This window comes from Vidua chalybeata, chromosome 18 (assembly GCF_026979565.1).
Source record: "Vidua chalybeata isolate OUT-0048 chromosome 18, bVidCha1 merged haplotype, whole genome shotgun sequence".
Taxonomy (NCBI): Eukaryota; Metazoa; Chordata; class Aves; order Passeriformes; family Viduidae; genus Vidua; species Vidua chalybeata.
Window position 1 is genome coordinate 13,058,074 of NC_071547.1, and position 139,556 is coordinate 13,197,629.

Consider the following 139,556-nt stretch of genomic DNA (forward strand, 5'->3'; position numbering starts at 1 on the left):
GTAGGGAACATGGAGTGGTGCTCCCTCAGGCCAAGCAGCCAGTGGGGACTGACTCACCCCTGTGTGTCCTCACGCTGTGTGTCCCGGCTGTCACTGAGCCCAGCAGCTGCAGATGCAGGCGGTGGGGGTGTCCTTCAGGGGGACACACGGATGCTCCATGTGGGGACAGAGCCTGGGCACTTACTCCAAACAGACTTCGAGGATGGTGCTGGTGCACTGGGTGAAGGGCAGGAGAAGCTCTTGGACCACTGTGTCACTGAGGCAGAGTTTGGAGGTGACTCCTGACAGGCCACCTGTCAAGGTCACCATGACAACAACGGACCACCAAGAGCAGAGACAGGGGTCATGGAGGAGCAGGGCCAGACACGGCCTCGTGTCACCATCTTCGCACCACCCCAGAGCCAGCAGATCAGCAGGCCCCGGTGCAGGGCTGGGGGACACTCACACTGGGCTGAGGCTGGGGGACCCTCACGCTGTCCTGAGGCTGGGGGACCCTCACACTGTCCTGGGGCTGGGGAACCCTCACACTGGGCTGGGGGCCCCTCAAACTCCAGGAGCAGGTCTGTGGGCCTCTGACATGAAATCCTTTCTCACCCAGAGCAGGCCTGCAGATTGGGACCTTGACTTGGACTACCCCCTGCCCACCTCCAGCAGCCACACCAGTGCCCATGAGCTGCAGCTCCTGGAGGAGCAGGTGAGGTCTCCTCTTCCCTGGGACAAAGCTCATGGCTCCTTGTGGCACAAGGAGGCCTTTAGGTCTTCAGCCATCTGGATCAGGAGGGGGTGCCAAGGCTCTCTCCAGTGGCTGAGAGAGGCTGGGATTTGGGCCAACTTTGACACAAGTTGTTGTGCCTCCATCCCAACCTCAGAACACAGCAGTCATATCCTATCTCCAAGTCACCTGTGGTTTGGAATAAGCTACAGGCATCATTGGCCATGGACTTAACCTGGACTCAGACCTTGTTCCAATGATACCCTGGAAGAGAATAAGTTTAGACTGGATTTTGGGAAGAGATTCTTCCCCGTGAGGGTGGGGATGCCCTAGCACAGAGTGTCCAGAGCTGTGGCTGCCCCTGGATCCCTGGAAGTGTTCCAGGCCAGGCTGGATGGGGCTTGGAGTAACTTGGTTTCCCTGTGGATTGAAGCAAGATGAGCTTTAAGGTCCCTTCTAGCCCAAATCATTCAGTGATTCTGTGATTCTGCATATTGGAGCTTTTTGCTTGGAGATCACCTTGGCCATAGTGAGGGATGTGGTGGGATCTGTCTCCTCCTGAAGACAAGCACCACTTTGGAGTTCTTTATTTCATGGTACTTACAAAGGAAAAAAACTTTGAGAAGGCCAAAAAGAAAACTCGTCATCTCTACAAACAATTACGGCAGAAGTTTTTGAATGAACAGGATAGAAAGATGGCGTGGAGGAAGAAGACAGCCGAACAGTTTAAAAAATCCCTGGAAGCGTTCGATCGCAGGAACGGGAAGGTGCCCGGTCCCCCCTCCCGTTTGCCTGCGGATGAAGCGAAGCCCTCGGAACAGGCAGGAGCTGCCGGCAAAGAAGCGACCAAGAGACACGTCCAGAGAGCTCCTCCTGCAGGCCGTGCCCCGGCTCCGGCCGCGGCTTCCAGCACTCAGGAACTTTAGGAAGTTAAAGCTCCTTTTACAGCAATAAACCAGCGCAACCCCTCTGGTGTTGCTGCCCTTTTGAATCGATGGGAGTGGGGTCGTTGGAGAGCCTGGGCTGGGAGGGAACAGTGAGGGAGCTGGGGTTGTTCAGCCTGGAGAAAAGGAGACTCAGGGGTGACCTTATCACTCTCTACGCTCCCTGAGAAGTGGCTGTGCTCAGCTGGGGTTGGGTTCTTTCTCCAGGCAGCACTGACAGAACCAGAGGACACAGCCTTAAGCTGCACCAAGGGAAATTCAGGTTGGATATTAGGAAAAAGTTTTTCACGGAAAGAGTGATAAAGAATGGCCTGCACGGGGAGGTGGTGGATCCCTGGGTGTGTTTAAAAAATGCCTGGATGTGGCACTGGGTGCCAGGGTTTAGTTGAAGTGTTGGGGCTGGGTTGGACTTGAAGGTCTCTTCCAATCCAGTCATTCCGTGAATTCTGTGAATCTGTGAGGCAGCTGCAGGAGTGAAACTCCTCTTCAAGGGACTGCTGTTCTGTGAGGGAGTAGGCCTGTGATGTGAAAGGGATGGAGCTTTTCCTTGGAGTGTGCCTTGGGGTTGGCCAGGCACTGCCCAGGCTCCCCAGGGAACAGGCACAGCCCCGAGGCTGCCAGAGCTCCAGGAGATTTTGGACAGCACTGCCAGGGATGCCCAGGGTGGGGTTGTTGGGGGGTCTGGGCAGGGACAGGGGTTGGACTGGATGATCCTGTGGGTCCCTTCCAGCTCAGGAGATTCCATGACTCTGTGTCCTGGTTTTCCAGTTGCCATTGCAGTGTTTGGATTTCATAACATAAACCTTTTCTGCTTGAGATGAAACTGCTTTTTTTTTATGCTTCCCAGTGACCTCGAGGGAATAAGTGGACCTTGGAAGATTGCTTCCATGTCCTCAATCACATCACATCCTCAATCAAGTGCTTCCTTCACTGGATTGAAAAATGCCCAGTACCTTCAAGCTGTGCCCCTCAGTGGGGATTTCTGAAGGGAATTCTCAAAACTGATGGGAGAAGTGTAGCTCAGACACCAGGACAGCGCAGGCAAGTCACACCTCAGTGCTCAAAAATCAGGAGCCATCAGGCCTTGGCAATAAATTCTCTATTTACTGTTAAAACTGTTATTTAAAGAAGCACAAAACTTTCCCCTAACTTCTCCATAGACATAATTCAGGTGCTGGAAGGCTCTAGAAACACTGCATGGAAAATCAGGGTTTGGCACCTGAATTGGCTTCAAACCACAGATCTATCAAGTCTTGCTTTTCCAGAGTATTTAAGGTATGTTCTTGTCCTCCTCCCACCTGTGATAAATCTGCCCTGCATCCTTTCCTCTCCATGGACAGACCCTTCCTTCTTGATCCCATTTTTTTGCCTGCTGGGTTTGTCCAGGAAAATGAGTATTTGCCTGTTCACCAGATGAACTGGATGATCTTTAAGGTCCCTTCCAACCCAAACCATTCCATGATTCACTGTGACAGCTGCTGGACAGGAGAGACAGGGAACATCTCTGGTCATGCAGGCACCAGTGCCAGGCTGGTGTCCACCTGCACCAGCTGGCTTGGTGACTGAAACCCAAGAAGAGATGGATTATGATGAAAAAAAATGAAATGCCAAAAGGAAAATAGTGTCAGAAGTTTTTAGAGAAGAGCCTAGAGGTTGTCACTTAGGGGTGACCCACGCTGGCCAGCCCTGGGCTTTTCTTTGTGGGAAGATGCTGTGGGAAAAGGAGTGGTTTAGAACCAAACAGCACCCACCCTGCACACTGGGGGGTGGTGGTCCCCAAGTGGTTCCTGGCATGCAGCAGCACCCAGGGGGAAGGGGGATATGTTCCCGTCCTTGCCGTGGAGGCAGAGGGGCTGCAGGGCTCTAACAGAGCTCCTCTGTGTAGAGGTTACAGAGATCAGCCCCTCTGAGCCCCTCCTCGTCCTCCCGAGGCTCCTGGGAGGAGCCTGTCACCAGCTTCTCGGGTCCCCCAGCTCGGTGCTGTCCCTGGTGCCAGTATTCCCATGCACAGCCAGCTCTGGCACGAAGAGCCCCAAGCCTGGGTGATGCCTGTCCCCCTTTGCCCTCTCCTTGCCGCCTCCCCAGCCCCATGACCTTGAAGCTTCTGGAGCTGCTGGAGCTGCCCGTTCCCCGGGTTGGCTGGGGGTGCGGGCACACCCCGGGCCTGGCTCTCCCTCTCGGCAGAGCAGGAAGCAGCTGGCTTGCGCCTGGGAGATGGAGGTTGTGACTTGCTGCAGACTCACGGAATCACAGAATCATTAAAGTTGGAAAAGCCCTCTGAGAGCAACCATTCTCCCAGCACTGCCAAGGACACCACTGACCCCTGTTCCCAAGTGCCACATCCACATGGCTGCTAAATCCCTCCAGGGATGGGGACTTCACTACTGCCCTGGGCAGCTGTGCCAGTGCCTGATCACCCTTTCTTTCCATGAAGAAATGTTCCCTAATATCAATCCTGAGCCTGCCCTGGCCCAGCCTAAGGCCGTTCCCTCTCCTCCTGTCCCTGTTCCCTGGGAGCAGAGCCCGACCCCCCCGGCTGTCCCCTCCTGTCAGGAGTTGTGCAGAGCCACAAGGTCCCTCCTGAGCCTCCTTTTCTCCAGGCTGAGCCCCTTTCCAGCTCCCTCATCCTCTCCTGGGGCTCCAGCCCCTTCCCAGCTCCGTTCCCTTCCCTGGACACGCTCCAGCCCCTCCAGGTCTCTCCTGTCATAAAGGGCCCAGAACTGGACACAGGATTTGAAGTTTGGCCTCAGCAGACAGATTGGAACCAAACTCACACACTCTGGTCTCAGTGCCCTGACAGCCCCAGGGACATTTCCTGTGCCACAGCTGCCCACAGCTGTGTTCCTCTGCACTCCTGCTCCTGTCACCCAGCTCCAGCCTGGTGCACTCAGAGCCAACCCAGCACCTCCAGCCCTCCCGCTTTCCCTGTTGGGTCCTTTAGCTCAGAGCTTACACCAACCCCACTACCCTCGTCCCTTCAGCCAGCTCTGTACCGCAGGGGCTCCCTGGTTTCTCTGTGCCCTGCCTGGCAGGCTCTGGGGGCCAGGGAAGTGCAAACTCCTTCCCAGCTGTTCAGGATACAGATGTCATCATCCCACTGACAGTGTGACATGGGAATGAGGGAACAGCAGCCAAGCTGCAGCAGGGATAAAGACAGAGATCAGTTGGCCCAGTGGAGTCCTCCAGGGCTTGGTGTGGTGCCAGAGCTCCATGTTGCCAGCAGGGCACAATGTAAGGCTACAGCCAAAGGATCGTGGCAGGAGGGGACTGTCCCTGCAGTGACAGGATGGGATGCTGTTGCCTGCAGCAAGGCTTCATTGTATGCTTCTGCTCTTTCACCATCATTTCACAATCAGTTCAAATCATCCCCCTCCTTGATGTCCCTTCCCTGGTCCCACACAAGGGTGGGTGGTAGCAGGAACAGGGAAATTATTTGGGCAAACCAGGCTGGGGTGGATCATGGTTTCCCAAGCAGATCGACCAACCAGCTCCCACGCTCTGAGCTGTGCTTCCCTTTGCTGCAGAGGAGAGGGATTCAGCACCTGGAGAAGGGTTTGGGTGGTGGGTGAGGCCAGCTGGGGCCAGGGAAGTCTCTGGCCTTCACAGAATCCTGCTGTTGGAACACAGCTGGACTCAATCAGTGTGCCCAGGCTGTCCCAGGGGCTCCTGGCTCTCCCTTCCCTGCTCGGACATGCCCCACATAATTTGGATTCTTGGGCACCTCTGGCTCAGGCAGTGATGCAGTCTGGTGGGTTTGAGTGCAGAGAATTGTTTGAGGATAGATCTGAGGTTTTTCTACATCCTGGATGAGGTGGGATTGACGCAGGTTTGGTGATGTTTCATCCAGCTCCCAAAATGACCCAGTTTGCTTCCTGGCTGAAGAGCTGCTGCTGGCCTGGAGCAGTGTGGAGCTGCAGGACGAGTCAGGGCTGCTCTGGACATGTGTCATCACCCCCATCTCCTGCAAGACAGGAATGTCTGTAATTACCCAGATCCAGGAGGGAGCAGCAGTGATCCACAGTCTTTCCTACTTCAGAGGAGGTTTGGATTCGACCCACGGCTCCACCCCTTTCCTTCCTCTTTCCCTGGATGTCACAAGGACTTGCTGTCCCTTCAAGCAGGCTGTGCACACCAGACACAGGGGACTCTGGTGACAGTCACCGGCCAGTTGATGCCATCTCCAGATCATAGCTGTCAGGAAGTCCAAGTCTGCACTTCTTGGAGAGCAGTAGCACATTTCAAACAAAGCAATCAGGACACTCCTCAACTTTGGAAACACATTCTTTCAATGATGGATTTAATTCCAAAATATCTGCAGCGCATGTGGCAGCCTTTCAGGGGGGTCAGGGATCCCTTCTGGAGTCCTTGTCAAGAAAAGCAGCAGTTCTCCATGTCTCACGGGCTGTTCTCTGTTATGTGATGTGCTCCATGAGGACACATCCAACTGACAGCACGCCCCTCTGTAGCCTCAAATCACAGCTCTGCTCTGCTCTCAATCACAGTGCAGCCAGGAAATCATGGATCTTCTGGATTTAGATCCAGTATGATCCCAGTTGCCGAATTAGAGCTTGAGAAGGTGCTCCTGGGCAGGTCAATCCTTTCCCTGGAGGCTACGGGCAGCCTGGCCCAGACTCGCAGTTCCAGCTGCCCCTTCTTCCCACAGCAGGCTGGGCATGTCCCAGCTTGGGGTGGACCCAAACCCAGAGTCACTGTCACACTCAATCCCATTCTTGATTCAAATCAGTGCTTTGGCTGAGCCACTCAAGGCAGGAGGGAACCCACATGGAGGTCACTGCTTCAGGTAATAAGCCTGGAGGAAAATGACTTGGGGGTGCTGGAGATGGTGCCAGATATGTCCAGGTGGGCAGGAAGGCAAGTTTCCCCTCATCCATCCTCACCAGTGCCACACCAGAAAGCCCAGCCCTGGTGGTCCCACTACATTTCCCACCACCAGCCCCTCATTTGCTTTGTGTAGGGAAGCAGTTGGGAATGGGTGAGCAGAATTATTCCTGGACTTGGACACTCCCTGCACAGAAATAAAGGAGTTGCTCAGGCCAGGTAAGGCTGGGACCCAGGAAAAGGCTGCCTGTGAGGGCATGGCCACCCCACCACTGTGCTGAGCCAGCTCCTGTGAGAGACAGAGCATGGCTGCGAGCATGGCCTGCAATTCAGCATTTTGCCATGTTTCCTGCTGGAAACCAAACCCTCCTCTGCTGAGGGCATCCATGTCACTGCCTGGGCTGAGGGCACGGCTGCAGCGCAGCGTTCAAGGGCCATCATGTTCTTTGCAGACGTCAGTAAGTCACGGGTAAGCAATTAACTCAGCCTGTACAACATCAGCATCTTCATCAGCTGAGGTTCATTATCACTTTTATGGCCCAGTAAAGCCAGCCACATTAACAGTGCAGCTTAGGGGAACTCTCTTGTGTTCTGATGTTTCAAAACAGCCCCTTAGGGGCTCCTGGACACACATTGGCTGACCCGCGCCTGGCAGACGTGACCTCGGCAGGACTTAGTTTATTTTTCGGGTTACTCGTCGTGCTCTCAGGGATACAGATCTGGGAAGCCCGGGGGGAACGAGCTGCTGCCGCCGCCGCCGCCTACCCCTCAGCCCGCACAGCCCCCGCCGGCGCCATGACAGACCCCGACCCCTGGCAGTCCCCGCCGCAGGACTCCTCATTGGGCAGCGGCACTGCCAATCAAGCGACAGGAGGCGGGGCCCGCTTAGCGCGCCGTAAACCGCCGGGAAAGGCCCCGCCCCCTCGGGTCGCCTGGCAACGGGAGGCGCTGACGGCGGGATCGGGATCGGGATCGGGATCGGGATCGGGATCGGGATCGGGATCGGGATCGGGATCGGGATCCGGACCGGGATCGGGATCGGGATCGGGATTGGAACTGAGTGCGCTGCAGGGGGTGGAGGCCGCCTGGGGCCGGCATCCCCCAGTAACCGACTCTTGAGACACCCCATCCCACCGCCGGGATGCTCAGGGCCGCTGGTCCCGCAGATCCCCGGATCCTCCCGCACCGGCCCCCGAGCCGCCCGCCCCTCGCACGGGGGTCCTCCCCACCGGGAATCACCGCCCCGACCTCTGACTGTTCCCCAGTCTCCTGCTGTCCCACACCCACACCGAGGGGACCCTTCACTCCCTGTTGGCCCCCCTCGCTACAGCTGTCCCCATCTCCTCCCTCTCTCCTCCACTTGCTTCTGTCCCTGCCAGTCCTGCCAGATCCCCTCTCCCACCTCCTCCCTCTGGCAGGGAACAGGCCTAGAAGGGTAGAGGTTTCCCACAGAGATTTCCCACTGGGAACCCTACCCTTCCCTCCAGGGTGGCCCCAGGGCTCTCCAAACCCTTCTCCACACCCCTCTGGGGACAGCAGAGCTGCAGTTTGTGCTGCTCTTCCTCAGCTGCTACTCAGAAGCTGTTGGGACCTTTCCCCCCTCCACCCTTCAAAGCCAGGAATCCATCGCCCCTTTCCTATGGGTGTTGGACAGCTGCTCTGGGACAGAGACCAGCTCTAATCCACAACCCCATGTCCTGACGCCCTGGCCAGACTCAGAGAGAACATCAGGTTAATCTTGGACTCTCATATTTTCCCAAATGACATAATTTCTCTAATGCTGTCACCATGTTTTCCTTTTAGAGAGAAAATCCAAGAAGGGTGATTATGTGACAGCAGCAGCACAGGAACCTCCGTTTTCTTCCAGAGTCTCACCTTGTGTAGGAGCTGCTGTGTCCTTTCTAGACCTCAAGCCATCCAGGCCACTGGTGTTTAACTGAATCCATGGCATCAGGGGATCCACCTGCATTCCAAGTATCCTCATGAAGCAAAGAACCGTGGTGAAGGCATGGCAACTCCAAGGAAGGCAGGAATCCCATTAGGTGTCATGAAGGTGTTGGATCCACGCCAGCTAAAACCTGATAGCATGGAGACAGAAAGAATCCTAACTGTCTTGGATGAGACCATTGTCAAGCTGGAGATCACCAGGTTGATCCCGCAGATTACTGGCTCTCTGGAGAGGTATGCTAGGATGCTGGGACCTGAGATCACAAGCAGCCTTTTGGAGCATCAGAAGCTTTCAATGGAAATACAGCACCTGCTCACCAGCCCTGGAGATGAGAAGAGCATGAGAGCTTTGGAGCAACGCCTGAAATGTTCCCTGAGAAACATCCTGAGGCTCTTCCTGGCCAACCCCTTGCTTTACCATGGGCTGAAATACGAAGTTCGGGTGAGACAGTCACCAGCTGATGTGTTTGTCAAAGCCTTTATGGAGTTCCGGGATTTCACGCTCGAGAGGCTCCTGACCACTCCTGATGAAGAGAAGGAAAAGATTCAATTAATGAAAGACATTTCCCTCCAGGTTGAGAAAAACACAGAAACGATCTCAGCTCTACGGGGAGAGCTGGCAGGAGTCATCCAGACTCGAGATAAGGAGGTATGACCTTGTGGGAATGTGTTTTCCAACCAAGTGGAAACTTGCTTTTTACTGGATCAAAACCTTGCTAACTATAAACCGATCCCTTTATTGCAGTTCCTAAAGAGCAAGTTCCAGAAATCCTTTCTAAAGCAGGTCTAAAATTTTAAAATAATATTTTTCTTGTAAAATATAATGAAAAATGCTTATTGCATGCTTGATTTTTTTTTATTTTAACTCGAATTTGGCATGTTTTGAACCTGTTGTCACCAGCCAACTTAAACAATGTAAGTCCCTGAGTTCCAGAGGAGTGGCAGGACAGGCACAAACTGCTGTGGTGGTATCCTGGCAGGGTGACAATGCCAGCTGCTTCATTCCCTGCTGTTGAAAGAATGAAAAATCATTACAGGGAGAGATTGCTCTGATTAAAATCCATTTTTAATATTTGCTCTGTCTTCACTCTTGCTTAAAACCAACATTGCTGTGACTCCAGACTCCAATCTGCCTTGGATTAATTTGTGATTAATCAGTGATTATACAAATTACATTAATCTTTAATTTTATCTGCAGCTGAGGTACAGATAATTGACTGGGCACTTCTCAGGCACTTTCCCAGCTTGTGTGCCAAGCCCAGAGCTTCTGACAACAATCCTTTGTTTTCTACCTGGGTTTCTTTTTCTCCTCCCTGCAAGAGGGGTTGGCTGAGAAGGTTTTGCCCTGTGCTCACTGCTGGCAGAGCCAAGGGCCTGCTTCCCCTTTCCCTCTGCTCCTTGGAGTTCTAGGGATCAAGATTTTTATGTGCAATTTGGCAGCTTGTTCGAGCCATGGTGAATAAATCTGTTTCACTGATCCCAGCTTGGGATTTCCCTCCTTGAGCTGTATCCCCCAGACAGTCACTCGGAGCCTGATCCAGCCCTTGAGGGAGCCACAGGGCTACTCCAGGGAATCTGTTTTGGCTGCTCCTCAGGTTGCAGTGCCAGTGGGGCTTGGGATGGTTTGTTCACTCTGTGCCTTTACTAACAGGTTCCCAGAGGAGCCAGGGGAAGGTTTCCAAAGCTCCTGTGTAAATCTAACTCTTCCCTCAGCCAGCAGTGGCAAGGCCTTGGTGCTACCTGAGCCGGCCCCTGAGGGTCCCTTCTTGGATCTCTTCCAGCTTTGCAATGTTTTTTCTTCTCCTGCCCGCCTTATGCCTCAGGGGCATTTCCAAAAGGTAATCCTCTTGTTTTCTGGTCTAGGTTAGCAGGAAGGACAAAACAATCGAAAACCTCAAAACCAACATGGAAGATCTGGCCGAGAACTGCAAGGCTGACATCCGGCTGATCATGAAGGAAGGGGAAAAGCAGAAAAAAGAGGATGAGGAAGCCTCCCAGGACAGATGTGCCAGGCTGAAGCAGGACATTCAGCACCTGGGAACACAGTTCAATGCACTGGTGCTGGAGCATCGAGCCTCAGAGCTGGTTCTCAGGAAGGTAAAGGGGAGGAGAGCTCTGGGACAGAAGGTTTAAGCCTTTTTGCAGAGCTGTCAGCTCTGGCTGCTGCCTGCTACAAGGAGTTCCTTGGGCCCTGCTCGTTCCTGGCAGGATGCACATGGTGTTTGTCAGAGCACACCCGCCCTGTCCTCATGCTCTGCTGATTCCAGTGGAAAGCAGCCCTGCAGCGACAGCAGGGACAGAGCTGTCACAGGTCCTGCTCCTGCCGGCTGCCTCGGCTCTGGGAACACCTTCCCGCTGCGCTGTAACACCGGGCAGGGCTCAGGGCAGCGAGGCTGGAGCAGGACACGTGATAGTGACAAACCAGGGATCTGCTGTAGGGGGAGCAGACCAAACAATATTGGCTTGGTAGAAGGCATCTTTTAGAGTTGATTTATTATTCAAGGTGGAATGGAGCTGATGCTGAGGGCTCAGCAGGTCCTGCTCTGCTCAGCTTGGCAGAACAGACAAGCCAAGGGAGTCAGGCTGGGCTGAATGAGGGGGAAATGTAATTTCATAGAATCACCCCAGAATAGCTTGGGTGGGAAGGGACCTTCAAGCCCATCCAGTGCCACCCCCTGCCCTGGGCAGGGACACCTTCCATTATCCCAGGGTGCTCCAAGCCCCACCCAACCTGGCCTTGGGCACTGCCAGGGATCCAGGGGCAGCCACAGCTGCTCTGGGCACCCTGTGCCAGGGCCTGCCCACCCTGCCAGGGAACAATTTCTTCCCAATATCCCATCCATCCCTGCCCTCTGGCAGTGGGAAGCCATTCCCTGTATCCTGTCCCTCCATCCCTTGTCCCCAGTCCCTCTCCGGCTCTCCTGGAGCCCCTTTAGGCCCTGCAAGGGGCTCTGAGCTCTCCCTGGAGCCTTCTCCTCTCCAGGTGAGCACCCCCAGCTCTCCCAGCCTGGCTCCAGAGCAGAGGGGCACCAGCCCTTGGAGCAGCTCTGTGGCCTCCTCTGGACTGGCTCCAGCAGCTCCAGGTCCTTCTTGTGCTGGGCCCAGGGCTGGGGCAGCTCTGCAGGTGGGGCAGAGGAGCAGAAACCCCCCTCCCCTGCTGCCCACGCTGGGGGCTCAGCTCAGGGCTGAGGGGGTTTCAGGGTTGGGGCAGGTGCAGCCCTCACCCAGCAGCACCCCAAAGTCCTTGTCCCCAGGGCTGAGCAGATAGAGGATGAGGAAGGGGACCAGCAGGCAGGCCTAGGCCTCTGTAGCAACAGCTCTGCCCTGAGCAGAACACACTGGTGACACAGAGAATCGAGAACTGGAAAAAGGGCATTTTCCTTCTCATTTTGCTCATTCTGAGTATTCTCTCCAAAGCAGTGCAGCCTCACATGGGCAGGAAGCCCATGTGGTGATGGGGCATCTGTCACTCTTGCATTGGGTGGTACAGCATGAAGGGCTGGGCACTGACAAAACATCAAACTCAAGTCAGAGCTGCAGCACAACCCCCAAAATCTCTGGCAGAGGGGCTGTGTCAGGCAGTTCCTGCTGCAGTTCCTGCCACAGCAGGGCTGCTTGTGGAGAGTTCAGCTCATTCCAGCACCCTGGCAGATGCATTTACTGATCACAGAGGCCTCCTTTCCTCAGCAAGTATGAGTTGTACTTGTGATCTAAATAGCTCAGGTGGGACCTCGTGATGGCCTGGGAGCCCTTGGGCCATCCTGGGTGGTGCTACACAGGAAATGGAGCAGGAATGATTCCACAGAGCACACATCCAGAGCTGGAGGTAAACTGCCCCAGGTTGTACAGGAATACAGCCACTGTTAGACTGTTTTACGCCAGAAAGATCTCTTTATGGTAAAAGGCACCATCTTCTGAGTACTTTCTGTCCCACATTCATGTTTTTCAGTTCTCTCTTGCTTCAGTTTCAAGTTGGTTGCCTCAGTTTGTCGATGACTTGCCACATTCCATCAGACACGTTCATTTCCTCCTGCAGAAAGCAACTTCCAGGTGCTGTTCATCCCCCCCAGCTCCATGCTGTAAACCAAATAAAGCCCTTTGGGAATGTCCCAGGAGAATCCTCAAACCAGGGCAAACCACATTATGTGTCAGCTGAGGGAAGCTTGTCACAGGGAGGAGGTGAAATACTCAGATATAATGATGCTGTGGCTCAAATACTCAGATATAATGATGCTGTGGCTCAGTGTTTCCCTGTTTTCTCACTCAGGATACTTCTTACCGGGCCTCAGATGTCTGCAAGGATCTGATCTTGTTTTGTGTTTCAGGAAAAGTGCAAAGCAGAGAAGGAAATTCAGAAGTGGGTCCAGAAATACGACACAGACATGACAGAAAAACAGGTGTTGGCTTTAAGTGCTTTGCTCTGCCATAAGGTGATTTGCTAGGGTAGATTCCTGTCCAAAGGGACACATAGCTCTTACCCAGGAGATCATGGAAGTGAGGGGCAGTTCTGCATCCAGGTGAACTACAGGAGAGGGATCTTTGTCCTGCCTGTGTGCCCAGGAGTGCTCTGCTGCTTTGGCTTTAGGAAAAGTTACACCCACTACTAAATCCCACAGTATCTGAGGGCAAATGGGTCACCATGTTCTGTCTGGGAGGTCCACCTGATGCCAGGAAACAGGTTTTTCAGTTTTGCTCCAATCCTCAATCCTCATGGCTGTACCTAGTACCCAAATCCTGCTCCTGCTGAATCCTTGGGGGATGTGCTGAATGTTAAAGAAACTCAACAGCCTGCCCCCAGCTGAGCCATAAGAGGCTCAGGGTCACCCCCAAACCTTGCCTCTAGGAAGGCCCTGGGGGCTTTCCTGTTCTTGCAGTATTTATGGGATTGGATAAAAGCTGCTGGATTCCTTACAGAGCAAAATGCAGGGAGGGGCCTGAAAGCTGCTGCATTATAATTGTAAGGAATGATCCACCTGTCAGATGTTTAATAATGGGATTATTTTGGTTTCCTGTCCGTGGAGAGACAGGAGCCCCATGTTTGGGGCAGAATTTGTCAAGGCAGACCCAACCCCACATTGACAAAACATCAAAGCCAAGTTAGAGCTGCAGTACAACCCCCAAAAATCTTTGGCAGAGGGCCTGTGTCAGTCAGCTCCCGGTGCAGTTCCTGCCACAGCAGGGCTGCTTGTGCAGAGTTCAGCTCATTCCAGCACCCTGGCAGATGCATTGCTGGTTCTCCAAGTCTTCCATTATGGGAGCATTTTTCAGGGGAGCATCAAGAGACCCAGCATCTCATGAAATTCCCTGGGTACTGGGCACATGCCTTCCTTTTGAATCCCTTTGGAAAGGCTCCAACCAGTTAAGGTTCCATGGCTTTGGGATGGGTTTCAGGACCATCACCTGGGGATGTAGGGAGGAGCTGCTGACCAGCTGTCCCTGATCCCTGCTGTCCTGCCAGACCACATATGAGGAGGTCCAGACTGTCTACAACGAGGAGAAGGAACAGTTGTCCCTGCTGATGGAGAAACACGCAATGCTGCTCCAGGAGTACACCCAGATTGAGGAGGAGCGCAGGATGCTCAAGGAGAAGGAGGAGGAAGCTGCACGGGAAGAGGCCAGGAGGAACGATGCTGCCACCTGCATCCAGGCCTTCTGGAAAGGCTACTTGGTGCGGTCCATCTACAAGTCAAAACTGAAGAAGGGAAAGGGCAAGGGCAAGGGCAAGAAATAAAGACCCAAATCCCTTTTCTCTCCATGGCAAAGCTGCTGTGTCTGAGCTCTTCCAGATAAAAGCATTGAGAATTGTTAAGGTTGGAAAAGACTTTTAAGTCAAGCCAGTACCACCATGTTCACCACTAACCCTTGTCCTTAAGTGTCACATCCACATGTTTTATGGACACTTCCAAGGATGGTGACTCTACCACTTTCCTTGGCAGTCTGCCCCAGGGCTTTAGGACCCTTTCCATGAAAAAAAAAATTTTGTTAATATTTAATATAAACGTCCCCTGGCACAACTTGAGGCCATTTCCCCTTATCCTGTCATGTCCTGCTTGTGTGGAGTTGACAGCCCACTCCTGACTTTAGGGCCCTTCCTTGCAGCCTCCCTTTCCAGGAGAGAGCAGTGGCATTGGTGAGGCCTCAGACATGGCCAAGGAAGGTGTGTTCCCTTCTTGGGAGCCACGAGAAATACTGGGATCCACGAGACTTTGAGAAGTTGGCAGCCATGTGGATAGTTTGGGGTGTAATTACATCAAGAAGGACATTCCCTCTCCAGATAGACTTCAGTTCCCAGAAACCTACAGCCTCCAGGAAGACCTTAAAGCACCTTCCAGTGCCTAAAAGGGCTCCAGGAGAGTGGGAGAGGGACTTGGGACAAGGGGGATTGGCTTCCCACTGCCAGAGGGCACAGATATATGGGATATTGGGAAGGAATTGTTCCTTGTGAGGGTGGGGAAGCCCTGGCACAGGGTGCCCAGAGCTGTGGCTGCCCCTGGATCCCTGGGGCAAGGCCAGGCTGGATGGGGTGTGGAGCAGTCTGGGACAGTGGAAGGTGTCCCTGCTCATGGCAGGGAGTGGAACTGGGATGGGCTTGAAGGTCCCTTCCACCCTAACCCGTTCCATGGCTCTCTGAAAAGCAGCCTTTGGAGTCCAAAGCACTCTCAGGCTCTTGCAGACGTAGGAGTGGCCCCACAGGCTGCCTCAGCGTCTCTAGCGCTCCTGGCTGAAGGACTCTCCAGGGAGGAATCGTTCATCCAGCTCCAGAGGGGCCGGAGCTCAGCCCAGAGCAGCACATGGAGTGTCCTTCATGCTCGGAGCTGCCCAGCCCAGATCCTGAGGCTTGGAGCCCAGTGCCCTCTCTGGAGAATCCCCAAGGCTGGGGAACCACCTGAGCCCCTGGCACGGCTGCAACAGTGTGTGAAGGTGATGGGTGAGGATAATGGGATCAGGGGGATCAGAGAGGATCAGGGAGATGAGTGAGATGTGATCTATGATGGGGGGGGGTAGAATGAAGAGGAGAGGATAAAGGGGAAAAAGGAAGGGGAAAGGGAAAAGGGAAGAGGGAACAAGGAAGGTAAAAAAAGGCTGGGAAGAGAAAGGAGAATGGGGAAAGGGAAGAACCCTCAGCAGACTTTGGGACAGCTGGCCGCGTAGCCAGCTCCACAGGCCTCCACACTGCCCTGTGGACAGGCACCTCCTCAGGCACAAGATCCAGGCCCGTGTGCTGCTGGAGGGAGCAGGTGAGTAGGACAGAAGGATGGGGCTTCTCCTCCCAGCAGGGCAGGCGGCACCCAGGGGGATTTTTCACGGTAAGATTTACACGGAACAATTTTCACCCTCCCCGGCCACCTGGCATGAAATGGCGGCGGGGGGCCAAAATGGCGGGGGCGGGGTGAGGGCGGGGGCGGCGCGCGCCGTTCCCGCCCCGCCGCCGGGGGGCGCGCGCCTCCGCTCCCCTCCCCGTGGGGCGGTCACGTGGCGGCGGCGCCGCCCCCGCTCGGTGCGGACGGGCCGGGGCCGCCCCGGGAGCGGCGGAGCCTCGGCCGGGCCCCGCGGGGTCTATGGGGAAGGCGGCCGCGCTCTGCGGCGGCGGCGGCACTCGCGGGCTGGTCTCGCTCCTCAGCGCCGTCCCCTGCCTGGCCTGCCACGAGCTGCCGGCCATGAGCGCCGAGCCGGGCGGCCGCGGCGGCGGGGGCCCGGCGGGGGGACCGCCCGCCGCCCCCCCGGGCTCCGACACCTACAAGGGGTGGCTCTTCAAGTGGACCAACTACCTGAAGGGGTACCAGCGTCGCTGGTTCGTGCTCAGCAATGGGCTGCTCAGCTACTACAGGTACCGGGGCCGGGGGGCTGGGCAGGGGCCGCCGGGAGGGGGGGACGGACCGCGGGGGCTGCGCTGTTGCACAGCGAAAATCACCTCGTATTGCTTCGTTTGGGCTTTTTTTCCTCTTTTAAAGCCAAACTCGGGTTTTGATCCTGCAGAACGGCGGCGGGGTCCGGTGGGGGCAGCGGGGACCCGGGATGATGGAACGCACTGGATCTCTCCCATCCTTCTCTCTCTCCATCCCTCCGCTCCTGCTGCAGCAGCTCCGGCTGCTACAGCTGCCCAAATCACGACCTTCCAGTCAAACACCCCAAACCCTTCTCCCTTAGCTGTGTAACCTGCTCCTGCTGCTGCTGTACCCGGGCAGAGCCTGCGAGTCCTTCCCCCAGCGGTGCCAGCGGCTGCGGGCGCTGCGGTGGCGGTGGAAGGATGGCCTGGGATGTTGTGCTGGGAATGTTGGGGTGGGAATGTTGGGCTTGGGAAGTCAGCCCAGGCTGGGGACTGCGCTCCTGGGGGACGGAAGGAAGCTCCAGCAGCTGTTCCGAGCCTTGCCTGGCTCCCTGCGCTGTCTGGCGCTGGCTTTGTGCAGACGGGCTGTGGGCTCAGCGAGGAGCTTGTCAGACACCCCGAGGCTGCGAGGCTGAGTCCAACGCAGGCTCATCTTCGTAGCTTCTCTTGTGCTGCTTGTCTCGCTTGAGTGGTGAAAATACAAGTGTGGATGTTGGTGTTTTTATCTTCCAGGAAGGTGTCCCTTTCTATGACAGGGGGGTGGAACAAGAGGAGCTTTAAGGTCCCTTCCTGCCCAGACCATTCAGGGATTCTGTGATTTGGATCATGTTTATTCTTGTCACTTGGAACACGATTGCTCTGTCACCCTCAGTGTTGTGCAGCAGATGTTGGCTGTACTTCAGGACATGGAAATAATCCTGAATATTAGAGATGGTTAAGCTTTATAAAATAGTAAGTCTTTAAAGTGCCAAACCCCCTGAGACAGGAATTCTCTGTAAAGGTTATGCCAAAGCTGTTTTTCCTCCCGACATAAAGTTCATCATCTGATTTCCTCTCAGCTCCAGCTGCTGACACGTAGCCTGAAGCAGATTGTAGAGCTCCAGCTCCCTGTCAGATGTGAATGTAAGCTCTTGCAGCTCTAAGAGAGACCTGGAACCTGGGTCCTGGGGTCAGACTACAGCAGGTAACAGTACAGAAGATAAATGATGTGTTTATCTACTTGGAGTTGTTGAAAACTCTCAAAAGAACTTAAGCCAAACAACCTCCCCCCCAAAAATGTAATTACCTCTCAGTAATTCAGCTAATTTACTGTAATCCTTTCTGGAATGCCTTAACTCTGCTCAAAAGGCTGCTGGAGTTTAACACCCCATTTGTAACCATGTCAGAACATTATTTTTACGTGTTGATGCCAAGTCTGTCGGGAGTGAACAAGTGGTTTTCTTCAACAATTATTTTACATGGGAACAACCAGGTTTATTTTGAGACCATTTGATTTGTTTTAGGCTGAAACAACAAACAGAAACACCCAAGGAAATTATTCTGAGCAGCATGTGAAAGAGTTGAAACTTTGTGAAGCTTTCAGGCAGGGCAGACCTTCAGCAGCTGTTTGGGGAAAGGGATGCTGGAGGATTTTTGTGCTTCTTTTCATCTCTGGGCTTGATGACAGCTGAATTAATTTCGTTGTGAGTCAGGAGTACAAAAATACAGTGCAGAACACGTGGTGAAGTCTTTCTTAAGTGGAGAAAAGCCTCCATGATACTGTTCAAAACCAGCGCTCTGAAACAGTGGCTGTGTCAGCTTGAATTGCTCATCTGGGAGTGCTCCTGGGAGACAGTCTGGGGTAAAAACTGGCAGTTCTGTTTTGATATGAATTCTAGCTCCATGACAGGAGGCAGGCAGGTGTCAGGCTGCTGCCTGTTCTCTGATAAAGAGCATATATCTATATTTGTCTACCTGTATGTATTCTATAGAGGTCTCTGGCATTCTGAGAGTCACGGGTCTTGCTTTCTGCTGGCTCTTTGTGCTCATCCCAGCTCAGCGGGTTCACACCAGAAGTCTCCTTTCCTGCCCTTGCAGGTGAATTGCTGTGCTCTTCTTGTGTTGTTACCTTTGTAGCTGCACAGCCCACCTGATTTAACTGTGGCTGCTCAGGAGTAGCTTTGTAGAAACTTCATTTTGCTTGTCTGCTAAAATCATCTAAACTGGGAAAGCTGTCCCGTGGTGCGCAAGCCGCCTCCTTGTGTGGATTGATTTTGTTCCAGGTTGAAGCTTTTTGTTCCATTTGGATTTCCTGCCACTCGCTCTTTAGCTTTAAACCCCAGCCTGTCATGTTGTCTGGAGGATTTTGGCTTGCAGAGTTGAGCTGCTGAAATCCTGGGTGTCCCCTTCGTGTCCCTGGTGGTGCTGCTGTGTGGGTGGGTGCTGTGCCATCCTTTGGAGCTGTTCTGAGGGATTTGCTCCAGCAGCCAAGTGAGATGCCTGTTTGCTGCCCAGTTGGTTTCACAGGGACAGTTTGCTGAATTAAAGCTTGTAATTATAGCATTTTTCCCAAATGGAGCATTTAAAGCCTCCTGTAGCTTTGCTACATCGATGAAGACATCAAGTCTTGCTGCCAGGGAAACTTCATGTGCCTTTGCTTTGTATTCCCTGCTCTGAACCTGTGAAAAATAACAACTGCTGAGGAATTCTTGAGGAGTTCCTGTGCAGTACCCTCCTCTGGAGGGAGGTGTGTGGGTTTAGGAAGTTTCTGAATCCACAGCAATATGGTTAGACCATTTTACTTGCCCTTGATTGGTCCTCCTAGGTTGTTTTTGACAAAGTTTTCTGGCTGATTCAGTGATGCCAGCGTGGGAAGGCAGTTTGGGGATGCAGGACTAGTCTGCTTGACTTGCTAATGATCCAAACTCTCTCTCTGAACTCCTCTTGCAGGCTGCCACTCAGATTTATCATTATCTATAATTAGCGGCTCTGTATGGGAGAATCTAATCACCTTGAACAGATAAGTGTTTTCAAGGAGATTAGAGAGGATCTTCAAGTGAGTATTAATTCATCGAAGATCGGCGGTTGGCTCATGTGACCATGGATGCTCCAAGAGTGTTGTGTTCTCCCAGCAGCTCCCTGACCTTTCTAAGAGCTCTGGGATGTGTTGGCTCCTCTGTGGGATGGGCTGGAGCTGGGTTCTTGTGGGTTGGGTGTCTGGAGAGCCTTCAGCAGTGCTTTGTGTGGGCACAGGGTGTAATGATGAAAGCAATGACAATTGGAGAGGGGAAAACCATGTCATTGTTGGGAAGGGAAAGGCTTCTCCATCAAGCAGCATTAATTCCTCTCTTAGAGCAGTGATGGGTGCCTGGGGCACTTCAGCTGTCTTGTCTGGGTCATTCTGCAGCTCATGTCCCTGGAAAAGCTGTGTTTCCCAGAGTAGCATTCTTCACCAGCTCTGTTCATCCAGCTGTTAACTCTTGGCTGGCATCATAAGGGCTTGAGCACAACGCAGAGGTTTTTTTCCTGTTTCTTGTGCTGAGGCTCCACTGAAAACTGAGGAGAGGAGTTCAGGAAGGAGCTTGAAAACCACTGCTGGTGGTAGAGATGTGGGGGGTTGAGGGAGCCCAGGAGAGACCTCTGGGAGCCTCTGATCCAAGTGTTCCCCCAGCACTGCCAAGGCCACCACTGACCCATGTCCCCAAGTGCCACATCCACATGGCTGCTAAATCCCTCCAGGGATGGGGACTCCAGCACTGCCCTGGGCAGCTGTGCCACTCTGACCACCCTTTCCATGAAGAAATTTTCCCAAAATCCAACCTCAGCCTCCCCTGACATATCTTGAGGCCGTTCCCTCTCCTCCTGTCCCTGTTCCCTGGGAGCAGAGCTCGACCCTCCCGGCTGTCCCCTCCTGTCAGGAGGTGTGCGGAGCCACAAGGTCCCTGTTGAACCCCTCCAGCTCCCTCAGGCACTTCTCATCACACTTGTGCTCCAGCCTCTGAAATCTCCAAGGTGTGAGCTTGCAGAGCCTCTCCAGGTCCCTCTTCCAGTGTTGGACCACCCTTGGAGGGGAAAACTTTTCCTTACATTCAGCTTGTACATGATAGAGTGAGGCAACATGCTCTCCTGGAATGATTTTTGTGACACCCTGTCCCTGTGCAGACAAATCCTGGAGTGTTTGTCTCTCTTTGGGTGCTGGAGCGTGCAGGTTTCCAGGGCAGCTCTGCAGCTCCTGGTGACTTTGAGCTACTTGTTTTTAAACAGTGATGAATAATTGGTGTTCCCAGTCAGCTTGTTTTCCCATGGCACTCTCTGGATCCATATGGTGCTTTACTGTTGTTCCTTGTTATTTGCCCATTCTGGAGGCAGCTCCTTGCTGTGCTGTGTCCCTGGGGACACGGTGCTGCCGCAGCTCTGTGGGGACACTGCATGTCCACATGACACTCATGGGGTGGGGAGAACAATGCTCTTTGGGCTGCTGGTTCCAGGCTGGGTTGCTCTGCTCCCAGTCAGTGCTGTGGGGGAGGTCAGGCTCACTTGAGTCCAAACAGCAACTGCTGCTGACTCTGCAGGAGGGCGTGAGGCACGGATCTCATCCTTAGGGATGTTTCCATCATGGTTTGGTTATTAGTGCTGGCTGAGGGGATTTACGGCTGTTGCCTGGTTCTGTTTGCTGGTTGCAAACTGTGACAAGAGCCATGAACTATCTCCTTTATTTCTATACATATCATCTTCATTTGGCTAGATGGGATGGATGTCATTCCTCATTCCATCCCTGCAAGTGTTCCAGGCCAAGCTGGACAGGGCTTGGAGCAGCCTGGTCTTGTGGATGGTGTCCCTATCCATGGCAGGGGAGTGGAACCTTTAAGATCCCTTCCCACCCAAACCATTCCATGATTCTATACTAGCCAAATACTTAATTTGATGTAATTGTAGAAAAAATAACTGGTTTGTCTCGTGCAGAGCTCAACTTTGAGGGGGCAGAGCACTCTGGGTTTGTGTGGAAGTACAGCAGCCTGTGCTGCTGTCTCCATGTTGCTCACGTGGGGATCCCTCAGGTAGCTTGGCTCCCACGGCAGTTTTCACTCCTGGAGCTGTTGGCAGGTGTGGAGGGTGTTTGTGGGCTCAGCTGCCTGGCTCCTTACCTGAGGTGCCTGTTACCCCCTTCTGGTGTGCCCTGGTCCAGCTTCATTGCTGGAGCACACACTGGTGTCATTCTGCTTTGCTGTCCCTAGCAAGGGCAGGGGGTCACTGTCCAGCCCTGCATCTCTCCTGCACGGTGCTGGAGCTCCCTCAGCTCTGCTGGAGTGGGACAGCAGGGTCTGTGCTGACCTTTAGGAGCAGAGGTTGGTGTGGACTGGCTCCTGCTGCAGGACATCCATGGCTGTGCTCAACCCTGGAAAACCCTTGTTAGCCCTTGGTCCGACTGCTGTCATGTTGCTCCAAGAGCAGGACAGCTGTCCTTTGCCTGCAGAGGTGACTGGCATCACCTGCCTCTTCCTGCAGCTCCCTGCCTGTCTTTTTCCAGGGAAATACGTATTCAGCTCTGACTTGGCTTGCTCCAGTTGCAGGTTTAAGTTGGTACTTGTATGGCCTGTCATCCTCTGTACCCACAGTGAGTCACTGGGGAAGGAGCTGATCCTTCTTGTCGGGAGTATTGTGAGGAACCTGCTCTGCTTTTCCATGCAGTGTCCCTTGTATCCTGCCTCATTTTCCCCTGAAAAGGAGTTTCCAATCAGGGCAATGTGCTCTGAGCTCACCTCTGAATGATGATGGTGTTCATTATCTGTAGGTTGAGTTATGCTGCAGCAGGTCAGACTACTGAGCTTCTCTCTGTTTTGTGCTTGTGTATCAGTTGTTGTAGCTGGGTAACTCAGCCTGGTAATTTTAGGTGCCTGAAGTGTTATCAGTGATATCAGAGTCCTCTGCTCCCTGTAGGTCTGTTTGGCTGATGGCCAACAGCTCAGGTTGTCACCCTGAAATGTGAGTTGTCCCAGCCTGCTATCAGGAGGGCAGGCAGCATCCTGGAGATTTATCCCTAAATAAGATAGTGCTTCCAAACCTGAGCTAGCTGGAGGTGTTAAATATCCCTTCAGGTCCTCATTATACTGTTCAATTATTGTAGCAGTTCCTACAGCACCGTGGCAGGGATCTTTCTACACTTTGCATCAGCCTTTGTTTGGTTTCAATCAAAAAGCTTGTTTAATAATTAATGACACAACAGTCCCGTGTCTGCTGGCTGCGGGCTGGGCTGCAGGAGAGCAGAGCTGGATGTGAGTGTGGTGCTGGGGCAGTGGTGCTGACTCACAGCCGTGTGTGCAGGGCTGGTGCTGAGCCTCGGGCTGTGAACGGATCAACGCTGGAATTAAACATGCAGATGGAAGCGTGGGACTGCATGTCAGTGGAGCTCTGCGATGGAAGCAGAACAAATAGGAGCAAATCTCCTCTTTGGTCCCCTTCCAGGCACTTGGGATTCACTTCTTCCTCTGCAAGCCGGGGCTCCTGGCAGGGCTGTTTTGTACCTGGCCTGTGCTGTCCCCAGGTGATGCTGCTCCTCGCTGTGAGCATCGCTGCGGGTGTGGAGCTGCTCCCAGGTCACATTGTGACACGGCACTGATGGAGCTGGTGCTGTGTCAGCACTGTTGACTGTGGCCAAACCCGTTGTCATCTCTGTTTTCCCTGCCCTTCCTTTCACACCAAGCTGTGTTAGTATCCACTTTCTGTGCTTTTTTTTATTTTTATCTAACTCTTCAAGGCTATTTCTGCTTTGAATCACGACCGGATAGATGTATGTCCCTGCAGTGACTCAGGGGGAGGTGCTTCACTCCCTAAAAATAGTCTTAATCCTCCAAATCTTTCTGGATGAGAGCACTGGCTGGGCACGCCTGGCTGTTTAAAGCAGCTTCTGCAATGCATGTGGGGGTAAATATGGTGGAGTGGGAGTCAGTCCCTTTCTCTTTTCCTTCTTTACCACAAAGCAGTGATTCTTAATCCGTTATTAATAGCTAGAGCAGGTTTCTTCTAGGAACTTTATAAGAAACAGAGCAGGAGAATGTTGTCCTTGGGGCCTGCTGGTTGTGTATTGCTGTTGTGAGTAAGATCTTCTCACTTCAGGCTGGTTGGTTGGCACAGACACCTAAACACTGTGGCTGGGTGGGCTCTCAAAAACAGTGAACTCTCCTTCCCGTGGCACAGCCATGGGTGTGACAGCCGGGCTGGGTAGCCTGTATGGGAGCAAAGCTCCTTTGAGGAGTCACGTGGCCTCCTGGTGCTGGTGATGTTCAGGTCCATGGCTTGGTTTCCTCAGGGATGCTCCTAGAGATGTGGGGCTGTGTGTGCTGTGTTCCAGCCGCGCCGTGTTGCTGTTCCCAGCTGACTTGAGGCTTTGTGCCTGTCACTCACCCCAGCACAGAATTAGAGTATTTGTCACAGCAGCAAATATCCATGGCAACTAATTCCCTAGCTCTGGAAATCTTCATGATTTTTGAAGTTTATTTTTTCCTGTGAAATGCACAGGGGTGGTTCCACAAACTTTTTTTTTCAGGTCTTCTACAACTGTCAGGAGTGGTGGCTCTTCTTGGAAGCGCTTGAAAAATACACCGGTCCCAGTTCGGAAGATGGGGTGAGTTTGGGTGGATTTGGCTGAAGCATGGATGTGGATGACTGGGATGTGCTCATGGCAGTGGGACACAGACATGCCCCTCCTCTCCAGGACAATGCAGGAGTGGAGACCACAAGATTGAAGAAGCAGATTTTTGTCCTTGAGATATGGAGACGCCGTGCAGCAGGTGGGGGTGGTAGCTGTGCCCAAAGCTTGTGAGGAGTCAATGAAGTTGTGTCAGGGAGGTTTAGGTTGGATTTTAGGAAAAGATTTTTCCCCCAGAGGGTGCTGGGCACTGCCCAGGCTCCCCAGGGAATGGGCACGGCCTTGAGGCTGCCAGAGCTCCAGGAGCCTTTGGACAGCGCTGCCAGGGATGCCCAGGGTGGGGTTTGGGGTGTTTGGGCAGGGCCAGAAGTTGGACTGGATGATCCTTGTGGGTCCCTTCCAGCTCAGGAGATTCCATGATTCTTTGATTCTCTGTTAAGTTTCAGCCTTTGGTTTGAAGCCCTTTTTTGGAGGGCTCCGTCCAGGAGCGCTTGGGTGGTGCCTGGTGTCAGGGCTGTGTTCTCCAGCAGGAGTTCTCCATCCTTTGTTCTTGGAAGACTGAGACCTTCCATCTTTTCTGTTTCCAAGCCTGCATGTTCCTGTGACTGATGCTGGATGCTGTTTATCCGCTGTTTATTATTCCCAAGTTGCCACTGTGGTGTTTCCCAGCAGGGCTCGTGGAGCAGAAGGCACTGCAGGTTTATAGTGTGTGGTCAGGTGGAACTACTCCATGGCTTTATTTTATCCCAGCAGAGTTTTCCATTCCTTGTCAGCTGGATCTCTGTGGTCTGTGCTGGGAAGAGTCTGCTTGAGGCTCCCTGGCTTTGCATCTCTGCTGGGATGGAATTTTTATAAGCAATATGAAGAGAGTGCTCAAACTAAAGTCATTTTGTGATGGTACAAAGGTGACAATCATCTTAATACTGCACAAGTGGGACACACTAACCGTTCCCACTTGGAATTGTACACAACATGCAGGACTCCCTTTGGGAGCTGGGGTGGTGGTAGTGCTCTGGTTAGCTGTATCCTCCCAGCCATTGGTTAGGAGTACATATAATTTGATTGGTTTTTGGTAGCTCTGATCACAGTTCATTAGTTGCAGTATTTGCTGTGTAATGTGGTTATTAACGGGTGAGTGCCCTCGTAGCTGGCTGTGGGTGATGCCAAGTGGAGCAGAGAGGTCACAGGTCTGGATTTCAGAGGGACCATGACAGGCTGGAGCAGCAGGGTGATGGGAACCCCGTGATGCTCAGCAGAGGTGTTGCTGCTTGAAGCAGCTTTGCAGAAGAGCCCCTGGGGACAAAAAGGTGACCAGGAGTGACCAGAGGTCAGTGGTGGCTTTGGCTGTGTTAGCAGAAGTGTTGAGGGAAGGGACTGTCCCCTCTGCTCAGCAGAGGAGTGCCCTGTCTGGGCCATCAGTCTGGTTTGGGGCCTGCCAGGGTGAGGCTGGAGCAGAGGAGACGGGGAGACCCACAGCTCTGTGGCTGAGGGTGTGAGAGAGGAGAGAGCCTGGCTCTGCTTGTGGCAGGATGAGGCACAGGGCTGGGAGAGCACATTGGCCACATGGAAGCATGTTGACTTGGGAGTGAGGACTGAATGCTGGGACAGGGATCTGGAGAGGTGCAGGGAATTCACGGCTGTTCCAGCTGTGGATGGGCAGAGTCCTAAGCAACCTTGTCTGGAGGCAGATGCTCAGAGCAGGAGACTGGACCTGAGGCCTTCTGGGGTGCCTCCCAGACACATTTCATGAACCATTCTATGATTGTTTCTGACACTTTTTGTGAGTTTGCCTTCAGCACTCTGGATGCTGATGAGGAAAAGCCATGTCCTGTCTATGGCTTGTCCTGTCAGTGCCAGGGGAACCCTGGTGATTTCTGTGTCTGAGCCCTTCAGGCTGTTTCACAGACCATCCTTCTCTTCCATGGCAGTCTGAATTGGTGGAGGAGCTGCCTGACACTGGGACAGCCTGAGGACTGGCAAGCCAAATTCATGGGATTATCTGTGCTTTACTCCTCTATCAGGTTTTTATCTGTTAAAGCTTATTATAAGTACAGTGTTTTGCTGCAACACTTGGGGACGCAAAGACCCAGTGGTGTTTCTGATCCTTTTAGGAGTGGGATTGGCTTAGGAGCTGATGGACAGGAATTTTCCTATTTTTTTGCCTGTGCAGTCTCTGGGATGTCCCAGCTGGGTGCTGCCTGGGAACTATTTTCCCAGGAACCTGCATTTTTTTGTGGGTAAACATTGAGTATGCGCTGGGTGAGGCATCTGCCTCTCCCTCTCTATGCCCTTCATTTTCACCACAAGGAAAGAAGTAAAAATTTCTGCTTCAAAGTGGAAAAACCTATGCATGCAAGCTCCTTGGAGATGTAGTTTTAAATTTGAAAGTTGACTTGTAGAGGTCTGGAAATTTGTGCTTTGTTGCTCTGTAACAGGCCTCCTTACAGCTGCAGATATCCAGCCTGGAATTATCACTTGTAAGTACCTTGAGAGGCTGCAGCTCTGTATCTCAGCACAGATAAGGTCTGTAATTACTGGATTGGATTGAGTTCTACTGCACAACTGCAGCCCTAAGGTGCCTTTGCAGTGCAGGAATGAAACCTCTGGCTGCCCATAGCTGATATTCCCCATTTTTGGAATGTTGTAGCTTAATTTAAGCACAAAGCACACGCTGTGAGCACGGGACTGATCCCATCAGGATTTGTACAATTGATTTGCAAGCGCACAACACCTGAACAGGCTTAGTGGTTGTGAGAGTCACATCCTGCAGGCAGTGGAGGCTGAGAGCTCTACGGAGGAGTCCCTGTGGATGCTGCAGGGAGGCAGTGACGCATTTGGAGGAAGCAGTGGGATTGTGGTGAGGAGCTTCTCTCTGTCATGAGGCTGCAGTGCCAGGCCTGGGGTGTCACAGGGTCAGGCTGGGGGGGCGGGAACAAAATTTTTAATCACAGAATCATGGAATGGCGTGGGTGGGAAAGGACTTTAAAACCATCCAGTGCCACCCCCTGCCCTGGGCAGGGACACCTTACACTATCCCAAGGTGCTCCAAGCCCCACCCAGCCTGGCCTTGGACACTGCCAGGGATCCAGGGGCAGCCACAGCTCTGGGCACCCTGTGCCAGGGCCTGCCCCCACTCACAGGGAGGAATTCCTTCCCAATCTCCTGTCCATCCCTGCCTTCTGGCAGTGGGAAGCCATTCCCTGTGTCCTGTCCCTCCAGGCCTGTGGCCCAAATCCCTCTCCAGCTCTCCTGGAGCCCCTTTAGGCCCTGGGAGGGGCTCTGAGGTGTCCCTGGAGCCTTCTGTCCTTCAGGCTGAATTCTTTCAGCTATAACGTAGTGAGGGTAATGTTGGCAATTTGGTCCAAAGTGTTTCCCTGAAGATTTTCAATTTCTGTAGTTTTAGGAAGGACGAATTTGTGAAGTAGCTAAAACACCAATATTAAGTCAGGCATTACCCTGAAGTGAGGCATCCTCATGGGTACAGAGGGAATTAGAGTCTTCTGTTTGTAAAGGAAATAGTGAGCCCTTTGTCCCATGGGGCAGGTACACAAACTCCACTACTAGCATTAGGTATAGCTTTAATTTCCAAGTTCAAAATACATAATTGCCGTTCTGCCATATGATAGACCATTATACCATTAGGTGTAGTCTTAATTTACAAATTGTTTTATTTATGGAATTGCTTGTTTGATGTAAACCCAGCAGAGGCACTTGGGATGTGCCTGTGTGGGAGTAGTGCAGTCCTGTGATGGCAGTTTGTGGGGACACGTCCTGCTGCTGCACCTTTATTCCTTAACAGGACCTCATGAGAAGTGTTTGTGCTGTGCCAGGTCTCTATAAAAAGAATCTGCTCCCATGTGCAAGTGTTGGAGTCGGAACAGCTTAGCTTAAGTGAGCCTGGATGCGATGTGATCCTGCTCCCTCACTTGGGAAAAGGGCTCTGTGCTCCTTCATATCACAGAGTCATGGAATATCCTGACTTGGAAGGGACCCGCAATGATCGTCCAAGTCCAACTCCTGGAGTATATTCCTACGGGAGAATTCCCTTCAGTGGCCTGTCTTCTGTCCCCTCTTGCACTATTTTTAAAAAATCTCTGATAGCATAAAAATAGATACAAAATTGAAGGTTTAAACCTGTGTTGTTTTTTTTTTTCCTGCAGAAGATGAAAGAAATAAAATTGGATAGAGAGTTTTCAATCAGTTTGGTGGATCCTGGGCAGAAAGGAGGATGGTCACAGCTTTATTTGTCCCCTGCATGAAGGAAACCAGCTGAGCACTGGGTTCTGTTCCTCTGCAGCTCAGCTGGCCTTTCTTCTCTCTTGGGACACTTTCCATGTCCTCCCTTGTGTGCTTTGGGCTCCTGTGGTGGAATCCTTCCAGCTGCTGAACCTGCCAGGCTGAGATCCCCAGGGCTGAGGGTCCTGCTGGAGAGACAGGCCATGAGCCACTTCTTGGAGTCAATCAAGGAGCACATGGGTGCAGAGAGTGGCTTCTAGGCCAAGATTGACCTTTTATCTGTTTAAAAAAATGTATAAAAGAGGTGCTCTTCACCACGTGGGAGTTTAAAACTGGAGAGCAACATTCATCTCCCTGCTGTTGGCTGGAGAAGAAGAAAAGCTCTGAAAAAGCTCTGGATTTCTGGATTGCTTGTGGTGCTGGCTGCACTTCTGGTGTTTGTTTGTTGTCTCACACCTCACTGGGAGTGTGGATCACTGCACGGATCCTGCTGGGACATGTGGCAGATGTCTCTGTTTCTCCTGTTTTGTTTTCCTGCATTGGCAAAGCACCCAGCCTGTGTGTGGTACCTCTGCTTCCTTCCCCGGGTGGGGTTTGTCCTGAAGAGCAGCCAGAGCCCTGCATTCTGTCCCAGCAGTTTGGTTTTGCAGCTGTTGGAGAGGCAGGGGAGGAGGTGTTCTGTGGAAGGGAGCATTGCATGCGGCTCCTACGGAAATGAAAGATGCTGAGGGCTAAAAATAAACCATTCCCAGCCCTGTCCCTGTGACAGGAACTGCTGGACACAAGCTCTTGGGGACAGAGGCTTCTAATGTCCTCTGTGAAGCACCAGGGCCTGGGTTGCATTGGGATTTTGGGACCTGCTGGCACAATCCTGCTGCTTCCCAGGAGCTTGAGCAGCTCAGGGGATGTAGAGTTGTCTGGCCAAACAACGTGTAAAATTGGGGTTTTTCTCATGAAAAAACAATAGCTCAAGGGGCTCCAAAAGACAAAGACCTGGAGTAACAGGACAAGGGGGAATTGCTCAAAGCTGGAAGAGACTAGATTTAGATTGGATATTAAAATGAAATACTTCCCTGTGAGGTGGGCAGGCCCTGGCACAGGGTGCCCAGAGAAGCTGTGGCTGCCCCTGGATCCCTGGAAGTGTTCCAGGCCAGGTTGGAGCAGCCTGGGATAGTGAAAGATGACCCTGTCCATGGCAAGGGGTGGCACTGGATGGGCTTTAAGGTCCCTTCCCACCCTTGTTTGCCTTTGTGTGTACAGCAGGAGCCCCTTGGCTTCCCAGAGTGGCTGCTGGAATGGGAAGGAGTGAGTTTGGATGAAGTGCTGGTGCTGCTTTTGTGGATGTGAACCTTTCCTGCGTGGAGCAGAGGGGTGGGATGGCAGATGGGTGTTCTGGCAGGTGTGAAGGTGTCCTGTGCAGGGAGATGATGGCCGGGCTTGGCTGCAGCCAGGGGAGCACAGAGAGGTGAGAGTGAAGGGCAGGACTTGGATTGTGCTGAAACAACTGAAATGTTTCTGCATTAAAACCTCTGAGCATTTATTGCACCACACAAATTCGTCTTGCAACACAATGCACTGAAATAACACAGAGAGTCTGGTCTGAGCAGTTGGGAAATTGGCTGAAAGCTGCAACTCATCCTTGTCTACGTGTGAGAGCCGTCCCTTGTGAAGGTCAATGACTTTGCCTTCCCTCTTGGCTGTTCCTGGTAACCCACAGTCAATATCTGGAGGGTTTCTGCAGAAAATGTGCAGCCTTTAACACTGATCCCAGAGCATGTATTGGATTACAGATTTATGGAATGGTTTAGATTGGAAGGGAATTGAAATAGCATCTTGTCCACCCCTGCCATGGCAGGGACACCTTCCACTGTCCCAGGCTGCTCCAAGCCCCATCCAGCCTGGCCTTGGGCACTGCCAGGGATCCAGGGGCAGCCACAGCTGCTCTGGGCACCCTGTGCCAGGGCCTGCCCACCCTCCCAGGGAGGAGTTCCTTCCCAATATTCCCTCTCTCCCTGCCCTCTGGCAGTGGGAAGCCATTCCCCCTTGTGCTGGCACTGAGACTCAGTGCAGAAGACGTTGGGTCTCACAGTGAAGCAGCTGGGATGTGCCAGGCCTGCCCCCAAGCTGTTGGCCAAGGTCACTTGGGCACCTGCAGGATTTGATCCAAAAGCACCCTCAGCCCCAGTCATGGCCCAGTAAGTGGTTAACTCTTGATTTCTGTTTTAAACAAAGCTCTTGGCATCTCCAGCATCTGGAATGCCAGCTCTGCCAACATTTTTTATTTTATGGGTGGTGTCGTAAGGGATGGGAAAGGTCTTGCACTGTGCCATGCTGCCCCTTGCACTCCCACTGCTGACATGGTTTGCTGTGCTGCTTGCTTTTCCCTCTGTTTCCTCAGTTCTTACAGGAAATCTGCTCTTCCCAGGGTTGCTGATCTCCACACTCCTCAGGAGTGTGTCCTGCAAGGATCAGCTGATTGTTTCCTGGGTAGTGGAGGTCATGGAGGCACCTTGTATGCAATAGTCAAGTTCATTCTCCCTCCTTCTGCTCTCAAGTAGTGATTTCCTGCCCACTGGAATCTGTCCTGGAAGCAGGCAGCTGCCTCCACTGACCACTGCCCCAGGGATGACTGCTCCCAGAAGCAGGATATGCTGATTGTAGAGCTGAGCATGGATTTATCACAGAATAAATTTCTGGGAGGTCACAGGAGGCTGCAGAAGTTGCTGCTGTTGGGTGTTTGCCTTGAGCAGAGACAGCTGCGTGTCCTGTTCAGGGAGAAGATGGAGTTGAGGGAACTTCTCTCCATGTCTGCACTGGACACACACCTGGAACCTGCCTCCACATAAATGTGTAGGAAAGTGGTTGTTGAACTGAGGATTTCATAGTCAAGGGCTGAGAAGCAACAGTTCAGCTTTTAAATACAAAGTTTTATCTTTCTTCTCATGCCTTAAAATAGAGGAAATATATATTTATGTAACCATGTGGGCTTTGCATCCAGATATCTATCCTCAAGGAATATTTCATCCAGAAGGAGATTCTGCATCTAGATATCTATCCCTAAGAAATATCTCATCCACACAGAGATCCTGGGCTAGAATTGAGCATTGTTTGAAAGCTGGCAAGAAGTCAGGAGTGTGATGATTTTAGAGTGATGTTTGAGGTCACAGGCTGTATCTCATGTGCTGTCTCTGAGGGAAATTTATTGGATACTGAAAACATTAACATTGACAGTAACTTGCAGAAAAGAGAGATGCCTGCAGCATGGAAAAATTCTTGGAAGTGAGCATTCCTACCCACTCTCAATCTCGGAAAGGTGGGATAAGTCTTGTGCTTGAAACAAATACATCCCTGAAGTCTGTAGTCTGGAAAATCAGGATTTTTAAACCAGTCTGAATATTGTAAATGAGATAGGAATTGATGGGATGGGAATAAAAATTGGGTTTTAATCTTGACTGTGTGTGCCCTGTGTGCTATTATGTCCTTGGCTGTGGTGGTGAGAAAAGATAAACATGAGTTGACTGTGGCTGATCTTTATGCTGATCATTTAACACAATTCCCAAGGGCTGAAGCACCAGTACAAACTTGAAAGCAGAGGCTGTAATGAGAAAAATGACTGCTTGAGGCTCTCATCTGCTGCAGTGCATTTGTTTCTTGTGTAGTAAAGAGAATTTGTCAAATGAACCTTGTATATGGTCACACCTTTTTTGTTCTTGCTTAAAAATGAGCCACCAAGCTCGTGAGTCAGGCCTGGCCCAGGTCTTGGATTATCCTGCTAGATGTGGGGCTGATGAGATCTGGACCAGACCTTCCATGATGGGTGTGATACCACTGATGTGATAAACTCGGCAGCAGCTGAAAGACTTGATGGGATTTTGTGCCAAAGAGCCTGGCCCCAGCAGCCATTCCCAGCTCCATGGGCACAGCCTGGCTCCAGCAGCCATTCCCAGCTCTGTGTGCACAGCCTGGCTCCAGCAGCCATTCCCAGCTCTGTGTGCACAGCCTGGCTCCAGCAGCCATTCCCAGCTCCATGGGCACAGCCTGGCTCCAGCAGCCATTCCCAGCTCCATGGGCACAGCCTGGCTCCAGCAGCCATTCCCAGCTCTGTGTGCACAGCCTGGCTCCAGCAGCCATTCCCAGCTCCATGGGCACAGCCTGGCTCCAGCAGCCATTCCCAGCTCCATGTGCACAGAGCCTGGCTCCAGCAGCCATTCCCAGCTCCATGTGCACAGCCTGGCTCCAGCAGCCATTCCCAGCTCCATGGGCACAGCCTGGCTCCAGCAGCCATTCCCAGCTCCATGTGCACAGCCTGGCTCCAGCAGCCATTCCCAGCTCTATGGGCACAGCGTGGCTCCAGCAGCCATTCCCAGCTCTATGGGCACAGCCTGGCTCCAGCAGCCATTCCCAGCTCCATGGGCACAGCCTGGCTCCAGCAGCCATTCCCAGCTCTGTGTGCACAGCCTGGCTCAGCAGCCATTCCCAGCTCTGTGCACAGCCTGGCTCCAGCAGCCATTCCCAGCTCTGTGTGCACAGCCTGGCTCAGCAGCCATTCCCAGCTCTGTGCCCACAGCCTGGCTCCAGCAGCCATTCCCAGCTCTGTGTGCACAGCCTGGCTCCAGCAGCCATTCCCAGCTCCATGGGCACAGCCTGGCTCCAGCAGCCATTCCCAGCTCTGTGTGCACAGCCTGGCTCCAGCAGCCATTCCCAGCTCTGTGCCCACAGCCTGGCTCCAGCAGCCATTCCCAGCTCCCTGTGCCCAGAGCCTGGATCAGCAGCCATTCCCAGCTCCGTGGGCACAGCCTGGCTCAGCAGCCATTCCCAGCTCTGTGGGCACAGCCTGGCTTCCGTTCCCAGCTCCATGGGCACAGCCTGGCTCAGCAGCCATTCCCAGCTCCATGGGCACAGCCTGGCTCCAGCAGCCATTCCCAGCTCTGTGCCCACAGCCTGGCTTCAGCAGCCATTCCCAGCTCTGTGCACAGCCTGGCTCCAGCAGCCATTCCCAGCTCCGTGGGCACAGCCTGGCTCCAGCAGCCATTCCCAGCTCCGTGGGCACAGCCTGGCTCCAGCAGCCATTCCCAGCTCCCTGTGCCCACAGCCTGGCTCAGCAGCCATTCCCAGCTCTGTGGGCACAGCCTGGCTCCCATTCCCAGCTCCATGGGCACAGCCTGGCTCCAGCAGCCATTCCCAGCTCTGTGTGCACAGCCTGGCTCCAGCAGCCATTCCCAGCTCCATGGGCACAGCCTGGATCAGCAGCCATTCCCAGCTCTGTGCCCACAGCCTGGCTCCAGCAGCCATTCCCAGCTCCCTGTGCCCAGAGCCTGGCTCAGCAGCCATTCCCAGCTCCATGGGTACAGCCTGGCTCCAGCAGCCATTCCCAGCTCCATGGGCACAGCCTGGCTCAGCAGCCATTCCCAGCTCCATGTGCACAGCCTGGCTCCAGCAGCCATTCCCAGCTCTGTGGGCACAGCCTGGCTCAGCAGCCATTCCCAGCTCTGTGGGCACAGCCTGGCTCCAGCAGCCATTCCCAGCTCTGTGGGCACAGCCTGGCTCCCATTCCCAGCTCCATGTGCACAGCCTGGCTCCAGCAGCCATTCCCAGCTCCATGTGCACAGCCTGGCTCCAGCAGCCATTCCCAGCTCCATGGGCACAGCCTGGCTCCAGCAGCCATTCCCAGCTCCATGGGCACAGCCTGGCTCCAGCAGCCATTCCCAGCTCTGTGGGCACAGCCTGGCTCCAGCAGCCATTCCCAGCTCTGTGGGCACAGCCTGGCTCCCATTCCCAGCTCCATGTGCACAGCCTGGCTCCAGCAGCCATTCCCAGCTCCATGGGCACAGCCTGGCTCCAGCAGCCATTCCCAGCTCTATGGGCACAGCCTGGCTCCAGCAGCCATTCCCAGCTCTGTGCACAGCCTGGCTCAGCAGCCATTCCCAGCTCTATGGGCACAGCCTGGCTCCAGCAGCCATTCCCAGCTCCATGGGCACAGCCTGGCTTAGCCGTGCTCAGCAGCTTTGCTGAGTTTTTTTTCATGAAAACTCCAACACAAAGTCTTTTTGGCAGCCATATCTTTGCCGAAGCTGCTGTGCTGGTGGTTTGGTTTCTGGGCTGTGAGGGACACCAGTGTCCCTGTGCTGGCTCAGCTGTGGGCCAGCAGCCACCAAGGACATGCTCTTGGAGCGTTTCCTTCTGGTCATGTCCTGAGATGCTTTTCCCATGCTGAGTTCCTTTAATTCTGCTCTGCAGGAAGGGAAGGGGTGAGAGCCCTTTTTGGGGAGCTGCAGCACTGTTGGATGGGAGCAAGGCTGGGGTCACACCAGCTCAGGGAGCTGCCTGTGCTCTGCAGAGCTGGGGGATGGTGGAGCAGGTGAAGCCCCAAACCAGTGCCTCCAGGAGCTTCTTGGGTGCCCATGTTTGCAGGGCTGATAGCCTTATCAGCCAGGCCACACCGGCCTCTCCAGAGGTGCAGAGGAGATATCATGATGTGCTGGGAGGAGTGGGAGTGCTTGCTAGTAAATTTTTTTAACATTAGTTTTATCTTTTTTTTTTTTCTTTTTTCATGAAAACTCCAGCACAAAGTCATTTGCCAGCCTTATCTGCTGATACCTGCACTATGGCTTAGTTTATCTCCTAGCCACTGAGGTGTCCTGGCAGAAAACCTGCAGCATGCACACGAGAGAGGCAGAAATGTGGCATAAAAGGCAATCCCAGAGGTGTGCAGCAGGATGGGCTGACTTCAGAGTATCTTTGTATTTAGGATGGGAGTCTTGACAGTGGGAGTGTTGTAGAAGCAACACTGAGGAATGAGGTGAAGGGAACTGTGCCTTTTGCTGTGATTCTGATTTTGTCAGGGAAAGCCTTTTAAGGTCTGAGTGCATTTTTGCAGGTTTTACACAGGTTTTCAGGAAGTGAGCCCCTATGCTTGGCACCCAGCTGGGATATGTTGGATACTGGGAGGAGCTTGCTCTGTGCTCCTCATCCATCCAGCAGCTCAACCTCGATTTTGTTTAGGAAAAGAGGTGAGGGCTGTTGTTTGCAGAACCCTTTCAGCTTGGCAGTGGTGGTTTTCCTGCCCTGAGCACTTCCCCAGCAGAGAGTGTTCTGAAGGAACTCTCTCACATCGGAGATGCTTCTGAGTAGAAAGTGCTGGCGTTGGCAAAGCATCCCATCCTCATGGGATGGAACCTTCCTATAGCAGGAAGTGCCAGGTCCTGCACTGTGGCTCTGAGGGAATTTGTCTGACAAATCGCCTGTCCTGAGCTCCTCTGGAATTTTTTTCCCCTCTCTGAAGCACAGAGAGATGAGGACTGTTTGTGAATGATCTGGAGCAGAAAGATCTTCCAGGCTCTTCCTTGTCCCTTTGCTGGGCTGGGTATTGCAGCCAAATGAAAGTGGAGAAAGGAGTGTGAATTGCAGATTGCTGTGCTTATTGCTTGCTTACAGAAGAGCTGCATGGCCAAATCTTCCTTAAATCCATGCGTGGGTGGTGTTGCTGTGAGGCTCTTTGGTGTTGGGCTCTTTGGTCCCAGTGTGGGCAGGGGTTTGTCCTGGAAACTGGCTTGGGAAGCTGCTGGATAGGTTGTGGGGAATATTCCCATGATGTGTGGAGGTGGTACCTGAGCTGCAGACATCCCTGGGTTTGCAGCCGAGGATTGCAGGCAGGATTGCAGACTTTCCTTTAACCCTGATCATTCCCAATCCGTGCCCATCCTGACTGCAGCCAGTTGCAGATTAGTTGGCCTTAAAATAGGTCTAAAATCGTGTGTTTTTAGTTTTTACAGCAATCTCAGCCCAGCACTTGCCATGTGCTTCTTTGGGGTTGGCTTGTGCTTCCTTTGTTTTGGGGAAGGCAAAAAGAGGAAGCAAAGGGAAAATCTGAGCTGTATGTCACATGGAGCTTGTGGTTTGTGAGAGCCCTGCTGAACCAGCTGTGGTGTGCTGAACTCACTGGGAAAATACCTCTGGAGCCACACGCCTGCATCCCCCTGGGTATTTGAGTTCTGGGACTGAGTTGTCATAAACTCCCTTTTTCCTTGAACCCGGGGAGAGTAATAACCCCAAGAGGTTTGGTTTCAGTGTTCCATGCCCTGACTTCAGGCATATGAGCTCAAACTCAAGTGCTTTTTGGGATTTCTCATGCCTAAAATGGAAGCAGAGATTTCACTGGCTTTATACCCCCAAAAACTGAACAAATGACATAGGAAATCTCAGTTTGTTGGGAAATGTGCCTTGGAGCACTTGTGCAGGTGGGCTCGTTGTGTCTGATATTTCAAGGCTGGAGTGTGGGGTGGGGGTGACAGGGAATTCAAACACCAGATGTGGGCATGGATGCTCTGGAAGTGGGAGCTGAGCCATGAGGGAGCTGTTGTTGGGAGGGGGTGGTGGCACAACAGCCTTTTGTTGGCAGTGAGCAATAGGCAGTGCAGCTCCTGTCCCTGTGCCCTGTGGGAGTGCTGTGAGCAGTGGGAGAGCTCAGCCAAACCCAGGTGGCCGTGGTAGACTCTGAATTCTGCATGGAAATCCTTGTGCTACATCCTGTGGGAAGAGCCAGCTGTGCTGCTCAGGCACAGCAGGGACTCCAGGGCTGTGGCATCTCTTGTGCTGCCTGCCACTCCTGGGAAGGAAATAAAATATTGTCCCTAGGTACTGAATTGTCCAATTCTGCCTGGTTTGTTCCCTGTCCCTGATTTTTCTCCTTCCCTCTGCCTGCAGCAGTCCTTGCACCTGACTCCAAAGGGCATTTCCCAGTTGGCCACAGGTATAAATATTCCTCTGTGGCTGCAGAGCCCTTAATGTTACAGTATTTTCCAGTATGATGAAGAAATGAATTTTATAAACTGGTTTCTACTCAATCTGTAAAAGAAACAGTAGAAAAAGCAGGTCTTGATCTCCGATTCTGGAGAGGTCAGTGGTGTAAGAAGCAGTGAGGGTGTCAAAGAATCATGGAACAGACTGGGGTGGATGGGACTTTAAATATTATCTTGTCCACTCCCTGCCATGGGCAGGGACACCTTCCACTGTCCCAGGCTGCTCCAAGCCCTGTCCCAACCTGGCCTTGGGCACTGCCAGGGATCCAGGGGCAGCCACAGCTGCTCTGGGCACCCTGTGCCAGGGCCTGCCCATCCTCACAGGAGAGAATTTCTTTCCAACATCCCATTTAACCCTGCCCCTGTCCATGGGAAGCCATTCCCTGTGTGCTTCCAGGCCCTCGTCCCAAGCCCCTCTCTGTCAGTTTTATGAAGCTATTGGGTTTGTGCTGTGGAGGAGTGTGTTTCTTCCTGGCTGTGTTGGGTTTTGGGTGTGATCTGCAGCAGTTCAGGAGCCTGGATTTGTAATTCTGTTGAGATCTGACAGCCTAAAAGTGTTTCTGAGCTCCAAATGCAGTGTGGTGGTGGAGCTCACTGGGAAAGTCCCTCAGTGTGTCCATCTGCCAGCTCCAGGGGTGAACCTGGGATTGGTGTCCAGCTCCATCCCACGTGGGTAGTGACAAATATTGCTGTGAGGTCTCTGTATCTCTCAACCAGAGACTCAAAACCCACCCCAAAACCACAAACAATTTCACTCTCTTCCCTGACAGTTTGTGCCTTTTCCTTTTCAAACTCTTCAGATGTTTCTTATTTTCTCCTTGAGTCCTGCCTGAGGGAGGAGGAGCTGGGAGCATCCCTGCTGGCTCTGCCCCTGTGCTGTGTTGCCCATCCAGCTGAAGGGTGCAAGAACATCTCTGCTCATGCAAACTCACCCCCCAAACTTGGACAACAAAACTTCCTTGGGAAACAAATAATTATGTAAGGCAAAGAAAACACCCCAAGATTGTGCAGCAACAGCAGGAGATTTTCCTGTAAATGCTGTTTAAATTAGAAATACTTGCTGGGTAAGCAGTGTCCAGGGAGCTCAGTGGTGCCCTGAAAATGGTCTGGTGTGGCTGCTGGTGCCTCCTGCTTGTTCCAGAGCTCCCAGCAGGTCCCTGTTGGAGCACTTGCTTTCCCAAGAGAAGGCTGGGTCAGAGGCTGCTCACGAGCTGTTCTGGCTCCTCCTGAGCTGTGCTGGCTCCTGGGTAAGGCTGGGTTGAAGTTCCTGGAGTGTGTGACCTGAGGCTGGGGGTTCATTTGCAGCCTCTGAACCCCTCAGTGCCCAGATTTCACTGGCCGTGGTGTAACAGCAGGGGATGAAAGCCCAGGGTGAAGGAGACACTGGGATAAAGAAGACAAAACCTTCTGAGTCTTTAGGAGCCTCTCCTGCTCACCTTGTGCTTCTCAGCCTGTCCTGGGGAGGTGGCTGAATGTGAGCCTGACCTACATTTGCACCAGGACACGGTGATAAGATGGGAATTCAGTGTTTGAGATCCTATGGACAGTCTGGGAGAGCTGGGGGTGCTCACCTGGAGAGGAGAAGGCTCCAGGGAGAGCTCAGAGCCCCTTGCAGGGCCTAAAGGGGCTCCAGGAGAGCTGGAGAGGGACTGGGGACAAGGGATGGAGGGACAGGACACAGGGAATGGCTTCCCAGTGGCAGAAGGCAGGGATGGATGGGAGATTGGGAAGGAATTGTTCCCTGGCAGGGTGGGCAGAGCTGTGGCTGCCCCTGGATCCCTGGCAGTGTCCCAGGCTAGATTGGACCCTGGGGCTTGGAGCAGCCTGCGACAGTGGGAGGTGTCCCTGCCATGACAGGGAGTGGCACTGGATGATCTTTGAGGTTCCTTCTAACCCAAAGCATTCCATGATTCTATGATGTAGAATCAGGTGTGCTGATTTCTGAGGCTGCTAGCAAAGCAATGGTTTTGAGATGATCACGGAAGTCTGCAGGATGAGAGTGTGAACATATTTCAGGATATAACTTAAAGTGTGTTTGGATTTCCCTGTGGAGGTGCCTTAGAAGATGGGTGATTCTGGAGACTGGCCTTGCCAGCTTTGAAGGAGACCCTCAGCTCAGTGTTTGTGTAGCTCCCTGCTGGGTTTCAGGTGGGTAATCCACTTTGGAGACCTGTCCCTCACTCCCCTGAGTGTTTCTGGCCCTCTCATGATGCTGGATGCTTCCAGCCAGGACAGAATGTCACAAGGTCCCTCCAGGTGTCACTCCCTGTCACAGCCCTGCTTGGCTGAACTGGGGCAGCTGTTGGGTTCCAGGATTGCAGGAATGCTCTGGTCCCAGGGCTGAGCTGCTGGGAGCTCCCTGAGCTCGGCTTGTTCATTCCTTGCTGTGTCCTGTTAACTTCCAGCAGAGCCACACTGTTTTAATTACAGATCCTGTATAGGCAGCATCTTCCCATCATCCAGAGCTCAACCTTTGGCTGTTGGGATATCACCAAAACCACAGCTATGGAGCTGGCAGGCAAAAACCATTTTATTATCTCCTTTTCCACCTTCTTCTCTTTGCTTTGTAGATAAACCTGTCCTGTGAGCCCTTGCAGGGAGATTTGTTGTTTATATCCAGGGAGATTTGGTACATTTGTTAAAAATTGGGACCATCTTTCTCTTGCACAGAACTGGTATGCTGAGCAGCCTCCTGGAGCTTAAGTGTCCCTTCAGAAGTAGGAAGCAGGTCTTTAAATTATAATTTGCTGCTCTTTTATGGCACTGCAGTGTGTAGCTGCTCTGTCAGGCTGTAGAATCCAAGTCACTGAAAATCAGACTCCAGGAGTTTTAGACTGAAGCCCTTTTAAGGAACTGATACTGTAAATTGTCTTGTCAAACTCTCTGTGTTTAGATTTGTGGTGTTAAGGAGCTGAAGCAGCTTTTTCAGTCAAAAAAGGGAGAAATGCTATAAATAATATTTTAGAAAGAAAATCTTTCAAGATTTTTGCAAAAACTGTCATTGTGAGTGGCTGGGATACAAGAGCTGTGCTGGGCTGGTGGGTAGGGTGGGGTGATGAAGATGCCAGAATTTTCACCAGTCTGAAATTCCTATTATTCTGTTGAAATAAAAAAGGAAAATATATATTCAGAGCAGCAACATCTGCTGGCTTGGACAAATCCACGTGGGAATTGCGACCTGTGCATCCAGAGGACGTTGGGCAGCTGAGATAAGGTCTTGCTGGTATCGTGGTAAGAGATAGCAGTAGTTTTAGAGTAAAGAATCTCCTCTCTGATGATCTTAGCACAGCCACAGCAGCACTGGTGATGCCACAAGCCTGATTTTGGGGATAAACCATGACATCTGTCTGTGATTTCTGTCCTGCTCTGTCTGGAGCTGCCTGCCTGGGCTGGGCACTGTTGCTTTGGGCTGATCACTCAAGGCTTCCATGGAGCGTGTTCTGGTGCTTTGGGATCCTGCTGCTGGGAAAAGGGACATAGTGATGTTGATAGGATGATGTTTGCTGTCCCCCGGCTGGGTGCTTGAGTCCTCCCTATGGTATTTTGGGATATTTTTTCTCTCTGCTGTGTCCTGGCCAGGACTCTCCAAAGCTGTCATTCCCCCCAGCCTCCCATGCACAGCTCTAATTCTGGTGCTCCGAGGGCGAATCCCAGCGGTTTTTGCTCCCTTGCAGAGCTAAAAAATCCCGGAGGCTCAGCTGCCTCCACCTCTGGGTGCTCCGTGTCCACGTTTAACCTCCCTCAGCCTCAGCCTCAGCCTCAGCCGGGCGCTCTCCAACGCAGCGCTCCCGGCGCTGTGCAGAGCCCGGAGATCAGCCGGGATCACGTTACGCAAGAGCCAGGTGCCAGCGGTGAATAAGCAGATCCAGCTGACCACGAGGGCTCTGAAGGGCACCTCTGCTCTTTTCCCTGTCTGTGGACACAGGAGGTTGCTGTTGGCTCCAGGCTGGGTCAGGTGCTTGCCTCGTGTGTGGGTGCTGATTGATAGGAATTGATTTCCCATGCAGATGGGAAGGGAGCTGGGAGAGCAACATCTCAGTTTGCTTGGGTGGGAGAGCGAGGCTCTTTGAATGTCTGCAGCTGATTTAGTGCAGTCACCTTGGAGACCTTTGCTTTGTGGAGAAAAGATGATTTTAGCAGCTCTCTCAAGGTGGGAAGGGATCCCTCCTGGGAACACAGTACGTGCTGCAGTGTGAAGGGATGACTTGGGAATGAAAACTGGGGCTTGATTCCTTTGGGGCCAACTCACCCCGTGCAGAAACTGTAACCACGCTGTGCACTGGGTCTGAACTTACCCTATGGTGCTGAGAGACATGAACTGTAGGTCTTTAGGAGGCACCAGGGGGATTTCATGTCCTCATGTCAGGCTTGGATATGGCCCTGGGATAAATCTGTCCCACAAAGCAATGTCAGGGCTGAGCAGGTGAGAGATGGCCTTGAGATGTTTGGGAGTTTGGAGATTTGAGTTCCTGGTCAGGCAGAGTGGCTTCCTTCTGTGTAACATGCAACCTCAGGAATCAGGTTGGCAGTGGGTATCCCTGGATTGCTGCCCATTCTTCCCTGGCAGGGACCATATCTCTATCCTGTAGTGAACTTGATCACCAACACTTTCTGAGAGCAGCTCCAGGCTGTGCCTGTAAAGCCTCCCTGCTCCCATGTTCTTGTGGAATTACAGAGTCATTGAAGTTGGAAAAACCCTCTGAGATTGTTGAGGGTAGTGCATTAACTTGCACTGCCAAGGCCACCACTGACACCTGTCCCCAAGTGCCATATCCACACAGCTGTTAAATCCCTCCAGGGATGGGGACTCCAGCACTGCCCTGGGCAGCTGTGCCACCCTGACCATCCTTTCCAGGAAGAAATATTCCCAAAATCCACCCTGAGCCTGCCCTGGCCCAGCCTGAGGCCATTCCCTCTCCTCCTGTCCCTGTTCCCTGGAGCAGACCCGACCCCCCCCGGCTGTCCCCTCCTGTCAGGAGTTGTGCAGAGCCACAAGGTCCCTCCTGAGCCTCCTTTTCTCCAGGCTGAGCCCCTTTCCAGCTGCCTCAGCCTCTCCTGGGGCTCCAGCCCCTTCCCAGCTCCGTTCCCTTCCCTGGACATGCTCCAGCCCCTCCAGGTCTCTCTGTCAGGAGGGTGCCAGAGCTGCCCCAGCACTGGAGGTGCCCCAGCAGTGCCAGCTCAGGGGACGGGCACTGCCCTGCTCCTGCTGCCTCTCCAGGGCTGGGACATATGAGGTCTAAGCAGACTTGGACAAAAACAATGATGGAAGGGAGAGCATATAAAGAGCCACAAAGTGCTCGATTTTGGAGGTGGGACAGCTAGGAGAAGGGAGAAAAGGAGCAGTGGAAATGAGATGAGAAAGCCAGTGTTGTGTAGTTGGAACTTTGCTTTTAGAGCAGTCAGAAGCAGTGGACATGGTGGGATGTGAATGTGTAAGGAATGATGGGGTGTTGCTCCTCCAAGGGAACAAGCTCCATCTAAACGGCTCAGCCTGTCCTTGTTTCTCTGTCTGAGGACCTTTTCCAGCTTTAGTGGATTGCATGTGAGTGCTGCCAGCTTGGGACGTCTCCACAGGGCTGTGCTCTGCAGGAGGGTGCCTTGGAGGTGTTTTGGGATCAGGTACAGCGGCACTGACACTTCCTTGTCCCTCTGTTCCTGTGCAGGACGCAGGCAGAGATGGCCCACACGTGCCGGGGCACCATCAACCTGTCCACAGCCCACATCGACACGGAGGACTCGTGCAACATCGTGCTGTCCAATGGGGGCAGGACCTACCACCTGAAGGCCAACTCGGAGGTGGAGAGGCAGCGCTGGGTCACGGCCCTGGAGCTGGCCAAGGCCAAGGCCATCCGCATGCGGAACAACCAGTCAGGTACGGCGTGCCCCGGGCAGCCAGAGCCCTCCAGGTCCTGCTGCTCTGCTCACCCGGCTCTTCTGTGCTGGTTAAATGGTGCAGAACCCACCCAGGTAGGGTTTCATGTCTCCCAGGGACGCAAAGGGTTGGACGCAGCCCTGCTGCACCCCTTTGTCATCTCAGCTGCCTGGGCAGCTCTGAGCAGGTCTTTAGAGCCGTGGGAATGGCTGTAAATTGTGGAGAGCCAGTAACAATGAGCTAATGATGCTGCTTCTGGAAGGCAGAATGATGTGTCTTTCTCCTGGAGACTTTGTGCTGGGAATGCTGTAAAGGCTGTGCTCAGAGGGCTGGGCACCACATGGGTGGTGTTCCATAGCTTGGGGAGGTTTGGTGGATGAATGACACAGATCTTTAGTTGAGCTGTTTCTGTGTGGATCTCTGATTCTGCCCCTTTGTTGTGGTGTTTATTGGAGTAGGTTTGGGACAGTTACACTTTGTAAAGCTGTCAGAGCCTTGTGCCTGGTCCACAGCTCCTCCCCAGGGTGCCATTGTTCTGCTCTGTAATGGGTCAGTTAGGCTTGGCAAACAGAATATTTTAGAAATATTTCGATGATTCTGTGAGTCTGTATTTCAATATCTATAACTCTTCTGGGATTAACATTGGGTTTTCTTCTCCAAGCAAAAACAGCTTCAAGCTGCAGTAAACAAACTTCAGAAATGGAAAAGGGAAGGCTCCAGGGAGACCTTAAAACACCTTCCAGTGCCTACAGGAGCTCGAAGAGAGATGGAGAAGGACTTGGAACAGGAGTCCAGGACAAGGGGGAATGGCTTCCCACTGCCAGAGGGCAAGGATGGATGGGATATTGGGAAGGAATTGTTCCCTGTGAGGCTGCTGAGGCCCTGGCACAGGGTGCCCAGAGCAGCTGTGGCTGCCCCTGGATCCCTGGGAGCACCCAAGGCCAGGTTGGATGAGGCTTGGAGCACCCTGGGATAGCAGAAGGTGTCCCTGCCCATGGCAGGGGGTTGGACTGCATGCTACTTGAAGTCCCAAACCAAAGCATTTTGTGGTTTTAAGTGCTGTGAACTTTCTGTCCCTTAAAATTCCAGCTCTGAAATATGCAAATACTGACAGAGAGCCCAGCTGATCCAGGAGGAGGGGGAAGTTTCTGGGCACACTTGTTTAGGGTGGGACACTGTGCTGGCCCTGACTTCTGTGGGGGCTGTGGAGTCCTTCAGCTGGGTGGGTGTGTGGGAAAGGATCTCCTGGACAGGTGGACGTGGGAAAGGATCTCCTGGAGAGGAGGGTGTGTTCTTTACCTTCCCTTTGGGACCATGGGGCTGTGCCAGTGCTGGGTCAGGGTGGAGCGGTCACAGGGGCTGTCAGCCACGCTGCCTCCCAGGTCAGGCACAGCTATTTTGGTTTGTGTCTGCCCATAAAAATAGCAAATGCAGGCTGTGCTGAGGCTGTGGCTGTGCTGAGCTCTGGGCTGAGGGCAGTGCTGTGGATGTGGCTGTGCTGCCCTGAGGCTCTGCTGACTCAGCTGTGATCCAGGCCACGGAGCTGATGGAACAGAAAATCCACAGCAGACTCCTGCTTTTCCAGGCTTTCCTGATAAGGGGATAAGACACTGTGGATATGGGTGCTGAATCCTGAGCACATCAGTGAATTACTTTATGCCTTAATGTTCACCTGGCTGATGGTTTGTGCCAATTAGAGATATTTTAATTATAGTAAAGAGTGACTGTGTTTGGCTTGAATCAAAATAGAATTCCTGATGTTGTGTCCCTATGAGCACTGGGGTGGATGTTTATAAGAAAAGGGAAGAGGCTCTGGATTTGCTGCAAAAGTCCCCAGTCCTTCAAGTCTGCTCATGTGCAGAATTGTCTAAGTTGTCTCCTCTTATCCTGAGGGATCCCCAAAACCTGTGTGTTCCCCAAGGGCTGCTCTGCAGAGCCCAGGTGGGCTCCAATGAGTGCAAAGGGTGGTGAGCAGCTGAAGGGATTTGTGCCCTCAAGGAGGAGCATCCATGGCTCTGGGAGGCCAGAAGGTGGGGAGAGAATGGCAGAGGGGGCAGGTAATGTGGGCAGAGGAGCAGGTTTGTGTCTGATGCTGTCTGTCCTTCTGGGAAAGGACACAGAGAGCATCCTTGTGGCCCTCTGTGCTCATGGGCACTGCCTGCTGCCCTGCCTGCTTCAGAGGCCATGGCCCACCACCCTCACTGGGAAGAGTTTCTTCCCAATATCCCATCCATCCCTGCCCTCTGGCACTGGGAAGCCATTCCCTGTGTCCTGTCCCTCCATCCCTTGTCCCCAGTCCCTCTCCAGCTCTTCTTGAGCCCCTTTAGGCCCTGCAAGGGGTTCTGAGCTCTCCCTGTTGTGTCAGCTGCACTGCTCAGCCTTGGATCTCCCACAGACCTGCTGGAGCCTGGGCTGGGATTCCATTCACTGTTTCTGCAGGAGTCAGTGATCCCTCTGTGCTGTCAGGGTGTTTGAGATTTGATGGGAAATTTGATGGATAGGAGGACTGGCAAATTGCTGCCCATATTTTCACTGCTGGATCACCATTTTGGGGTGGGTGAAAAGGGTCTTTCCCCCAGGAGTTCTGAACTGAACAGCTGTGGAAGTCTTTTTAACTCTGTTTTTTACTTGGCTGCTGGCTGGAGCTGTGCACCCACAGGGGCCATTTCACAGGGCTGCTTTTTATGTTTGTTTGTAACAGCAAAACCCGTCCCCAAACCGAGTATGGGATGGGAGACTTTGCTGTTCTGTGCATGGGGGAGCTCTGGTTTCCCTTCTGCCCACTGTGGAGTCAGGAGTATTTTGGTAATGAGCTGTCACCTGGGACATTGGTACTGGGACATGTGACCTGAGCTCCCCTGCTTCCCAGGGAGGAGCCTGCCCAGGAGGAACCTGCCCAGGGATTCTGAGTGGATTAGTGGCAGAAAGCGAGAGTGGAGCTGAGCTGCTGGCTTAGCTCTCTCCTCAATTACCACATGTGCTTAATTCCTCTAAAACACATGTAGAGTGTGACAGTAGGACAAGTCCCAGACCAAGCTCTGCTCAGCCAAACATGGCATTCCTGTTGCTAGGTGGGATTGCAAAGTGTTGGTAAAGTTGTAGTAAACTCGATTTGTCTTCATCCATCACCTGCTTTTATCAGTACTGGCTGTGGCCCTGTGCTGTTACCTGGCCTGAAAATCAGATTTCTGTGTTTACCCTCTGTATTTGGTGACTGTGGCTGCTGGATTTTCTTTAAACAAATACAAAAATATATATAAAACTATCCTTTCTTTTTAGAGCAGTATCATGACACCCAGGAATTGTATGAGTGCTGAATTAATAATTGTTTTCTTGGCTCTGTAATAAGGGGGCCCTTGGAAAAGTGTGCATGGAAGGATGGAAATCTGTTCCTGGTATTTTAAACACTAGGAAGACTCCCCAAAATGGACTTGGGCAGCTTGGAGAGGGAGTTGGTGACTCCTTTTGGTTCCCTGCTTGGGGATCCCCAGCAGGAGAGAGGGTGAAAGCTGTGTTGTGATTCCAATGCTCACCTGATGAGGAGCAGATTCTGGGCTGACAGAAAGGGATTTTGGTGTTCATGGTGCTGAAATCCAGGAGTCCACTGGACAGGTAAGTGCTGGTGTCTGTGCCAAGAACAACTCACCTGCCAACCACTCTCAGAGGCATCTGGTTCCTTTGGCTGAGGCTGGAGTCAGTGCAGAGAAGCTGGGAATTGATAATCAGAGTGGAAAAGAAGGAATGCAGGTTTTGTGTGTGCTGCTGTGATCTCTTCCCTGGAGATGCCCTGTCAATGACTCACAGGGTTTTCAGTAGAACTTGAAAAGAAAACCCAAACAACCAAACAGGCACAAGATTAACCGGAGAAATAAAATCTCCTCTGACAAGGGAAGGAGGGTGATGGAAAGTAAATTTTTCATCTGGGAGAAGGACAGCTGAAAGTGACACATGAATGATGGTTAATGGTACAGGAAATGTGCTGGAGCCCCAGGAGAGGCTGAGGCAGCTGGAAAGGGGCTCAACCTGGAGAAAAGGAGGCTCAGGGGGGACCTTGTGGCTCTGCACAACTCCTGACAGGAGGGGACAGCCAGGGGGGTCGGGCTCTGCTGCCAGGGAACAGGGACAGGAGGAGAGGGAATGGCCTCAGGCTGGGCCTGTGGGGATATTGCGACAATTTCTTCCTGGAAAGGATTTTTCAGCCCTGGCACAGCTGCCCAGGGCAGTGCTGGAGTCCCCATCCCTGGAGGGATTTAACAGCTGTGTGGATGTGGCACTTGGAGACAGGGGTTATTGGTGGCCTTGGTAGTGCTGGATTAATGGTTAGACTTGATCTTAATGGTCTTTTCCAACTTCAACAATTCTGTGACTGTCTGAGTCTAGGAAATTTGGGGACAAGTACTTATAACAAGAAAAAGGAGGGAATTATCAGCTCATAGGTTTAAATGGAGCAGGAATAATTAATATTTTGTACAACATCCAATTAAATGGTGGCACTTGCTGCCGGGAGCCAGAAAATCCAGGGAGACTCAACAGATTTGGGCACAGTTTCATCCCTTGGGGTACAGGCTGTAAATGGCTGTGTGTGGAATGTGACCTGGGGGCTCCTTGTGCAGCACAGCTCTGACAGTGAAGGATCAGTGCCCAGAGGAACCAGAGCCTGTGCCCTGTCCCAGTATCCTGTTTCCAAAATACCAATTGCAGTTTGCTTGCAGGGGAAGAGATGAATTTTCCTGGGGTTTTAGGCTGACCTTGTGTGACCATCCCGGGGAGGATTCACTTTAAAACCAACACCCTGTGGTGTGGGTCAGTGATCTGGGATAATGGGGGTTCATTACTTGGGTTACCTGGTTATTCCTCCTGCCTTAATCCATTGTCTTCTTCTTGAAAAACCAGGAGGGATTGCTTTTGGGGGCTTTCTGTGTGCTGCAGGAGGATGGGAGCTCTGAGCAGGGGAGAAGAAGAGTGGAAGAGGGCTGGTGATGCCCTCTGCTCAGGTCCTGGGGTGAATTCCTTTTGCAGGAAAGTGGAAAGGGAAAATCCAACTCTGGAGAGGAACACTAGAGCCATGGGGATCCCATTACAGGCCTGGGTTGCTGTTGGGTGGGTGGAAGCCAAGGGCAGCTCAAGCCAGCAAGGAGTTACCCTTCAGCGTCCCAGATCCAGCCTTTATGGCAGCATTAAAAAATAGCCATAATTAATTATTCCTCAGCTTTCCCTTTAATCACTCAACTGATAATGTCACTTTTGTTGTTCTACTCATTTCGGCTGGTTTTTGTCCTTTTTCCAAGGCAGGGGTTTGTTTGCAAAAGCCATTTTGAGTTGGGCCTGTGACACTGCAAAGCATCTGGCACCTTCCCTGTCCCATTCCATGAATTATCCCCTTGTTGCTCCCTCCGGCCTCACAGAAGCTCCTGGCCAGGTGGCCTTGGCTTGTGGCTCTGCTGGGGTTGTGGCAGGACGGGACAATTCCTGTCATTGTTGTCCCAGCTCATCTCTGGCTGTAACAGTCCAGCTATTCCCAGCTCTTTTGACAGCAGCATTCCCTTTTCCCCTCCTGCCTGTGAGTTTCCCCATCACTGTGAGCTGTTTCCCTGTGCTGGAGGGCTCTGGCTGCCAGCGCTGTCACCTTGCTCTTCTAATTGTCTTTTTATCCTTGGAGTCTGGATTTTCCCAGGACAGCCAGCTGTTGTTAACTGTGCCAGGGGCTGCTGCCATGGGAAATAGAACTGACAGTGCTGCTGATGTTTGCTTGGATTTCCCATTCCTAGTGATTCCTGTCTCCTCTCAGTGCCTTCTGCTCTCACTTGTGTTCCCTCCTGCAGTTGGCAGGGTGCTCTGGCTCCCCGGTTTCCTGATGGCTTGGGGTGGGTTGGTCCATCTCAGCCACCCCCAGTGAGCTGCAGCCAGCACTTCAGCTCCTCCTGCCACAGCCACAGGGATGCTGCAGGGCAGGAAGGGTTTGCAGGGGGATCTGGACAGGCTGGATCCATGGGAACCTGTGTCAGGGAGAGGGACTTTAGACAAAGGCCTGGAGTGACAGGTTAGATGGGATACTGGGAAGAAATTTTTCCCTGTAAGTGTTCTGAGGCCCTGGCATGGGTTGTCCAGAGCAGCTGTGGCTGCCCCTGGATCCCTGGCAGTGCCCAAGGCCAGGCTGGACACTGGGGCTTGGAGCAGCCTGGGACAGTGGGAGGTGTCCCTGCCCATGGCAGGGGTTGGGACTGGATGAGCTTTAAGGTCCCTTCCCACCCCAAAGCAGTGTAGGGTTATCTTATCTACACAGCCTCCAACTGCTCCCTTCTCCTGGCTGCTGCCTGGAGGTGCAAACACGAGGAGGATGGGAGGAATCTTTGGATTTTTCTATTTCACAAGCCAGGAACCACTTCCCTCCCCTCCCTCCCCCGCATTGTTATTTTTCTAATCTGTTTTTAATTCCCTTGCTGCTGTTTTCCACTCCACTTGCATGTGGGGATGGAGTAACCCCAGAACCGAGCTCCCCTCCTCGCTGTGGTGCTGCTCTCCCCTGATCGCAGGTACCACAGCACGTTCACTGTTGTTGTTTTGCAGATGTAATCCGTGATAATCATTGCCAGCCAAGGAACCCAGAAAACAGTACTTACATAACAGCAGGAATTAAACATTCCAGCAGGGGCTCAGAGCAGCCAGCAGTATTTAGGCCATTCCTGCTGCTCCTGCCTCATCCTTCGGAGTGAGCACAGGAGCCGTGGCTGCTCCTCCGCTCTGGGTGGTGTCCGTGGTCCAGTGGAAGCTGTCCCTGCCCATGGCAGGGGTTGGAACAAGATAAGCTTTAAGGTCCTTTCCAAGCTAAACTATTCCATGATTCTGTGACAGGATAAGGGGGAATGGCTTCCCAGTGCCAGAGGCAGGGATGGATGGGATATTGGGCAGGAATTGTTCCCTGGCAGGGTGGGCAGGCCCTGGCACAGGGTGCCCAGAGCAGCTGTGGCTGCCCCTGGATCCCTGGCAGTGCCCAAGGCTGGGCTGCACATTGGGGCTTGGAGCAGCCTGGGACAGTGGGAGGTGTCCCTGCCATGGCAGAGGTGGGACTGGATGAGCTTTGAGTCCCCTTCCCACCCAAACTATTCTAGGATTCTGTAATTCAGAAGTGGGATGGGAATTGATGTCACAGCTCCTATTGCTCCAGTGCTGCTCCTACCCCTGTCCAAGGGCAGAAGCACATCCCCTCTGCCTCCCCTGCCCTGTGCCACTGCCCAGGGACTCCCAGTGCTCCCTCCTCTGGGCAGTGACCCTGTCCTTTCACACTCTTGGCAGCCTCTTGGGCTGTCCTAGGGCTCCTGAAATCCCTCGGCAGGGCTGGCGTTCACCTGTGTGTGGCGAGCCAGGGCCTGGGGCAGTCTCAGTGGAGTTCTTTGGGACTCCTGCGTTTTCAGCATTCCAGGTGAGGCTGCAGCAGTAACCCCCTGGAAATAAACACAGGAACGTGACAGAGCAGAGGAGTGCTGGGGGCGAGGCTCTGGGCAGGGCTGGCGCAGCAGGAGCGGAGCAGGGGTGGGCAGGAGGCTCCGTGCCCACGCCGGAGCTGGGAAAACGCTCCTACCGGAGGAGGGGGTGGGATGTGCAGCACGAGGATTCTGGGGGAGGTTTAGATTGGATATGGGGGAAAATTCCTTCACGAAAAGTGTGCTCAGGCTTTGGAACGGGCTGTCCAGATGGTGGAGTCCCCATTCCTGGGGGGATTTAACAGCAGTGGGGACATGGCACTTGGGTACGTGGGTGACCTTGGCAGTGCTGGGAGAGCTGGACTCAAGGATCTCAGAGGGCTTTTCCAACCTTAGTGATTCCACGATTCTCTGAACTCTGCTGGCACACCAGGCCCCTTCTTTCCTCATCAGGGTGAGTTGGGACAGCAGTGGTGAAGGAAAGGCCCTATTTTGGCTGAGCTGATGCAGAAGAAGTTTTGTGCAGGAACACTGGGAGGAGAAATCCTTGTGGGTCCTTACTCAGTCCTGCCTGTGGGAGCTGGGAGGGTGGGCAAAACCCAGGGGCTGAAGTATCCTGTTGTACACAGAGGGCTCAGTTCACTCCTTGGCACGCTGGAGAGCAGATTCTTCTCTAGCAAAAATGGGAGGGAGTGGGATAAATTCCTATGGTGAGGATTATGCTACTCCTGGCATTGATAAATAGCAGGGAAAAGCTGGTTATAAATTGATAAAGTGATAAATACCAGGGCAGAATGGTTTCTGCTGTGCCATGTTTGTAGGTATCACAAATTCATTCTTATTTCCAAAAATGCTGTGGATTGTGTTAGTAGATTGTGTTTCTCCCATGCCCATTTCCTGTGTTTCTTTAAATCTGTTTTTTCCCCTCATTTCATTATTTATGGCCCTTTTCCCCTGTGCCATGGACAAACACTGTGAATGTGTGGCCTGAGTGAGGGGATTTCCATAATTCCATGCTTTCCAGCTGTTTGTAAATCCATGTTTCCTTTCTCTCATTCCCAGTGCCTTTTTTTTTTTTTTGTTGCTTCCACATGATCTCCTCCCTTTCACACATCTTTTTGGGGAAAGAATTTCCCAAGGTCACTTGGCAAGGCTGCAAAGCCCAAACCAGTGACCCCTGGGTGGCTGTGCCCACATTGCACCCGAACTCAGGGCTAATTATTTCCCTTGGGGAACTGCAAGTGGTGCCTTGTGACTTCCAGCCAAAGGGGTGGGAACAGCCTTTGCAGGGTCACAGAATCATGGAATGGTTTGGGTTGAAGGGACCTTAAAGCTCATTTTGTCCCACCCCCTGCCATGGGCAGGGACACCTTTATCCCAAGAGGGCAGAACTTTCCCATTCCCAGTGCCCAGCAAGGAGGGACCAGCTGCCCTGGGTTCATCCCTCAAGTGAAAAGTTCCCAAAATGACAAACCCAGTCAATATTAGCAAGTGCAGCAGGGAAGGAACAGCAAGAATCATCCTTCCCACTTCTGCACCCACGCAGGAAGAGGGATTTTTGAGATCCCAGAGAATACACAGTGCTTGCCTGGCAGGGAACCAGGAAAGACTCACCCTTGGTGACAAGGTTTTGGTGTTTGAGCAAGAAAACACTTTTATGTACTACAAACTTGTTATTTTTCACAACAGGCGAAAAAATGTGGTTTCCCTAAGTACCAGTGACACACCAGGTTTAGCTTGGGAAGACTTTCAAAAATATTTGTGCTAAAAATAATATCAAAACTTTTAAGCACTTCTAGTGCTGCCTAAAATGGGAGCATGCATTGTATTTATATGCTGGAAAACCTTATTCCCAAACTAAGATTTACACGTTTCTGGAAGACGACACATGAAAAGAGACTGGACACCAGATAAAGCAGAACTTTATCCCCTTGGAGAGCCAAAGGATGAGAGTACCTGAAGGTAGCCTGCAAGAAAGATGGAGAGGGACTGGGGACCAGGGATGGAGGGACAGGACACAGGGAATGGCTTCCCACTGCCAGAGGGCAGGGATGGATGGGAGATTGGGAAGGAATTGTTCCCTGGCAGGGTGGGCAGGCCCTGGCACAGGGTGCCCAGAGCAGCTGTGGCTGCCCCTGGATCCCTGGCAGTGCCCAAGGCCAGGCTGGACAGGGCTTGGAGCAGCCTGGGACAGTGGGAGGTGTCCCTGCCCGTGGGATGGACAGTTCCAGCACAGGGGGTGTGGAACCTCATGGGGATGGGGCTGCAGAAGGGGACAAAGCCAGGTCCTTGCTCACCTTGGCTCTTGAGCCCTGAGCTCTCTCTCAGTGCTGGGAACAGACTCTGCTTACTGATTTTTAAGGCAAGTTTCACCTGTACGTAGCTTTTAATGCCACATTTAGCAACACAACAGGGATTTTAATACAACTGGGGGCACCAAGGGGGAGATTCCCAGCTCAGGGAATCAGTTCATATCTCACTGTAGTTGTCAGGCATTCAGAATTCCCACAGGCTTTTTTCTTTACCTGGCACAGAAAAGGGCTGTTGGTGATAAATCAAGTTTGAACTCTGGAAACAATAATAGTCCTTGCTAATTAGAAATGAGTGAAAAGTGATCCTTCAGTGGGTCTGAAGGCATCTCTGGAGGGTTGGGCTAAGGCAGAGGGGGAGGTGGCAGGGCTGTTGGACACTGAGGAATGAGGGACTGGCAGGAAACCTTGTGGTGTTTGTGTCTAATGAAGCCCAGCAGCTCCTGTTCCTGGCTATAGAAGGGAAAATGGGATTTGGATTGGTGGTGGGATATGACAGCTCTGTGCAGTCCTAGCAGGGCACAGGGAATCCCTCAGGGTTCTCCCTGCACATAAAGGAATTTGGGTTGGATGTTCATTTGTTATTCTGGTATCAGGGAATTGATTGGACTCATAGCTTGAGGGAACGCCTGCAGAGCCATGTGTGGCTTCCATCCCCTTGGGATTTCTGAAGACATCTCTGGACAAGGTACTTGGGATATCTGAGCAGACTGCAGTCACAGAATCACAGAATTGTGGAGGTTGGGAAAGCCCTCAAAGATCACCCAAATCCCTCTATTCCCCAGCACTGCCAAGGCCACCACTGACCCCTGTCCCCAAGTGCCATATCCACACAGCTGTTAAATCCCTCCAGGGATGGGGATCCAGCACTGCCCTGGGCAGCTGTGCCAGGGCTGGACAGCTTTTTCCATAAGAAATTTTCCCAAAATCCACCCTGAGCCTGCCCTGGCCCAGCCTGAGGCCGTTCCATCTCCTCCTGTCCCTGTTCCCTGGGAGCAGAGCCCGACCCCCCCCGGCTGTCCCCTCCTATCAGGAGTTGTGCAGAGCCACAAGGTCCCCCCTGAGCCTCCTTTTCTCCAGGCTGAGCCCCTTCCCAGCTGCCTCAGCCTCTCCTGGGGCTCCAGCCCCTTCCCAGCTCCGTTCCCTTCCCTGGACATGCTCCAGCCCCTCCAGGTCTCTCTGTCAGGAGGGTGCCAGAGCTGCCCCAGCACTGGAGGTGCCCCAGCAGTGCCAGCTCAGGGGACGGGCACTGCCCTGCTCCTGCTGCCACCCCAGTGCTGTCACGGCCCAGGTGCCCTTGGCCTCTTGGCCACCTGGGCACAGCTGGGCTCATGTCCAGCCGCTGTCAGCAGCACCCCCAGGCCTTTCCTGCTGGGCACTCTGCAGCCCTGTTGTTTGCTCCCTGCTCCCATCCCAGGCCATGCAGCAGGAGCAGGTTGCCCTCTCCTGGCTCGCTGCTTCCATGGATTCCTGGCTGCCTGTGGAGCTCTGTATGCTTCCAGCTTTCCCAGCTCTTGCATAAACCCTGTCCCTGCAGAGAGCCCGGCTTTGGAGGAGCAGAGGTTATTTGCTGCCTGTGCTTGACTTTGCAACTGGCCTTTAATGGATGTCTTGGAAAAGAGGAATTTGCCAGCCAGACCTTGCTTGGATACTCCAGTTGGGCAGGAGAGTTGTTTTTCTGCAGGGAAGAGCTGCTCCTCCTGTTCCAGCATTCCAGCCCCTTTCCCAGCCCCAGACAGAGCCCCAGGCTGCTCACAGCACGTGGGGACCCCCAAATTCCCCCTGCCCCGACATTCCGGGCTGGAAGTGGCACAGCTGGGCTGTGCTGGCACCTTGTGGTGCCTGTGCTCCTGCAGCGCCTCAGCTCCTCCCAGTGCTGGAATCTGGTGCCAGCAGAGGCTCCTCTGGGCCATTTCCCCAGGTCCACCTGGGAAATTCAGAATTCTTGTGGAGTTTTAGGAGTTTTTAAGCTAAAATTGTCACTGTAGCTAGTGAAGATCAAGTTGCAGAGGATACAATGCCACTTTTATTCTGCTCAGCTTTTTATTTATTTGAGGAAAATCTCTCTTGTGTGGTAACTTGCAGCCTCCTCCACTGGCTCCATTGGTGAGGGGTGGGATGGGATTCGTGGGATGGGATTCATGGAATGCTGCTTCTGCTGGGAGGTCTGCTGGTGGTCTTGGCCCTGCTGGGCTGAGGATATTTGGTGCCCTGGGTGGGCTCAGCAGCCTGTCCTGCAGGAGCCCTGTCCTGGGACAAGTGTGAGCAGGGATTCAGCTCCTGCCTCCCCCAGGAGGCTGTGCTGGAGGTGGAGCACAAACCTGACGTGGAGGGCAGAGCCACTTGTGCAAGGATGGATGCAGCACCAGAGCCTGCCTTTTCCCATGGAAAATGACTTCTTGTGGTGCTGTAATAACGTCATGTTGGCAGGGATGCTGCTCCTGGAGATGGATAACCAGGGAGTTTTGACCTCAGTTATTAGATTTGTAGCTTCAACTAAAAATTTAGCTCTAAGGAGTGTTTCCAATTTAAAATGAGTCTCCTCGGGGAGCAGCTCTCCCTCTGGCAGTAACTCATTCATGAGGAACTCAAATATTCATTTATAGTTAAAGCTGGGCAAGGGAAGGGAAAACAAAGAGGGCTGAAAGCATGACAAGATGATAAACACCCAATTTGGGATTCTCCCTGAAATGTGCTGGTAGGAGCTTAAACTGCTGCCAGAGCCTCACTGAGGGGTGTGGTGGGTGTTGGATTTAGGAGCACAGTGGTGACAGTGGCACACTGGGTTATCCCTCAGCTCCTGACAGGATGGAGGGAGGAAGGGCTGAACCCTTGGATGGTGTAAGGTGCTGACACTGACTTGGGAGAGGATGGAGGGATACAAAAGCTGTTAATCCTTTTTAAACACGGTCCTGGGTGCTGCTGGTGATTTTCCAGCCACGGAGGTTGGTTTATGAGGAGGAAGTTCAGGACATCAGGAAGAATTTCCTTCATGGAAAGTATTGTCAACACTGGAAGGGGCTGCCCAGAGAGGTTTGGAGTCCCTGTCCCTGGAGTGTCCAAGGAGTGACTGGAGGTGGCACTCAGTGCTCTGGGCTGGGGACAAAGTGGGAATTGGGCTTAGCTGGGACTCGATGGGCTGGCAGGGCTTTTCCAGCCTCAGGGATCCTGGGGTGGGTGAGGAGGCTGGTGCTCCCAGTGCTGCCAGGTCTGGAGCTGGGACCTGCAGCCAGCCCCTGAGCACAGGCAGCATCACTGCTCCCAGAAATGGTGCAGGCTGTGCTTGTTCCTGGCAGGATTCCCTGCTGGAGGAGTACAGCTCCTTCCCATGGAGAGCGAGGTGCAGCAGGCAGTGCTGCCATCCCAGGGCACTCACTTACCTGGATGCTGCGTGGGGAGCGTTGGAAAGGGGCTGAATGTAATTCCTGCAGACTGCAGGGAGTGATGGACTCCATGGATTTCTGTCCCTGCTGTGTGACTGGCTCTGAAATCCCCAGCTAAGCCACTTCTCTCCTCCTTCAAGGCAGCTCAGGTGGTCCCTCCTTTCCCTGCCCTGGGGAGCCTGACCCAGAGGAACATTTTCCTGCTCCCTTTCCCTCCTTGGCATCTTGTCAGTAAGCAGTTCAGAAGAACTGTGCTGGAGGGTGAATGTCTGGCTTTAAACAAGGAAAGGAATAAAAAACCCTCAAATTCCCTCCAGGTTCTGCCTCTGCTCTCCAGCTCCTGGATGAACCAAGTTCCTCCAGCAGTCTGGGAGCAGAACTGTTGGAGTGTGATGGAAAAGTCATGTGTGAGCTCTTCCAACTGCCTGCTTACAGTAAAACAAGGATATTTTGGTTATTCCACTGATTTCCTCTTTTGAGGGTGAATTGCATAACTGAAGAACCCAAGATTTCTGTAGCACACAAACCCACCATGGGATTCGATGTCACCAAGGTGGTGCAGGTGAGGGAGTTTCTTGCACTCCAGCAGCATTTTTGAGGGAATAAAATAAATAGAGTCCAGGAGCAAAGTGTTTAAAAACAGTTGCTGGGGAAAGCTGTTGAAGAGCGTTTGGGGAGCTGTTCCTCTGAAGACAACCTTTGTGGTTGACCTTGGAGAATGCTGGATTCTGGGCCTCCCTGAATTGAGATTTGCAGTCTGGAGATGGGGCTTGAACTGCTCAGGACCTGCAGTGGTGTTTCCTGGTGATATCCAGGGGCTGGAGCTCTTCTCAGTCAGGAAGGAAAATCCCCCAGTATAACTGGTAGGTTTTTTCCTTTACTTTTTACTTTGTAAATAATTTTTTCTTTGATTCACACAGGGCAAAAGAGAAGATCCAGTGTTACCTCCTTGCCCAGAGAAGGTTTAAAGTGCTGAATGTGTTTCCTTTTGGAAGTCCTAAAAGTTTTCTGACAGTGTAGGCACAGGGAGATCGGCTTTTCCTGGGAGGGAGGAGAGGACCAGGAAGGGCTGGAGAAGAGGCCCTGGCACAGGGAGTTTGTGGATTCCCCTGGATCCCTGGAAGTGTCCAAGGCCAGACTGGATGGGGTTTGGAGCAGCCTGGGGTAGTGCAAGGAGCCTTTCCCCCATGGCAGGGGTGGGAATGGATGAGCTTTAAGGTCCTTCCCACCCAAACCATGATTCTGTGATATTTCAGACACGTTCACTTCACTCCTGTGTGTGTGAATTTATGTGGGGTGGTTTTGGGCATCATACTTTGAACGGACAGAGGAATCTGGGGAGCTGAGGGACACCCACCTCTCTAGGAAACACTGAAAAGAATCAAATTATATTAAAAGCAGCGGAGGATGAAGATGTGTTGAGTGTTTTCCAATACAGTGAAGGTTTTTGCAGAGGGAAGTGGCCACTTCTCCTTTGTGTCTGCAGGGGGCAGTTGGAGCAGCGAGATAATTTGAGGGTTGGGAATAACTCTGCTTAAAAAATACAACAATCCCAAAGCAGGAACACCTGGAATCAGCGCAGCTGCTTTATTTTGGAATATTTGGGCATTTCTAGAAAGAGTATTTCAAGGCAATATTGGATTATTATACAGTAAATGACTATATTTAATATCTCATAATTAATGTATTATAAGGTATCTCAGTGCAGGCACAAGTCCCCAGATTTTTTTTAGGTGGTTTTATGACCATAAGATTTGAAGCAAGGACTTGAAATTGGGCAAGGAATGTCTGTGTCACCCTTGACATGCAGCTTTGCCCTGAAGTGCTCCAGAAGAGGCCCCCAAAAGGGGCTGGTTTTGGGCTTTTCCACTGGGAACTTGTAAAAGGTGAAATTTCCCAAGTTTCTGTTTTTTCTGAGCCTGTTTTCCATGTGCTGGGGCAGCGCAGCTGCTGTGAGTGAGGTGAGGAGAGGGAGGAGGAGGAGGAGGAGGAAGAGAAGGAGGAGGAGGCACTCCCAGCCCTGAGCACGGGGAATGAGAGCTGCAGAGAGGGGAAGGGAAGGGAGGAAATGAGGATATGGAGCCTGCGGAGAGCATCCCGGGGGAAGGCTGGCCCGGGCTCAGAGCTGTCCGGGGCTGCTCCCACACCCCCTGTCCCTGTCCCTGTCCCTGTCCCTGCCTCCCCTCCCGAGCGCTGGATGAGGAAGAGGTGCTGTGGCAAACGCAGTATGTAATTCCCTAAATGCAGCCTGGGGAGGCAGGAGGGGGCTGAGCTTTCTGGGTGCAGCGTGTGGGGCTGGGCTCCTTTGGGGTGTGCAGTGGGTTTGGAAGTGTTTGGGAGAGCTCCTGAGTTGGTCAGACATTTGAATTGATTATGAATGGATGAAGTAATGGGTTCCCATATGTGGGGGGTCCCCTGAGGGTCCCTGTGTGGAGCAGCCCTTCATCCCACCCTGCCCCATGCTCGGGCTGGATGGGGCTCGGAGCAACCTCACGGGGCTGGAACGAGATGGGATTTAAGGTTCCTTCCCAGCCAACCCTGCCCGGTGCAGGGAACCTCTGAACCAGGGAGCAGTTATTGTAACTGCTCCAAATAAAGCATTTCCAATCGATTTTAATGGAGGAGCTGGAGTTTGAGGTGGTTTGGTCCCACTAATCCTGGCAGGGCTTTGTAACAAACACCTGATGCTTTTATCAGTTGTTTTGGGAGGTGGATGTGGCAGAGCTGTAAAGATACTAGAAAATTAGGGATTATGGAGGCTTTCAAGATTAACTGGATAATGATAAAGGAGATATCAGGCTGAAGAGTGCAGCTGGAAGTGTTGTTGGGAACGCTTGGGAATGGGAAAACAATTCTTGGAGTTCTCCAGTTTGTTTTGGAATTTCATCAAACTTGGAAAAGAAGTCAGACTAAACCCAAACTGCAGCCATCCTCTGACCTACCCACCTTGTCTTCTTCCAGGCAAAATATTTGGAAGGTAGAAGTTGCATTTTTAAATGGCTTTGTAAATTTGATACAGTTTCTGGAAGATCTGGTCTGGTGTTGCTGGGAGATCCATGGTGTGGGAGTGTGTTGTGGGATGCTGTGTGTGCCCTGAGGAGGTGGATGGTCTCCTCCTGGATCCCCTCATTCACTGTGTTTATCCCAGCCTTCCCCTGGCCCCTCATCAGCCCTGGGTGCTCCACACCCTCACTCCTGGTCCCACCTGAGCCACCTGCTGAGTTTCAGTTGCTCAGCAAGGAGTAACATCACAATTCCAGCATTTCCCTTGGAAAGAAAGGAGAAAGCTCATCCTGACACAGGGCAGGGAGCCTTTCCCAGGCACCTTCTGCTGTTCCTGGGACCCTGGTAACTCTTGATTTGCAGCAGAACGAGCTAAATCCAGGGATAAACGTGCGGTCTGTTGATTAACAGGGAACTTGAGGACTGATTTCCAAATGTTCAGATGAGTGACTGGGGATGTAACTTAAATATTGGCAGGAGGAGGCTGGGGGCAGCTGGCAGAAAAGATGCAGAACTGTGTCAGTTTGGGAATGTGATCCTTATGGAGAGGATCTTAGGTTTTTTTTTTTTTTTCCATGAGCCTGCCTTGATTTCCTGCAGCAGGAGTGAGCTGTGTCTCCTCCATCGCTGCTGATCAAGGGTTGGGAATCAGGATATAATACAGAATATAAAAGTGTGTGTCTGTGTATGTATGGCCCTGTATAGGTATTAACTCTGGTCTCAGTGTCAAAACCCAGATCCTGCCTCCAGCTGGTCCTTGGATCTGATAGCAGAGCTGGAAATTCTTGTTTTGAGCTAAATCCCATCAAGACCTTCCTCTCCTCTCCAATTAAAAATCCGATCTCTTGGGGTGGTAATTTTCCTCTTAAGAACTGCTGATTCTTACCCAAACCATCAATAAATATGCCAATAATTTAATGAAATCTTTGTGTGTATGTACACTGCCAGCATTAGTTTTCCTGGTTTGAATGCACAGAGTAAAGATTGTGTGATCTGGCTGAATTCCTCCTTTTTCCACCTGGAATTCTTGCATAGTCCCTGCCTCTCTATTTAAATGTGTCCTCAGAATGTGGTTCCAACTTAAAAGCTGGAATACAAACGTTTCCTTCTTGCTGTAAAATCCTTGTAATCCAGCTGGAGTGAGAAAAAAAAAGATCAAATGCAAACTGTTAATCCCTGTGGGTCCTGGAGATTCCCAATTCCCACTCCGTGCTCTGGGTCCCACTGCACACACGCAGCAGCTCCCAGCTGCAGCTGCTGGGCTCTGGATTGGCATTTATGCTGCGTTTTTCGTCCAGAATTACTCATTCCCTCGAGACTGGGAAAATTAAAGCTAGGAAAATACTGTGTTTTTGGAATGGAGGGGCGAGAAAATGGATCTCAGGGAGGACAGGGCTGGAGGAGCCTCCAGGGGTTTGTTACTGATCTGTTGGGATGTGAAATGTGGCCGAGTGACTAAAATGGATAATGGACTTTCTGATACAAAAATAAAGGAATTCTGATCTTTATTTTAAGCCAGTGTCCTAAAAATAACCTCCAGCAGCATTTAAAGGGACAAGCTTCCAAATCTCCCCCTCCCTCCCCAAAAATCCAGCATCCCTCTGGCTTTGGGGCTGGCTGTCCAACAGCAGCGCTCCGGAGCCGGTCCCAGCGAGCCTCTCCGGGCTGGGGCTGCTGCTGGCCTTCTCTGTCCCGTTTTTTTTTTGGCAGATGAGGCTGTTTTCCGGCAGGGATGGGGTTAAGGGCTGCTCCGTGGTGCATGCTGGTACGAGGCTGGTTTGACGATGGAGCCGTAGTGCCCTGCTACCGGCATGTGCTGGGAATGGATGATGGGGAGTGTGGCACTGGAATAAGGACATCTCCCTGGGCCGTTGTCTCTTCATTCCTGTGGGTTTTCCTCCATCCTAAAGCTCGCAGCCATGTAGGAGGCAGCCTCGGCAGAGCGATCCCGCGGTGGGGATGAAGGGTAGGGGCTGCTGGGAGACAGGATCGCTCCGCTCCTTCTGCAACGCCGGCTGCCTGAATAAATTCCACAAGGGTTAGTGGCCTTCCCGGCGTCCTGGATGCATCCCTGGGGCTTCCCCGCTCTGCTGGGGAGCGATGGAGGGGCTGCTCTGCTGGGGTGGGGTGGAGGAGGAGGTGTTTGACCCCACGACCAGCAATATTAGGAATGCACGTGTGGAATCTGCCCTGCAGGCATCATGTGCTACAGCCCTGCTGGGTTTGGTTGCAGATGGACCAAGTGTGGGGCTCCTGCTTTATCAGGTGTTTCAAAAATCCAGATTGACTTCGTTTTGATACAAAAAAAAAACCCTTTAAATTTGCTGATAATTTGTTCTATTCAGGCACCTTTAATTGCACAGGGTATTGGGCTGTTTGTCATGGGTAAATCGGTCCCTGTGTTAGTACAGGATGTATGTTTTTAGTTCTAAGCCAAATTCCTTTGAGTCGAGATGGAATGAGAGTGTTGCTGTGTTGGTCCTGTGCTGCTCCCTGCCCACGCCGTGGTCGGAGGCAGAGATGTTCTCCAGGAGCACTGAGCTGTGATTTAAGGTGTGCACTAAAATGTCCTGTCTGTTACTGCCCTCTGTGTCATTCCAGGCATTTCCCAGTCGAGCTCAGTGCTGGGTGTGCAGGAGCACTGTCCTTTATGGCATAAGGGATTCTCTGCCCAAATCTGCTCTGCTTTGGGAGAGAAATCCCCATTTTAATGTTTTATCCCGAGTGGGATGAAGCAGGAAAAGGCTGGGGGTGGGTCCTGCCTTTCAGTTCAGCTTTTGTGTTGCTTCATGGCAGCACTTACAGTTCATGGAAGTGTTCCAGGTCAGGTTGGACAGGGCTTGGAGCACCCTGGGCTAGTGGAAGGTGTCCCTGCCCATGGCAGGGGATGGGACGGGATGAACTTTAAGGTAATTCCCAACCCAACCCACTCCATGATTCATCAGTGGAGGGGCTGAGCAAAATCCAGTGTCTCACAGTGAAGGCTGATGGTGAGAAATGAGGACTTGCAGGATGTTCTTTGCTTTCCTTGCTGACCAGAGACAGCTCCCCTGATCCTGGGCACTGGCAGCTCATCACATCCCATGTTTTATTTCTATCCCTGCTGTGTACCAAGGGTCTGCCTGCAGGGACCTGGGAACACCTGGTGATTCACACCTGGGCCTTGTGGTGGTCAAATCCACACGTTGCTTCTTTGATGTCGTTTGAGATAATGGCAGCACAAGGGAGAATGGCTTCCCAGTGCCAGAGGGCAGGGCTGGATGGGATATTAGGAAGGAATTGTTCCCTGGCAGGGTGGGCAGGCCCTGGCACAGGGTGCCCAGAGCAGCTGTGGCTGCCCCTGGATCCCTGGAAGTGCCCAAGGCCAGGCTGGACACTGGGGCTTGGAGCAGCCTGGGACAGTGGGAGGTGTCCCTGCACATGGCAGGGGTGGCACTGGATGGGATTTAAGCTCCCTTCCCACGCAACCCATGCCATGGTCCCATGGTCCTGTGTCACTCCGCTCCCTCCTGTGGTCCCGTCCTGCTCTCAAGCATCACTTCACAATAAATTATTTTATCTAAAATGCAATTTCCTTCCCCCAGAAAAGGATGAGGAAAGGAGGAATGCAAATAGGTCGAATCAAAATTCAAGCAATTGAGGATTTACAGCTGGCTTCAGATGACCAAAAAAAAAAAAAATCTTTTTTATCAAATCCAGATTGTCCCCTTCCCTTTGCTTTCCTTCTCGAGCTGTTTTCCAGTTGGGTGATGTAAGGACATGCGTGTTCCAGGAGTTCTGCACAGAGCTTTACATAACAAGGCTTCAGTGAAGAATAAAATGCCCCAAACCAGAATTATTCTCATCAAAAGCTGAAACCAGCCTTGTGTGAGTATTCGGGGGAACGTGAGTGGTGAGCACTGGAGAAATAGGGAGTGGGCTTGAGAAGGGCAGGAAAGAACCTGGGGAGAGGTTTCTGAGGGTGTCTGAGGTGAGATTGGGGTATTTCCATGGCTGGCCTGGTCTTTTTCTGCCCCCAAAGCATCTTTCCCCCACTTTATGGTGGTGTTTTGGGCAAGCTTTGCAGTGACATGTAAAAAATTTTCCCTGCCTGGTGGGGGAACATCCATTTCACACATGTGGAGCAAATTTGACAAACAGGCTTTGGCCCTGGGACATGACAGGCAAATATTTGTCATGTTTTAACAACAAGCTGAACCCCAAAGCTGGGAAAATGTTGGCTTTTAAAACCATTTTACTGTAAAAACTGTGATGTGCAAAGTGTGTTGCTCTGGTAAGCCCATTCCCCATTGGAAATGCAATATTTTGGATGAGAAAATACATCCCAAGGAGGCTTTGCTTTTCATTTGGAAATCCTCATGCTGTGATTTTTTTTTTTCCCTACCAAAATTTTGTCCTTAAATCCACTTATCTCCTCAAAAGGAGCTGTCTGAAGTATGTTTAAAATGCTGATGACTTCTAATGAGCAGCCCAGGGAAAAGCTGGGCCTGGCTCTGCTCGGCAGGAGATTCCTTGGGAACAGAAGAGCTCAGCTTGGAGGCTTTGGGTGGCTTTAGGAGTTCCTTTTGTGCTTGTAAGGAAAAACCAATTATTGAATCTTTGGGTTGAATGATTCAATATTCCAGAATGATTGGGTTGAAAGGGTCCTTAAAGTGCCACCCCCTGCCATGGGGCAGGGACACCTTCCGTTGTCCCAGGGTGCTCCAAGCCCCACCCAGCCTGGCCTTAGGCACTGCCAGGGATCCAGGGGATGGCACAAATTGTGCCAGTGCTCTTTTGATTATACAGAGTCCAAGGAAGGTGCAGATGGATTTAAGGAGATGATTTGTTCTGCGTTTGTGTGTTAAGGGGCTGATCTGGGTCAGTTAGAGCTGATGGGATCTTGGGTTTTGGGTTTTTGGCCAAATTAAGGAGGAAGGACTGAGGTGCTGAAGTCTTTAGAGAAAGAGGAATGCAGGCATTTCACTTGCTGTGCACAGAAAGGTCTGTGGGTAGCTAACAGATAAAGATAACTAGCTTATCATTAGTTAATTTTGAGGCTCTCAAAGCTCTTGCCAGTAGAAGCAGTGCTGTTGCTGCTTGCAGAGGGCATTTCCATCAGGAATTTCCCTCTGCAGCTCCATGCCGTGTGTTTGGTGCTGGGTTTCTTACCATGCCCAAGTGCAGTCTGTCATTAATATTTGGTGGTGACATGGATGATTATCCTCAAAGGAAATCAGATCCTGGGCTGCACCTGGCCCACAGCTTCAGCACACAGAGGGGACCACGAAACAGATGGAAAAATGCATTTCTCTCCCTATAGACATGCAGAGTGTATTTATTTCATGGCCCAGCTAGGAACCATTTAAATGAGTGTTTAAAGTCTTCTCAGGAATGAGCTGGATTAAATTTCCAGGAGGACCAAGCACATGTGGCTGCTGAAGCATTGATGATAGACAGGCTGTATCCTGCTCCCAAAGCAGATATATTGGTTCAGCCTTTATCCAGATTTATTTAGAAATTTCCTGAGGTGGGGAGCTCTTTCCCGAGAGTTTTGGCATGAAGAGGTGCTGAATCCATGGGCTGCATCCTGGTTGTTCTGCTCCTGGGTTAAGAGTCTGGAGTTCGGGCTGGGACTGTGTCTGGCTGGAGCTGCTGGGGAACTGAAGGTGTTTCATTGCAGCTTTAGCAGTTGTGGCTGCTGATTTATTTGTGAAAAGCACTTAAAATCTGTAATCAGGGCTGGTGGATTCCCCTGCTTTAAAATAAAGCCTGGATTCTGCATGGCTGAGTCAGGGGTCACTCAGGGTGCATTGACATGGGTCCCTGCGTGGTGTCCTTTGCTGTGGATGGTTTTTCCAGGTGATATGACAATGTAGGAATGTCCATGGAGATGTTTGGAGATGTTTCATGCTGTGGAATCCTTTCATTTCAAGAACTGGGAGCTCAGGGAGCTCAGTGTGAGCTGGGATATCCAGGTGAGAAGTGAAAGGAAACCCCCCCATGACTGCCCTTGACCCCAGGGCTGGGGGAGGTGGATGTGGAAGTATCTCTGTGCACTGGGCTGTGCCAGGGGGGATTCAGGCTGGAGATCAGGGAAAGGTTCTTCCCCAGAGGGTGCTGGCACTGCCCAGGCTCCCCAGGGAATGGGCACGGCCCCGAGGCTGCCAGAGCTCCAGGAGCCTTTGGACAGCGCTGCCAGGGATGCCCAGGGTGGGGTTGTTGGGGGTCTGGGCAGGGACAGGAACTGGGCTGGATGATCCTGTGGGTCAGCTCAGGGCATTCCATGATTCTATTCCATGATTCTCACTGAGATGAGCTTGGGGGGCAGTGAGTGTCCCTGGGGCCATCAGGGAATGTCGGGGTGCCCTGGAGCTGGCCAAGCCCATCCTTCCCAGCAGGGAGCCCTCAACGCTCAACAAAGCAGCAGATCATGTGCTGAGGGCAGGGAATGTTCATCTTCTTTCCAAAGATGCCCTCTCTGCCCTGTTCCCTTTCATTTTTAGCAGTTGTGAAGGTGGATTCCTGCCCACAAGCACATGTGGCTTGGCTGGGAGAGGATGCATCCCAAGGATGTGCAGGTGCCATGGAAATGGTTCAGGGACACAGTCTAGGGCTGGGCCTGAGGTGTTGGAGGTTAATGGTTGGACTTAATGACCTTAAAGGGCTTTTCCAACCCAAAAAATCCTGGGATTCCGTGACATGGATGCACTGCCCCAGAGCTCCCAGTGCAGGAGCTGCTCTGCACCTCGGGGCTGATCAGCAGCAATCACTAATAACAGGAGTTTATTAGCTGTATCTTAATTACAAAGCACAGTAATTAGGGAGGAAGTGGCCATCCTGACAGCCTGATGGTGTTAATTAGAGACCAGAAATGCTCTTCTAGAATTGGAAGGGAGATGAACTCCCAGCTCCATCAAGCAGCTCTGCAAATAGAGGCCCTGGCTGCAGCAGGAGTGGATTTCTTTATTTCTTTTCCCTTTTTTTCCTGATCTCTCTGCACTGACAGCCAGCACAGCACTTCCTGAGGAGACTCTGCAGCATGAAGTGCCCTTCTCGCTGTCTGTGCCGAGCTGCTGAGAGATTCCAGGGATGGATTGGTTGTTCCAAGCAGCTTTTGGCAGTAAATCATTGACAGGACCTGCTGTGCAGGGAGCAGAGCATGGCCTGGCCTCAGCCCTTCCTGATCTGTGTCCTGCTGCTGGAGCAGCTGTCAGTGCATCCAGAGCTGCTGTGCTGGTGCTTGCTGCAGGGATCAAACCTGGGTTTCCCTGTGCTCCCACAGCAGGAGCTGAGCCTGCCCAGGAAGGGGCTTGGGCTTGTCCTTGCTGTAAAGGAGGTGGGTGCCAGGCATGGGGCCCATGGGGGATGGTCCATGGCTCACCACAGGCATGGAACTGTGACTTTCTGCTCTAACCTGGGACATGTGACAGTGCCCTGGCCTTGGGGACAGGTCTGTGACACCCATGAAATCACCTCTCCTTGCAGGGGAGGTGACCTGGGGACAGAGGGGCTGGAAAGCTGCTGGTGGGAAAAGCCCTGGGGGTGTTGGTGACAGCAGCTGGACATGAGCCCAGCTGTGCCCAGGTGGCCAAGAGGCCAAGGGCACCTGGGCCGTGCCAGCCCTGGGGTGGCAGCAGGAGCAGGGCAGTGCCCGTCCCTTGAGCTGGCACTGCTGGGGCACCTCCAGTGCTGGGGCAGCTCTGGGACCCTCCTGACAGAGAGACCTGGAGGGGCTGGAGCGTGTCCAGGGAAGGGAACGGAGCTGGGAAGGGGCTGGAGCCCCAGGAGAGGCTGAGGCAGCTGGAAAGGGGCTCAGCCTGGAGAAAAGGAGGCTCAGGGGGGACCTTGTGGCTCTGCACAACTCCTGACAGGAGGGGACAGCTGGGGGGTCGGGCTCTGCTGCCAGGGAACAGGGACAGGAGGAGAGGGAACGGCCTCAGGCTGGGCCAGGGCAGGCTCAGGGTGGAATTTGGGAAAATTTCTTCATGGGGAGGGCAGGCAGGCACTGGCACAGCTGCCCAGGGAGGTTTGGAGTCCCCATCCCTGGAGGTGCCCAAGGAAGGCCTGGATGTGGCACTCAGTGCTCTGGGCTGGTGACAAGGTGGGGATTTGGCACAGCTTGGACTTTATGGGCTTGGAGGCTTTCCCTGCCTGTGGGTTCAGAGGGAGCAGGATTGAAATCCAGAGGCAAAAGGGATGGAAGCTGGGTGCCTTTTTGGGGCTGCTGCTGCCCCACTGCCATCGTCCCTGAGCCCAAGGCTCTGGGCAGAGCAGGGGGGCTGGGAGGCTCCCAGCTCCTGCACATCTCTGCTGTGCCTTTGGCATGTCCTGACCTTGGGGAATCGAGCATGCTGGATACCTGACACCCCTGGATCCTCTTACCTCGGGTAAGCTGAGCCCTGCCAGTACAGGAGGGGTTCAGTGCCCATCAGGACGTGTCTGGCTCAGCCTGGATGCTTCTCCAAAGCCTGGGATGAGCTGAGCCTGGGGCCTGCAGGGATGAGCTGAGCCTTGATCCAGAGGCAAGGGGCACGACAGCTGCTGGATTTGGGAGAAGGGAGGCTCAGGGGCTCTCTGAGCTGCTCTGGGTGGCCCAGCAGCAGTTTGGGTTGGGCTGGCTGTGTCCCAGCACACCATCACTGCTGTTGTCCTGGTGCTGCTGGGTTTTGCTGTTCCCCTGTGACCCTGCACAGCCATGGGTGTGACAGGGACAGAGCCAGCCCTGTCCCTTCCCTGCCTCCCTCTCCCTCTACTCCCCCTCCCTGGGAGTGAGGGCCTTGTCATCTCCTTCTTGTTCCCAGGGTTAGTGAGCAAGGAAGGAGCTGGCAGGAGTGTAGGAGTGTCCTTTGCTCATCTTCCACTGCTTTCCGTGAGCTGGAGGAAGCCTGGGGCAGGATGTGTGCTTCCTGATGATGGGAGACTTCCAGAAAAAAAAAAAAAAAAGAAGCTCCTGGTAAAAAAATATAAAATAAAAAAATCCTGGGCTGGATTCTCTGTGGTGAACCCCTGGGAGTGGTCCTGGCTACACCAAGGGTGATGTTATACTCAAGGATGGAGCTCCTGGGAACTCTCCAAGGCTTCCCGAGTCTCCTTCCCTGGTGGATGTCAGGGGAGAGGCCAGCCCATCTGTGAGCTCCCCTCCTCGTCCTGCTGACATTGGAGATGGACTTGGGGCTGGAAAATGTTTAAGCATCATAAAAAATGGATGTTGAGCGATGCAGGAGGAGACATCCAAGACCTGCAGTGGTGTTGGTAGCAGCGTGCCAGGGTTTGCTGCTGTCTTGTGGAAGAACAGGGTGTCACCCCCCCAGCTGTGACAATGCTCACTTCTGTGAGTTTCTGCACTGAAAGTACCTCATTTCCTCCAAAATATTGGAATTTTAGTTATTTCTGCCCTTTTCTGGAATTGATGCTGGCTAAGGAAGCTGCTTGTGCCTGGCCTGGTGTCCTGCTCCTGCCTGTCACCCCTTCAGGGACTCGGGGACTTCTTGTCCCCAAGCTCATGGTGCCACCAGACTGTGGCAGCTGCTCCATTTCAGCGGGGGGAGTGATGCAAATCCGTAGTAATCACTGGATACTGGAGGATTCAGTGACTAAACGAACAGAAACAATTAATTAACAAGTTTTGTACATTTTCTGACATGCTTTGGACAAGAACAAGTGACTGAATTATTTATGATGCCCCTTGTGTCCGTGGGCTAAATCATCTCTTGGAGATGGTCCTGGAGCTGCAGGCAGGGCAAGTCCTCCCTGCTGGGATGTCTTGGACCAGGTGTGGGTTGTGAATTCAGAGGGTGCAGGGAAATCAGAGCAGGGGTGGTTTGGTGAAGGGCAAATGGGAGATGTTCAGCTGGATGTGGAGCATTTCAGAGGCTCAGGAAGGGACACAGAGGTCCGTCCTCTGTCCTGCTGATACGGATCTATCCAGGGATGAGAAACGCTTTCACAGGCAGCTTTGGGAGGGGCTGGAGGGAGGGTAACTGGATATCCAGGCTGATTGCAGGATTCTGGAGTGATGGGGCCTCCTGCAAGGTCACCATAGCTCCCCGAGTCATGGCATGGGTTAGGTGGGAAGGGACCTTAAAGCTCATCCAGCTCAGCCAGGGACACTTCCACTGTCCCAGGCTGCTCCCAGCCCCAGTGTCCAGCCTGGCCTTGGGCACTGCCAGGAATCCAGGGGCAGCCACAGCTGCTCTGGGCACCCTGTGCCAGGGCCTGCCCACCCTGCCAAGGAACAATTCCATCCCTGCCCTCTGGCACTTGGAAGCCATTCCCTGTGTCCTGTCCCTCCAGGCCTTTGATCCCAAATCCCTCTCCTGGAGCCCCTTTGGGAACCGGCAGGGCCTGCTGGGATCCCTGGGCACTTCCTGGGCTTGCAGAGGAAATGAGGAGCTGAAGGTAATGCTGCAGGCACTGTGTGCTTGCTCCTGCCAGTGGAGCCCATCCCGGCCCCTCCCGCAGGGATTCCTGGCACGGGAGCATTTTCCAGGGGTGACAAGAGGCAGTCACTGTCCCTGGCCCCAGCTCTGCACCCAAACTGCTCCTGGAGTTCGGCACTTCATGTGTTGCTGCTGTTCCGAGAATGAAAAAGTTTCTATTTTTATCAAGCCATTATTTAAATTTTTTTTTATAATTCTCTTTCCTGGTAATGAGCTGTGCTGCTGAGCCCCCAATTATCTGCTAATGAGCCGTTATTTCCCTGTAATCATTCCTTCCCCTCCATGTTTTTGCTCATTGCTATTCACAAGTGCCCTCAGGGGACAGGAGGGACATTTGGCCGTGTCCAGCAGGACTAACTGTGACTCTCCAGTGCTCCCACAAAAGCATCAGCTGGGTTCATTTGATCTCCTCCTGTGTTCCCTGCCAGCTCTGCCCCTCGGTCTCTGAGATTCCTGTTCAGGAGCTTTCAGGGCTGGATCTGTACTTTTCTGTAGGGCTTCCCAACTTCAAATCCCGTTGGAAACAGGGAGCAGAGCATTGGAGTCAAAAGGCAGAGCAAAAACCAACCACCAATTCTCTACCTCCTCCAAAACCCAGCAAAGTGGCAACTTGCAAAGCTTCTTGGCTCCCCCTGAGAAGAGTTTTGGAAAGATTGTGAAGAAATCTTCTGGAAAGACTTGTGAAAGCAGCACTGATGCCTGCCTGTGTTTCAGCCCACATACATGCATACATATATATATATATATATATATATATATGTATGTATGTATTTTTAGAGTCACAATGGTTTTTAGGTTGGAAAAGCCCCCTGAGAGCATCAAGTCCAACTGTTCCCCTAGGACTGCCAAGGCCACCACTGACCCCTGTCCCCAAGTGCCACATCCACACAGCTGTTAAATCCCTGCAGGGATGGGGATCCAGCACTGCCCTGGGCAGCTGTGCCGGTGCCTGACCACCCTCTCTTTCCATGCAGAAATGTTCCCAAAATCCACCCTGAGCCTCCCCTGGCCCAGCCTGAGGCCGTTCCCTCTCCTCCTGTCCCTGTTCCCTGGCAGCAGAGTCTGACCCCCCCGGCTGTCCCCTCCTGTCAGGAGTTGTGCAGAGCCACAAGGTCCCCCCTGAGCCTCCTTTTCTCCAGGCTGAGCACCTTTCCAGCTGCCTCAGCCTCTCCTGGGGCTCCAGCCCCTTCCCAGCTCTGTTCCCTTCCCTGGACACGCTCCAGCCCCTCCAGGTCTCTCCTGCACTGAGGGACACAGGGACAATGCTGTCTCTGCTCAGGGCTCTGTCACAGCTGCCCCTCTGTTGCTGCTCCATTTTCCAGCTTTGCTTTCCCAGTATCTCGGGTGGTTCCTTGTGGATTGTCAAAATGTCTCCATTTGACTTCTCCCACTTCTGCCCAACCCTGTCCTTCCAGTCACTGTCCCTTTGGGATGTGTTTCCCTGCCCCAGTGCCATCAGGGGTGTTCTTTCCTGGGAATTTCTGGGAGTACAGAATCCCAAACCAGCCATGGGCTGGTGAGGACTTATCAGAAATCATCTCCTGTCTCAAATTTGCCTTCTCTGTTTCTATAACCCTGAATTCATCTGCTCTTTTAGCTTACTTTTCAAAATTCTGTTGGAATTTGTATGGTTTTAGAAGTAGCCATGACCAGTGGCTCCAGGGCTGCCTGTTGGGTTGGGTCTCTCCACTGAGGCTGCGTGGAGTCTTTGATTGATCACATCCTGCATTTCATCTCCATTTCTTCAGTGTGTCCATCCTATTTGTAGTTTAAACCTTACCTTTTGCTGTGTTTTAAACTCAGTCTGTGTGACTCTGTAGCCTGAATTTCAACTTGTTGGTGTTGTTTGGTTGTTGGGAAAACCTCATTTGTGCCAGGAAGTGCATGACTGCAGTCCAAAGTGCAGCCTGTGCTGCTCAGGATTATTGACCAGAAACATCATCATTTTGTAAGTGCAGCAATAAAATGTTCAATAGCCAGGCTGGGAATGCTGCAGTGATGGGAATGGAGATGCTTTGTGCTTTCCCACTGCCCATTTTTTATCCTGCTTATTTTCATAGAATCATAGAATGGTTTGGACTGGATGGCCTTAAAGCCCATCTCCTTCCACCCCCTGCCATGGCAGGGACACCTCCCACTGTCCCAGGCTGCTCCAAGCCCCAGTGTCCAGCCTGGCCTTGGGCACTGCCAGGGATCCAGGGGCAGCCACAGCTGCTCTGGGCACCCTGTGCCAGGGCCTGCCCACCCTGCCAGGGAACAATTCCTGCCCAATATCCCATCCATCCCTGCCCTCTGGCACTTGGAAGCCATTCCCTGTGTCCTGTCCCTCCATCCCTTGTCCCCGGTCCCTCTCCAGCTCTCCTGGAGCCCCTTTAGGCCCTGCAAGGGGCTCTGAGCTCTCCCTGGAGCCTTCTCCTCTCCAGGTGAGCACCCCCTAGGAGCAGTGGCCTTTGATCTCTGGGTTTGCTCTGTGGAGTCCAATCACCAGGTGGGCCCTCCCCACCTGCTCCCACTGAATGTGACTTCAGGATGTGTCCCAGCTTGTCAGGAGCAGCCAATTTTCCCTATTTTTAGGTTCCCATTTGCCTGCACAGCTTTCCCTTTGCATTAGTGGGGAGAAGCCACAGCCCTGCCAGGTTGGTGGCAATTGCTGAGCGATCACCCGGATTTGGAATGATTTATGAATGCTTATTTTCCCTACTATTTTGATGATTAATTCTCAGTGTAATTCTTTCTAACCACCAAAATTCCACCTGTTCCTGCATCTGCAGCTGCTATAAACCTCATCCATCTCCCTGGCAGCCGGGCCAGGCTATTAAATATAGATCCCTGCTCCATTTAATATTCATAGTGATTAAAAGTGATGAAAGCAGCCGTGTCTGCCAGAGCCAGGCTGGAAATTGCTCTGCTTCAGGAATGACGGGTGAGCAGCGTATCCCAGAGATCCGGATAATTCCACAGGAAGGGCTGGTGATTCTGAATCATACCCTTGCTTGGTCTTGGGATAAACAGGGAATCTGCAAAGGAGGTGGGATTGATTTCTGTGGATTTACTGTGAGGAGAAAGAGCTTGGAGTTTCGTCTGGGATGGCTGCAGGATTTGCTGCTGGCTGATCCTCATGGACGTCTTCCATGCTGTCTGTGGGAGGAGAAAAGGCTTTTCCCAGTCAGTGGGATACTTTTCATACTTTTAGATCCAAAACTCCCAGACAAGTGTGGGAAAAGGCAGGAGAAAGTGCACAGGAGATGGGACTGGAGGCATAGTCCATGCTGTGCTGGTGGTGGGACCATCGGGGCACCTGAAGGCAGCTTGTTCCAGGGATTGGGAACAGCCAGGGTTGAGACTCCAATGCTTCCAAGCTCAGCTCCCCTGGCACGTGCAGGTCCTGATGTCCATAGGGAAATCAGCTGCTGAGATGCCCCATTGTCACTGCTGTAGTCTCTGGTGGCTTTGGGGCAACCCAGGAATGCGGTTTGAATTAAAATCATCAGTGTTCCTTCCATCCCATCAGAACTTTCCCTGTGGACAGCACTCAGGGATCTCTGCTCTGGCTTGACTTCACTCCTGCAGTATTGATCTCACACTTCCAACCCCCCATCAGCTCATTCCAGCTGCCTCCAGGAGAAAGCTGGGTTTAATTTCCAGCACAGGGCCAGTCCTGCCTTTGGGAGGCTCCAGAGACTCTGATGGAGGGGTAGGAAAGCAGCTCAGGCTTGCAGGAGGACTGGACAGAGATTCACAGTGATGCAGGAAGGACAAGGACTGTTGCTGAAAATGAGGATACTTGCGAAGGGAAAGTTTTCCACTCCCAGGGAGAAGGAAGGCGAGGGATGGAGGAAGGTGAGGGATGTAGGGTGAGGAGAGCTGTGCTGGACTTGGAGAGGAAGATAAGCAGGGATGAACTGCCTGCCCCAGCCATAGTGTGGGGCTGAGGAGCTGCGGTGTTTTGGGCTGGAGACATCACAGCCAGACTCTGCATGCAGTTTGGGAGCTTTGGAATAAAAGGGCTCATGCTGAACCTTTCAATCCCTTCTATTCCTGCTGGTTTATCCCTGAAAAGACTCTTCCCAGCTCTGCTCATCCACGGGCAGCACTGGAACAGTCCAGCCGTGAGCAGCAGCTCCCTGGGATTGCTCCCTGATGGTTTTAGGGTGGGAGCTCTGCGTGGCAGTGCCTCCTGTGGGATCCCTGTTCCTGGGATCCCCTTGGATTGCACTGCAAAGTCTCAGTGTGTCCCCAGAGCAATGGGGACGCTCTGGTGTTGTGCCTCCAGCGAGCAGCTTTCCCACCAGCTCTGGAGGAATTGCAGGCAATGGCAAACATTTATCTGAGGGAAGATTTCAGGATGGAAAAAGGGGTGGAAAGGGAGCTCTGCCTTGGTGGCTCTGCTGGGATGCTGCTCCAGGCACTGAGGTTTGTGTTCTCTGGGTTGAGAAACAAGCCCGAGGAGGCTTATGGCCGATGGCTGCCGATCCATTTTCCATAGATTAAATTGCATCACAGCTCCAAAAATAATCTCCCCAGCTTACGGTGAGGCTGCCTGTTCCTATAGCAACACTGCGTGCCCGTGCCCTACAAACGAAACCCAGCCCGAGCTGCTCCTGAGTCCAAGCAAAGCATCAGGGGCTGGGCTCGGGGAGCACTTGGATTTGGGGGTGGAGGTGTAAAATACCAGCCTGGAGTGCTCCTGGAGAGGGGATTTATGTGAACCTGCTGTGGTTTGTGTCTCTGGGATTTGAGCCCGGGCTTGCAGATGTTCCCCAAGTGCATCGTGAGGAGAGCGGGAAGCAGCAGCTGCATTTGTGGAGCCTTCCCAGAGTGAGGGGGGAAGGAGGAGAGAGGAGGAGGAGGGTGTTATGTGGGTTACTGCAGTGCCTGGGGCCAGCCCTGCTGTGCCACACTTGTGTGGTGGCATGGGGAAGAGGGATGGGGTTGGAGCTGAGTGGTGATGGCTGCTCACTCTGCTCAGCCCAAATCCACTGCTCTGGCCTGGGGTCCCGGAGGTGTTGGCACCAAGCCCTGCACAAAGCCAGGGCAGAGCTGGGCTGCAGGACAGAGAGGGGGATGAATTCAAATAATGAATAGTTCCTCTGTGCCACTGGCAAGCACACGGAACTCTCCAGAGCACACTGGGAATGCAGGAATCCTTAGGAGGATGCTGTGAAGGCTGGGCTGCCTCATCCACAGTACAGGAGCCAGAGGAACCTGGCAATTTGTTGTCAAATTTTTCCTGCCAGCCTTTCATGTTTGTTTTCTTGAGGAGCTTTTGTTCCCTGGGGAAGAGCGACAGGAATTCCTGCTGAATGTCTGCCTTTCATTCCTAGCGTGAGGAGGAGCAGGGTGAGCCGGGGTGAAGCTCCTGAGCTAGGGATGTGCTGCTTCCCGAGGGGATCCAGGCCCACCTGCATCCCAGCATGGGACTGGGAGCCCCCTGCCACCCCCTGAGGCTTTGCTGCTCTAGGGAGGATCTTTGTTCCATGCTGGAGCACCAGGAGGGATGAGGGTCAGGTGGGAGCACCGCTGTCGTCCTGCATGGAAAGAGGGGATCCATCACTGAGCCCTTCCCTCTGCAGGGGCAGGGTGTACTGGGGGCTGGAAGCCATGGATTAAAGCACTCTGTGTGTCCTGTGGGGAGGAGCAGAAGCCCTTCCTGGCTCCAGCAGGGCCTCCAGGCTTTTTGCTGCTCCTGGACACGGTCCCGACACACTTTGGCCCTGCCCAGCTCGGGGATGTTGGTTTGAAGTTTAATGGGATTTAGGAGCTGCTGGGAGCTGAGGACCCAAAAGGATCAAACTGGGAGAAAGGAGTGAGGGCAGCATCCAGAGACAAGGAGCACAGAGCATTGGAATAGAACCCCAGAATCATTAAGGTTGGAAAAGTTCTCTGAGATCATCGAGTTCAACCATTCCTGCCACTGCCAAGGCCACCACTGACCCCTGTCCCCAAGTACCACATCCACATGGCTGCTAAATCCCTGCAGGGATGGGGACTCTCCCACTGCCCAGGGCAGCTGTGCCAGGGCTGGACAGCTCTTTCCATGAAGAAATTTTCCCAATATCCTCCTCTAACAAACTCTTCTCTCCTTTCCTCCTGTCCCTGTTCCCTGGGAGCAGAGCCCGACCTCCCCCGGCTGTCCCCTCCTGTCAGGAGTTGTGCAGAGCCACAAGGTCCCCCCTGAGCCTCCTTTTCTCCAGACTGAGCCCCTTTCCAGCTGCCTCAGCCTCTCCTGGGGCTCCAGCCCCTTCCCAGCTCTGTTCCCTTCCCTGGACACTCCAGGGATAGATGCTCCAGCCCCTGAGCATCCTCCACCTCAGCCAGTCCTCACTTCCCCTGTTTTGGTTCCTCCTCATTCCCTGCATGTTTGGAATCCCCTTCAAAGCCATCACTAAAACTCCTTCTGGGCTGTGCTGGAAAATAGTTCAGTTGGATTCTGCTGGCTATCCCTCACCATCACCCTGTGGCAGTCGTGTTTCCCCTCTCCCCCTCTTCCCTCTCCTAAATCCTCCCAAGTATTGAGGAATCTGTGTTTTTTTGCAGCTTCCAGGAGGTTCTGTGACCCTCAGTGGGTGCTGTTAGGACCCCCCCATTCGGGTTGAAGTCCCAGTGCTGTGATCTTGCTGGGCTTGCTGCACTTTGGCTTCTGCAAATCCCCTGTGGTCCATCCTCGAATGAGGAGCCCTGGATAAACTCATTCTGTGGGTATTTCCTGACCTTCAGGGTGTTTTCCCAGCCTTAGCAAAGCCAAATAATTTTTTTCCCTGTCTGGGCTGATACAAAAGCTGGAATAAAGGCAGGATCCCCAAAGCTGTGGTGTTTGGCTGGGCTCCAAGCAGAGACCTCCAGGCAGAGGCTTGCTGCTCTTCCACCTTTCTGGCTGAGTGAATCCTTCATCATCAGCAACAGGATAAATATTTCTGCAGCTCTCTCCTCCAGCCCTTCATGATAATCTCCAGCTTTAACTACAGCAGTTGGTGTGTCATGTGCACAGGTTGGTCAAAGGTTGGACATGATGGAGGTCTTTTCCTAAATGCTCCTGTGATTCAAAGCAGCTTCACTGAGAGCAGCCCTGATGGGGGAATGAGGGGGTGCCAGAGCCCAGAGCCCTGTCCTGTGCTGTGTCACAGCATTCCTGGGGCAGTTTGTCCTGCTGGAACCCACAGCAGCTGGGGAGCTGCTGGGGATGGCCTGGTGGGAGCAGGGCTCCTCCACTGGGGTCTGGGGCTGCTGCTCCAAAGCTGGTGCAGGTCTGAGTGGCTGCTGCTTGCTGCAGGAAAGAGAAGGATTCATGTTTCAGTGGATTTGGGATTTGGTCAGCCTTCCTGGGAGCTCCCAGGAAAAAGACCGAAGCACCTTCAGAGGCAGTGTCAGAGCTCCACTTTGGAATGGCAGTGAGGAGGTTTGGGTGCTCTGTGTGATCATTTCTGCTTTCAGCTACCCAGATTTATTTGACTGTAGCTGTGACATTGGATTTCCTTCTTCCCATGCTTTCATTTGGGATAATTGCAACCAATTATGTTGCTTGAGATATTGATATATATATATATATATATATATATATATATATATATATACACACACATATATATATATATACACAATATTATATAATTAATTATATATAATTAATTGTTTCCTGCTCTAGTGGAAGGAGATGAGCTTTGCCCAGGAAAGAAGAGGAAGGTGGTATCCTGCTGCCCACCCTGCCAGCATTCCAGCATCCCAGCGCAGCAGCTTTGGGACAGCAGGAGCTGGTGAGGGATGTTCAGCTCAGCCTGCTCAGCTGGAATGAGCAGTATCACTGGGCTGACCCAGGTTCCTTCCCTCTTTTCCTGGGCTTTGAGGCATTTATATAATTCTGCACAGCGATGAAAAATTGGGCCACGCTGTGTTCCTGCCTCAAGCTGAGCACTCGGGCAGGGACTGTTCCCACAGCCTCGGTCAATGGGCAGGAAATAATGTCCTGGCAAAGCACAGAGCCCATCCTTCTCTGTGCTCTGCCATCCCTGTGCTGGCACTGCCCAGGCTCCCCAGGGAATGGGCACGGCCCCGAGGCTGCCAGGGCTGCAGGAGCCTTTGGACAGTGCTGCCAGGGATGCCCAGGGTAGGGTTGTTGGGGGGGTCTGGGTGATCCTTGTGGGTCCTTCCCAACTCAGGGCATTGTGAGATTCTGTGAAAAATCCCCAGGCTGTGATCTGGCATTGCACCTAGGCAAGGTGATCCAGGCTGTGCTGTGGAAATCCCAGAGCACTGACAGCCCACGGGGCCAGGGCTTTGGGGCAGCATTTTGTGTAAGGCAGGATGGGGGGAAGATTAAAGGGAGGGATTTGGGGGTTAAGCGCTGCCTGGAGATAAGCAGAGAGGTACTTTCTCTTGCTTGGCACAATTTTTGCAGCACTTGTAAGCAGATAAAATTGTCTTTGTGAGTTATTTTTGATATCTGCAAACAGAAAATTGGGAAATTTGGATTGTCCCCTGGAGTCCCTCAAAGGTGGGTTTTGCCATGTTCAGGCTCCTGTTGGCAATGACAGCTGAGCCAGCAAGGTTGGCTTCTGCTCCTGGGAGTTTATAAAACATGGGACTTTATTATAAATTGGCTGTTAAAGTCCAGCCTCGTTAGTGATCAGATCCCAGAGCTGTGGAGAAGAGGTTCTGCTCTCTGGAGTGCAGGCAGCTGGCACAGCGTGCACAGGCTGCTGGGATGCTGTGAGAAGAGCACAGTTTCTCACCTGGAGAGAGAGGTGGTGCAGGAGGCCAGAGAGTGCCCTGGAAAGCCCCAGAGACACAGCTCAGAGCAGCAGGAGCAGCCCGGTGTCCCTCTCCCAGTGAGTGTCCAGGCTATGGAATGCTCTGTCCTTGGAAGCACCAGCTCAGGACAGGTGCAGAGACGATATCCAAGCCCAGGGAATGTGCCCACCCTGCTGGAGACCTTTGTGTGCCCCAGCATGGAAGGCACCGTGGGAATACTTGAAACTTTTGTATCAGAAGATGGACTTTGAGGAGGTTTTTGTTATTTTCTGTACTGATAGAAAAGTGGCTTTGATTTTATTGCCAGATCTTTTGGAGTTGGCCTGTGGTGTGAGCCTGTGCCATCACTGTGGTGCCTCTGTGCATCCTCCTGGGATGGAGTCCTTGGAACCCTGCCTGTTCCTATTCCCCTTCCCCTACCAGCTGTTCTGGAGACTTCCCTGATTCCGGGTGTGTTTTCAAACCTCTGGTCCTGTCCCTTGTCCAGCCTGTCTGTGGGAGCTGCCCAGCTCCCAGCCCCCTCAGCTGGCAGCTCACCTTCCTTGGGAAGCTCTCAGCTGCTTTCCCCTGGTCTGATTGTCCTTGGTGGCTGCTTCCTCTCCTGGCTCCAGCAGCTGCTGCTCGTGTTTGTCAGCTGGGTTGCAGAGGGACCAGGTGGTGACACTGGGAGATGCTGTCCCAGTGTCATGGGGTTTGCTCCGTGCCCCGTTTCCCTTGGATTTTGTGCCATTGTCCCTGGGCAGTGAGGTTGGTCCTGCTGTGGAGGATCAGTGCTGTCCCTGAGCTCTGCCTCCTGTCCCATCACATCCACTCTGGGGAGGTTCACCACGAGTCCTGCTGTGACCCTGTGCTGTGCTCTGCTCCTGCTGCCACTCTGGGCTGATGTTCCTGTCACATTTATCCAGATCCTTGCCTTTGGATCACAGTCATCAAAGGATGCTCTTCCTCTGCTTTCCTTTCCTGGATTCAGTCTGAGCAGTGCCTGAACAGCTCTCCCAGTACCCAGAGCATTTCCAGTGCTCCTATCAATGAGCCAGGAATAGCAGCCAAACACCCACCTGCCAGGGAATCACGGGTTTCCTTCTTTCCTCACAGCCCTGAGAAGGAATGTTCTGCTCCCCTGTTACACCAGAGCCATCCCTGAGCTCCATGCCTGGATTGTTTGGAGAATGTTCTCACTCCCCCAATGCCCCCCGACCTGGCAGAGAAGCTGCAGCCGAGTTTTGCTGGTGCCCATCTCTCTGAAATACAGAAATAGAAGATTGAGAGAGGGGAGATACAGGAGCAGCTCCCTGCTCTGCTGCCTCAGTGGGTTTTGGGAGCAACTGGAAAACCCTCGGCTAAAATTTGGAGCATAAGGGTGGGGCACAGCCCCTGCCCAGGACCTGCTTCTGTCTCTTTGTGTTTGCTTTGGGTGCTGCTGCCTCTTGGGGCCAATCACCTCCTTCCTGAGGGAGCAGTGGAGTGATCAGAAATGCTGTGTTATCCCCACTGAGTGGATTTGGGTTAGTTTCCTGCTTTTAAGTGTTCTGGAGTTGCAGGAATTTTTGCTATAGCTGAGGTGCTGATCGTGGACTTTTCTGCCCTCTGAAGACATGGTGGTAGTTTTGGCTAAAGTGTCACTTTCCTTGGTGTCTCTGTGAGCTGTCCCTTTCAGGTGACGCAGTTCACCTTGCCCCGAGCGGGGCTGGCAGAGCCCCCAGTGCAGGGTGGCTCGACTCCGGTGAGCCTGGGAAGGGCAGGTTTGGTGTGTGGCACCCCCTGTGCCACCCCACCACCCAACGCTGAACCAGATCTCGGTGACAGCCGCAGGAGCGGCTGCTCAGGGCTCTGGCTGCCACTCCCACCACGCTGTGCTGCTGTGCTCCGGGGGGGCTGCGCTGGCAGGAGGTGCGAGGTCCCCGCTCCCCGGTCCCCGTGGCGCTGCCGGGCTCCGCGGCCGGGGGTAGCCATGGAAACGCTGTTCTCTCCATCCCTCCCTGTGCAGATGACTCGGGTGACGAGGAGCCCGCCTCGCAGTCAGACAAGAGCGAACTGCACGGACCCCTGAAGACTCTGTCGAGTAAGCTGGAGGACCTGAGCACCTGCAACGAGCTGATCGCCAAGCACGGCGCGGCCCTGCAGCGCTCGCTCAGCGAGCTGGAGAACCTGCGCCTGCCGGCCGACAGCGGCGAGAAGATCAAGGCGGTGAACGAGCGCGCCACGCTCTTCCGCATCACCTCCAATGCTATGATCAACGTGAGTGCTGCTTCTCCTGCCCCTCCTCCTCCTCCTCCTCCTCTTCCTCCTCTGTCCTCGTGCCCTCCCTCTTTGCTCCCTCCCCGTGGCTTGGCTCGTGTTACCGCGGGGCTCGGCACAGCACGGCTGGGGCTCGGCGCCGTGGTGAGGGCATGGGAAGTTGGGAAGATGCAGCTGGGAAGAGGGCACGGGTATGGACCTCACTGAGACGCAGGTATGTTACATCCTTACAGCCTGCTCCATGTAATAGGTCATCTCTGTAAAGCTGGGAAATGTGGATGTTGGGAGTGCTGAGGGGCTTTATCCTGCTCCGTGGGTGGAATCCTGCCTGGCACGACACTTCAGAGCCCACTGCCCGCTGCAGCTTGAGGCCCACATGCCACATCCCTCACATCCGCATTGCTTCCATGAAGCTGCTGGTGCTCCTCATGACTGTGGGATTTATCCCCCTTGGGGTCTCGTGCTGGCTCTGCTCTCCCAGCTGGGTTGTTGGAGGTCAGGAAGCGATGCCGGCACTGCCCCTGCTCCTGCCTTGTGCAGCCTCACGCTGCTCTCGGTGGTTTTTGGAGACAGCTCGTGTTTGGAGTGTGGCTCTACCTCCATCACAGTGAGACAGCCTTTCCTGGGGAGCCTGGTTTACCCCGGGGAGCTGTGAGAGAGAGCAAAACTGAATAAAATATGTAAAGAAAATGAAAAAAGAAACAATCCCAAAGCTTCACTGGGCTGGAATAATGTATGAAGACACAGCTCAGGGAATTGTGAATGGAGCGGTGCTGTCGCTGTGCTGTCCCAGCTCTGAGCAGAAAGAGGTTGGGTGGTGTTTGATGTGGGCTTTAAAAAATAACAATAATTCCCAGCAGGAGCTGGAGGGTACTCAGCAGCATCCTCCCCATCCCCACTCCTAGGATTCTGTAGCCACAGGGGGAAAAGGGCTTCCTGAGTTTCTCTTTTGTGTTTCAGAACAGTTTGAGGATACTTGTACAGCACTTACCCCACAGAGAGTTTGTCCAAGTTTTGGGAATGGGGTTGGCAGTGTGGCGGGAGGTGCCAGCAGACCCTTGGTGGTGCCCAGGTTTGCTGGCAGGAGGCAGAACAGCAATGGGATGTGGGCAGGGAATTGCCAGAGAGAGGATTCTTCAGCAGCCTTTGAGAAGGGATGAGCAGAGCTGTATTTGCTGTGTCCAGCCCAGAGAGGAGGAGGAGGAAGAGGAGGAGGAGGTTGTGGTGTTTGCAACGTGATAAAAGCTTGAGCAAGTCTGTCTGGAGGGTGGGAAATTCCACAAAAACCATTGTGCTGGGATAAAAGAGGAGGAACGTGGCTTGTCCAAAATCCCAAGCAGGTAAGAGGGGCTTGGGGGTGGCAGGGCACATTCTCACATCCTTTGGTACTTCAGCTTTAGATGGGCATCCTGAGGAGATGCCCGAGGGACAGGCTGTGCCCTGGAAGGGGCAGGACTGAAGGAGCAGAGTGGGAGCAGCGTGGCAGCTCCGGGAGGAGGTTGTGATGGAGCTGTGGGCAGGGGGACACTTTAAGGGGCTGGGTTGGAAAGGCAGGAGAGGGACAAGCAGTGAGGGGGGGACCAGGAGGGAGGGGACCAGCCTGACTCCCCTGTCACAGGGGCTGGTGGCTCCCAGCCACACTGTCACCTTTTCTGTGCCTTGATTTCTCCTTTCAGATGGGCTGATGCCTTCTGGAGCTGCCAGGAGCCCCTCATGGGGGGATGGGGGGAGCTCTGTGTAGTGCAGAGGTCCCAAAATCTTCTGTACAGAACATGAAACATCACTCCAGGGAAGCACAGGGAGCTTCCTGGTAAAAACACACCGTGCTCGTGCCCACCTCCATCCCCGAGCACGTATCCCATGGCAGCACAGGGTGCTTTTGCCAGGCCAGGAGCTCCTTGCAGGAGAAGTTGAAGTGTCCTTGCCTGCCAGGCTTTTCCTGGAGAGTTCCCAGCCGGCAGCACTGGGCTGGTGGATGCTCTGTGTCCAGGCTCTGCCCTGGCTGCAGCACCAAACCTCAGGGATCTGCTCCATGGAAGTGGCTATGGATCTGTGAGGTTTGGTGCTGTGGCTGTGAGCAGAAGGGATGGGTGCTCCTGGGGAGGGGTGGATGCTCCAGGGAAGGATTGAATATTCCAGGGGAGGAGGGATGAGTGCTTCAGGGAAGGGAGGAGTGCTAGAGGAAGAAAGGATGGGTGCTGCAGTGAAGGAATGGTTCTCCAGGGAAGAAGGGACGGGTTCTCTGGGGAAGGGATGGATGCTCCAGGGAAGGAAGGGGTGCTCCAGGGAAGGGAAAGGTGCTCCTGGGAAGAAGGGCTGGGAGCTCTGGGGCCGGCGCGTGCAGTTCCTGTGCAGCTGCCTCTGATCCGATTATGTAAATGGCCCCGGAGCCGTGGGGAACGCAGCAAGCACAGGAAATAAATAAATAGAGATGGAAATGCAAGAGCTTTGCTGAGAAGGTGACCTTGCCTCTGTGCTCTGGGTGCTGCCACAGCTGGCACCGGGTGCTCCTCTCCAGAGGTTGGAGCATCACCTGGGCAGATGGTGCTGGGAGTGATGGGGAAAGGTTTGGGCAGAGTGGGATGTGCTGGGCTGTTGTGTTACAGGTGAGGATTTCAGATGTGCTGGATTTCAGGCTGTTGCAGGGCTTAAACTGAAGCTCAGAGCTCTGTGAGCCTCCTGTTGGCTCTGCTCCCTGTTGGAATCTCACCAGGCAGAGTCCAGGCTCGCTCCTCTGGGATGGAGGAGCCCAGTGTCAGCAGGGCTGGGCAGCAGACACGGAAAGCCAAGGCACAATCTGCCACGGGGGAGGAGTGGGAGGTGTGTGAAAATAAGAAGCAACAAATTACCGGGCTGAGAGGCCCAGAGGATCCGGAGCAGTGCACTGAGTTGTGTAGACTCATCCAAGAGTGGGGAAAGCTCTGTCTCATCGTTCAGCAGGAGCCAGCAGGAAGGAGGGATGTGTGGGTGCTCCGAGGAAGCCAGTTTGGGTGTCAGGAAGAGCTCACAGGGCTGTGGGTGGTGATGGAAATAGGTTTTTAATGGGAATGGGGATGCTACGGCGGAGCTTTGTGCTTCCTCAAAGAACTGGAGTGTGGAGAGCAGCAGGGTTTGGCCTTGCCTGTGTCATTCCTGGGTTAGTTTGTGTTTTCCCTTGAGGTTTTGGAGAAGCAGGGGTGCAGGAAGGCTCTGCTAGGCCAGTGCAGCCCAGACAAGGAAGGGTGAGAGGAGCAGGGGTGTGGTGCTGGGTGGAAGATGCTGCTCCATCAGGATTTGGTGAGAATGGACCACCTGAAGCAGGCTGTCCCAGGAACAAAGGACTCACCTGTCCTTGAGAGGCACTGCTGGCCACCCCAGCCTGTCCTGCAGGGATGCCAGCACCTGCTTTGAGGCAGGCTGATTTCCCACCCAGCTTTTCCTTTCCCATGGTGATGAACCTGCCTGGAGCAGCAGCACGTGAGACATCAGCACAGAGCACCCTCCATCCTTCAGGCCTGCCAGGAGGGCTTCCAAGAGCTTCCACGGAGCTGGAGCCAGAGTGAGATGGACAACAGCATGTCCTGCCTCTCCTCCATGAAAGGGCCCCCAGGCTGTCAGTTTAAGTCCCTCCAGGACACCCAGCAGCATCCCAGAGGCTGCATCCTCCAGTCCCAGTAGGGTTTCTCCCTGTGGATCCCTCCAGGGCTGTGCTCTGGCTCAGCAGCATTTTTGGGGTGGCCCTGTGCCATGTGCCAGTTGCTCAAGGAATCTCTGGCCTCTCCCTGCAGCCACACTGGGCTCCTGGGGACTCTGAGTGGCATCTGCCTGGTGGAGTTGGTTTATTTGGAGCCTTTGGGTGCCTGTGCTGGAACGAGCTGCCTGGGCACAAGATGTGCTTCCCCAGAGTTGCTCCTCTGCCTCCAGCTTCCCTGTGGAGCATCGAGCCCCCTCTGCCCCGTGGGAATGCTGCTGTGATTGACCCATACTCCCCAGACTGTTTCCATATTAACTCAGATGATGCTGAGCACCTGCTCTGAGCAGCCTCAGGTTGCCCAGCACAGTCTCCAGCCCAGCGTGTGAGTTCTGGGTTTATCCAGTGGTAGGTGATGGATACACCCTGTGAGTGTGTCTGTGTCTGCTTGGAAAACTGCTCAAAGCTGGGAGGCTGGGAGTCCCTGGGATCACCTCCTTGGAGCGACCGTGGGGCTGGGGTGATGCTGTTGGCCTGTACCTTGGGCATGTCCCTGTGCTGAGCTGCTTCCTGGTGTGGATGGACATATGGCCTGTCCCTTGGGGTCCCCAAGCCCATCATGGCACAGGCAGGGTGATGGAACTGACATCCTCCATCTGGGCAGCAGGGAGGGCCCAGCAGGCTGCTGGGCTGCTCCCAGTTCACCCCAGTACAGCCAGTGGGCTGGAGGAGCTCTTCCCGTGCATTCAGGGGTTAATTCCAGCACTGCAGTGAGAAAACTCCATCTTTAACCCCTGGATTTGCTTCTTCAGGGCAGGGATTCCCTCTGTGACCCCGGGCAGCTGCTCTGCTGCCCAAAACCCCAGCCAGACCCCCCAGGGGGCCGGGGCTTGTTCCCGTGCCCATGGCGAGGTGATGGCGCAGCTCTCGCTGGCATGTGGCACCGGCTGTGTTAATTATCCGTGCTGCGCTAACGACGCGCACTAATCAGCGCCTTGCAAACCATGTCACCGACCCAGAAAAGCCCCGGCAGTGGGATTAAATCCCTAACCCAGCCCTAATCCCCCTCGGATGAGAGGGCTGCAGCGAGGGCTCTGGGTGCCCTGCGTGTTCCTGCTGTGGAGGCGCGGTGCTGACCAGGAGATAACTGGTGGGTGCTTTGCTCTTACTGGGGGGGGGGGGGGGAGGGTGACAGGGGCACCCTGGGGTCTGTCCCTGCCTGACTGGGGCTGGGGGAGTGCAAACAGGGAGATGTGGAGATGAGGAGATGTGGAAATGGGGAGATATGGAGTCCGGCCCCTGCTCTTGGAGCTGCTGCGCCTTTCCCGGAGCATCCTGTGATGCTTTTAAATGTAGAGGTATGAGGGTATCTCTGATCAGATCTGTTCAGACAGGCAGTGCCTTCCTCCCACTCCCTCCTCATCATCATTCTCTGAGTGCTTCCAACTGGATTTTATCAGACGTGTGGGTACTCAAGTCCTTGTGTGTGGCTGTGGGGCCTCCGTGCTGGCCAGGGCTTTCAGTGGCTGCTCCTGCTCACCCTGCTGTGGGGGTTTTCACCTTTCTTCCTCCTCTTCTCTCTCTTCCTCCTCCTCCTTCTGTCCATCTGACCCCCAGGAGGTTTCAGACTGTCCTGGGGCTCCCCTCAGAACCTCGTGCAAGAAGAGGGAGGATGAATCTGTCCCCAGCACCCGAGGGTGTGTCTTGCAGCTCTTCCCTCCTGGATGTTTTTGGCTGAGAGGGATGACTTTTCCACTGAGGAGAGCTGGGAGCGTTTGTGCCGTGCTGCTGGGTCAGCAGGGCTGTGTTGGTGGGCCCAGCACAGCCCTGCACTGTCAGCAGTGCCTGGGCTTGAGCAGCAGCTCTGCTGAGCTGGGAGCCAGCCCAGCCAGGCATCACCTCTGCCATTAACCTGTGCCCAGGGATCCTCCTGGGATCCTCATCCCTGCCTGGAGGCTGGGGCAGGATGGGGCCCTGGGGAGGGCAAATATCAAAGCATTGCTGGGTGAATCCCTTTGGGGTCACAAGGGTTGTGTTTTCCTCTTACCTGGGCTGCTGCCCCGAGATGCTTCACTCCAGCTCCTTCCTCCAGCGTGTGTCGAAGGAAAAAGCGCTGGAATGGCCCCTCTGCTCTCCTGGATTTACCCAGGAAGAAGTTACAGCACTGGGAGATGAGGGGATTGTGGGGGCTGCTGCTGCTCCTCTAGCCCCTCTCACACCATGAGGAGGTTTGCACGAGGCTGAATGCGAGGGACAATCCGAGGCAGCTTCCTGCAGATGCCGGGGTCGGAGCTGCCCGTGGGCACTGCCAGCTGCTCCTGCCGCCGCGCGCTTGGACAGATGCTCCTCCAGCCTGGGATCTGCTCCATCGGGGATGAGGAGAGCAGCCAGCGAGAGCCTCAGGAAATCTGTCATCCTGGGAGCCGTTGGCAGGACAGAGCTCTCCGGGCACACCAGCACCGGGATGGGGGCTCCGGGGCCTGGAAGGGGAGATTGGCTGCTCTCCTCGTGGTGGCTCTGCCCCGCAGACCCTGGGAGGGTCCCCCACTGCTGGGGTGGGTTTGGGGGCTTGGGCAAGCGAAGGAGAATGAAGAATGTGCAGCAGCCACCTGGAGGTACCTCCCTACAGGGCAAGAGCCAGTGCTGGGAGCTTCCCATGGAGGGAATTTTTGGCACAAGTGGCAGTGGGGAGGCCCCGCTGCTGTGCAAGCAGATGAGAGCACCAGGACAAACCTGAGGCTTGTCCTGGCTGGAATAGACCAGGGAAGCTCTGCAGGGATACAGTTCTGGGGTGGCCACTCTGCAGCAGGAGGTCCCAGCACACTCTCAGCTCCCAGAATATCTTCTGTACTGGTCCCAGCATGCCCTTGGCACCCTCTGGCATGGCCAGTGGAGGCTGCAGGGTGCTGCTCAGTGAGGTTTGGGGTGGAAGGGTCGGCACCCCAGAGTATCCAGCGAGTTCCTTAGTTGTTTTCCACCAGAAACCAGACTCAGATCCTTCCCCAGCACAACTCCAGGCTGGCACTGCCTTGGTCTGTAACCTGTGGGCAGCGTTGGTTTCTTCCCTTTCCCAGAACCACACTGACCACGTCCTCCTCTCCTGCCGAGTGCTGCTGATTCGGGATCGGTCCCTGATTCCTCCTCCACAGAGGCTCCGTGGGGCTGGGATTAGAGCCTCTTAGCACAGCCAGCCGGTGGATTTGCCACTGTTTCCCACTAATCCCCTCTTCATTGCATGGGGTGGATTCCATGGCGCTGACGGCGGCGCTGCAGGTGGGGTCTGGATGCTGCACCAGCTCTGGTGCTTCGGGATGAGCTTTGGGATGAGCTTAGCTCTGAGGAACCCCTGGACAGGGTGGATCTGATTGGAACACTGGTGTGTCCATGGCCTTTAAACAGGTGGCCCAAAATAACATGGTAAGGTGGGAAGATTCCCAGATTCACAACCAGGAGACAAGATCTGACTCCACCACAGTGTGGATATATCCATCTTGGACATACCTATCCCAGACTTCTCTGTCTTGGACATCTCCATCATGGACATCTCTGACTCCCAGGGAATCCATGAACCCCAGAGAGAAGCAGGCACTGCTGGAGCCAAGGTGTGACATGGAATGGGGCCATGAGGGATTTTGGGAGCACCTTGTTCAGGCACTGGGGGTCTGTCTGAGCTGCTGACAGTGGCATCAGGAGGTGGGCTGGAGCCTGCTCCAGTGTTTTCCCATTTCTTGTTGGGTCACTAAGGATCCTTCCCACATCTGTGCTTTTTTGTAGCACCTATTTCTCCTGGATGCAGAGGGATAATTTTCCATGTTGAACTCACAGGTTTTTATGCAATGTCATCTTGATTTCTCAGGGTGTCACAACATGCTGAGGCTCAGCCCAGCTCTCTCCACCAGCCCTGCCACAGGCAGGAGCAGTTCCTGGTGTTTCCACATCCTGCTTCAGACGGCCGGACGCTGGCTGAGGGTCACTCCAAGGATTTGGGACAGATTTGCTGCTACTGAAGCAGGCTGGGTTGATGTGGTGCCGAGCAGCACCTGGCCTTGGGCCCCAGCACAGCTGTGGGTGCCGACACTGTTGAGCAGATGACCACACTCCAGACCGTGTCTCGTTGCCATCTGACTGTGTGGGATATTTGGGATTCAGGTTGGCTCTGTCCTTATATTTCCCCTTTGCTTGCTGCTCAGAGTGTTTTTTGGGGGAGGAAGGACAAATCAACCATTTCTGCATGCAGTGGCAGATTGTGACTGTCTCTCACTGCTCTGAACCCAAATGGCTTCAGCCCCATCCCTGGAAGTGTTCAAGGTCAGACAGGGCTCGGAGCAGCCTAGTGGAATGTCCCCCTGCCCGTGGAGGGGGTGGAATGAGACGAGCTCCAAGGTCCCTTCCCACCCAATCCGTGATGCTGTGATTCTCTGGTTTTGTGCTGTGCCTGGCTGTGTGCAGAGCCAAACAGAGGCTCTGCAGTTGCCCTTCCCTCGGGGGGCTGTTTTGCAGCAAGCAGCAGCCAGCTGTGTCCCAGGGTTTTGATGACTCCAGGAAGGAAGGGAGCACTTATCTCCCAGGCACTCGAACGGCAGAGCTCTGTCCCTGCTGAGTGGAGTGACAGCTTCTGCTCTGTAATTCACCCAAGAAAAAGAGATGATTGAATGCATCTGGCACTTGATTCCTCTCATGTCACTCCTGGGCCATGAAGTGGTCCTTGTCCCATGCTTGAGGAGCAGGAGGTGTTGGTCCCACAACAGCAGGCACTTCCCTGCTGGATTTTTCCTGCCCAAGGGTTGGATTTGTGTGGCTGATGCTCTGGGATGCTGGGACAGGTGGGATTGCGGGTGTGAGTGCATTCCCTCACCATCAGTAGCGTTGTGCTGTGACTGGGAATGCTCAGCTGTGCTGGGGCTGCCCCAGAGGTTGTCACCCTGTGATGACCCCAGGCAGAAATATTCCCTGTGAGGGTGGGCAGGCCCTGGCACAGGGTGCCCAGAGCAGCTGTGGTTGCCCCTGGATCCCTGGCAGTGCCCAAGGCCAGGCTGGACAGGGCTTGGAGCAGCCTGGGACAGTGGAAGGTGTCCCTGCCCAGGGCAGGGGTATGAGACAAAACGAGCTTTGAGGTCCCTTCCGGCCAAGCCGGTCCATGATTCTATGAAGTCTGGCAGGCCTTGCTTGAGATCATTTACCCTTTCAAGCTAATTAACCTCATCTCGTTGTTCCTTCCATCCAATTTTGACTGTTTGCTCCGCTGAGGAAGCAGAGAACCCCGAGGGTGTGTGACACCACCACCTTGGCAGGACGCGGGTGACCTCGGGTGATTGTTTTCCACTGCATGAATAATCCTGGGGCTGTTAACGACGTTCCCATTAGCCAGCAACAAGCTGTGAAATCGGGATATTTGCCGTGACAAATGTGTGAAAGGTGCTAAATGTGCCCTTGGCGAGGCAGCTGCTGGGCACAGGGAGGGACCACAGAGCTGATGGCACCAAGTGTTGCCTCCTGCTCCACTCCCCGGCAGGATCTCGATGGCGCTTTGCCTCTTCCTCCAGAAATTTGCAGGAGCCTCGGTGGTATTTTTCCATTTCTTTTGGCCACCTTGGCTGTGCCTCCTGTCTTGGCTGGGATTTACAGTTCCATCAGCCAGTGCTGGGTTGAGACCAACCACAACTTTTTCCAGCTATGGAGAGGAGGAGAAACCACCTCTGTCCCTCCTGCCACATGGTAGCAGGTAACACTGGGGCTCCCTGAGATCAGGGACTGCACATGGATGGAGCTTGCTTTTATCTCTGGTCACTGGTGACCTGTCAGCCTGGCTGCTGCTCTCCAGCCCTGTCTGTGCTGTGATGATGCTGAGGCAGAACAACCTTCAGAACTTTAGGATTTGATCCAGCTCTGGCCCTGGGGCAAAATCCAGGTCACGTTCTGTCACCTCCTGTACCTGCTGTCCCTCTGCGAGTGGGAGGCAGCAGTTTGGATGCTGTGAAGGATAAACCCAGTCTCCTGATGGGGTGAGAAGCAGTTGGGGCTGGGCACAGCATCCTGTGCCCTTTCCTCTTCTCCGGAGAGCGTGGATCCTGGGAGAGCTTCGAGAATGGTGGGGCCTCCCAAGGCTGTACCTTCATGGCCTCGACTCCTCAGCCCTACAGCTCACTGGGGAATCACTTTTCCTGCACTTTCATCCTTCAGCCTGGGCTCTGTGCCCTCCTTTGGGTGCGTTCCTCAAGGAGCCTCTTCCCACTTTCCTGTGTCCCTGTGCCAGCCTCGCATGGATTTGTGGCTGAGTCTTGCTTACAGCCCCGAGCAAGTTCAGCTGGAACTAAATTTAGCCACCTCTCCATGAGAATTTTATAAGCTGGATTGCGAGGTGTTGCTCCTGCTCAGTGGCTGGAATTGTTTGTACCTTGGGAACACCAAGGCAGGGGATTAATGCTGGGAATGAGTGATGAGCTGGGATATTCGTGTGTGAGCTCCTCATCCCAGTGCCCTGCGGCCCTTGTTACATAGAGGGATGAATTTTGGCTCAGGACTGAGCTCAGTCGATAGAGACTATGAAAAAATATCCCCTGATCCCTGTTTGGTGCTGCTCCCACCTTCAGTGAGCATCCCTGTGGAACTTGGCACTGTCTGGCTGTAGGGGTTGTAAACCCAAATGAATCACTTTAATTTGCTTGGCTGCTGGTGGCAGCAGTGGGGGCTGAGTTTGGCAGATCCCTCTTGCAGGATATTCTCCCCTCTCTACCCCTGGCATCACTTCTCTCCAAGGAGCAAACATGATCCTTGTTTGGGTTGATCCAGAGCCTTTGATCCGGGTTTGGATCAAGCCATTGTCTGAATTACAGAGGAAGAGGCTGCAGAGAGGGGCCCCTACAGCCTTTCAAACCCAGGGAATAATCCCTGTACGTATCCTAGCTCCTAAATCCAACTGTGGGATGCAGTGGGACCATGCACAGACCTGACCTGCTCCATGGAAGCTCCTCCACAGCCTGTGGTGGGATCTGTGGCTCGTGAGGACCATCCTGCTCATCTTCCCAAAACCTCCCATGCTCTGCAGTGCTGACAACCATTCTCCATCACTTGGATTTTTTTATATGGCTGTAAATGAAGCCCAGTGGTGCAGGTTTCCCTTTGGGATTCCCTATGGAATCCTCCTTGAAGCTTTGGGATGAGAGATTCCAAGGTGTTACCTGCTGTTTTTCATTAGGATGTTGATTCCCATCTGCTACAGGAGCAAGTTCTCTCCCAGCCCTGCCTCCCCGTGGCTCCTCCATAATTACTTCCTTTCCCCCTAATTCCCTGTTCCAGCCCGTGGTTAATTGTAGTAGGATAATTACAGGTGATCTCGTTTTAAAGCACTCAGCCCTTGAGCTGGGAGCAGCCAGCATTTCCCACCCTCAGTGCCAAACTGGGCATTTCTGTTCCTGCTGCCTGTGGAGCTGGACCTTTGGAGCAGATAATGAGCTTTGCTGGGATGGGAAGGTCATGGCCATATCCCATTACTTGCCCTGGTTTCATCCTCTTAGCCCAGTGCATGCGTGGGACACATGGAGCCAGCGGCCAGCCCGGGATGGTGTCACTGGGAAGGGCCAGGGCAGGATCCCCGTGGGCTTTGGGCCATGGGTGGCTCCCAGAAGGATTTTGGGGTGGGGAGGAGCTGAGTTGTTTCCAGAGGAGGAGGTGAAAACATCGCCCTGAGAATGTGGGGTCTGGTCTGGCCTTCTGAGAGCATCGACTGTTCCCCAGCACTGCCAAGGCCACCACTGACCCCTGTCCCCAAGTGCCACATCCACACAGCTGTTAAATCCCTGCAGGGATGGGAATCCAGCACTGCCCTGGGCAGCTGTGCCAGTGCCTGACCACCCTTTCTATGAAGAAATTTTCCCAAAATCCACCCTGAGCCTCCCCTGTCCCAGCCTGAGGCCGTTCCCTCTCCTCCTGTCCCTGTTCCCTGGAGCAGAGCTCGACCCCCCCGGCTGTCCCCTCCTGTCAGGAGTTGTGCAGAGCCACAAGGTCCCCCCTGAGCCTCCTTTTCTCCAGGCTGAGCCCCTTTCCAGCTGCCTCAGCCTCTCCTGGGGCTCCAGCCCCTTCCCAGCTCCCTTCCCTTCCCTGGACACGCTCCAACCTCTCCAGGTCTCTCTGTCAGGAGGGTGCCAGAGCTGATCCCAGTTTTGAACACATGTAGGATGGAAGCACAGCCAGGAATGTGGCGGGACAGGACCCTGAGCCCTCCCTGCCTTCAGTGGGAAAAGCATCAAAGGGGTGGAAGAGGGGATACATGGAGGGTCTGGTCCCTCCGTGTTCAGGTGTATGTGAAGCAAAACCTTAAATGAAAAACTTCCTTCCCTGGATGAGTCTCAAATCCTGCTCCTATCCAAGGGAAAGGTTTGGTGAAGAATTGATGAATTGGAGCTTTTCTTGGACAAATCCTGGTAAAATCAGAGCAAGTCATGGAAGCTGAAGCCCTGAAACTTCTGCTTGACCAGGAGTTACCTCGATCCTCAGGTGCCACCTGCAGCCCAAATGCTGAGTAACCAAGCCAAGAGCTGGATGAATCATCTGTGGAATCTAAATAGCTGGAAACAGAAAACAAGCAAGTCCTGGGAATGTTGGAAGTCTGTCAGACATCCAAAACTCTGGTTTGAATAGGTTTGAGTTTTTCAGTTAGCATTTATCCATTGGACTTCCTTGGTGTGACAAAGAGTTGCACAAGCACAGTTAATTTCCCTTCACGCTGCCAGCTTCTGGAGAATTTCCATAAAAATCCCATTTCCCTACTTTGAAACATAAGAAAAAGTTCAGTGTGTTGCATCTGGCAGAGATTTGGGGTGGGAGGAGCAGCCCTGCCTCCGTGCTCAGCTGCACGTGGGGCTGATGGCAAAGGAAGCGGCGAGGCCACGGGAACTCAGGGTTTCATCCAAGATAGAAAATAACCTAAAAATAGAGCTGTGAGGGCCAGGCTGTCCTGTGAGGCCATTGTCTGGGATGAGGCAGTGTGGGACAGCCAGCAGTGTCCCTGTGTCCTGGCCCTGGGCGGATGTCCTGCTCCCGGAAAGCTCCTGCTGGGAGTCCGGCGCGGCTGGGGCTGGGTGATGCCACTCCTGGGGGCCTTTGAGAGGGGGGTTGGTGCCAAGGGGTTCTCCTGCCAGCCTGGATCGTGGTGTCCCAGCTGTCCCCTGCCTGGTGGCACAGGAGGGGGGTGCTGTGTGTACTGCAAGGCTTCACTTGGAGCACTCCCTGAGCCCTCCCTCCTTCCCTGTGTCCTGTGTGTCTGCAGGGTCCCCATGGCTGGGGGGTCCCCCGGGCTCGTTGGGGAGGGGAATGGGGGTTCTGGTCATGGTGGATGTGTTGCAGGGGCCATGCCAGGCCCTGTGCTGTGTCTTGGGCTGTGCAGCTCGAGGGAGGAGCTGGGCATCCTTTGTGTCTGCCTCCCTGGAGCACAGGGATTGCTGGCTCCTGACTTGAATAGCCCAGAGCAGCTATAGCTGCTCCTGGATCCCTGCAAGTGTCCAAAGCCAGGTTGGCCAGGGCTTGGAGCACCCTGGGATAGTGGAAGATGTCTCTGCCCGTGGAACTGGATGGGCTTTAAGGTCCCTTCCAGCCCAAACCATTCCATGATTCTATGATCCTCTCCTGTCTATGGCTGTCACCCCAGGGACCACTGTCCCATTCAGCTTCTCCTCATTTGCTGAATTTGGGCATGAAGGTGCCACTCAAGACCTCTGGGCTTGGCTGAGGGCTGTGAGAGCTCCTGAGGAGCACAGCTGGCTCAGGGATGGGGACAGGGACAGGCTGTGGCAGGCTCTGGCAGGCCAGGCTGCCACGGCCAGCTGTCCGTGTTGCAGCCACCTCCTTGGGGGTGCTTCAGCTTTGGACTGCCGGAGCTGAGCTGTGGATGTGGGGATCGAGCACAGCTCTGGGAGTTGGTCAAACCACACTCCTGGGAGAGGAGCAGGAGGGCGGGCTGGGGAGCCAGCCGGGGTCCCCGTGTGCTGTGACACCTCCCGGTTGAGCCGTCCCTTCCTGCCGCAGGCCTGCCGCGATTTCCTGGACTTAGCCGAGAGCCACAGCCGGAAATGGCAGCGGCTGCTGCAGCATGAGCGGGAGCAGCGGATCCGGCTGGAGGAGACCATCGAGCAGCTAGCCAAGCAGCACAACAGCTTGGAGCGCGCCTGCCGCGGGGCGCCCGGCCTGGCCGCGGGCACCGCCAGCATCTCCAGCACCGCCAAGGGTGAGCGCCAGGCCAGGGCTGCTCCGGGATCCTGGGATGGGACACGGCTGTTAGGGGATCCCCGGATGGGACACGGCTGTTAGGGAATTCCCGGATGGGACAGGGCTGTTCAGACACCTCTGGGATGGCACAGGGCTCTTAGGGGATCTTGGGATGGGACAGGGCTGTTCAGGAATCCCTGGGATGGCACAGGGCTGTTCAGACACCTCTGGGATGGATCAGGGCTGTTCAGACACCTCTGGGATGGATCAGGGCATTCTGCCTGGCTGCTCCCAGCGAGCTGCCAGCACTGGGAAGGATGCCCAAGGCAATGCCCTGTATCCCCATGGTATTTTTTTAAATGGTTCCCATTGTGCCATGATTATTCCTAATTGTCCTTGCTCAGGGACTTGGATGTCCCCATGATTCAGATACCAGAGAGGGTTGTCCCCAGCTCACTCATGCTATTCCAGGCTGTTTTGGGAGCTTTAATCCTTACTGGTGGGCACATCTGTGGGTGCTAGAGGGCAGCCATGGCACTGGGAAAAGGCTCAGGGTCCCCTGGCACTGCTGAGTTGGCTGCGTGGGGTGGCAGCGGAACAGCCAGGGCTCGTATGCAATAAGATCCATCAGCTTTGCAGATTCCTGCCAAATGTCCTTCCCCCAGGGAAGCGTTAGTTACAGCCACAAAAACTGCTAATAGTGCCGGGTCTTACTTTTAAAGGAAATACAGACCCGAGGGAGAGCAGTGGCTGCTGGAGGTGGGGGGTGATGTTGGTGCCAGGCACTGCCCTCGTTCCCCTGTGGCCTCAAGGGAGGTTCAGTTTGGATACTGGGGAATATTTCTTCATGGAAAGGGTTGTTCAGCCGTGTCCCCATTCCTGGAGGGATTTAACAGCGGTATGGATGTGACACCTGGGGACGCAGCTTGGCGGTGGCCCGCGCAGTGCTCGGGGAACGGAGGGGCTTGGTGTTCTTGGAGGGCCCAGACCAGCCAAACAATTCTGAGGTGCAGCTGGGGAGGGCAGGGGGAAATCGCTGCAGGGACAGGCACAAATCCCTGAGGTGGTGACCCTGCTCCTCTGGAGAGTGGGAGTGAGGCAGGGAATGGGATTGTCCGGGATGGGGCGGGAGCAGGGAAGCCGCACCGGGACTCCGTGGGCTCCGGGTGCCGCAGCCATGGACCCCTCCCGGCTCAGCGGGCAATGTTTGGAAATGCGGGGCTGGGAAACCTCTCCAGCATCACCTGGAACACGTGACAGTTTTTTCCCTGCTTCAATCCAAACCGGATTTCCCGGCGGAGGGGGCGGTGCTGGAGCCGAGCCACATCAGTTGGGGGTTGGGCATGCCCGTATCACCCTCAGGCGGCCTGGGGACATTTTCGGGGGTCGCTGTGTGTGCCTGGGTTGGGGAGCAGGGCACATCCTTGCTTTTAGGAGCTGGAAATCGGTACAGCCTCCTCGGGGTGTGGAGTGGGATGCCCAGGGGGTCTCAGGCTGTGAAGGGAGCCGGCAAGGAGGGGACACAGTGGGGGCTCTGGGGACAGATCCTGCAGCACGGGATGTCTCAAAGCCTCTGTGCCAGCAGGGAGTGTGCAGTCTGCCAAAGGAGAGGCCAGTGATGAAGATGAGGAGACGGAGTACTTCGATGCCATGGAGGACGCACCAGCTTTTATCACTGTAACTGCAGACCCCAAGCACCACAGGTACCACCCCCTGCCTGCTTGGGAATGCGGGAAGGGCTGGGAAGAGCCACTTTTCCAGCAGCAGCCCCTCCCACGGGGTCACTCTGTGGGCATGTCCTCCAAAACTTCCCCAGCCTCTGTCCAGAGGTCCATCCTGTGTCCGGCTGCTCCTGCATTCCTGGAGCAAGGCTGAGGATGGTCCCCAGTTGTAGTGAAGCAGATGAGGAAGGGCAAGTGTCAGCCAGTGCTGTGGGAGAGCTGAGTCCTCTGCCCCTCAGCTGATGGAAGCAGGGACTTGGAGGGAAATCCCTCAGAGTATTGAGCAGAGGCAGGGAGCACCTTGCCTTGAGAGAACCATGGAATCATGGGATGGGTAGGGCTGGAAGGGGCCTTAAAGCTCCTCTCATTCCACCTCCTGTCATGGGCATGGGCACCTTCCACTATTCCAGGTTGCTCCAAGCCCCATCCAGCCTGGCCTTGGACACAGCCAGGGACGAGGCAGTTGTAGCTTCTGTGGGCACCCTGTGCCAGGGCCTCCCCCCCCTCACAGGGAAGAATTTGTTCCCAATAGCCATTAAATCCTGCCCTCTGTCTGCTATCACCTGCTCTTACTGCTCCATGGACATCTGGGCTGGAGGAAGCTGTGCTCTGACCCATGGTCACATCACTGGGCTTGGTGACAAAAGCAGAACCTCTGTGCCCTCAGGGCTGCAGCTGAGAATGCCTTCCTGAGCATCCTGTCCTTAGAATCCCCTCCTAACACCTGTGCACAGCCTCTGTCACCCCTTTTCCTCCCCGGCAGTCCCCTGGGAGATGCTCTGGGCAGTGCTGCACCAGCCCTGGGTGTTCCCTCCCTGCTCTGCCCTGACCTGTGCTCACCTGTTCCTTCCCGCAGGCGTTCGGGCAGCAACCTGAGCGGGGCCAGCGAGGGCCACCCCGAGGACTGGAACCTGGAGGACAGTGTGAGTTCTTTGGGCAGGGTGGGAAGGGTGGTCCTGGTGGGGTGAAACCAGGGGAGAGGAGATGGTTGTGAAGGGACCCTCCATCTGGGTCCTGATGCTCTGTGGTGGTTCCTTTGTGAGTCACAGATGTCAGCAGGCATCAGCATCCTAAACATTCTCCTGAGGGAAGCAGGAAGGTGTTTGGGACAATTGTACCCATATTTCCCTGGAGAACAGGCTTCCAGCAATGCTCCTCAGGATCTCCTGAGCTGTGCTTACTGTTCCTGGGAGATGCTGGGTCTGGTTTGGGTTCAGCTTAAACCTGAGTTCCTTCTATTGCTTCCACAGGTCTTTGAGAGCTCAAATCAAAGCAGCTACAATGAGTCCATGGGCAAAGATCTCCTGCCAAGGAAGAGGAGGAGGACTCGCATTCCTGACAAACCCAACTACAGCCTTAACCTCTGGAGCATCATGAAGAACTGCATTGGCAAAGAGCTCTCCAAGATCCCCATGCCCGTGAGTCCGAGTGTCCCTGGCACCAGGGCTGGCACAGGGGGTGAATTTGGGCAGCTCTTGACTGTGCAGAGGGTTTGGATTACAGCTTGGGATGGTCCTGCCAGTGCTGTGGTGGCACAGCAGCCCCAAGCAGGGACAGGAGATTGTCACCAGGGACTGGATTTTGTGCTGGCAACTGCTGCATGCTTATCATGGAATTGTGGAATGGTTTGGGTGGGAAGGGACCTCAAAGCTCATCCAGTCCCACCCCCACTGGCAGGGACACCTTCCACTATCCCAGGCTGCTCCAAGCCCCAATGTCCAAGCTGGTCTTGGGTATTGCCAGGGATACAGGGGCAGCCACAGCTGCTCTGGGCATCCTGTGCTAGGGCCTGTCCACCCTCACAGCCAGGAGTTCCTCACCAATATCCCATCCATCCCTGCCCTCTGGCACTGGGAAGCCATTCCCTGTGTCCTGTCCCTCCATCCCTTGTCCCCAGTCCCTCTCCAGCTCTTCTGGAGCCCCTTTATGCCCTTTATGCAAGGGTCTCTGAGGTGTCCCTGGAGCCTTCTCCTCTCCAGGTGAGCACCCCCAGCTCTCCCAGCCTGGCTTCAGCCCTTGGAGCATCTCTGTGGCCTCCTCTGGACTTGTTCCAGCACATCCTTGCTCCTGGGCAAGCTGGAGCAGAGGGCCATTGCCCGAGCATCCTCTGCATATCCAGTTGTTGCAGAGGCATGGAGGGAAGCAGGACACTGTGAATCCCTGAGGATTCAAGAAGAAGGGACCCTGTTGCTGGTAATATTTTCCCCAGTGTGATCAGGACAGGACACTCAGGGCTCAGCCCTAACTGCACCAACCATGCCAGGGCTAAGTTCCAACAGCCCTTTTTCCTTTCAGAGAGCAGCTTTTTGGTGAAGGAGGTGCTGGGGGCAGGTTTTGGGTGCTGCTGGTTCAGTCCTGGGGGCAAAGGCTGCCTGTGATGGCCAGAAAGGGTTTGCTGGGGGGTCTGTGTGGAACAGCCCCCACATGGGCTGCACAGAGCCATATTCATGGTCCATCCTCTGTTGGGTAAAGAACAGGGACTACACTCCAGAGGCTGGGATGCTGAATTGGTTGTGTTCTTCAAACAGAGCATGAGTGGGACCTCAGAGCTCTGGCTGAGAGTGATGAGCAGTCACTTCCTTGTGCTATTTCCAGCTGGGATGGACAGCCCAGCACCATCCAGTTCTGCAGCAGAGCAGGGCGTGATGGGCACAGGAGTAAGATCAGGATGTGAAATCTCAGCAGCTGCTGGTGCCTGGAGAGAGAAATTTATACTTCTCCAGTCAATCAAATCATCCTGGGAGCTGCTTGAGTCCAAACCTGAGGGCAGTGTGGAAGAGAGGAGGTTTAGATAAAATATAAGAAAAAATTGTTCTTCATGAGGATCTGAGGCCCTGGCACAGGGTGCCCAGAGCAGCTGTGGCTGCCCCTGGATCCCTGGCAGTGCCCCAGGCCAGGTTGGACAGGGCTTGGAGCAGCCTGGGACAGTGGAAGGTGTCCCTGCCCATGGCAGGGGTGGCACTGGATGGGCTTGAAGGTCCCTTCCATCCCAGACTGCTCTGGGATTCTGTGAAATCTTGAACGATCCCACAGTCACTATGAAATGAGAAGAAAGATCCTGCCAGAGATGCACCAGGATACACCCCACAAGCTCAGCTGCATGTGGACATTCTTTGGGGAGATTCCTGATGAATTAAGAGCATTTTTGAGGTTCTCTGAGGTCTTCTGAGATCCATCCCCTTCCCGGGGATGTGATGGACTGACAAACCTCTTGTGCAAATACCTCCTTGGTTCTCCCTCTGAATGAACAAACCTGCAGCACTGAAAAGGAGGAAAACAGTTGCAGGAATTTGGAATTTGGGTGGATTCATCTTCTTCCCCCATGAAAGGGTTTTGCTCCCTGTTGCATGAGCAGTGCTGAGGATGCAGCTGCTGGCTTTGTTCTCCGCATCCCTCCCGAGAATTATCCCAAGTGATTTGCTCTTTATGTGGATTTGATGCTGCTCTTTCTCCCCAGCTCCCTCTTTCTCTGATGCTGTTAAGATCCCTGCCACTTGCAGACTAAATCCCTGAGTGGAAAATCTAAAAAAAGCTAAATCCTGGAATCTGGAGTTTGTTTTTTCTACTATGAAATATTTAACTTGGCGTACAGAAAGTGGTTCTTCAGCCATCTGCTCCTCTTAAAATATATTTCTTTGTTTTGAACTGAAGCTAAGAAGGCAGAAGACCTTTCACAGTCCTGTCTTGCTTTCAATTATTTTTTAATTTCAGTATTTCCAGATTGAAAAATAGGGGTGTTGTCATGGGGCTGGGGTCCCAGGAGCAGGGAGAGCCCAAAATGGGGCTTTTCCAGGTCTTCTGGGCAGCTAGGATGTGGCAAGCACATTTCTCTCTCTTTCAGGATTTTTCATAGAGGTGCACAGAGAGAAATGTGCTTGTTACACTAGGTCACCTGGCACACAGGGATGGAGGTGATGAGGGCAGGCTGGGGAGCAGCACATCCCTGTCCTGTGGCTGGGACAGGGCTGATCTCCTTGTTGAGGCTCATTTTGGGGTCAGGGTGATCACCTGGGCTGATCCCTGATTATCCCACAGGGCTGCTGGCTCCCCCACACCTCTAACCTTGGCACTGCCTGGCACAGATCAGGGAGCAGAACACATATTCCCTTTTTTTTGGGCTTGGTGGTGCCTCTTGGGGGTCTCTCCTGCTTTCTTAAACCCACCTTGTTCCCCTGCAGGTAAACTTCAATGAGCCCCTGTCCATGCTGCAGCGGCTCACGGAGGACCTGGAGTACCACGAGCTGCTGGACAAGGCAGTGAAGTGTGAGAGCTCCACGGAGCAGATGTGCTTTGTGGCTGCCTTCTCCGTGTCCTCCTACTCCACCACTGTCCACCGCACTGCAAAGCCATTCAACCCCCTCCTGGGGGAGACCTTTGAGCTGGACCGCCTGGAGGAGCTGGGGTTCCGATCCCTCTGCGAGCAGGTGAGGGCTGGGGCTCCCTGAGCTCGTCCTGGTGCTGCCATCCTGCTGAGGGGCAGCCTGCAGCACCTCCCTGAGCCTTCTGTGTGCTCTTCTCCCAGAGATGGGATGGGGACAAGGTGGTTGGTGGAGTCCCCACCCCTGGGGGTGTCCAAGGAAGGACTGGATGTGGCACTCAGTGCTCTGGGCTGGGTGACAAGGTAGGGATGGGTCACAGGTTCGGCTGGAGTGGCTTGACCCTTTGTCCCCAGGTTTGGAGCAGTTGCTGCAGTGGTGCCAGGCTCTGCCACCAGCTCCTTGCAGGACACCCAGGGGTGGACAAAGCCTTCCCTGGAAGTGGGTGCCCAAACTTGTCAGACACCTATGGAGTGCTGGCTTGAGGCAGGATGGCACCTCCTGTCAAATCCCATCCCATCCCATCCATCCCATCCATCCATCCCATCCATCCATCCCATCCCATCCCATCCCACCTGGCCATGCTGAACAGGCTCTGTGGGGTCTCCTGGAAGTGTGACCCAAGGAAGGTCCTGCAGTAGATAATCCCCAGAATTCCTGGCTCTGCTGTCCCTCCACACCCCGAGCGCTGTGGGCCCGGTGTCACCCAGCTCTGCATGTCCCCACATGGTCCATCCCAGCCTGGGAGCCATCCCAGTGCCCATGGCTGCAGCGAGGTGGGACACTGCCAGCCACAACCTGAGCCCTGGTGCAGCCCTCCTGCGTGCCCTGCCTGCCAGGGTCAGAGGTGGCTTCAGGCCTCAGCCAGCCCAGCACTGTGTCACAGAGCTGTCACAGAGCTCCGGTTCTCCCACCTCAGCAGTGTCCCACCTCCACCTCCCCTTGCCTGCCAGCAGTTCCTGGCGTGTCACCTGGTTTAGCCTGGAAGTGGATCATTCCTGGCCAGGATCCATCCCTTAGCCAGCTGCCACCCTCACCTTCCTGGGGTACAGTTGGAAGTCCTGGTAGATTTCTCAGCCTCATCCCAGCTGTGGTGCCAAGCCCAGGGCTACCTGTCTCCCTGGGTACCTCTGACCACATCTCTCCCAATCCTGCCTGTCCAGTACTGCTGGAAACCCCTGACTGCATCATTCCCAAACTTTGTCATCCCTGTTCTCATTCTTTCACCACACTTCTTCCTCCATCCCTGTTCCCTCCCAAATAAATAACCTGCCTGGAATTGCTTTCTCCGGTTGGTCCCAGTTTTCCTCTATTTGCACCCAGATTTGATATTCCTGACCAATTCCAACCTCCTTTCCCACTGCTCTGCATTTTCCCTGGTGCTGCCTGTGCTGCCCAGCCCACCAACGTGCCCAGCCAAGCAGTGATAATCCAGTGCCTGAAATCCAGTTATCCAAATAGGATTTCCTGCTGCTGGTGACTGGGATTTAATGGCGAGGCCTTGGCCCTGCCCGTGTGTGTAATCCCAAGCTCGGGGCACTCAGCTGTAATTACAGCAGGGAAATTGTCCCGGAGCTCCGGGGATCCGTGGGCGCCTGTGCCAGGCTGTGCCACCAGCTGAGAGCCTGCTGAGGACAGTTCCCTCTGCCTGGGATGTTCCTGCTCCTACCTTGGTTTTGGGCAGCTTTTTTTTCAGGGCAGGGCGATGTGAACACCAGTCACTCTCAGGTGCTGTGCTTAGGGTGCTGTGTCCACTTCCCCAGCGTGGGGGAAAAGCCAAAGTCTTGCTGTGTCTTCTGGACAACTCGTGGGCCTGTGTCCTCTGGGATTTCCCAGGTGCTGTTCCACTGGGATTACTGGGGTGCCAGCACATCCATGTTCCTCAGGCAGGATCCCAGGAAAGCAGGGCCATGTCCTGGGGTCAGGGAACAGCAGCATCTCACAGCGATGGTTGCTCAAGTGAAGATCTCATGGATCATGCTTTGAAATGAGCCTGAGCAAATCCTGGCAGGATCCTGCTGTGTCTCCCTTTGCTGCCAGGACACCGCATGGGGGTCCCCCTGATGCCCAGGAGGAGATTGTGGTGTCCAGGAGCACCCTTAGTGCCAAAGCTGATGTGGTGCCCGGGGCCTGGAGCATCCTTAGTGCCGAGCTGGTGTGGGGCTGTCCCATCTCTGAGCACTCAGCCTGGCTCTCCAGTGGCCGTGTGCTCACGGGCTGTGTGTCCTGTCCCCAGGTGAGCCACCACCCCCCGGCAGCCGCCCACCACGTGTACTCCAGGCGAGGGTGGACGCTGTGGCAGGAGATCACCATCGCCAGCAAGTTCAGGGGCAAATACCTCTCCATCATGCCACTGGGTAGGTGATGGATTCTGGAATTCCCCGGGATTGACTGGCCTTGCACTGCTCATGCAAAACCCAGCAGTTAAAGTGTTTCCTCAGCCTTTAGCAATTCCTTGGGTTCACCTGGGGCTCTGGGAATCCCCTGGGCTCACCTGGGGCTCAGTGAGTTCTACCCCAGGCAGTTAAGGAGCCCAGGTTTGTGCTCCTGATCCAATGATCCAACAATAACATATCTGCCCTGGAAGTGGAAACGATGCCAGCTGCAAAGGCTCCTTTGCTTTGGAAATACCCTGCTTGCCCTGGAATTGATTTCTCCTTCCATGATATTTAAAGTTAACTTGCTGCCTGTTTTAACCCTCTCCCTGCCAGTCAAGTGCAATAAGCTGTCTCCTTCCAGTATTTTATTTTCCTTTTGCCTGTCCCTGGGCTGGACAGCATTCCCAGAGTGGTGCCCGTGCCTGAATCAACCAGGCAGCACATTTCTGACCTGCTTTTAGAGTGAGTACTTTTGGCAGAGGGCAGAGGGCCTGGCAGGAGTTTTCCCTCCCTTCCTGGAGCAGACTGAGGGAGGGGTGAATCCAGAGCCAGACCTGGTTGTGGGAGATGCAGGGAGAGGGATGTCCCTGAGGATGAGCACAGTGCTGGGGTGGTGGTGGGCTCTGGGGAACCCTGCTGAGCTCAGATCATTCCTCTCTCCACAGGCGCCATCCACCTGGAGTTCCACTCCAGTGGGAATCACTACGTCTGGAGGAAAGTCACCTCCACGGTGCACAACATCATTGTGGGCAAGCTCTGGATCGACCAGGTGGGTGAGGGCACACTTCTGCCTGGCTCTGGGGGGCTGGAGGAGCATTGCCTTCCTGGGGCACCTGCTCCTGCCACGATGGGAAGCTGTGCTTCCCTGCAGGGATGGGAAAGGCTTCCTGGAGCCTTCCCTGGCTCTCCCCGAGGCCAGCAGGTGCTGGGGGTGGCTGGTGTGGGGGGCAGCCACTGGTGCTGCTGTGCCCAGTGGGGATTGGTACCTGCACTACAACTAACACCTCCTCTGTCTCTCCCTGCTGTGGTTCTGTGTCTTTTATCCAGTCTGGTGAAATAGAGATTGTTAACCATAAGTCCAAAGATAAATGCCAGCTGAAATTTACCCCCTACAGCTACTTCTCCAGGGATGTTCCCCGCAAGGTGAGTATCCAGCAGGGACTCTGCTCCTTCAGGGGTCACACCTGGCTCTTCCAGGCTCCCAGTACCACTGGGATGAGCCCCAGCATGGGGCTGAGAGGCTGGCCAGGCACCTCTAATGTGGGTCGCCGGGGAGGGCTGGGTGGCACCTCCATGTCCTGTGGTTTGGCTCTGATGTGCTGGAGCTGCAGCACTGAGACCTGGGAGGGCTTTGGTGGGTTGGACACCCACCTGCGAGGTCAGAGATGTCCCAGGAGACACAGCACCACATCCAGCTGGGCACCTGGAGGCTGTGGTGTCCCTCTGGGCATTCCCACACGCCACCAGAGCCGTGTCCCCCTGCCAGGTGACAGGGGTGGTGAGCGACGCCGACGGCAAAGCCCACTATGTCATGTCTGGCACGTGGGATGAGAAGATGGAGTGCTCCAAGATCCTCCACAGCAGCCACGGCAGCACCAGCACCGAGGGCAAGCAGAAAACTGTCTACCAGACATTGTCCCCAAAGGTCCTGTGGAGGAAGTACCCGCTCCCGTGAGTCCCCGGGGGTAGGATGGCACAGCAGGATTGGGGTGGGGATGGGATTTCCCAGAGCCTTGTGGAATGGGAGGCTTACGTGCCCAGGCCTGAGGACCTGTGGGACTTGTGGGGCTGAGTGGGTCCCTGGAAGGGGAGGGTGGCTTTGAGGACTCTTGTGTATGGGTTTGTGGGGGCCGGTTGGGTTTTTGGGGCCGTGGGCTCTGGCAGGGAGGCCTGTTGGCCACTTTGCCTTGCTGGTCATTGTGGCCTTGGCCATCGTGTCCCACCAGTCACTTTGTCCCCCTGGAGACCAGTCGTCCCTCGTGACCAAGGCCTGGGCTCAAATCAGTCCCTGAGCCCTGGGAGCACCAACAGACAGTCTCTGCTTTGGGGATTTTCTGTTGGGATGGGGACTCCACCACTGCCTGGGCAGCCTGTTCCACCCTTTCCAAGAAGGAATTTCCCTTAATATCCAGTCTGAAATTGCTGTGGTGCAACATGAGGCCATTTCCTCTCATCCCATCCCTTGTTCCCTGGGAGCAGAGCCTGACCCGCCCTGGCTGCCCCCTCCTGTCAGGAGTTGTGCACAGCCAGAGCCATCACACACCTGTCAGCAGCTCAGTCCCTTTTCTAGCTACACACATCCCATGGGAAGCATTCCATGGTGCCCAAATTCCTAAAGAGCCAAGCTGGATTTATCCATGGGGAGGTTTTACTGAGGGACTGAAGCTTTTAGGAGAAGAATTTGTTGGGAAAACCACCCTTGTGGCTGTAGGCAGACTGGGGTCACTGTCTGCAGCTCAGAATGTCCCCCCTGAGCCTCCTTTTCTCCAGGCTAAGCCCCTTTCCAGCTCCCTCATCCTCTCCTGGGGCTCCAGCCCCTTCCCAGCTCCGTTCCCCTCCCTGGACTCGCTCCAGTCCCTCCAGGTCTCTCTGTCAGGAGGGTGCCAGAGCTGCCCCAGCACTGGAGGTGCCCCAGCAGTGCCAGCCCAGCAGGAGTGGCTGAGCAGGCCTGGGGGGCTGTGCCCGAGGCGTCCCCCAGCCCCCATGCTGAGCCGGCTCTCTGCATTCAGGGAGAACGCCGAGAACATGTATTTCTTCTCGGAGCTGGCGCTGACGCTGAACGAGCCCGAGGAGCGCGTGGCGCCCACGGACAGCCGGCTGCGCCCCGACCAGCGGCTCATGGAGAGCGGCCGCTGGGACGAGGCCAACGTGGAGAAGCAGAGGCTGGAGGAGAAGCAGAGAGCAGTGCGCCGGCGCAGGGAGGCCGAGGCCGTGGAGGCCCTGGAGGAAGGTGAGGAGGCGCTTGGGGCTGGTTCGGGATGCAGGGACTGCGCTGCGCGTGCTGCCCGTGGTTGTGGAGGACACGCCCTGCAAGGGGAGGGTGGCTCTGGCGGACCCTTGTGGGGACTGGTTGGGTTTTTGGGGCCGTGGGCTCTGCCAGGGAGCGCTGTTGGCTGCTTTGCCTTGCTGGTCATCGTGTCCCTGGCCATCACGTCCCACCAGTCACTTTGTCCCTCTGGAGACCAGTCCTCCCTTGGCCCTCGTGACCACAGCAGGGCTGGGCCCAGATCAGTCCCTGAGCTCTGGAAGCACCAACAGACAGTCGCTGCTCTTCTGGGAGCTGTGGGATTGCGGGGTCGCAGGTGCAGAAGCCCCCCTGACCCCCGTTGTGCCCGGCCAGGGAAGGACTACGAGGGGTACATCCCGCTGTGGTTCGAGCGCAAGGTGGACGCCGTCACCGGGGAGCTCATCTGCGTCTACAAGGGCGGCTACTGGGAGGCCAAGGACAAGCAGGACTGGAGCGTGTGCCCCGACATCTTCTGAGCCCCCCAGAGCTCCGGGGCCACCCCTGGGACAGCCGCACAGCCCGAGGGACAGCGAGGACACGCTGGCAGCGTCCCGCCAGGCCGACAGAGTCAATACATGCAGAGATCCAAACAGGGATTCCAAACCTATTTTTTTATGCACTAATAAATAGCTTTTTTTGGTTTTTTTTTTTTTTTTTTTAAAGATGGCTTTTCCAGCGACTGCTTAGGAGTGAGGACACGTGGAGCTGGGTTGGGTTTAGGATGTTCATTGCTGTCAGGAGTTGCTGCCTATATCCTCCAGCGCCTTGGCTCTAGTGGCCGAGACGTCAACTTCCAAAGATGCCCGGGGTGTGGGAATGCCGTGCTTGTGTGAGCTCTTCTCTTTGCCATTTTTTTTCTTCTTTTGGGACCCCATTTCTCTGTGGACTTCATGGAATTATTTTTTTAAAAAACAAATCCTGCTCCTGGTTCAGGTTTCATTCAAAGACGGACACGAACAACTCTGCTTGGAAAACTGTCCCCAGGAGCTGTGGCACTTGATCCCAGAGGCTCTTGGTGGTTCCACAGTGCCCAGTCATCCCAGTAACACCAAGTAGGATATTTCAGCTGGTGACTTTGGGGCTTTTGACCTGGTTTTTGTTTTTTTTCAAGAGCGTTGGAGGTGCTTCCCCACTGTCTGATGTGTTCAGGCAAAGCTTGAGCCTGTCTTCATTGTGTGGGAGTGGATTGAGTGAGGTTTGCTTTGGTTTTCCTGCGACCACATCTGAAAGGGGAAATGGCCTCAGCGAGGCTGGGAATGCCAGGCCAATGCAGTGAAGAGCTTTTGTCCCAGTGACGCTCCTGGCTCCGTGTCCCTGCTCTGTATCCCTGCACATGGGGGCTGGATCTCAATTCCAGCTTTTCCATCGGTGTCTCCCTGCTGAGCTGTGCCTGAGGCTGGGTGGCAGAGGAGAGAAGAGGTGCCATGGGGAGAGGAGGGGAGAGATGCCGTGATGCTGCTGGGATGGAGCCTTGGTCCTGCGTCTCCCACCCCGTTCAGCCAGACAGGCCTGGCCACAGGCTGAGGCTGGAGGGTCCCTGCATCCAGCACTCGCTCCCAACTCCTGTTCCTCCCCTCCCTCATCCTGGGCTCTCCCTGTTTGTCAGGGCAGCTCCAGTTTGTCAGGGCAGGGAACCCCTCGTGCCCCTCACCCCTCCTGAGTGCCATCACCCTGCCTGGCCCTGGATGCACTGGGAGGAGCGGAGCGAACACTGCTGGTGACAGGTGAGGACTGGGAGCACCGAGGGGAAGCAGGAGGTGGCAGCATCCCAAAGATGGGATCTGCTGGGCCAGGGAGTAGTAGGAACACCTGGAGACCTGCACTGCTGGATCCCATTTTTGCTGTCTCCTCCTCTGGCTCTCCATCATATCACACTGACCCTGCCTCCGGGGCCGCCCCGAGCCGGCCCATCACACCCACGTGAAGTTAATTAGCAATAACGAACTTTGAGGCAATGGTAACTGGAATATCCAGGCTTGCACACGGGACACTTATGCAATCAGGTTCCTCATCCATCAGTCTCCTCCTGATCAGCTTCCAGCACTTCCATCCCTGTGATCCCCACGGTGTACAGTCCCCACGGCGTCACTGTGCTGCGGGGCAGCCCCCACTGCTCTCAGTGCACCCTTTAATCTTATTTATTTGCTTCTAATTTATACATATATATATATAAATATATATAAAATTATTTTGCTTAAATTTCTATGGTACACAAAAGATGAAAAATGATGAAGACAGAAGTGTCTGTCTGAGTTTTTACAGCACGAGTACGATTCCCCTCGGCTCGTCCCCGAGCTTGGGTGGTGGTGATGGAATGATTCCCATGGCAGGGAAGCTATGATTTGCTCCAAAACTGGATCCTGTAGCATGGAAAAGGTGTTCCAGAGACATTCCCATCTGGAAACAATAGGTTTGGGGTTTGAGGAGCGGCACTAGGGATTCCTGGCAGTGGGATGCTCCAAGCTGCTTCCCAGTGTCCCGAGAGTTGCAGCAGCTGCTCCGGAATGTTCACTCCTTCCTGGAGCTTTGCCCTGGCTCGGGAAAGCTGATCTTAAATGATGCAGCCTGGGATTTGGCCTGTGAGAGCTGCCCGTGTCCTGCCTGGGAGAGGGAGGATGCTCCCACTGATCCCTGGTGCCGCTGCCCTGGCTTGTGGCAGCACCGAAGTGTCCCGGGGGATTTGTCCCCCTGGAGGCCCGAGCCGGGTGTGTAGAACGGCTGGAATGGAGCTCTTCAGAATGCCTTATTTGCCTTTTTGCTGTGTCAATGCAAGTGTCACCCGGGAGCTTGGAGCAGGGAGAAGCTCCAGCACAGGCTGTTCCCAGGCTGGGTTGGGCTGTTCCTGGGCGGAGCAGAGCAGGGAGCAGGATATGCTCCCTTCGTGCTGGTCCTGAGGGGTCCCCTCTGCTGTACCCCCATCACAGACCCTGCACAGCTCCACGGAGCCTGGGGGAGCACAAGGAGCACCCCAACCCAGAAATCCCCCGGATTTTAGGCTAATGGAAAAAATTGCTCCATCTTCCAGAGATCATCTTATCAGCAGCACTTAACCAGAGCACCATCTCCTGGTCCTTCTGTTCCTCCTCGAGGATTTTAATGTCATTCCACTGTAAATGCTGTTGAATGTATTTTCTTTTTGAACAATAATATATTGTGAGTGATCCCTCTTCTCCTACACGGAAATAAAACTTGTATTCGGGAGTTTTAAAAGCCGTGGTGCTGAGATGGTCACTGGCTCCCCAGGGCTGCAGGTCCTGGAGGAGCTCTGGGTGTGAGAGGGGTCGTGGAGGACGGGGAGGTGTCCTGGAAAGTGGCACAGGAAGGGGAAGATCCAGGGAATGTTGCTCATAGGAGGAGGTTGCCCGAAGGACGGGGAGGTCCAGGGAAGTGGTGGTTCAGGGAGGGAGAAGGATCTGGGGGAGAAGTTGCCAAGGGGAGGAGATGGTGCAGGGAGGGTGGTTTGAGCGGCAGGAGGGGAGGTGGTCTGGGGGAGGTTGTCCAAGGCAGGAGGTCCAGGGAAGCATGGTCCCAGAGATTATCTGGGAGCAACAGCTTGAAGGAGAAGGAGAAGCAGGACAGGGTTTGCCCCGAGAGGGAGATGGGCTGGGGGAGATCATGGGGTAGAGATGTCCCAGGGGAGCCCGGCCAAGGGGGGAAGGTTGTGGCCCAGAGGAGGAGGAACAGCAAAGGGGCTCAGGGGAAGGTACCCAGGTACGGAGGTTCCCTGGGGATGGTGGGGAGGAGCTGGCCCGGGGGAGCTGGAGGAGGGTCCGGACAGGGGCTGCGGAGGCGGGTGGGGAATCCGGGCAGGCTGAGACCGGTCCCTGCGGGATGTTGCCAGGAGACAGGGACACACAGCCTTGCCTGTCCCGCTCCTGCCTCCTCTCTGCCGGCCCCAGGTGAGTCGGGGCTGCGGTGGGGGGACCCCGGCACTGTGACCCTCCCTGTGCGCCCGGGGGGCTCCGGGGCGCCGGGCACGGCGGTGGCCCTGGGCACCTGCAGCTCCCGAGAGCAGCTCCAGTGCCGGTGTCCCGGTTTTAAGGAAGAACAGTCCCCGGCCCCCATCACCCGCTGGCACCGCAGCTCCGGAGGCGGCCGGGCCGGGCCGGGCCGGGCTGTGTCGGTCTCAGCACCTCCAGTGAGCCCTGGCCCAGCACACCTGGCCCAGCACACCTGGCCCAGCACACCTGGCTCAGCACACCTGGCCCAGCACACCTTTGCTCCGGCACGGACTTGCCCCATCCCCTCCAGCGTGCAGCGGTTTGGGAGCCCAGGGTGGTTCCTGCCCTGCCTAGCCCCGCTGGAGAACCCCCCTGGGGATTTCTGGCTTTGAGACCCTCAGTGCTTCTCTCCTCCTCTCTGCAGCTCTGGAGCCCAAATCCTGGATTTGGACCCTGCTGATGAAACCTGAAATCCACGTGTGGGAAGGGGGGGTCCTTTGCAGGGCTCAGATGCAGCAGCAGCCCTGGGGTGCTCCTGCCTTGTCCCCGCGGTGAGGGCATCGGGCAGTGCCCCATTCCCTGTTCCATTCCCCATTCCGCTCCTGCAGCACCCAGGTGTGGCTGTGCTGAGCGCTGGTGCAGCGGGGGCGGTGCCATCCTTCCCAGCAGTGTCCTGGCATGGCCGGTGAGTGGGGACGGGGCACTCTGGGGCTTTCTCAGCTCTGCTTGGCCCCCCAGCCCCTCTGCCTCTTCTCCTGCAGAGCAATGCCTGGCTGGGAATGGTGATGGAGCAGAGGTTCAGGGAGCTGGGGAGGGGCTGGAGCCCCAGGAGAGGCTGAGGCAGCTGGAAAGGGGCTCAGCCTGGAGAAAAGGAGGCTCAGGGGGGACCTTGTGGCTCTGCACAACTCCTGACAGGAGGGGACAGCCGGGGGGTCGGGCTCTGCTCCCAGGGAACGGAGAGGGAGCAGAACTTGGCCTCAAGTTATGCTGGAAAGGTTTAGATTGGATGTTGGGAAAATTTCTTCCTGGGAAGAGCTGACAGCATCCCTGCCCCACCCTGGATGCTGCCAGCCCTCCCTGGCACTGCCCTGTGCCAGGTGGTGCCAACCCTGGGAGCATCAGGGTCAAACATGACCCTGGTTTAAAATGAAAATAAGGACGCTATTGTGGCTTTTTCTTCCAATTGGAAGCCGTTGAGGGAGAGAGTGGGAAGTGTTGGGTGTTGGTGCTTTGGGGCTCCCTGATAAGAAAAGGCATTGCCAGCCCCTCCCAGGTGGTTCAGGTCCAGCAGGATGGGATGGCTCCTTCCCACTGGGGTGGGCTCATGGCTCTGCTGTCCCCCACAGAGCTGGCAGGATGTCGTGCCGGGTGTGCCCGGGGTGGCAGCCCCGTCCCACGGGAAGAGGAGCACTCCTGGGCTCAGCTCCCGGGCTCCCGGCCCCGCCTGGGGCACTGGAGCAGCTCCAGCTCCATCTGCACCGAGGACTTTGCTGCCAGCTTTTGGGAGGGAATGGTGGAGCCGCTGCTGTGCCAGCAGGAGCCCGCTGGGGATATCCCCACGTCAGGAGCTCATCCTGGGCAGGACGAGCCCTCGTTCCCCACAGGGAGAAGTGTGGCCATGGCCATGGAGCCGGGCAGAGCCCCCTGGCAGGACAGGTCTCCATCCCGGAGCAGCCTGGAGTCCCTGGGAACCAGGATCTCCCGCCTGAGCCAGAGCCACGGGGGGGTGGCCTGGGGGGTCCCCTGGCCGGGCCCCCCTGCCCAGCCAGCCCTGGGCTACAGGGGCTCGCCCCGTGGGGAGCTGCTGGCCACGGCCTTGCCTGGGCACTCCTGGAGAGCTGCAGGGATCGCTGCTGGCAGGAGCAGGGCTGGGGCAAGGACGGGCTCTCCTGGCAGCAGTGTTCCCAGGGCCAGCAGTGCCAGAACCACGGGACATCCCGCCCTGGAGCCACCAGCTCTCTGGGGACCTGGAGGGAATGTCACCTTCACTACGGCTGACGTGGACAGAAAAGGAGCCGCCAGCAGCAGGAGTGAGTCCGGACTGGCCGTGGGGCACTGGGAGGGGCTGGAGGAGAGTGCAGGGCTGTGACAAGCAGGGGAAGGGACATGGCAGGGCCAGGGACACGGTGGCAGGGACCAGCCGCAGTTGCCTGTGGGGTTTCCCTGCGTTTGTGGGCTCCTCCCTCCCCAGGTGCCGTTTTTTCCCGCAGGTGCTGGCACAGCCGTGGGAGCTCCCGGCCGATGGGGGTCACCTGTGTCCCCAGGGCTACGTGGGGACCAGAAAGGGGGGCTGCCCTGCAAGGTACGGCCCTGGGGTCTGGGTTTTGGGCTCTGCCATGGGCACGGCCCCGCCTGGGACAGGATGCATTGGTGGGGGCAGGGATGGAGGCAGGGGTGCTCCTGGCTCTGCTTCCGGCTGGGATCTGGAGAGCAGCAGGACGTGGCCAGGACACCGAGCTTGGCCCTGGCCCCTGGCCCCGGTCCTCGAGCCCAGGAATGCATGAGGAAACACAATGGAAAAGGGGCGAATGGGATTGTAACCCCAGTGCTGGATGCCAGGGGGTGGTGGGGCAGCCGCTGCGCTGGTCCCTGCGGAGGAGCCAGGAGGGGACACGAGAGCTGGCGTCTGGTGCCAAGCCCTGGAGCCAAGGGGACAGAGCCAGGTATGGGGCTCCAGGGACGGCTCCTGCACCGAGGCTGGAGCAGAAGGTGGCCCTGGAAGCTCAAGAGGGCGTGGGCACCCTGAGGACAGAGCTGGGCTGTGGCGTGACTGGGGATGTGGGTGACGGTGTCCCTGGCACAGGACTGGCCTGGCGCTGCTGGGACACAGCTGGGACAGCCATCACCGGAGCCACACGGACCTGCAGAGGATGGTGAGGTGACCTCGGGATGGCCCAAGCAGGGGTGGGGCTGGCACTGCTGCAGGTGGCAGGGACAGGCTGGGGCAGCTGGGGCGGCTCTGCTTTGCTGCTCCTGGGTGTGACGGGAGGGCTAGAGCCGGCTCCTGGAAGAGGCAAAGATGTGGGAATGGGAAAAGAGGAGGATTTTCCAGTCTTGGCAGGGGCAGGGAGCCCGTGTGGGCCAGGAGTGGCTGGACAAGGAGAGAAGGAAAGCAGCAACTTCACAAGAAGAGAAACTGGAGCTGCTGGAGGTCAGAGCACTCCCGGTTTTCCAGAGGGGCCAAGATCACACCGGAGGGGCCGAGGGAAGGAGCACACACATCACACCCCTGCCACAGCTCAGTCCCTTTTCCAGCATCCCATGGGAAACATTCCTGGTGCCCAAATTCCTGAAGAGCCAAGCTGCATTTATCCACGTGGGGGGTTTATTGAGGGACTGAGGCTTTTAGGAGAAGAATTTGTTGGGAAAACCACCCTTGTGGCTGTAGGCAGATTGGGGTCACTGTCTGCAGCTCAGAAGGTCCCTGGAGAGCCCCGGCAGGGGCAGGGAGAGCTGGAATGTCGGGAAGGGCAGAGAAACAGGCAGGGCTTGAGGCCGGGGTGAGAATTCCCGGGCCCGAGCCAGCAAAGCTCAGCTCTTTCCCAATGGGCATCAAGGCTGGGGTCCTGCCCGGACACTGCCCTTGGGAAGAGCCCCCAGGGGCTGCAGGGTGGCCCTGGGAGCCAAAGGCTGACGCGGCTCTGGCTGTCCTGCAGAGGCTGCGGGAGCTGGAGCGGGGCAGCCGCTCCCTCCTGCGGCAGCGGCTGCGGGTGCTGCACCGGCTGCACGGGCTGCTCCAGAGGGACAAGGCGGAGACCCTTCGGCAGCTCCAGGAGGCGCTGGAGCAGGTCAGGGACGGGAGGAGGGAGCGGTGGGGAGGTGAGGCAGCTCCCGAGCCGGGGGCTGGGGCTCCCGCAGGGACGGGGATCAGCCCGGGGGGTGGGTGGCACAGCAGCCCAGATGTGCTGCTCCGCTGAGGCCACCCAGAGGTTTTGTCCCCCCCAGGAGAGGGGCTGGTGGGGGCACGGACTGCGCTGGGGGTGGCTCGGGGGACCCAGGAGGGACCCCCGGCTGCTTCTGTTCTTGTTCTGCTCCTTCCAAACCTCTGCTCAGCCCGGGGGGCTCCAGATGTTCCCTGGAAGCTCTGACCAGGCTCCAAACCTTTCCTAGGAGCGGCTGAGTGGGCTGGGGGGCAGAGCTGCCTGGATCCCTCTGTCCCTGCCCCTCCAGGATCGGGCCGGCAGGAGCGTCCGGCGGGAGCATCTCCCGAGCCGCCCGCGGGAGCCGGCGGTGCCGGGGCGGGCCGGGGGCTCCGCGGCCGCGGGGAACCCCCCGGTGGCCCCGCGGGGACACGGGCCCCGCCCCGGCAGTGCCGCGGGACCGGACCCCTCGCCGGCAGCCCTCGGGTGGGTCCGGGAGCTGCCCAGGGGGACAAGGGGGTCCCACTCGTGCAACCCTTCCTCCCTCCCTGTCCCCCCCAGCTCATCCCTGCCCTCCCCCAGCCGCGCTCTCCACGTCCTGCGGGGGCTCCGGCAGCAAATCCAGCGGCGCCTCGGGCAGTGGCAGAGGCTGGAGGGAGCCCTGGGAGCCGCTGGACAGAGGAAGGAGGTGATTTGGGACTGGGAGGAAAGACAAGCCACGTCAGGGAAGGTACAGGTTGGAAATTAGGAAAAAAATTTCACCGAACGCATAATAAAGTACTGGAATAGTCTTCCCAGGGAGGTGGTGGAGTCACCATCTCTGGATGTGTTTAAAATAGACTGGACATGGCACTTGGTGCTATAGTCTAGTTGAGGTGTTAAGGCATAGGTTGGACTTGATGATCTCAGAGGTCTCTTCCAACCTCATTATTCTGTGATTCTGTCATTCTGTCATTCTGTCATTCTGTCATTCTGTGACATGGTGTCCATTACAGCATCTGCCCTTGGAGGAGCCCCCATTCCTCATCCCTGGGGGAATGCCAGCCCCTCTCCAGCCCCCGCGGGGGTGACAGGGAGTGGGGCCAGCCGTGTTTCTGTCCCCGTGCAGGAGGGTGAGCAGAGGCAGCAGCCGGAGAAGGCCCCAGCTCCAGGAGCCCCGAGAGAGCCCCTGATCCAGGTGAATCAGGCCCCAGGTCCTGCTCTGCAGCTGGGCTGGGCTTCAGGTGGCCAGGTCTCAGGGGGCTGGGGTCTCAGAGAGGCCTGGGGACCCCCAGATCACCTCCAGAGGCTCCGTGTCCAGCTCTGTCTGGTGAAATGTCCATCCGGTGACACAGGTGTGTGTCCTGCCACCTGGAACTGCCCCACGAGTCCATGGCTGAGCTCCAAGCCACGAGGAGCCAGGAATGGGTGGGCAGGATCCTCCTGGAGCTTCCAGCCCTGGGCTGACCGGACCTTTCCCTCTCTAATGCAGAGACAGAGGGAACATCCCCATCCTGCCTCCTCCCCGTCCCTGAGCTCCGTCCCTGGGCTCCCCCAGCCCGGCCGGGGCTCCCCGGGGCTCCTGCAGCACTTCCAGCAGCAATTCCAGGAGCTGCAGCTGGAGAAGACACAGAACACGGGAAACCCCCCTGCCCTGGGGGGGCAGCTGGGCACCGCGGTCAGGGAGGGGCAGCCCGGGGTGGGGACTCCCCCTGTGCCCCAGCCCCGCTGCTGATCCGAGCGGGGGAAGAGGAGCAGAGCTCCACCACGGAGCACAATTCCTGCTGGGAACAGCCCTGCAGTGGGGCTGTGGCCTCAGGCAGGTCCCACCACCACCAATCCATGCCTCCAGGTGACCCCAGGGCCGTTTGTTGATCCTGGGGGAATCAGGTGGGATGGCCATGGAATGCCAGGAACCCTCTGCAGAGCCTGCCTGGATCAGGCTCAGGGTTCCCACATCCTCTTCCCACTCTGCAGCTCCTCCTCTGCTCCCATCTCCCATTCTGGGATAGAGCTGGGGACAGCTGGAGGTGACATCTCTTTTTCTGCTCCACCACGAGGACACCAGTTGGATATTTGGGAAAAACTCCAAGCTGAAAAGGAGGTTAAACACTGGACCGAGCTACCAGGGCACTGGTGGAATCACCGTCCCTGGAAGTGTCCAAAAAACGGGTCCATGTGGCACTTTGGGATGGGGTTTAGTGGGATTTGGTCAAAAGTTGAACTTGATGATCTCGGAGGTCTTTTCCAGCCTGAATGATTCCATGATTCTGAGTTTCCTGCCTGCTCACTGAGGTCCCAGTTAGGAAATTCCAATAGGCAGAACGAAGCTCCTGCAAATTCCTTGAGAAGCACCACGAGGTTATGAGGAATCTTGGAGCTGCCAAGTGCCCTTGGACCAGTGGGATCTGCCCATGGAGCCAGGCTGGGATGGCTGACCCTGGGACAGAGAGGTTTCATGGAAAAAACCCAAGGGAATTGCTCTGTTTGGATGCTTTAATTTAATTTGGAAAAGGAGAAACCCATTCCTCGCTCTGGGCGCATCTCCTTGGGAAATGCTAGTTTTAATTTGCAGGAGAACATCTAAGGAAAGTTTCTCCATGTGGAGAGGGGGAACTGGGAGTTTCTTGCAGGATTTTATTGCTGTGCCTTGTTCCACAAGGGTGGGGGGATGAGGATTGAAGTATCTGTGTGCTTTCTTTCCAGTGAAAATAAATGTGAGTTTTATTATGCTTCTCTGCAATGTGGGATCGGGGAAAATCTGGAATCCCTCAGGACACTCGGCCAGTCCCTGGCTGAAGTTCAGGATTTATTATTTTCCTTTTAAGTTGCACAACCAGAGCAGTGCCACAAACACATTTTTATACAGAGCTTTTAATGAAACCCCAAATGTTTGCAAGGCTCCAGGAATGTCTCTGCCAACCTCAGGGTTCCTGGCCATGTGGATGACACCAAGGGACACAAACCTGATCCTTTAGCAGGAGATTCCTGGAGAAGTGGTTCCCAAATCCCTGAATGGTCACAGCCAGGACTTCATCCCGGGGGATTTTCTGCCTTGTCTGAGTCCCAGGTGTTCCCTCGGGATGTCACAGAACCAGGGAATGCTGGGGGCACCTCTGGGGTGGTGGGGCAGGGACTCAGAGCTGGGCTGCAGTGCAGGGATCCAGTTTTGGGGTGCAGAAACCCGGTTTTGGGCTGTAGGGACCCAGTTTTGGGGTGCAGGGTCCCAGATAGGGTTGGGTGCCCAATTTTAGGGTGCAGGGTCCTGGTGCTGGTGCCTGGGTCCAGGTCCATGTGCAGGGTCCTGGATCCTTTGGAGTCTCCCATTGCCTCAACATCCTGAAATTATTCCCCAGGGAAAAGAAAAGGATAAAAAGATGTGATTTACTGGAGGTCTTCTGTTTGGTTTGATTCTGGGGTGGGATGTGTCCCTTCCAATGGGAAGTGAGCTGGGAATGCTCTTGGGATGGAGTTTTACAGCCCTGTGGTGCCATTGGGATTTTGGAATCAATTGAACATTTCCTGAGAGGAGCCTCTAGAGGAGGCACGAGACAGCAGATAGACTCAGACTTTTAAAAATGTCAATGAATTCACCTTTCCCCACCCCTATTTTTGACCCTTTTTTCCATCCTGGGATGCAGCTGGAATGTCTCGGCCTGGCCCTGCAGCCTCTGCTCTGCTCTGGAGCCATCCAGAAGATCCCAGGGGTTGCTTTGCTCCCTGGCCAGGGGAGAGGCTGCTGGTTCTGTTAAAGGCTCTGAGGTGCAGCAAAACAGCAAAACAGCTGGGAATTCCTCATCCTCTGCTCTGGAGCCAGGCTGGGAGAGCTGGGGGTGCTCACCTGGAGAGGAGAAGGCTCCAGGGAGAGCTCAGAGCCCCTTGCAGGGCCTAAAGGGGCTCCAGGAGAGCTGGAGAGGGACTGGGGACAAGGGATGGAGGGACAGGACACAGGGAATGGCTTCCCAGTGCCAGAGGGCAGGGATGGATGGGAGATTGGGAAGGAATTGTTCCCTAGGTATTGTAAATGCAGGTGAACCCAGTGGGAAGAAATGCTGATGTCCAACTCCAGTTCAGAAGGCTGAATAATTTCTTTATTATAACTATGCTATAATACATTAATATACTATATAAAGGAAGATACTAAAACTACAAACCTACTTGTTCTAACTACCATATCTGACTCACTACCAACTGGTGACCCTGTTCTTGAGAGTCCAGACACAAGTGGATTGGATTGGCCACCAGGCTCAAACAATCCTCACCAGAATCCAATCAAGCAATCACCGCAGGTAAACAATTCTCCAAACACATTCCACATGAGAAAAACAAGGAGCAGAAATAGAAATTGTTTTCTCTTTCTTTCTCTGTGTACCTCTATGAAAAATCGTGAGAGAGAGAGAAATGTGCTGCCACACCTGGCAGGGTGGGCAGGCCCTGGCACAGGGTGCCCAGAGCAGCTGTGGCTGCCCTTGGATCCCTGGCAGTGCCCAAGGCCAGGCTGGACACTGGGGCTTGGAGCAGCCTCATCAGCCCCAAATGAAAACAAACCTCTGTAATTCCCACTTTTCCTGTGTGGTCCTGGTTCATCACCTCGATTCCTTGAGGGTCACGATGAACTCCAGCCATGCCACAGGGGATGGGGTGGGTTCAGGGAGGGAAACTGACCCCCTGCTGATTAATTCCTGCCATTCCAAGGCAATATCAGCCTGGAAATAATGTTTTTAATCTCCTGGTTAATTATTACCCACAGTAACGAGGGTGCAGCAGTGTTGAACTAAAGGTTCATTTGCTGTTTTTTCCTGATTCCAGGAATCGCTGCAGGATGCTGCTCCAGCAGAGGGTTTATTCCCATTTTAAGACATTTTGTAACAAGTATTCTACTCCAGAGGGGAATTCTACTTGGAAGAGGATTTTGGTGGTCCCACAGCAAAAATTCCCACCCAGCCTAGAGAATTCCAGTCCTTCCACTCCTCAGGCTGCCCACCCCCAAGGAGCCCTGCTCCATAAGGTGTGTGCTTTGTTGCAATCCCATAATTTCCATGGAATGGCAGGGATTGCTGTTCAGTCCTCGACCATCATTGCCCATTAAGCAGGGCCAATTAATTCTCCTAATTTCAGCATAATTAAATTTATTAGATGCATTTTGTACTCACCGTGAACAACCCCTGCTGTCATGTATGGCTCTGGCTGACAATTATTGGGGTTTTCTTCTCATTCCCATTCTCCGTGGATGCTCCCAACTAATTGTGCCCATGGTGAGAAATTCCCACTTTTCCTGGGAAAACTGGGATAATGAGCGGGGGAAAGGAAGAAATTCACCATTGGCTGATCCTGGAAGTGCTGCCCATCCCTGGAAGTGCCCAAAGCCAGGATGCATTTGGCTTGGAGCAACCTGGGAGGGTGGAAGGTGTCCCTGCCCACTGCAGGGGGTGGAATGGGATGGAATTTAGGTCTTCCCCTCAGGAATGTTCTTTCATCCCTTGTGGAAAGAGTAAGAGGGAAAAAAAACCAAACCCAAAGCAAACCCACCCACCCAAGCAGGAGCAAAGAAAATATTTTTCCACTTGGGTGATGTGAGAAACTGGATGGAAAATTGAATGGAAAAAGGAAATAAAAACAAAAGGAAACCACTGAAATCACATGGAAAAAGATGGAAAATGATAGGAAAGAAATAATAAAAAAGGAAAAGCAATATCTGCCACCATTTTGTCGGGGGATAAATGATAAGAAAGGAGATGAAAGTTTTGCTGCCCTGCTGGGATTAAGGATTTTGACAGCCAAGGAGCAGCAGAGCAGGGAAATTGCCCCATTTTCCAATCCCAGAGGGAAGGAATAGGGGAAAAATCCCTTCACTTTTCCCCAGGAAAAAGCAAAGCAAGAAAAAAGGTAAAATCTGTAAAAAAACTTTTTTACACTTTACTGAGAGAGAAAGTCTGAAGAAGATGAGGGGGAAAATGGGAGAATAAATTAGAAAAACTGTGAAAATAAGAAAAAATTAATTTCATGGAACTTGGAGAGCAAGATCTCTTTTACAGCAACATTGCCACAAAACCAGGACACACGGCTGGGTTTGAGCAGAGCTGGGAGAAATCTGGGAATTAGCCATGGAAAAGCCAAGCAGGGAGGGGCTGGGAGAGTGGAAGGGGCTTGCAGCCAACAAATGGAGCAGTTTGGGAGATCCTGGCACCCTTCCCTTCCCCAGCCAGGGCCTTACACAGGTTTTTAATGGGCACTTTCAGTGCTTCAGTGCTCCCTGGAGTGAGAGAAAGGGACCAGGTGCAAGCATGGGAGGGAGCAACATGGAGACAGGGAGGTCAGTGAGGAAGAAGTCAAGTCCCAGATGGGAGGGAGGAGGAAATGCCTTGATTTTGGAGCTGAAATCCTCTTGTAAGCAATGGAGAAAGGATTCTTTTTCCCTGTAATGCATGAAACTATGGGGGGGGGAAAAGTGTTCAAATTGTAGATATGAGCAAAGGCCTCTGTGCTAAAGTCAGCAGATGCTGAAGTAGCTGTGATCCCATGAGAAGTTTGAACAGAGAAAAAGAGAAGAGTGATGAGAACCCAGGGAGAAGATGAAGATCTCTGTTCCCAGGGATGAAGATGATTTTGGAAATAGACAATGAGAACTTTTGCCTTTGAACAGCTCATCTATAAAACAACACCCCATAAGTCGACATGGCCCATGGACCAGCTGTGGGAAGGCTTGTGGGAATGGGAAGGATTTCATGACTGCAGATTTCCCTGGGTGGCTGCTATTTGTGAGAGAGCCACGAAAAAACTGTCTTTTATTCTTGTGGAGAAGTCTCCATAACATTTACAAGAGGGGCTTCTCTCCCCAAGTGAACTGCAGAAAGACTATTCTAGAGGTGGTAAGCTGACTGGAAATTTTAGGTTTGGCTTCTTTACATTGTCAGTGGGAAAGGAAAGGTTGTGAGGGGAGGGGAAGTGTTCTGAAGGGTTTGTTCTGATTCTTACTACTTCTTTCTTTTAGTTGCTGTTAGTAAAATTTTCTTTGCACCCTTTTAAAGTTTTGAGCCTGCTTTGCCTTTCTCCCAATCCTACCTCACAGCAGGAAGTGAGTGCTCTGGGGATTGGCCAGCACTGAACCCACCACACTCTTTGCTGCCTTGGCTGGGAAATCTCAAAATTGGTGAAATCTCAAATTGGTGAACTAAAACCACGACACGAAATTGGAAGGTGTCCCTGCCCTTGGCAGGGGTGGGACTGGATGTGATTTAAGGTCCCTTCCCACCCAAACCATTCCATGGTTCTGTGAAATTCTGGAGGATTCCTGATGCTGACTGGACAACGGTCAGCAAATGGTAACATCTGCCAAATCTTTTCTAAATGTGGGATACTCATAGGAGGCAGAGCTGTGGAATTCCCATCAGGAATAGCAGCCTGAGCACCTTTGGGGGTGTTTGGGGGAATTTGGGGGTGTTAAGGGAGGGGTCCCACCCCAAGGTTCGGGGGAGCACCCTTTGTGTGCTGCTGATTTTTAGGAGCTGCAATTTGTAGGGAAAAAATGGTTTATTACCTTTTTTTTTTCTTTTTAAGATCCAATTCCCTGCAGCAGCTGCATCCAATGGGTGCTGGAATCACGCAGGGCTCCTGTTTTAATTAGAACCCTGGAAAATCTGGCAATTAGGAAAGGAGTCAGAACAGCTCTGCAGTCACTGCACACTGCACTGGAGCTGCAGCTGCAGCCTCAGAGCCCAAACCAAGTCCCAGACAGGCAGAAAATTTCCAGAACAGCATCCTGTGGCTTTTTCCTTCCCATGGCCACATACACAGGATCCATCCTACCTAAAATTAGTGGGATATAAGCAAGTTTGGGGTTAAAAGCAAGGCTGGGGTTACAGCTGGGCATTTCATCTCGCCACAATTTGCAGCTGGACAGCGGTGGAACCCTGTGGGAGGCTCTAGGCTCATCCCGAGGGTTCAGTGGGAGCTTTTCCTTTCGGGTAATTCCCGCTGGGATGAATCCCGGAGCGGGGAGCAGCTCTGCAGGGATGCTCTGTCCCACTAGATGGCAACTTCGCTCCGCGCAACGCGGGCTCCGCTCGCAGTGCTCGGGAAGCCGTAAATGGGATAAAAAATCCAGCAGCTCCCGCTTCCCCGGAGACCTGAGGGGTTTCCTCCTCCTAAAGCAGCGGGATCCAGATGTGCAAGGCACAGTGGCACCTCTGGCTGCAGCGGGGTGGCTTTGGGTGGGCACAGCTGGGTCTGATGGAGCGTTCCCGGCTGGAGCACATCCCAAACGTGCCGGCCTCCCTTTCCTTGGGAAAGCTGCTCTTCCCAAACTCTGCCTTTGGGATTTCTGTCAACCAGAGCCGGGGCATCTCTGCAAGAGCACGGAGTGGAGGAACTCCACTGGGGCTCAGATCCACAGGGTCCTTCCCACACTCCGTGTCTGAGATCCACACCTTGGGTGAAACACTCTAAAGACAAAGCCTAGGCCTGGGCTTGTCATAGAATCATGGAATATCCTGAGTTGGAAAAGATCCCCAGGGATCATCCAGTCCCACCCCTGTCCCTGCACAGACACCCCAACAGCCCCACCCTGGGCATCCCTGGCAGCGCTGTCCAAAGGCTCCTGGAGCTCTGGCAGCCTCGGGGCTGTGCCCATTCCCTGGGGAGCCTGGGCAGTGCCCAGCACATCTGTGACCCCCAAAGGAGGGATAAGGAACGATTTCCCCTTTTCCCTGGTGTTTCTGTGTTTTCAGGTCTCTCCCCATCCACCCCTTCCATCAGGGCAGCTTGGCCCTGCTCTCAGGAGGGTTTGAGCAGAGCAGATCTATCCCAGAGCACATCCTCCATCCCAGGGGAGCTCCACATGCATCTTCCCCACACAGCCGAAGCAATGTGAGGAAAAACCTCCTCTATAAACCAGGAGATTTCCATGTCCAGCCTCACTGGGAGTTTTAGAGCAGGACACATTCCTGTCCTTCGTCTTCATCCTCACTGGCACCTCTTGGGCCACTCCTGCTGGACAGAGGCTGCTTTAATCCAGCTCAATCCTGCTTGGAGGCAAAGCAGGAAGAGGGAATTGTACCCCACCCTCCATGGTCCCCATTCCTACAACATATGGCAGGTGTTTCCCTGAGGTGTTTCCTCTCCCAGAGGCACAGGGCACCTGGAAAAAGGGAAAAACGGGGCTGGGAAAGTGTGAAACTGCAGGAATGAATCCTGATCCTCACTGGCACTCAGGGGTTGCTCACAGGGAGCCCAAGGAGAAACCTGAGGCTGCTCCAACCTCCAGAGCAGGAGGAGGGAGGCACCAAAGGAGCAGTGGCACCTTCAGTGAGGTGACACGGTGACAGGAATGTTAATGCTGGCACAGCTCCCTCTCCCAGGTAGGAAGTGCTTCTAGCAGCACGGCAAATCCAATTTCTGCTGGATACAAATTCCAGCAAACAGCCAAAGCTTCCGAGAAACGTTCAACGAGGCTGGAATTGAATTCCAGCTGTGAGAGACAGGCAGCAGCTCCGAGCTGGGAGGGGCTGGGGGGAAATGGGAGCTTGGGATGGGGGCAGGGAGATTTTGGGAGCACAGCTGAGGCTCTTGAAGGAGGAGAAGAGGATGGAGGAGAATATGGATCTGCCTGGGGGAGAGCAAGGGGATGTGGGGGAAGTTGAAGTTAGGTCTGCCTCATACCTGGAAGTGGCCAAGGCCAGGGGTCATTTGGCCACTGCTGCCTCCTGCCTTGCCTGGTGAGCAGCACGTGGAATCTTTGAAACATGGAATGGGTTGGGTGGAAAGGGACCCTAAAACTCATCCAGTGCCACCCCTGCCATGGCAGGGACACCTTCCACCATCCCAGGCTGCTCCAAGCCCTGTCCAACCTGGCCTTGGGCACTGCCAGGGATCCAGGGGCAGCCACAGCCTCTCTGGGCACCCTGTGCCAGGGCCTGCCCACCCTGCCAGGGAACAATTCCTTCCCAGTATCCCATCCAAAACTCTCCTCTTTTAGTTTAAAACTTGACCCATCACTCTCTGCCCATGTAAAAATTGATCATTCATGAGGACTTGGCTTCTGCTCCTGCAGGATCTGGGTTACCCCGGTGGTTATCCTGGGGAAAAGGAGGCAGCAGAGGAAGGAGGACTGGATCAACACGATTTCAAGTCCTGGATCCTCCATAATGTTCATCCCCCACACCATCCATAGGACCCTGCATCCCTCCAGTGCCCGCTGGAAGTTCAGGCATTGCCTCCCAGGGCTATTTTCTTTCCCAAACACATCTGAGCAGGAAGCTGGAATAATCCAAAGGACAGAATGAAGAGGATCAAACTGCAGCAGAGAGCCAACTGCAGGTTTCCAGGAAAAAGGAGTTTCCAGGAATCCTCAATGTGAAAACCTTGATGGGCACACCTGGTCAGGAAATGTGGCTCCAAGGGGTGTCTGGGTGGATGAAGTTCTAAAAGAACCCGACACAATAAATGGTAACACTCGGGTGTTCTCATTGCAGAGCTCCAAAGGAATCCAAGGATGAAATAGCTGAGCTATTAACAGCATTAACTCTGCTCTGAGAACTCTCACTTAACATTTCCTCACCATCAGAGGGAAAGGAAGCAGCGAGACCTTGATTGGAAAAAATGCTCTTGAGCAGCTCCAGGAACAGCAGATTATTAAAAGTGATGTGCAAATGAGGTAGAACTGCACTAAGGAGGGGAATTAGGGAGCATGGGAGACCAGTTCCTGGGAAATTCAACCAGGCTTTTGTCCTGCAGTTTCTGAGGGAGGCAGCAAGGGAGGAGATCAAGTGGCCCAGAGATCCAATGGCATAATCTACTTGACTTTCCTAAAGATTTTTACCCAGTTCTCTAATCAAAGGACCTGTCATAACTTCAAAGACACAGGGGCATGGAGTGACCAGGACAAGGGGGTGGATTAAAGGAGAAGGAAGGAAGGTTTAGACTGAATATTGGGAATTAATTCCTCTCTGTGAGGGTGGGCAGGCCCTGGCACAGGGTGCCCAGAGCAGCTGTGGCTGCCCCTGGATCCCTGGCAGTGCCCAAGGCCAGGCTGGACAGGGCTTGGAGCAGCCTGGGACGGTGGGAGGTGTCCCTGCCATGGCAGGGGTGGCACTGGATGGGCTTGAAGGTCCCTTCCCACCCAGCCCATTCTGGGATTCTGTGAAATCTTGAAGAATCCTGAAGTCCTTATGAAATGAGAAGGAAAGTTCTGCCAGAGGTGATCAGGATAAAGATGGGACGCAGATGAGAGGAGCAAGAGTTCAGGCCCCACAGGGATGAGCTCCACAAGACTTGACCTTCATAATGTTTGAAAGTCTAAGCTCCAGACTGAGCCCACAGCTAAGACAGGAGCAAAGGTGAAAACAGAGCCCGAGTGTCCCATGTTTGGGAAGGCACGATGGATTCGGAGTGAGTGCCTGTGAGAAACAGAGCTAGGACAGCCTCAGCCAACGATGAAGATGAGACACCAGGGCCAAGCCTGGAATGAGAGCTCCTGGACCTGGTTCCATGTGCTGGTTCTTCCGTGATCTCTGCACTCCTCTGGCTCCTGGATTATCCCAAACATTCCTGCCCTGGATCCCATTCCCTGGAGCAGCAATAACCACAGTGGTCAGTGCTCAGGGAAGCCTTGGAGAGCAGCACCAGCCCGGAGAGATGAGAATTCCTTGGCTCCAGCTGCCTCTGCCTTGGGGATTCCCTTTGGCCTCTCTTTAATAGCTCTCCACCCAGTAATGTCTGGTTTTCCTTCCTTCTTGCTCCTCTCAGTAAATCCTCTGCCCTGTGCCTCTGGAAGTTGGGATGAGGACAGGGAAGACTCCCAATTTCCTGCTGGCAGCTGAACCTCTGTGTTTTACCAGGATGGTTGCTTTTCATTCCCTGCCTGTCCCCACCATTCAGTTTTCCAATTTTTCTGGCTCCTGCAAAGAGCTGTGCTGACATTTCCTCAGAAATGTCCCTCATAACTCCAGCCCTCCTTTCTGAGTGGGGATTTTCAGAGCCCATTATGGTCCATTTGGAGTCAGGGTTTGTTTTCCCTGTGTGCATCCATTTCCATTTGTCTCCACTGAATTCCAGGTGCTGTTCTGTCACCCTCTCACTCACCATTACGAGCTTCTCCTGGAATTCTCTGCAGGCAGCCCCTGCCTTTTCCACCTTCAGCCCTGAAAATCTGGTCATGCTTCCATCCTTTCCTTCACAGACCATGGAGAAGTGTCCTGCCATCAGCAGAGATCCCTCCACAATCCACCTCCTTGCACTCCAGGAACCAAGAGCTTATTCCTGTCCTTTGCTTCCTGCATTTTTGGACATTTTAAAAAGAGTTTTAGAGTTTTTAAATGACATTTTAGACATTTATCTGTGAGGACCTTCTCTTATCATCTCAGATCATCTCCAAGGCTTTGGGGAGACCACGTTCCTGCTCCAGCAGCAGATTCCTGAGCCTGATGAGGTGTTCAGCACCCCTTGGTGCATCTTTCCCCAAACCCTCTCCCACTTTTCCCATGGGCCCATGCAGGATTTCAGCACTTGCAGTTTTGCTTCGCAAGGAGCTCAGCAAATCCAACTCATGTTGCATGAACAAAGAGGGTTTTTCTTTGTTTTGACCTTAATTCCTGCTTGTTTTCCCTTTTCCTTCTTCAGGAAGAGAATCGAAAGCTGAGTCCTTGATGTCCTCTCATGATTTTGTTGACTTCTTCCACAGCTTTGTTACAGCAAATCCCTTTTCTCTGCTGGAGAATCTCATCCTCCAGTTTTCCTCACACAAAACCATTCCAGACCTTTGACCACCTCCTTGTGCCCCTGTTTTCCTGGCTCTGCTGTATCATGGAATGGGATAGAAGGGATCCTAAAAACCATCTAGGTCCGTGTGTTTGAGGTGAGGAGGTGGCACCAGAGGCCACGGGCATGGATTTACATGGCACTGGAAGTGCATTTCCATGGATCAGATCACTTTCATGGATCAGAAAATTTCCATGGATCAGATAATTTTCCATGGATAAATAATTTCCCATGGATCAGATCACTCCCATGGATCAGATCATTTCCCATGGATCAGATAATTTCCCATAGATGAGATAATTTGCCATGGATCAGATCACTTCCCATGGATCAGATCACTCCCATAGATCCAATAATTTCCCATGGATCAGATCATTTCCCATAGATCAGATCACTTCCATGGATCAGATCACTCCCATAGATCAGATCACTCCCATGGATCAGATCACTTCCCATGGATCAGATCACTCCCATAGATCCAATAATTTCCCATGGATCAGATCATTTCCCATAGATCAGATCACTCCCATGGATCAGATCACTCCCATAGATCAGATCACTTCCATGGATCAGATCACTCCCATAGATCAGATCACTCCCATGGATAAATAATTTCCCATGGATCAGATCACTCCCATGGATCCAATCACCTCCATGGATCAGATCACTTCCCAGAGATCACCAGCATTCCCTCCAAGGTTTTCCAGGAGCCACCAGTGGTTGTGTTGCCATCTCTGCTGGCTGGTTTGATGCTGGAGATGCTCCCTGACCAAGGATCTCCCTCCACCCCCGGGCGCTCTGGGCTCCTCTGCCACCAGCAGCGCTCCGCTCGCGGCTCTGCTCCGTGCTTGCATCCTGTGGTTCACAGGGCTCCTCTCCCTGCCCACAGCTGTGCTCTGACTCCCTCCCCTTCCCTCATCATTTACAGCTCTCGGGCCCCCATTTCTCTTCCCAAACCAATCTGCAGCCTTGTCCACTGGGTTGCTTTGCTCCCTGCTTGGGAAAGGCATCAAGTTCATTATTAATTCTGGCACTTTTTAAAGAAGGACGTGAAGCCCCAAATCACATCCCAGTCACAAGAGCAGAGTGATGCCCATGAGTTGTGTTCTGGCTCAGGTCATCTTTCAGGGGACACTCAAATGCTGCGTTATTTGGTGCCTGATGGGATTCCACAGCCTCTTTATAACATTTCAGTGGTCATTTGCTGCAGAAAATGGTCCCTCACAGGAGGCTGGAGGAGATTTGTGCCGGGCACTTGGCTCCGAGGAGGAGCAAGGAGATGCAATCAGGGATAAAGCTCTGATATTGCAAGAGATAAAAAGAATATCTGGGCTGTTTGGGCTGAGCTGCCACCCTTTACAAAGTGGATGCAACCTCTGTTTCCATCCTCAAGGCTTTTTTTCCCCCCAGTGAGCTGATAATGGCTCCTTTGGAACCTTTGGAATGGAAGTTTCCTTACCAAGTGACCTGTGAAATATTTCACTGAAAGCTCCTCCCAGAGCCAGAGAATTGATTTTCAGATGTCTCAGCAATTCCTGTGAGAGAGCAGCTCTCCAGGACTCCTTGTTTTTGAGATATTCCAACATGGAGATAGCAAGGGAAGGCCCCTTGCCCATGGAGACAGGGTTTGGCTGCCAATATCCCGAAAACCTTGTTCCCTCAGGACCAGCACTGCTCCCTGCTGACCCCCTTTTGTCAACCCTCAGGGGATCCCTCAGGAAGGACCCTTCAGATCATTTATGTATCAAGCTCCTTGTCCATCATGAAGGAATATTTCAGAAAACTCACAGAACATGGCCACTGTTTAAAGCCCTCCTGTAGGAGATCAGTTGTTGACAGGCACAAAATCCATGTGGGGAACAGAGACCCAAAGGATCCCGAAGGCCCAGACCCCAGGGCTTGCATTTATTGAAATTATTTTTCCTATGGATGCAGCCTCCTGCTTTTCAAAGTCAAGGATGCTCCAAAATCAAGCCCTGGGGCTCTGAGCTGCCTGCAGGAGTGTTTGGTTTATGGAGGCGCGTGTGAGATGCTGACAGGGAACCCCTTTAGCTGACCACACAGAGCCTTTCCTGAGATGTGATCAAAAATTCATGTTTGAACCTGTGCACTCACCCATCCCCTGGCTAATGCCTGCAGTAGGCAGAGCCTCGATGCTGACTTTGGGTTGAGGTTTTTCTCCTTGCAACTCGAGCTCATGATGGGTCTGAGATGCTCAGAGCTGCACTTTTTTCTCATCCTTGCCCCTCACAAGGTCTGGCACAAGGAGAGGCTGGGGTTGGACCACGACACATCTGCAGGAATTCGTGTTCAAGCTCATCCCACCCACTCAGGGTCGGTATTTTTTGGGAATACTTAGAAGAAACTCCTCTGTCTCTGACCAGTGAGAACTGTCCTGGCTCCCCATGGCCTTTCCCTTGGGCAAGTCCTGTGTGAGAGCCACAGAATTATGGAAAAGCTTCTCTTGGAGCTCTTGCTGAACTCTTCCAGGGGTTATTCTGCATCAGTGCCCGGGGTGCTGAAGGTCCTTCACCCACCAGGGCAGTGAAGGCAGAGCTGCTCCTCATGGAACCATGGAATCACAGAGCTGGGTGGGTTGGAAAAGCCCTCTGAGATCATCAATCCAACCATAACTGGATTAGGCACACGAGCACCACAATGTTCCCCACTGACCCCTGTCCCCAAGCGCCACATCCACATGGCTTTTAAATCCCTCCAGGGATGGGAACTCCCCCACTGCCCTGAGCAACTTATTCCAGTGTCTGATCACTTCCAGTGAAGGAATATTCCCAAAATCCACCCTGAGCCTGCCCTGGCCCAGCCTGAGGCCATTCCCTCTCCTCCTGTCCCTGTTCCCTGGAGCAGAGCCCGACCCCCCCCGGCTGTCCCCTCCTGTCAGGAGTTGTGCAGAGCCACAAGGTCCCTCCTGAGCCTCCTTTTCTCCAGGCTGAGCCCCTTTCCAGCTGCCTCAGCCTCTCCTGGGGCTCCAGCCCCTTCCCAGCTCCGTTCCCTTCCCTGGACATGCTCCAGCCCCTCCAGGTCTCTCTGTCAGGAGGGTGCCAGAGCTGCCCCAGCACTGGAGGTGCCCCAGCAGTGCCAGCTCAGGGGACGGGCACTGCCCTGCTCCTGCTGCCACCCCAGGGCTGTAGCTGTCCCTCTGCAGAGCACAGGGCCACCAGAGGCAAAGTTAGAGACAAGCATCACTTTGCAAGTTAAATTAGGGAGACACTTGCAGTGTTTTTGAAGGGTCTGTAGAGCCCCTTCTCTTTTTAACAATGCAAATCCTTTTACAGGAAGCTTAATTCCAACTGATGGGAGAGAGATAGTGTCAAAACATATGGAATTTGCCCTTTTTTTGGAAAAAATGATCACTTGGAGGAGTGCAAGACTTGGAACTAATATGGGAAAAAAAATTGTATTCAAACACAAACACACAAAGGACAGCCAGGAGCACTTCAGGGTTTCCCCTGTAGCTGCCCCGTGAGGCTCAGCTTTGAAGGATGCTCTGAGAGCGTTCCCTGCCCTGCCAAGGCTGGCAGTGCCCTGGCAGTGCTCCTGGCAGGGAGAGGCACTGGATCCTGTGGATCCACACTGTGGGGCTCTTATCCCACCTCGTGGAAGGATTCTCCAGGAGCCAGAGCTGGGCCTGTCTGGGCCCTTCCTGCAGCTGCATTTTATGGTGAACACCTCCTGATCTGCAGCTGTTTCTGACTCCCTGGAGGGGTGCAGTGGCTCTGGCTGCTTGTCCCACTGAATTCCAGCCCCTGGCTGCCACTTGAGCTGCAGCCAGGGATGCCTTGAGAAGGCTGCCCTAGAACAGAGACTAGACAGGGTTAAAGAATAAAGTAAGGATTTATTAAAGGGCCTCAATGGATCCACCTTGGGCAGCACAAGAGCCCAGCCAGGGCTACACCTCAGGTGAACCAAAATGGTCACAAAGTGGATACCCGGTCACAAGGCCTCTCACTTTGATAAGTTCTGGTCCATTTGCATATTGGAATTAATTGTCCAATTATAGCTCCAGCCCATGCAGTCCCATCCTGCTTGTTTTTCTCTCTCCAGCCCACGTTGTTTCTGCTCTTTGGCCTGAGACTTGGATCATTTGTCCTTGGTGCCCAGCTGGAGAAGGAATTGTTTTGTTTCCCTGCTCTGTGCAGAGAGCTCAGGATCCCCTGATATGAAACCCAGACCCACACACTAAAGCAGCACTGAATCTGAAAAATAGAAAAGCTAAAACCTGGGACATCACCAGGAGCTGAGGTTTTCCTGCTGCTCAGCCCCATCTGTGGAGGAGGCAGCTGAGTCTTTTTTGGGGTCTGATTTTGGAAGGTGGCCTCAATAAGGAGCATCTCCCCAGTGCCATGGGATGATCCCTAGCACTGACTGGGGCTCAGGTGATCCCAGCTCTGGGTGTTTATTGGGATGGCAGCTGTGCCCTGGGCACTTCTGGGCTTCCCAGCAAGACCCTCCTTCTCCCTGCTCCCTCCTCTCTTCCCAGGTTTATGGAATCCCAGCACATCCCGAGCTGCATCATCCCAGACTGGCATGGCTTTGGCATGCAGCAGCTTTCAGCGATGCAGGGCCACAATTTGGGAATGATTCAGGTGCTCATGTTACTTAAACCTTTCCCTGCCTCTGTTCCCTCTGCTCCCTCCCTCCCACTGCCTGTCCAGTGCTGGGGATGTGCTTCCAGAGGCAATTCCTTCGTGCAGGAGGAATGTCACCAGTCCTGAGCGTGTCCCCACTCTGTGACCTTGTGGGCAGCTGCTTCTCCCTCCCTGGCACAGGGAGCTGGGGGGGACAGCCCCATTTTTCCTGCCAAGGGTTAATTCTCCCTTCAGGGCCAGACCCAGGAGAAGTTTCCAGGAGCAGCACCCATGCCATATGCCCAGGATTTAGCTTTATAATCATCCTGGCTTTAGCAGCAAAGCTGGGAAGAGAAGCATTTTTGTGTTTATTAGACATAAGAAGATCTCAGTGCTTAGGAATCCACGGGGATGGAAATGGGAAAAGAAGAAGTGAAAAAAAAAAAAAAAGCAACAAACTCTTTGATAAGCCTGAAAGATTTAAGAGCTGGAATCTGCATCTGTGTTGCCCAAAATATCTTGGATAAAGCTGCTGGGATGGGGGAGCCATGTGAGTTGTGCCACCCTGCTGGTCCCACCCAGGAGCAGCAATCCTGCCAGGATCACTTTCAAGTGGAATCTAAGCCTGGGCTGTTTGTTTTCACTCATTGTTTTCTCCCCTAAATGAATCCTGATTTTTCTCAGGAAGAATCCCCAGCAGGTGTCAAGAGCATGCAGGAGTCTCTTCCCCCTCCATGTTGAGGAAATTAATTTCGTGGTTGAGTTTTGTTATTCCCAAAACCACATGTCTGTAGAAAACAGCACAGAGTGGGTGTCCCCTTCCCCATCCCACCTCAAAACAGGAACCACAGAATTATGGAATGGTTTGGGTTGGAAGGGATTTTAAAACCCTTCCAGTCCCACCCCCTGCCCTTCCACCATCCCAGGCTGCTCCAAGCCCCAGTGTCCAGCCTGGCCTTGGACGCTGCCAGGGATCCAGGGGCAGCCACAGCTGCTCTGGGGCCCCCAGGGATGTCCCTGCTCCATCAGCCTGAAGTGCTTTTTGCTGTCTCCCACTGCTGGAGAATCCGGGGATCCCAGAGTGTTTTTATTCCAGGGAGTGTCATGGAAACAAAAGGGCTACAAATGAGAATAAACTCACCAAACACTGATGGCATTTTCATGGCTGTGCTTGAGGAACTGTCCCTCTTGTCCACAGAATCCTCCTGCTTGCCTCAGCACATCCCTGGAGGCTGGCACAGGGTGACCTGGTAGTTTCTGCAGGCAAATATCCAGAAAAAAAAAAAAGAAAATTGGAAAAACCCCATACTCCATTGTTGGCTTTGCAAAAGTCTTCTAACGTGACATGGCTCCAGCAATGGCCTCATTTTTCATTTCCACACTCTCTCCTCTGCCAGAAGATTTGTCTTTTAAAGGTTCATTCGGGCTCAGATGTGGCCTCAGGCCAAGGCTGGTGCAAGTTTTAGGTGTTCTGGCTGCTTCAATAACTCAAACTGGGCTAAAGTTCAAGGGTGAGGGCTCAGTGCTTCCTGGGAATCAGCTCCCTCTGGAACTGGCCACCCCCACATCAGGAATGGGTGGAATTAAACAGATATAACCAAAGCTTTGGGTTGCTTCTCTGGGTTGTGGTGAAGGAGAAAACAAGGGGTGGAAAGTGGCCATTTAGCCTTTTGTCCATTCCCTTCAGGCTTTCTCAGTTCCAAAGCTCCTTTTACACACATGGGATTATTTGAGGCCAGCTCCTCCTTTTTGCTGTCCAGTCATTGTCACCATGCTCTTGGACATGGACCATGGGTGGTGAAAGCACCAGAGAGGTGGGAATTATTTTTATCCAGGTGATGAGCTTTGATGTCATAAATTGTAGCCCTTCTTAAAAATAAGCACTTACAGCACTCAGACAATGTTTTTATGGAAAGTCACTCATTTATCCTTCGGGAACCCCTCTGGAGCACTTTCCCAGTGGTTTCCAGGAGGACCTGGCTGTGCCAGAGGTCCCTGGAGCCCCCCAAGCCTTTGGTCACCTGTGCCAGGGGTTCCCTCAGCAGCCCCAGTCCCTCCCAGCACTGAGGGATGGGGCAGGGAGCTGATGGAGACAGGCCCTGGATGTGCTGGTTATCCTTCAGGAATACTGAGTTAAAATAAACCTTTAATGCACATTCTATGCCAATATCCAATTAAATTTGGGAACAGGATCTTCCTGTTGCATTTTTCAACCTTCTCCCTTCAGTTAAGACACAGGAAAGTTTAAAATGTTTATTAATTGCAGCTTCCTTTCTTCCCACAGTCCTCAACAAAGTCATGGGCTTGGAGATAGAGTTTTCCTATCTTTTATATTTAAATGGATAAATCCTTTCCCATGGATCCACCCAAGATGTGTTTTCCCCTCTGAGCCAAGTTTTCCACTCCAAGATCCTTTTTCTCCACCCCTGGGAAGGCAGTGGGGCTTTGCTTGAGGGGAATCCCTGATTTGGGGTGACAATATCCACTGTGGACACTTTTCCTGCAGTCCCACCCCTCTCCATGCCCGTGCTCTTCCCTGCTACAATCCCAGCTGTGGCTGGGAGATGCCAAAGTGCAAACAAAGGATTTTGGTGTGGCAAAAATGCTTGGGAAAGACCCCCCACCTGCCTAAGATTGTAGGATGTCCTTCCCTCCCACCCAAATCCCACAGTGCCCACACTGAAGGAGGCTGATTCCAGAGTGGTATTCAGTAAAGTTTGTTTGGACACAGGCTGGGCATCTGTGCTTTGTTCTAAAGCAAATCTCCTGAACCAAAAAATTAATTCTTTCTATATCACATTTATTATCCCCTCCTTTATTCCTGCATAAATTCCACATTATGGTCAAGCTTGGATTCTCCACGCTGGCTTCATTGCCTCGCTCTCCATTTATCACCTGGCTGTACAGGATAAGTGGCATTCCTTCAAATTATTCCTGGGAGTTTCACTCTGGGTGCCTTCTCTCCCATTTTTGAGTCCCTCATTCTCACTGGGCAGAAGTGACAGGAACAATTTCCATAGTGAGGCTGGGAAAACCTTTCCCAAATTGAGCCTCTCTCTCTTTTCTGCTTGCTTTGATCTACAGTCCTTGGACACCTCTGATTCCCCTCCCTGGAATCGTTTGCTGGGCATGGAATATCCCCAGAAGGTCATCAAGTTGTGCCAAGTTGCCACAAGTTCCTGGGAGGCTGCTGGGAAAGTCTAAATCCTCCTGAACGATCCCGAGCCAGGTGTGCCTTAAATCATCCAATGGATTTGGCAGGTGACACAAACTGGTGCTCAGGGACGGGGAGGTTTTACAGAAATTGGAATTATGTGACTAAAGGGGCCCCAGTGAACATCGATTTTAATATTGGTAAATGTAGGAAAGGCCTTTGCCATTTTTAGGGGATGAAGTTTATCCTTGGGAAAGGGGGGCTGTGCCCTCCGGAGAAAAAACCTGGGAGGTGTCTGAGGGTGCTGAGGCCCAAAAAATGTGCAGAGCTGGTCCATAAAAAGGCAGGTGCAGGTGGTGATCAGCAATGAGAGAAAAAGGATGGGAAAAGGGACAGGGAGAAATAGTGATGGCCTTGCACAGAAAATGTTACAGCTCCTTTCCGTTATTGCTGGTAGCAGATGAGTGCTCTCAACCCATAAATAGAAATAAATTGCTGAAAAGTGGAAGATCATGAAATCAGAAAATTGCAGAGTGGTTTGGGTTGGAAGGGACATTAAAGCTCCTCTCATCCCACCCCTGCCATGGGCAGGGGCACCTTCCACTACCCCAGGGTGCTCCAAGCCCAGTCCAGTCTGGCCTTGGGCACTGCCAGGGTCTTTCCACTCGCACAGGATGGGTGAGGTGAGGGGCAGGCAGGGCTTTGGTGGGACAGGAGGAGAGGGGACCTCGCCAGGAAACCACTCCTGCAACCTCAGCCCCAGAAATTGTTTCCCAGAGCAGCTGTGGCTGTCCCTGGATCCCTGGCAGTGCCCAAGGCCAGGTTGGACAGGGCTTGGAGCAGCCTGGGACAGTGGAAGGTGTCCCTGCCATGGCAGACGGTGGGAATGGGGTGAATTTTGAGATCCCTTCCCACCCAAACCATTCCATGATTCTGAGTGGTGACTGAAACAGGGAAAAATGAAAATCCTGGATAAAATGGAGCATTTTCTACCCTGTTCTGGACAGGGAGAGCGAGAGCAGAGCTCAAGTTAAAACCAGTGACCACCATGGGGCCTGGCCCAGCCCTGGGCTCAGTCAGAGCCCAGGGTTAAGGACACCTGGGGCTGGCAGGACGGGCTGTCCCTGGCATGCTGCAGCACCCCTGGGTCCCACAGGGAACATCCCGAGGATTCCCTCCTCCCCCAGAGCCCTCCATGGCCAGAGCTGCCCGCTCGTGGTCTCTAAACCCTCAGGCATCTCCTGGCTGCTGCCTTCTCCTCCTCCTGACATATCCCTGGGCCTGTCCCTCCCCATCCCTCTCCATCCCTCCCCATCCCTCTCCATCCCTCTCCATCCCTCCCCATCCCTCCCCATCCCTCTCCATCCCTCCCCATCCCTCCCCATCCCTCCCCATCCCTCTCCATCCCTCCCCATCCCTCCCCCAGAGCTGCTCTGTATTCATTTCCCACAGATCCCAATCTACGCACGGCAGGAGCTGGGGTGGCGGGGGGGTTGTGTGTGGAAAAATAGTTTCAAATTTGCACATCAAAAGGAGGCCACGTCTGCTATCAGGAAAATTAATAAGAATTAAGACCCTTTCAAGAGCTGTGCAGCCCAGTTTTTGAAATGGAACCAATTAAAAATATTCTGGAGCTGGGAAGGCTCTCGTGGGCTCGGTCCAGGCTGAATAGGCCTTTCATTGATGAAAGGAGCTCTTCCCCAGCTCAGACAGCCAGGACAACATCCAAGCACCCGCTTCTTAGGGAAGAATAGACAGAAATTTCTGCCGGGGAGCGTGCTTCCCAGGGGCTGCACAGAATCATCTGCTAAGAGAATAATGAGGAGACAATTGCAGGCACCAGCATGCGACAAATGAAGAAAACAATTTGTTTATAGGGTGAAAGAGCAGGAAGATGATCCTTTGTGATAGGGCTTGCAGTAGGGAAAAAAAGGGAATATCTGTCAGACTGTGAGAACAGAGACTTGGCTTGAAATGAGAATATTCTGGGAAATGCTCCACTCTGTTTATTATTATTATTATTATTATTATTATTATTATTATTATTAAATAGAACAGAATAGAATAGAATTGAATAGAATATAGTAATCATAGTATATATTATTATACATTATATAATACAACAATAATAATAATAATAATAATAATAATAATAATCTGTTACAGAAACTGATCTGGTTGCTAAAGCTGCATTCCAAGATCTCTGGTTTTTTTCTGTGAGGGGCAGGAATGTATGGAAGCAGCTGGATGGATGTGGAAAGACCTTGGGGAAGAAGGAAGACATAGAGTCCTGGAGCAGCACTGACATTTCTGGGTTCTTGTTCTTCCCTCATCTGGGCTCAGCTCAGTGCTTTGGTGCTGCACATCCTAAATGTGGGACTTGGATCCATGGCTACAGAATTCCAGTGCCTGTTTTGGAGGTGTCTCTGTCTGAGCAAACCCTCCTGGGGCTTCTCATGGGCAGTGGCACCTCTGGGGTGGGGAAGGATGTGCTGGGCTGGGCACCACTGCCTGTTGGGACACTGGGACAAGACAGATGATAGATTTGGATCTGGTTAGCATAAGAGATTTGATAACAGGATGCCTTGGCAATAGCAAACAGAACTTTGAGGATTAAATCAAGATTTCAAGAAGATTCAATCAGATTGACTTACTGGAAAAAGAAAATGACATCAAACTCTGCAAGCAAGAGATGTTTAAAATGTATAAGTTTGTTTGTGTGATCTTTAACCCAATCACTGTAGTAAAACATTACTAGTCCTCCTAGAATAAGTATATAAGCAGTTGTACTCCACAGTAAATTCAGATTCTTTGACCATCTCAAAGTCCTCCCCGTCTCTCCTCATTGCTGATACTGCCTGGCTCTCCATCTCCAAAGGGAACCAGGTGCTGGGCGTGGATTTGTCCACATCTGAGGCACCCTCAGTCACCTGGAGATTAATGCTGGACTGGGGACTGGGACTCCTGAGGGGCACTTTGCTGCACCAAAGGCACCATACAGCAGCCAACCTCAGAATCTGGGCTGCAGATCTCAGCAGCTTCCCCATTTCCCTTTCCCTTTCCCCTTTCCCTTTCACATGTTCTTCCCTCAATTTCCTCTCACTGGCCCAGCCTGGGGGAAGAACCTTTCCCTGATCTCCAGACCTGCCCTGCCCCAGAGCAGAGATCAGAGCTGCCCTCGGGAGGAGCTGGGAACTGCTGTGAGATCTCCTGTCAGCCTCCTCTGATCTCTCTGGGCCTTATCCAGGGCTTCCTCCTTTGCTGGGATGTGCTCCAGTATCAGCTGTGTCACAGGGATGGCTCTGAATTATGCTGCTGTCCTTGGGAGGAAAAGGAATTTCTTTTCCTGGCTATTTCCTATTTTGCAGTGGAGGAAGGACCAATAGAGTATTGGGGACACAGCTTTGGAGAAAAACCAGCCCCAAATAGGAATGGATGTGGAATAGGAGAGAACAGAACACACAAAAGGATCCGTTTGTTCCTCTCCTGATGTGCAGCTCTTAACCCAGCACGGGACACCCAGGAAAGGGAAAAGGGGCTGGAATGGCAAAGGAACCTCCTGGTCCCTCACCTCTCAGCACAGGGTGACAGTCCCTACCTGGTCACGCTGGTCCCTCAGAGGACACAAAAATGTCACATTTCTCCCTCAGAGCATTGCCTTGGGGTCGGATAAAATTCCTATCTCATTCTGAAGTGGCAGCAGAGCTGGAGCTGGGATGGGCTGTGGCAGCAGTGCTCCCATTCCCTGCGGAAGTGCCCATGGATCAGGAGGCACAGGGAGTTTTACTGAAGTGTCCACAGAGAGCTGTGATCCCAGGAAGAAAATGCTTCCCAGGAGCTGTAAAAGACACATCATCTCTCAGTGACACTTTGGGACAATCCAGGGTAAAATTCAATTAAATGCAAAATCCAAAGGAAGCCTGACAGAGTTTCAGGTGCTTTTCAATTCGTCACTTTTCAATATTTCTGGAAATTCCCCAGGAACAAATATCCAGAAGTCATTGCAGAAGCTGCCGTGAAGAATGAGCCAGAGGAGCTTTCCTGGGGGACCCACACTCGCCTTGTGATGGAAAAATCTCTCCATGAGCTGGAAATTTGGGGGCAGACAAATGTTTTACTGTGTCATTATACCCATCTGGATCTTCCCTGTGCATTCTGATTTGCCTGGAGCTGCTGCTGGGTTGGAACCCACATCTTTCCTGGGGGCTGATTTTGGGTTTGCTGCCATCTCCATCTCCTGGAATTTCGGGATTCTGAGCCTTCTGCAGGGGAAACCTTCACACCTTGGGAAAATTCCAACTCTTCTATTTACATGCTAATGAAACCATTTGCATTTTCCTTTATGTTTGGAACACCAAATAGTGGGAAAATTCTTTTCACCCGGGTAAAGCCCTAAACTCATCCCAGGGAGAATGAATTCTACATTTTGCATTTCAGCGTTTTTCAGGGAAGGGCTGCTTGTTCCACAGATTATCCCATGATGTATTCCAGCACCAATAAACTCCATGCTGCCAATCCCAATCCCCATCACAGCTCCTGATCCCCTGTATTGGCTGCAGTATTGATCACCTACAGCAGTAATTGCTTCCATTTACTGAAGAAACATTAACAGGAAACAAGGGCAAGTTGTTAAAATGCTCCTCCAAGATCATCCAGTCTGACCTTTGACCAATGACTCCCCTCCCCACTAAACCATACCATGGAGAGCCGTGTCCAGCTGTTCTTTGGACACTTCCAGGGAAGTCTTATCCAAAGGTGACACACTCAGTTCTGCTGGTGTGGCTTCAGCCCTGATTACTAGGTCCCCAACCTGTGGCAGTTCCGGAGATGCTCTCAAATCCCTTTCAGCCACTGCACACAGCAGGACTGTGGCTTTCCCAGGCCAAGAGGTGGCTCTGGGGACATCTGAATTCCAGTCCTGCCCTGGAGCTCTGTACCAGAGCAGGAGGACCAATCCATCAGGGCTAGGACAGGTTAATCCGATTGATCAAGTCTCATCTTGCAGGCTGGGGAATAATTCCTTGTCCCTGGGAATTGGGGGGGGGGGGGGGGGGGGGGGTGTGCTCAGACATCCAGGCAGGATCCTGGATGGATTTATCACTGAGGAGCCAGTGAACAACAGAACAGCTGGGCTCGGCTTCGGATCCGTGGGATGAGGGTGCTGGCTGTGTTCCCTGGCTGCAGGAGAAACTTTGGGAGAAAACCCCAGGAATATTCAAAGGACAAATCTCCTCTCCCCTGTGCCTCTCCAGCTTCTCCAATGCAGGGCTTAGGTGGCCCCCCAAGGGGGTCTCCCATGGGCAAAGAGCCTGGAGAGGAGTGAAAATCCCACGTTTGAGAGTCATGTGCAGAAGCTGAGTTTTCCAAAGGCATCAGCCTCTGGCAGACCTGAATCTTGGCCCGAGAGCAGCAGGAGGCATAATTTCAACACGAGGTGTGTCTGTTAATCTGAATTTTGGTTTGGTGGATGAACCCAGCCCTGCCCCTGCCCCAGTGCATGCCCAGCTCCAGTTTTCACCTTGGTCAGTGAGCTGACCCTGCCTGGGTCTGGCAGAGGAGCAGAAGTCCAGAGAGATGAAGCTCTCCTGCACACAACAGCCTGGGAAGTCATCCTTTAGACAGCTCCCTAAAAATAATCCGTGCTCCACAAGAGGCACAGTTTGAGGAGCTG

At 53.9% G+C, this 139,556-nt stretch overlaps 2 protein-coding genes across 10 annotated transcripts; both read left to right on the plus strand.

Moving 5' to 3' along the window:
* The first annotated feature begins 7,399 nt into the window (after positions 1-7,399).
* Positions 7,400-14,192, plus strand: IQCD (IQ motif containing D). The gene is made up of 5 exons (XM_053959221.1): positions 7,400-7,555; positions 8,299-9,091; positions 10,306-10,539; positions 12,768-12,872; positions 13,901-14,192. Exons 2-5 carry the CDS (start codon positions 8,504-8,506, stop codon positions 14,171-14,173), a joined length of 1,200 nt encoding a protein of 399 aa, XP_053815196.1. The 5' UTR covers positions 7,400-7,555; positions 8,299-8,503; the 3' UTR covers positions 14,174-14,192.
* An 827-nt stretch (positions 14,193-15,019) lies between these two features.
* On the plus strand, positions 15,020-108,822 carry OSBP2 (oxysterol binding protein 2). 9 transcript variants are annotated; one of them, XM_053959212.1, is made up of 15 exons: positions 16,001-16,270; positions 23,793-23,870; positions 42,592-42,800; positions 80,070-80,320; positions 94,011-94,209; positions 95,773-95,893; positions 96,768-96,834; positions 97,162-97,329; positions 100,090-100,335; positions 102,464-102,584; positions 103,271-103,374; positions 103,653-103,748; positions 104,092-104,276; positions 105,335-105,555; positions 105,946-108,822. In XM_053959212.1, the coding sequence occupies exons 1-15, from the start codon at positions 16,002-16,004 to the stop codon at positions 106,086-106,088; spliced, it is 2,478 nt and encodes an 825-aa protein (XP_053815187.1). In that variant the 5' UTR covers position 16,001; the 3' UTR covers positions 106,089-108,822. The 9 variants fall into 9 exon arrangements, with proteins under 9 accessions (XP_053815194.1, XP_053815187.1, XP_053815188.1 ...); XM_053959213.1 differs by having other exon boundaries at positions 95,776-95,893; XM_053959217.1 differs by lacking the exon at positions 16,001-16,270 and adding an exon at positions 17,432-17,453.
* Positions 108,823-139,556: the final 30,734 nt, after the last annotated feature.

Coding starts and splice junctions, on each gene's coding strand:
- OSBP2 (XM_053959212.1), top strand. CDS start 16,002: ATGGGGAAGGCGGCCGCGCTCTGCGGCGGCGGCGGCACTCGCGGGCTG. Junction 23,871..42,591: donor GTCCCAGTTCGGAAGATGGG/GTGAGTTTGGGT, acceptor GTTCCTGTGCAG/GACGCAGGCAGAGATGGCCC. Junction 100,336..102,463: donor TCCGATCCCTCTGCGAGCAG/GTGAGGGCTGGG, acceptor TCCTGTCCCCAG/GTGAGCCACCACCCCCCGGC.
- IQCD (XM_053959221.1), top strand. CDS start 8,504: ATGGCAACTCCAAGGAAGGCAGGAATCCCATTAGGTGTCATGAAGGTG. Junction 9,092..10,305: donor TCCAGACTCGAGATAAGGAG/GTATGACCTTGT, acceptor TTTCTGGTCTAG/GTTAGCAGGAAGGACAAAAC. Junction 12,873..13,900: donor GTGCTTTGCTCTGCCATAAG/GTGATTTGCTAG, acceptor CTGTCCTGCCAG/ACCACATATGAGGAGGTCCA.